The sequence below is a fragment of the Vicugna pacos genome, chromosome 15, assembly GCF_048564905.1.
Source record: "Vicugna pacos chromosome 15, VicPac4, whole genome shotgun sequence".
Classification (NCBI taxonomy): domain Eukaryota; kingdom Metazoa; phylum Chordata; class Mammalia; order Artiodactyla; family Camelidae; genus Vicugna; species Vicugna pacos.
The window spans coordinates 14,005,275-14,149,453 of NC_133001.1; the positions used below are offsets into that span (position 1 = coordinate 14,005,275).

At 41.5% G+C, this 144,179-nt stretch overlaps 1 protein-coding gene and 1 non-coding gene across 5 annotated transcripts; one reads left to right on the forward strand and one right to left on the reverse strand.

Annotated features, from left to right (window-relative positions):
- The first annotated feature begins 14,750 nt into the window (after positions 1 to 14,750).
- Positions 14,751 to 120,445, forward strand: SERTAD2 (SERTA domain containing 2). 4 transcript variants are annotated; one of them, XM_072937640.1, is made up of 4 exons: positions 14,751 to 14,864; positions 15,383 to 15,494; positions 33,442 to 33,575; positions 115,193 to 120,445. In XM_072937640.1, the coding sequence occupies exon 4, from the start codon at positions 115,197 to 115,199 to the stop codon at positions 116,112 to 116,114; it is 918 nt and encodes a 305-aa protein (XP_072793741.1). In that variant the 5' UTR covers positions 14,751 to 14,864; positions 15,383 to 15,494; positions 33,442 to 33,575; positions 115,193 to 115,196; the 3' UTR covers positions 116,115 to 120,445. The 4 variants fall into 4 exon arrangements, with proteins under 4 accessions (XP_072793741.1, XP_072793740.1, XP_072793742.1 ...); XM_072937639.1 differs by lacking the exon at positions 33,442 to 33,575; XM_072937641.1 differs by lacking the exon at positions 33,442 to 33,575 and having other exon boundaries at positions 15,423 to 15,494.
- Positions 120,446 to 126,567: 6,122 nt separating this feature from the next.
- Positions 126,568 to 126,640, reverse strand: TRNAA-GGC (transfer RNA alanine (anticodon GGC)). The gene has a single exon. It is a non-coding gene; the product is annotated as a tRNA-Ala (tRNA).
- Between the last annotated feature and the right edge of the window lie 17,539 nt (positions 126,641 to 144,179).

The window sequence follows — 144,179 nt, forward strand, 5'->3', positions numbered from 1 at the left end:
CATTTTATTTTACACTAGACCAATACCTAAAATAGAGGTTATCAGAATTCATATTTCCTATGATGATTTTCTGTATTAGGTGTCAAATGGCTGCATTTCAAACTATTCCAGTAAGGTAATGTGCACAGAGTACATCTGCCTCTGTTATGAAAGTGAAAAAAACAGAGGCATTGGGGCAGACAAGGGGTGTGTACTACAAGGTTATACCAGAAGTGAGCCGAATTATTTATGTTTTCAATTCTATTGTAAGTATTTCTTTTTCTCCCCTTTCCATCTTTATTGAGATATAATTGACATATAGTATTATATAAGGTTAAGGTGTGCAAAGTGTTGATTTGATACACTTACATACTGCAATATAATGGTACATTTTTTACATATTTTCATGTAAGTTTCTGCTACTACTCTTTGGTATAACGACAGGAGTGGGTACAGGATTGACTTTGCCAGGGTGGTTTCCTTCAGAGGACCCAACACCAATGACTTGTGATGAAGACGAGGAGGAGGCGGTGGGGTCTCTTTGAACAAACAGAAATACTGCTCATTTACATGTATACCAGCTAATGCATGTAGAGCACTTAGCCCGAGTGTGGCAGATTCAAAAGGACTCGAAATAGAATTATTGGAATAAGGAGAGGTTTACAATAGTCTTCTTGGATCACAAGTTGTGTTTGGGGTCATAGGCTAGGGCCGCCCATATTCCACTTTCTTAAGAACTGCCAAGTCCCTGTACAATGTGTCCCATCTTCAAATACCACCAAAGTGAACCAGTTTCATGATTTGTACTGTCTCTAGGCACTACACTATTATTTGTAGAGAATTTTTAAAAACATAAGTTCAAGCTAACTTTACTCTCTAGCTTAGCTTTGCTCTAAGCGATAATCATGGCTTTTAGGTGTCAGTGACATATGTAATATACATATAATATTAGGATGAAATATATTATGTATATAATATTAGAATAAAAAATGTTTGTGAACCTGCTGAAAGTATCTCATGTCGTTCCAATCACCATGTAATTGTTCACCTTGCCATAATCGGAAGAGGACCCTGTGAGACACTTGTCAGCTACTACTCCCCTCCACATCCTAGATTTGATTGGGGTGGCTGCCCTGGAAGCTGGAAGAGCACAATAATCACCTGCTACTCATGCTGCAAGGCAGACACTTTTAGGGCAGAAAGCTCTTCCAGCTCCTGGCCACGCATGATTAGACCTGTGTGTATCCATGTGTCTATGTATCCGTATTCTGGTGGACGCATATATTGCTGCTGGTCTCAGCTCAGAACTGACACTTTCCAATGAATATCCTCCAGTCAACTATTTAAGAACAAGATTACATTATGTGGGCAGTGAAGAAGTTAGAAAGGGTGGGAGTGTTTTGGGGGAAGAGCCCCAGTTTGTATAACCTGTTGGGGAAAGCCTCAGGATACAGATGAGTGAGGTTGTGGAAAACCTTACCTTTCGGAATTGGCCTAAGATATTAGCCTGTATTATATCATGCATATAAAAATAAAAAAGAATGTAAGGCATACTTCATTTTTATTGCACTTCAGTTTATTTTTTTTTATTGAAGTATAGTTGAGGTACAGTGTTATGATAGTTTCTGGTTACAGCATAGTGATTCAGTTATACATACATACACACACACACACACACACACACACACACACACATTCCTTTCCATATTCTTTTTCATTATAGGCCATTACAAGGAAATGAATATAGTTCCCTGTGCTATATACAGTAGGACCTTGTTGTTTATCTGATATTGTACTTTTTTTTACAAATTGAAGGTTTGTAGCAACGCTGCATCAGGCAAGTCCTTTGGTGCCATTTTTCCAACAGCATTTGCTCACTTTATGTTATTATATTCATTATGATGATCTGTAATTAGTGATCTTTGATGTTACTTTTGTTTTGGAACACCACAAATCACGCCCATGTAAGACATTACTTGATAAATATTGTATGTGTTCTGACTGCTCTGCCCTTCTCCCATCTCTCTCCCTCTCCTTGGGCCTTCCTATTCCCTGAGACACAACAACGTTGAAATTAGACCAATTAATAACCTTACAATGGCTGCCAGGTGTTCAAGTGAAAGGAAGAGTCACCTGTGTCTCACTTTAAGTCAAAAGCTAGAAATGATTAAGCTTAGTGAGGAAGGCACGTCAAAAGCCGAGATAGGCTGAAAGCTAAGCCAAATTGTGAATGCAAAGGAAAAGTCCTTGAAGGAAATTAAAAGTGCTGCTCTAGTGAACACACATGATAAGAAAATGAAACAGTCTTATTGCTGACATGGAAAAAGTTTTAGTGGTCTGGACAGAAGATCAAACCAGCCACAACACTCTCTGAAGCCACAGCCTAATCCAGAGCAAGACCCTAACTCTCTTTAATTCTAGGGGGTGCTGAGAGAGGTGAGGAAGCTGCAGAAGTGTGAAGCTAGCAGAGGTTGTTCATGAGGTTCAAGGAAAGAAGCTGTCCATCTCCAGAACATAAAATGCAGGGTGAAGCAGCAAGTGCTGATGTAGAGACTGCAGCAGGTAAGCTATCCAGAAGATCTCGCTAAGGTCATTAATGAAGTTGGCTATAGTAAACAACAGATTTTCAATGTAGATGAAACAGCTTCTATTGGAAGAAGATGCCATCCGGGACTTTCATAGCTAGAGAGAAGAAGTCAATGCCTGGCTTCAAAGCTTCAAAGGACAGACTGACTCTCATGGTAGGAGCTAATGCAGCTGAAAGGTGAATTGAAGTTGAAGCCAATGCTCACCATTCTGAGAATCCTAGGGTGCTTAAGAATTAGTCTAAGTCTACTCTGCCTGTGCTCTTTAAATGGAACAACAAAGCCGGGCTGACAGCACATCTGTTTACAACATGGTTTGCTGAATATTTTAAGCCTACTGTTGAAACCGACTGCAGAAAAAAGCTTCCTTTCAAAATATTACTGCTCACTGACAATGCACCTGGTCACCCAAGATGATGGAGAAGTACAGTGAGATTAATGTTATTTGCATGCCTATTGACACGACATCCATTCTGCAGCCCATGGATCAAGGAGTAATGTCTACTTTCGTGTCTTATTATTGAAGAAATACATTTCATAAGACTATAGCTGCCATAGATAGTGATTCCTCTGATGGATCTGGGCAAAGTCAGTTGAAAACCTTCTGGAAAGGAACCTTCTAGATGCCATTAAGGACACTTGTGATTCATGGGAAGAGGTCAAAATAGCAACATGACCAGGAGTTTGGAAGAAGTTAATTCCAACCCTCATGAATGACTTTGAGGGGTTCAGGACTTCAGAAGAGGAAGTAACTGCAGATGTGGTAGAAATACCAGGAGAACCAGAATTAGAAGTGGAGCCTGAAAATGTGACTGAATTGCTACAATCTCATGAGAAAACTTTAACAGATGAAGAGTTTCTTATGGATGAGCAAAGAAAGCGGTTTCTTGAGATGGAATCTACTCCTCGTGAAGATGCTGTGAAGATTGTCAAAATGACAGAGGAGTTAGAATATTGCATAAACTTAATTGATAAAGCAGCAGCAGGGTTTGAGAGGACTGAGTCCAATTTTGAAAGAAGTTCTGTGGGTAAAATGCTATCAAATGCATGTGACAGAGAAATCATTTGTGAAAGGCAGACTTAATCGATGTAGCAAACTTCATTTTAAGAAATTGCCACAGCCACCCCAGCCTTCAACTAGCACCCTGATCAGTCAGCAACCATCAACACTGAGGCAAGACCTTGCACCAGCAGAGAGACTACAGTTCTCTAAAGGCTCAGATGATGGTTAGCATTTTTCAGCAATAAAATATTTTAAAATTACGATCCATACATTTTTTTGGACATAATGCTATTGCACACTTAACAGACTACAGCAGAGTGTAAATGTTAACTTTTGCATGCACTGGGAAACCACAAAATTCATGTGACTTGCTTTATTGCGATATTTGCTTTATTGCGATATTTGATGGGCAGTGTCTCTGAAGTGTGCCTGTATAAAATCAAAGTATACTGTTTAAAAAAAAACAGTAAATTAGCCACTGATGTGTCTACCACCCAGCTTAAGAAATAGAATATTACCAGCCCCACTTCCTAACACATTTGCCTTTCTGGCTTCTCTTGGGAACTACCTTTTTGAATTTTATTTTGCTTTATAGCTGTAATGGTTATGTGTGTGTTCCTGAATAACATAGTGTTTCATTTTATCTGCCTTTTGAACTAGAGAGAGATGGAATCTTTGACGTCTTGCTTTTTTTGCTTCACATTCTGTTTCTGAGCCTTGTCCAGTCCCTCCCTTTCTTTCCTCTATGCAGACCCTCAGCCCAGATCCCCTCTGGGATTCCTGAATTTATCTCCTCACTAGGCTCTGTTGACAGATTCTTCCCTCCAGAATTCACTGTGCAAACCATCACCAAATAGTCACTTTCAAATGTGAAGTTACATTTAAAACTGTTTTCTAGCAGTGTATTCAGTGGCATGAGAAATCTTTCTTGCCTTTACAAGTTTTGTATAAAGATATATCAACAATCACACAAAATTTTAACAGTGGCTCTCTCTGGACGGTAAGATTATAGATTATTTAATTTTTTTCTCTTTCAATGGATCACATGAAGCCTTGGACATGAAGTTCAGGTGTTCCCTGCTTTTATTTTCCCACTCTCAGTGGTTTCTGAGGTCTAACCGGGTGGACAGGTGGGAGCTTGGGGCACAGGAGCAGAACACGAAGCCCACTTTCTCAACGACACGTTCATATTCAGAGCCACATGCTTTCTTTCCCACCCTCAGTCTAGAGCATCATTCTCTCATATGAGGAGGGCAGCCGGGCCCTTCATCCATTATTGCAAACAGGACCAGCATCATGGATGTGCCACCTTTGCAGTCGCACAGGGCCCTGCACTTAGAAGGGCTTTCTGCCCCTGTGCTGTCTCCAAAGTCTTGATTTTATTTTTGAACCTATGTTTTGTATATGAAGTCCAGTGGGACAGTGGAGCATGAGCAGAGGGCATATGCATGCGATATTTGTCTGCTGTTCTTGCTGCCCCATGAGCACAGAATTCTGGCTTTCCCACTTGCTTGGGAGCTCGGCAAAATGTAAGCGTGTTTCATCTTTGATTGAGTAAGTGCGGACGCTGGCAGCCCAGAGAGGTCACGGTTTCCATTCAAACCGGAACTTGTTTTGAAGGCAGAAAGAGGGTAAAGGTATTCTAAAGACATGAACAGCCAAAGAATCTAATATCCTTTCTTACTTGTGATATTCCCTGTATTGGTCAACCACATATGCATGAAATGAAGACGAAAAAGGAAAGGGAAATATAGGGCGCCCCACAGTCTCTCGTTACTCATCAGCGAGTTGAAGGTACAATGTTGGTGGAGTGAGCACATGTCAAGAAGTGCAATACAAACAGCTGAATTAGTTTTGTGCGAGTTTCCACTGTTCTGGTAAGAACGAAATATGTGTGACTGACAAGCTACAGAATATGGACTGGATAATTTTAGTGATTCTGCTTATAAATGAAAGGGCCTTATATTTGCATTTAAAACTGATATTTTACAACATAAAAATGAACAATAAAGTTCAGGCTAATAATTTCAATTTTCAAGTTTTGTTTGCTTCGAATAATATTAAATAGCAAAAATTTTAAAACCGTGGCAAGCTGAGAGAGACTTGTGGAGGAAAGGAAAAAGCTTTAACAGCACTTTTTTTCTGGGCCCCACAAATTATCTTTCCAAATGTATTGTTTATGCCCCCTTGTAGCTCATGAAAACCCGGCCTTTTCTCTAAAACTCTTGTCTCTGCTGTGAGTTCTTAAAGCCCATTTCAAGACCTGGAAGTCAAGAGATGACTCTTCTTTCTCAGTCTCAGCTGTACAATATCCATACCCTGAGAGAAAAGGGTTGGGTAGAGAAAATGCAGAAAACCCACACTGGTTCACATCTCAAAATACCTCCCCACATGTTAAAAACAAAAACAGAACAATATGGAGTGACTAGAAATCCCTTGAGGGCAATGACTTTCTTTTTTCGCCTTGTGCTTAACATAGTGCTTTTCTATGGTAGGGACTTAATAGCTGTCTTTTTCTTCAACAGGTGTTTGCTCAGTTAAATTTAAAACACTTTTCAGCATGCCATTCTAGTTCTGAAACACTTTCAAAGGCTCCCTATTGCCTTATCCTATAGATTGAAACATTTAACCAGGCATTTAAAATTCTATAATTTGGGTTCAATCTACTTTTCCAAATTCACCTCCCAAGACTCCCTAGAATGCCATAAGTAATGGCTGAACAAATACGGAATGATTGGATTACACAGCTTCTAGGACTTGGAGAAACTACAGATGTACAGATGGATAAATCATTAGCCCTTTTAGGGTTAGGTTTAGGTAATAGATGCAAACTAACAATGTCCCAATATTGGGAGCCAGTGATGAGTGTTACAGACTCTAAATGGGAGTCACAAGATATACAGTCCTGAGAACAGTCATCTCTGCAGGATCACTTCCTGGCTTCTGCAGAAATCAGAGCCCCAAAGCAGGAGAGAAGCCTGCAGCTCTTGCTCAATCCACTGGGCCGGGTGTGGACCGCTGGCCTCCCAAGCCACCCTGCGGAGCTCCCTACCTGGGCCCAGGCAAGCTCCTGGAGCTTGAGGGCCATGAAATCTTTGCCATTACTAAGCATCAGAATTTCGTATGCTAGCAATTAGCCATTAAGGAAAGCTTTGGGCAGAGATAGGCTTTTAAGGCAGTATAACCCAAGCAGGGGCTATTCTCAGTGTACCTTTGTGGGAATCAATTGCGTTTCCAACATGCCTGTGTTGGGGAGATTTGTAATCTGACAGGGGAGGAGAAACTTCAAGAGCCATCCCATCTATTCCCCTGTCTTTAGGTTAGAAAACCCCTAAATCTTTCCAGAGAATTACCTATCTATCCCAAAACCTTCAGGTTAACTCCTTCACTTGTTTGTCAACCCTGATTTCAGGGAGCTATTTCTGATATCTAACCTAAATCTCTACAGCTAATTATCTTTTCCCATCTCCTCCGTCTCAGTCAACTTTAAAAGGCCTTTTGTGTTGACCGCTTATTGACACAAGCTAATAATGCTGCTACTGTTATTGTTTCATCCTTACGGTTATTATTAGCATTGACAGCACACTAGGAAGTATATAAAAATACATAAGCAAATAGATTTTTAGGTCACTCTTGAAAGAAAGCTTTTTAAAACGCAGGAATATTTGGATGCTTCTAACTGGGAAACGGGGAAGTAGGCAGATGTGGGTCTCAGATCTCTGACTGCACCCACTCCTCAAGGGCCATCCCTCATCTCCCACTCAGCCTGGGAATGAAACGTAGAACCAGATAAATGTATATTAAACATGTATGGGGGAGCAGGGAGTGATATGGGAAGCCACGGTGGTAGCAACTGGGGGGATCCGCAGAAGGAGCTCCACCCCGGGCCATGGGGCGAGGGCTTGCATGAAGACTGCCACAACTTTAGGTGAAAACTGGAAAAAAATAACTTAAGTCAGAAGTGAGTCATGGGGAGGGTATAGCTCAGTGGTAGAGTGTGTGCTTAGCATGCAAGAGGTCCTGGGTTAAATCCCCAGTACCTCTGATAAATAAATAAATGAACCTAATCCTCCCCACCCCCAAAAAAGGAACAATAACAACAGCAAAAAAAAAAAATTTTTTTTAATTAAAACAAAAGTGCACCATAACAGCACCTTCCTTATGCTTCCCTCAAAGTACCCCAGCTAAGAGCAGAAATGAAAAACATTGATGCAGCTTCTAATGAAAGATATCCCAAGGCTTGGGGCTTATGCCATCTTGTTGTTTCTTACCCTTTTTCACTTATAAAACATTTTAAAGATTTATGCATGCTGCTAGACACACATTTAGGGCATTACTTCCCACAGCTGCATGTTATTCCACAGCATCTGCTGCATTTTATTCACCCTTTGTGTTGTACAGGTGATATATACTAAGTTTGCCTACAATACACTGGTATTTCAAGTGTGGGTGTATATTCCCAGGAGTGGAACTGCTGGGCTTTCAGGAAAACACATATTACATTTCATTACTTATTTCCAGATAACTCCAAAAAGGACTGTACCAGGGACTTAACTCCCAACAGTAATGCATGAGAGTTCATGGGCTTCCTCTCATCCTAGCCAACACTTGGTGCTATCCAACTTTCACCTTTTGGCCTATTTTTTTTCTAATTTGTATGTTTTAACATTTTTGCCCATTTAATGGATATAAAGAAGTAACTTGTTTTAACATGCATTTATGTGATTATAAGTGGGGTTGTGTCTCTTCATCTACTTTTTTTTAAAAAATTGAAGTATAGTTGATGTACAATATTGTATGTTACAAGTGTACAACACAGTGATTCACAATTTTTAAAGGTTATATTCCATTTATAGTTATTATGAAATATTTGCTATATTCTCTGTGTTGTACAATATATGTCTTCATCTACTTGTTAGTTTCTCAAGCTTCCCTTCTGTAAATTTGCCTGTTCATATCCTTTGGCTATTTTTTTTCCTTTTTTTTTTTTGAAGTTTGATATATTTTAAAAAATTTTTTATTTATTTTTTAAGCTTTTTTTTGGGGGGTGGGGAGGTAGTTAGGTTTGACTAATTTTTTTTTAATGGAAGTACCAGGGATTGAACTCAGAACCTCTTGCATGCTAAGCATACACTCTGCCACTGAGCTATACCCTCCCCACCTGGCTATTTTTCTATTGTGTTTCCTGTTTTGTTTTTTTCTCAATGATTTGCAGGAATGCCTAGTATATTCTAGATACTAATCTCATGATGATTTGGAAACACATCTCAATCTATCAGCTTTCTCTTGTCTGTGATGTTTTTCTTGAACAGAAAACTTTAATTTTGATATAGTCAAGTTCATCATTCATCATCATTATGCTTTCAGAGTCTTATTTGTGAAGTCTTTTTCTACCCTAAGATTCCAAAGTTATTCTTCTGTTTTTAATTTCAATTACCTTGAGAGTTTTCCCTTTCCCTTTAACTTTTTTTTTTTATTCATTGAAATCTCACCTTTGCATATGGTATGAGACATGGATATAAGTTTCTTTTTCTCCATGGTGAACCAATTTTCCAATTATCTATGAAACAAAACCTCTGTGTTAGGCTGGCCTATTGTTCCTGATCCTTCATGTCCTCCCTGATACAGAATTATACCTCCATGCCCTTTGCTATGTGGGTTTGCAGCATCTTCCACTAATATGTTGGATTTGACCATGTGACTTATTTGGCCAATGGAATGTTAGGAGATGTGATGGGCACGGAAGTGTTAAATGTGTTTGAGTGATTTGACTTCACCTCTTGAGCTTCTGTTATTGCCAGAATGAACATGTGACAAAGACCTAAACTTAACCTGTGTTCTGGAGCAAAGCCAAGCTGAATTCAGCTGAGTCCAACCATATCTTGACTAGACCAGGTGAGATCAGCAGAGTCTGAATTCACACACAGACCCGTGAGAGAGAAGAAACAATGGCTGCTATAAGTCATTGATATTTCAGGTTGTTTGTTATATAGTATCATTATTGAAGCAATAATTGACTATCTCAACATGATTTCCTCTTAGATTTGTGATGTTACTATTATCATATATCAAGTTCTCATAGGTAAATGGGTTGCTTCTCAGTTCTCTGTTTTGTTCCACTGTTCTACATATCTGTTACTGTGACTTATAATCTGTCTTATTATCATGGGAAGGTTAATTTCCCTTCTATGGTTTTCTTTTCCAAAAATGACCAGATTATAATGGAATTTAATTTTCCATACACATTTGAGAATGTTTAAATTCCTTAAATCCTGTTACAAGTCTGAATGGTTTGCAATGAGTTTATGAATACATTGAGAGATCATTGCTATCTTAATGATGTTACTTCATCCTATCCAGAAAAATTATAAATACCCCCTTTTGAGGTCTTTTTTGATCTTTTAATACTATTAACATTTTTTTCCATAAAAGTTTTGTGCATTTTTTCTTAGGTTAATTCCTGAAGATTTTATAGTTTCATTGCTATTGCAAATAGTATCCTATTTTCTAGTTTATTAGTACTAGTGTGTAGGAATACTCTTGATTTTCATGAATTGATTTTGTATTTGGGAATCTTTATGTATCAGGATTAGGTTTGGCTATAAGTAACAATACACACACATAGACAAACTAAAATACAGTGGCGTGAATGATATAGAGGTTTATTCAAGAAGTTCAGGAAGGTTGGAGGTGGCTACTTTAGGTCTGGTGGCAGTATAGCAGGTGCCTTCTGTCTTGCTTTTCTACTGTGTGTGGCTTCCATAGCCAAGCTCAGCTCATGGTCTAAGATGACAGCTGAAGCTCTGGCTATTCTATCTTCATTTCAGATGGTAGGAAAGAGGCTGAGGCACACTCTCTCCCTTTAAGGATGTGTGCACCAATTCTGTTTTTAACCTGTCGTCTGGAACATGGCAATACTTAGCTACAAGGGAGGATAGCAAATGTTATCTTTATTCTGGTTGGCCATGTGCCCCATTTTAAAAAAAAGTAGTACTGTGGAAGAAGGGGAGAAAAGCATCTCTGTCATCTTACTGATTTCTCTTATTATTTCTAACAGCTTATTGTTTCTATTAGGTGTTTTATGTGGTTGACCATATTACTGCAAACAATTCCAGTTTTATCTTTTGCCTTCTGATTCTTCTATTTAATTTCTTCTTCCCTTTATTACAAATCTTATTTTGTCAGCCAGGACTTTCAATATCATGTTAAACAGTAGTAGCAACCTTGTCTTGATTCCACACTAAAATGGAATGAGTTTAAAGTTAATCCATTAAATAATATTTTGCTGTACATTTTTGGTCCTTTATGAAGTTAAGTAAGTTTCTTCCTATTCCTAATTTTCCTGAAAGTTTTCATTGGTAGTAAGTGATGCACTTTCTCGATGCTTTTTCTCTCTCTCTCTCTTTTTTTTTTTTAAATGGAGGAGGTACTGGGACTTGAACCCAGGATGTTGTGCATGCTAAGCATGTGCTCTACCACTGACCTATACCCATCCCTCTCTTAGTCTTTTTTGAGATGATTTATATGGATAGGTTTTCTGGTATTAAATCAAACTTGAGTTTCTGGAATAAAATTTATTTGATTTATTATGTTTTTATGATAAATGTCTAGGTCAGTAGCTAGATAGGTGTATTCTAAACCAAAGAGAGGGAAATGAGTCTCAAGGTTTCTCCTAGTTCACTGGAGTAAGCATATTAGATTCAGTTAGCTAGTATTTTATTTAGAATTTTGTGTGTTTATGTTCATAAGTGAAATAGGCGTATTCTTTTCTCAAACTGTTCTTTTTCAGATTTAGAATCTAAATGTGCTGTTTTTCTTTTTTTCCTGTCTCTGCTTCCTCTTGCTCATGGGGGCTTTTTTCTTTTCTTTTCTTTTCTTTTGTAATTTGGATTGTAAGCTTATGTTTGTCTGTGATCTATCTGTGGGAATTCTAATGAGACCTGGGTTGAAACCTCTATGCTCAATAAATGATGTGCTTTTGCTTCCTGGTCCATGTGGATTGTATATAAACTCTTTGAGATAACAAAAATCTCATATAGTACTTTTTTTTGGTAACCATAGTAGTTCTTAGTATGTCATTAGTCTCACTCTATTGTTTGGGGGAAAAAATGACAGTAAGAATGTAAATGTATTATTTATGTATTGAAATTTGCATTTTGAAATGTGACTCCCATGTATAAAAATTATGTCTTTGTGTACTTTGAAATCATAAACTAGTAAGTGTCACACATAGTGCAGATTTATACATAACATCAATTACAGGTGATATTTTTAAGCTTATAAATTTATTTGACATCCCCATATTTTAAGTATGGTAGTTATAAGCTATGCCTATGGTATTTATGAAAGACAATTTGCCATCTTCATCCTTTTTTTTAGGGATCACCCTGCCAATATATAACACAGGCCTGTACACAAGAAATGTAGAATGGGAGGTGATCACAAAAATGAGAGAGAGAAGATATATGGGAGAAAGGAATATACATGGGAGAAAGGAAAAGAAGAAAGGAAAAGAAGAAAGGAAAAAATAAATAAGGGTTCTTAAATTTTCAAAAGGAAGGAATAGGGGAAGGATACAGTTCAAGCGGTGGAGTGCATGCTTAGCATGCACAAGGTCCTGGGTTCAATCCCTAGTACTCCCTCCAAACATAAATAAACTTAATTACCACCCCCCAAAATTAATAAAAATAAATAAATAAAAGTTTTTTTTAAAGAGGAAGGAATAAACAGAAGCTCTCAAATAAAATATTTGATATTTTAATATTTATTCAAGTCACTTGGGGTATCTGCTAAAAACGCAAATGTCCAGGACCAGCCTACAGAGATGGTGATTCAGTAGATCTTGAGAGCAGACTCAGGAATCTAGGTGGGCCTTGGACAACCATTTAAGAAATACTGGAATATGGTGAGCACAGAATTAGAAAATGACACATGGTGGGGACTGGAGGCATGCCAGTAACAACAGACAAGGGGGCAACTTCTGCCGCAGGATGCTAACCCTGGGTATTTGAAGATCCTCTGAAAGATACTAGTGTATGTCTAGACTCATAATCTTCTGTTTTTAGTACCATCCACAGTATGTAACATAACACTGCCACAATTATATTCACCTGAGCATAAAAAAAAGAAAGAAACGGGCTTTCTAAAATGTACTTTAGCACATTTTCAAATGTAGTATAATAGCCCATGTTAAAAATGGAGCTGATTTTTTCCACATGAGGGATCTAATTTGTTTAGATCATCATGGGGTGACCTGGCTAAGTGAACGCGTTCCACCTCCTGCAGATCACTATGTCCAGGGGTGAGGATGCTGGCCTCCTCGCACTGCCAAACTCCACAGAAATTCAACACACGGAGGGGCCGTACATATACAAGCTGGGCGCTATGAGAAGTCTGCAGCACCACTCATTTTCTTAGGTAGACTCAGGACTACAGGCTGAAATCATGGAGTAGGGCCAAAAAAAAGAAAGAGAAGAGGTAAGAGGTGTCAGGCCAAGTGCCACAATTACGGCTCAGGGGAAGGATCTATACCCTAAAGTGACAATAATCATGGAAAGCCTCAATATGACTAGACCAGGCCTTTATGTTCACTTATTCCTTTCCTCTGAATTCCAGACCACTGTAGGTTTTAATCTTGTAATTGTGGGAAAAAATGATCTTGCTCACTTTAAGACCATATATCAACCCTAGGCCTCTGTGGTTGACTTATCTGTGGAAAATGGATATTTGGTGTTCTAAGTGGATTTGATAATCTGTTTTTGTAGGCATGTGATACGTGATTTGCCTTTCCTTGGTTTCTTGATAGGAAGCAATTGTCGTAAATTTCAAATAGTGTGCAGACATGCACCTTGTGGGAAAGAAGATGGATTTTTGCCAGTTTATTTGCTTTTGTGGGCATCTCTGTTCAGGTTTATTAGTGATTGCTCTTATTTTAAAGTACAAGTGCGTGGAAAGTGTTAAGGTCTGTAAAATGATTACTAGATCGTAGGCAAGAAATTGAGGAAAAAAGCCATAGCTCCTGGAAATGAGCAGCAAGACGTACTAGCAGTTAGCGCTCCCTAGCATTGTCAGGGTACTGGGTCGGGAGGGTGGGCAGAAAAGTGGGAGAAAGAATGGTGCGGGAGCGAGGGCTGGGGAAAGCTAAGATATACAGGTACATGTATTTAAAAAAAAAAAAAAAAAAAAAGCAAAGCCCGGAGAGCTTCACTCCTGCCAGGTTACGAAGTGCCTTTTCCAGTAACTCAGTAAAGAAATGGTATGTATTCAGGAGCTGTTTCAACCTGTCCACACCCTACCCTGACTTCCCCAGAAACAGGCAAGCACGGAGGAAAAGGCCACTGCCAAGCCTCCGGTCTCTGGCGTCCAGCGCCCTCAGCTCGCAGAGCACAGCCCTACAGGACGTCACACGGAGCTGTCTGCAAGAATGGGCACTGCACAGACGCGGGGCAAAGTTTTGATCTGATTCACTCCAATTCTGGCTGCCTCTCGGGAGTGGGGTTTGGCCGCAGGGGCTCCCGAGCAGCGCCAGGCAGAGGCTGAGTAGCAGCAGCAGCAAGCATCCGCCGCCTGCAAGCTGAGTAAGGAGCCAGCCTCCGCCGCCGCCTCCTGCTGCCGGCGCGGAGTCGGCAGCACAGCCAGTCCCTTTGGCTGTCACGCCGCCAGCAGCGCGGCCCCTCCGCCGCCCTCCCTCCCCGCCACCCTCGCGCGGCCCCAACCCTCACACTGTTATTTGCGTGACTGACCCAAACCGGGCGGGAGGGAGGACCCGAGCGCCGGAGAGAGGGGAGGGCGTTAGCCCGCCCACTCCTTCCCCTGTGGCTCGCTGCGGCACCTTCTCCTCCTCATTGGTCACACGCCTGCGTCCATCACCCCCACGCAGCCCTCGGATTGGCAGAAGGCGTACTTCTGGAGAGAGGAGGGCAGAGTGACTCCGCGGGTCTCCGGCGCCTCATCTTCCCTCCACCCCCTACTTCAACGTCCACCCACCTCTCCCCACCCCCCACCCCCCACTCCACTTCCCCCGCCCTGTTCGAGGCAGTGTCCTTAGAAGACTCATTGGGCCAGGGGTGAAGCCAGCTGCCTGTCGAGCTGCGCTGTCGTTGGTCGACGCTCACGCCCGTCGGAGCGGCGGGCTTCACCATTGGGTGGCTCCGTTCCGCTCCCCGCCCCCCCAACGCCTCGCCTTTTCAGTCGCCTCCTCCCCTCCCGGCTTTTCCACAGCCCCCTTTCCCCTCCCGTCCGCGCCGCATCTTCCCTGTCCAGCTGGGCGGGGACTGCTGTACGACTCTGTAAAGTCTGTGAGTCACTGCACAACCCATCAATCCAATTAAATGTCTTGAGCGAGCCGAGCAGGCGGTGCTGCTGCCGCCGCCGCTCGCCCCGCCGCGGCCGCCCCTGCTCGCAGCGCCCCTCTGATCCATGGCTGTCTGTCTGTACTTGTTACGGTGTAACCTCCTCCTCCGCCTCCGCCTCCTCAGGAGCCGCTGCAACTTCCCCTCAGCTAGCCTCCTCTGCTTGGGGACTGCAAAGGCATGGGATAGACCTAGAGCCAGTTCTGTCTCCCTTCCAGCCCTCGTTCAGGCTCCCCCCTTTAAATTAAAGTCTGTTCCTCGCGTCTCGTCTTTTTAGAGATTTGTCAGTCTTTTATTCCCCCTGATTTTATTTTCCCTCCCTGGCGCAGGGGGTCGCAGGGGCCGGTGGATTTATCTTAGAGAAGGGGCAATCCACCCCCACCCCGCCCCCGTTTTCCCTCCTCCCTCTTCGGCCGTGACTTGATTTCCCTGCTCCTCTCCGCTCCCACCCCGCGAACTCACAGTCCTGCACTCGAGTGACGCACCGACACCCCCCGCCCACAGCCCAGACGTCCCCTCCCTCGCTGCCACCCCGACCCGTCTCGGAGCTGGACCGGGTGCCGACTTCGCAGAAGGGTGAGTACCGTGTTGGGCGTGGGGGGAGCGGGGTATCTAGAAAAATGTAGCCGGGCCACTTTGGGGAGGGCAGGGATCACGTTGTGGGCTAGAGGTTCCTGGTCCGGCGTGGATTTGAGGTGGCGACTGCCTCCCTCCCTCGCTCCCACTTCCCCCGCCCCTCGACTCCTTATTCACCAGCCTTGCTGTATTTCTAGGTATTGCCAGACTTCCACCATCGGAGCATTATAACGCTTATAAAATGAGCGGTAATGGCATTCTTTCTTAGTGAGCGATCATAGTCAGCGGTATGATCTGATAGACTCTATGACCTGCAAAAAGTGTAAAACGGCTAATGGGTACATTTTCCCCCCAATCAAAGTTAAACTTTTATTCAATAAAGGCAAAGCAAAAGGTATTTCTAATTTGAATGTGTGGAGATAGAGCAAGAGAAGACAAGATTGCCTAGTGGCATGGCTTACTCTTTTTATTTTAAGATAGTTTTATAGGTTCCCTTTTGGAAAAGATATTAATTCAGGATTAACGTAAAGGTTATGAAGTCTTTGAACCTGTTGGAAGAAAGCAAGGCAAGATGGAAATCCAGCTTGACATTTAATATTTAGCCCACCTCTGTTCTAGCAACAAATTAAAACACAGAATTTTTTATTTCTCAGCCACCAGGCACAGTGGGGTATGTTAAGGACAAATAGGGTTTTTTTTTTTTTTTCTTTTGATATCCCTCTTTTGTATACTTGAATGCTCTTGAACAAAATTTTAATTTGGTTTCTTGGTTGTTGGTTGTTCAAAAGTACACATACTTGCCCATAAATTGTTCATGAGAATCTTGCTCTATGCATCTGTAATATTTTTTTTTGAGATAAAAGTAAAAATTATGAGAAATAGTTACTCTGAATCAGCTTCTAAGGTCACTTTTGAGAATTTAGCCTATTTAAAATGGTATTACTCCTTTTGAATCAAGTTCTGGTCTAGTTGTCCACAAGATTCAAATTAGGCCAAACCAAACATGTTTTGAAATACTGAAGTACAGGAAAGGCCTCTTCGTAGTTCATTCTCTCCTTCTCTTTCAGACTAACCAGAATAAGTTGTTGCTAAATTTAATTGTAAAGAATAGACTGTTTCTGTACTGAAGTCTGAAATCTGCCAAGTTTCTACAGAAAGATTTCTTTTTAAGGAGGAGAAATGTGTTTATGATCAGCTCAAAGTAGTAAAGTTGACTCAGAAGTAAATGCTGTCATAAGGAAATGCTTGTCATAAGCCCCCAAACCTTGCAGAGTGTTTCAGGAAGACTCATACAAAACCTTTTTGAATTGTTTAGTAAATTTCATCATGTGGCCTTTTTCATTAGTGAATCATTGAGAAGCCTCCTAGCACTGGGGAGCCATGCTGCCTGAGTTTGAATCTAGCCACCATCCCTGGATGGCTGACTGACCTTGGGAAAACTTCAAACCTGGCCTGTTCTGGTTTTCTCCTGTAGTGAGAGGGATGACTCTTCCTCTAAGGGTTGCGGTAAGGATAAGTGAGAGAGTGCAAGTCACAGAGCACTTGGTGTTAGCTGTCCCCCCTACCCCTACAAAAAAAATCATCCGCTGAGCAGAATGTTTGGTGTAGTGCTTAAGAAGGGGGCCTCCACAATCAAACTGTAGGTTCAAGTCCCAGCATTTTCTCTTGCTATCTTTGTGATCTTGGTCAAGTTAACCTCCAATATATCATCTGTAAAATGGGGATAATAAAAGCGTTTACTTCATAGGGTTACTGTGAGGTCTGAATGAGTTAGTATATGCAAAGATCTCAACTAATGTTGGGTACATCTTTTCAAGTTTAATTCTCTGTTATGTTCCTGGTATATCGAAACATGGGTGATTATATTTTTTACATGTATATTTTTTGAAAAAATAAAGAATTGTTGCTGTCAGTGAAATAGAATTCTTATCCATATGCATGATGTTTTATGGGATTTATACTTTTAAATAGAGTATATGATTTTTTATGAAATTTAGTGGTTGGATGAGTTGAATTGATCACTCTTTCATTTAAACTTGCATAACAGAATATACATACTTTTATTATAATGATACCAATCATGTATTTGCTGTTATATGTGATTTTCTCCTCTACTAAACAGAGAGCTCTTTGAAGGTAAGAATAGTGTTTCACTTACAATTTAATCTCCGGTGCCTATCAGAGTGCCTGGTACATAAAGAAACTTAATGAATGCTGTGGAATGAATTAAACAATGTTATTCTCAATTTGTTTATGAGTAGTTGAATGACACTGTAAGTGATATTATGGAGAATACTATTTTTGTACTGTTGAGTTGAATTTTTGTGTTCTTTTTTTTTTTGGTAAATAGAAAGGGAATTATAGTATAACATGTTTTATAAGGAAAACATTTTTCATTTTGAAGATTAAACTTAAAATAGTCTGAAAAATACATATCAAATATCTTCCTTTAATACCTGACCTGGCCACTTTTTATTGAAAGATTTTCTGACTCCCAAACCTCTTGTCACTAAGTTGGATGTTATTGTAATTAATACGAATTATACAAATTAGGTTTTGAATGTCCCAAATAATGATGTGATGTTATTATCGGCTTCAGAATTCATAATAAAAAGGAGAATTTGTCAAACCAACACTGTGAAAACGAAACGGCATCATTTCCTTAAGGACCTAAGCTTTATTTCTTTTTCCATTTAAGAGTGAAACTCTCTTGAGCAGTCTTAATAAATAATTAGCTTTCCAAATAGCTGTAGTAAGTAGTGTAATAGGAATCATAAAGAAGGTGTAGGTAATTAGTAAATAAAACACTTAAACTTTAAACTTCACCACGTACTTAATAGGCATTACACAATTGTGTAATATATTTTTTAAATAAGCAAAATTGATGGGGCCTCTATCACCTGCTTCATTTATGGAATCATTCAGCTTTACTTGTCAATAAAACCAGTTTAATTACTGTACCCTCTGAAATTATAAAATGCAAGAGATATCTTTCATGAAAGAGATATCTTCAGTAACAAAATCTGAATACTAACCTACTCGGAAGTGTTACAGTGTCCCAATAACACCATTAAAACTTTTCAAATATGTGAGCTATCTCGTACCATGTGGATAACTTTGAATACATAATCCTTTGTTTAACCAAATCATCATTTACCCAATTTAGTTGACTATGTTACATTTTCACTGGCTAAAACAATTAATTAAAAAAACTCACCCGTTTTTGTTCATACATTTTTAAAGCAGCCAATCTAAAATAAAATAAAAATATTAATTTGTAGGCACTTAGAAACTACACTTAGGTGTCTGGTCTGCAAGATGGAAGGTCTGATTTTTCGCTTGACACATTTCAGCATGACATTATTTCTATAGCTCACATCTCTTTCTTTAACATTTTTTTATGAAGACATTTGAATATTAGTATTTTACAGACGTATAAGATGTCTTCAGCTTTTATAAAAGGAAACTCTGGTGAAGAATTGTCTGGAAAGAAGAGGAAAGGCATAGAAATAACCTTTAGAGCCTGTGATTTCTATCTTTGTCTTTTCACATTAGGAAAATGGATAGCAGTATACTCTGTCAGTGATCAAAAGGAGAGGAAAATTATATATGCATTATCTATTGACGTAAACTTAGAATTGAGGTCTGTGGAGATCTAGAATGAACAGTGCTACTGATTGGCACTTGACCTTGAGCACTACACTTAACTTCCCGGATGCTCCCTGTTCTCATCCTTTCAGTGGGAAGAGGAAGGCAGTTACCTTGTCCTCACTCACAGAGGATGTTGTAGGGGTAAGTTGTAAGTGCTTTTTAAAAGCATTGGAGAAGGACAAAATGCAGGCAGAATACACGTTAGCATTTAGAAACAGATGTTTGTTTATCATAATTTAAAAATTGTGACTTCTAGATCTTTTGTCTGAGGGGCATTTTTCCCTTTAACTTTATATTTGTAGAAACCTCTTATTGATGTGTTCACAAGCATGTATAAGGTACCTAAAGAGGCAAGGAACTTTGGTTTAATTGAATGGGATTTTGAATGTTAACACAGAGTTTTGGTACATCCTGGGTTATAGCAGATGTTGATGTTGTAAGAACAAACTGTATGTATGTATCTAGGAGATAATACATTTTATTAACTTAAAGCTTGTAAAACTTGCACGTGTGTTGCAGGAAAAAATGTTCAGATATATCAGTTCCATTAGCATATTCAAAGAGAAAAATTGAATTATTTACTTTTGAATTTCAGGAGAATTGCTTGGTTATAGGATCCCTCCTTACACTCAGTTATTTTGTACCTTGACTGCAGTGAAATGTGCACATTTCAGAATATAGTGGTTTGGAAGATTTCATTTATTCCAGCTAATCTTTTATTTAGGAAGGTGAGTGAATACAGGCGTGGAAAGGCTATATTTCAAAAAACTAGTTTGTTTTTTTTTTTCTCTTGTCCCTAAGAGTGAGCTGGAGACTTTAAGAGCCCAGAGTTAGCACATTATGTAAGTTTCTTTGAATTCAGCTTTCTCTCTCTCTTGTTATTAGCAGAAGAGTTGTCACAACCTCATGATGTTACTTTTTTTAAGTGGAAATGAAATTCTAGTGGACGCAGAGTAAGATTTATTAAAACAAGTGGGACATACAAATAAATATTTTTTGTTCCAACTAATATTAAGTACAGTGAACAGTGATCCTCAAATGCAAGGTTGCTAAGCAGAAAGCAACTTTTAAAAACATATTGTCTTTTTGTCCTTACTGTTCAGCATCCAGCTGATGAAAAAAACTTGGAGTGGGCATATTTCTTTTCTACTTTTGAATGTAAAGTTTACACTGATGTTTATAAAGTTTTGTGTGGTGTTATGTACAACTTTTTAGTATTGGATATTTACTTTTAACATATTAAATAAAATGACCAAAACAGTCCACCTTTATTTAAGTTTTATCTGATTTTCACAACCTATGTTCTACCATTGTTTTTTCTACATGAGTTTGTCTGTCTTTTAATGTAGAATCTTTCTCATTTTGCTCTTATTTTCTTTCCACATTGGTCTTTTTCCTTGATCATGGCAGGTTTTTTTCTTTGGCTCTCTTTTGCCTTTGCCTCTGTATAAGGTATGGAGTAAGGGTTTTCATCTATTTCAGTCTGCTTTTGTGAGGCTGAGGCAAAGGCCTTTCATATACAAAATGTGCTTTGCCTTATCTCAGAAGATGAGCTCTGACCCTCTTATCTACACAAAACTTAAGGGGCTATTTTTTTTTTTAATTTTTTTTTTTTTGTGGGGGGAGGTAATTAAGTTCATTTATTTATTTATTTGATGTTAGAGGCAGTCCTGGGAATTGAACCCAGGACTTCATGCATCCTAAGCATGTGCTCTACCGCTTGAGCTATACCCTCCCCTCAAGGGGATATTTTATAAACCTAAAACTAAGTTTTAACTTATGTGAGGTGGTGACGTGTTTATTATTTACTGCTTTTCTATTAATCTCTTATTGGGGAATACCCACAAAATTTTTTCTGTCCACGTGACTTTGAAACATCTCAAACATCCAAGCTTTGTTTTGCACAGTGCCCAGCGCCGGGTGAGCCCTGGCGGGTGTCTGAGCAATGACCGTGGTCACCTGACCACGTGGGGGGCAGCAGGCCTGAAAACAGCACATTAGAGGTGAAGAGCAGCTCCTTTGTTTTGTTTTTAACTCCTTGAAACCAGACAGAACCTCAGACTAAGTCCACTGTGAGGTTTTCCAGGGTTCGCCATTGAGTGATTAATGGTTCCTGGTACAGTAACCATCAGCTTTATTGTCTTCCAATGGCCTCAACTCAAATGAAATGTAGCCCTTTGAGTTAACTTTTGTTTTGATTTTAAGGGTTCTCATCGAGAAAATCAAAGGTTATGAAGATGAATATGTATTTTTAAACAAAAAAGGTTTACATAAAAATCCCTTGAGTAAAAAGATTTCCCAAGGACCCAAATCCATTGATTTGGAGAGGATGTTTAATAGTTTCTTAAAACACTTGACATCATTCAGATATTGGTAGTAGAAAACCTTTCAATTTGATTAAACAAACGAATCTTCCTCTTGCTTTATATAACAAACAGTCTACTATTTTTTATTTAAGAAGTTCAAATATAAGATTAGATAAACTGCATTTTGGAGTTGATTAAAAAAGAGATTTTTCCAGAAATTATTCTTTATAAAGTCTATGCCTCTTGGAAGAAGCTTGGGTTTTTTTTTTTCTTTCTTTCTTTTTCTTTTTTGTACACCGATATCCCATTCCTGGCTTCTCTTCATTCATTTACTCAGTTCATTCAACAGATTTATTGAGAATTTATTATGTGCCAGTTATTCTTATGAGGCATATATGTTACAGCAGTGAAGAAAAGGAGCAAATATTACTGCCTTTGTAGAAATTACATTCTAAACTATTTTGATTTGTATAGTGCTTGTTGTCTGCTATTTGGAGTAGTCATAACTAAACATTGTGTACTGATGATCTGAAAAAAAAGGGTGATTTCTTCGTATGGATTTTATGCCCTCTGACTTGGTAGAAAAGGAATCCTAAATTCTGAAACAAAACTGCATTTGAATAACTGCATTTGAATGGGCAATATTTATGTGAGTTCAAGTTGAAATATTAAAAGCCTATAATGTTGCCGGTTGTTTCCACCAGAAATCATGAAATCATCTTCATTTATAAATCTGGAAACCTTACAGTGGACATGGTCTGAGATTTCTCTTACCATTTTTTTTTTTACACTTTTGAAGTTGTTTTCTCCCTCTGCTTTGTTTTCTTTGTGACAGAGCCTGAAAAAAATGTGTAACACTGAAAATTGCACAATGGAAATGTAGTCAGCTATATTGCACAATTAACAAGAAAATCTTAAGTTGCCTTTGTCTAGTGTACATAAAGAACTAATCTTTTGTTTCTATGATTGTGAAAACTATGTGATTTCCTAAACAAACAAATAAAGCCCTCAGTGTACATTTCCATCTCAAATATTCAAGCAGATAGATACATGTGTTTTTGCAGTACAAGTAGCATCAGTATATGATATGATATAATACAATGATTTTCATTAATTATTTTTGTTCTTGAATATTTAACACCTGTGCAAAGTACTTGGGGGGATCAGAAACTAATAAGACATAGCACGTGTCCATAATGGTGTTCATAGTCCAGCTGGGGAGACAAAAGATCCCCACATGAAAATTAAGTCTCTGTATTAGGCAATGTGAGGTTTAACTCTTGGAAAGTCTAGTGTAGGCCTCTACAGCGTAGACCTTGGTCAAGTGGACTTGCCTTCTGGAGGTCCCGAATGGCCTTTGCGGGAATCCATCCTTCCTTTTAAGTTCAGCAGAGATGGATGGTTAGTAGGCCTTCTTAGTGCCTTAGGCATCTATGGGTAGAACTATCCCCTTTCTAGCTGCTGCAGCTGCTCATCAAGGATGGAAAGAAAGTGGAGCACACATCCTAGCCATTTAGTACATTTGCTAGCTATCTCTATGGGAAGCAGAAACTCTGCCCCTGAAAACAGAATGCAGATGCCCCGACTTACCATGGTTCAACTTCCGATGGATCGACTTTTACCGTGGTGTGAAGGCTCTACGCATCAGTAGAAACAAGACTTGGAATTTTGAGTTTGGATCTTTCCCTGGGCTGACAATATGCTGTAGGGTCCTCTGCTGATGACAGTCACGAGGTAATAACCAGTACACTTACAACCATCCTGTATTCATGCAACCATTCTGATTTTCACTTTCAGTACAGTATTCAGTAAGCTACATGGGATAGTCATTACTTTATTATAAAATAGGCCGTGTGTTTGATGAGTTTGCCTGACTGTAGGTTAATGGAAGTGTTCTGAGCATGTGTAAGGTAGGCTATGCTAAGCTCTGATGTTGAGTAGGTTAGGTGTATTAAATTAAATGCATTTTCGACTTAACGGTATTTTCCACTTACATGGGTTTGTTGGGATGTAACCCTGGTATTAATCGAGGAAGATCTGTGTATGGACATACAATGGATACGATTTAGGGTCTTGAGGACAAAAATTTTTCCATATCTTTGGAAAGCCTGGTACATCAGTAAGGGCCCTGTGCACAAGAGGAGTTCCCTAAAAAATGGAGAAAACACTGAAAGGAGAGAGAAGAATTGGAGGTGGAAACTTTTGACAGTTACTGAAGACGCATTGTTTCTTCCTCAGTTTTGCCCAGAGCAGTCTTGCCTATGAAATGGATGGGCCCTGGGCCTAATATACCAAATTTAGGAAGTCTCTACATTGCTATAATATGTAGGTATAACCTTTTAAAATTGTTTTGCTTTCGAATTAGCTCAGATTCCTGATGTGTGTGTATTTAAATTCTCAAACATAATGCTGTGTGACTATGGCTTTTGTTTTCATTTTCCTGCACACTTGAAAATATTAAGAATTTGTTTTTAGAGTGTATTTGTTTGTTTATTTGGACCTAAATCTAAGATAGAATAACACAATATATGCTTGTCCCTTAGATTTAAATTAGGGGGAAAAAGTCCAAAGCCTTAGTGTTTATTTTATCTGTTGGTGAAAGTATTTGGATACTTGTGTGGAGACTTCTTTTGTTTTTTTAAAAAATAACAATTCCTATCAAGAGTTTCTTTTCTTAAAAACTGTCTGTGCTTGAACCATCACACATCTGTTTGATTCAAAAGGCCACCTGGGATAGTTAGGTTCATTGTCTTGATTGATGTGATAGTTATAAGGGTGTATACATATGTCAAAGCTTATCAAATTATACATTTTAAGTATATGCATTTATTGTCTATCAATGAGACTTTTTTAAAAAAGCCACCTAGATTGAAAGGTATATTTTCAAGATAAAAATCCCTATTGTAAGATTATATTTTTAAAGCTTGTCATTTATTTTTTAAATTTTACCTACCATTTATTTACCTTCTATCCCATAACCCAGACACATATATTTTAAGAAAGACAAATGGAACTACAGAGACCCATGAGCCAGCTGAAATTTAGATATGGGACCTTAGAGAGCTTTTCTCCATATGTAACACTCACTGGAGTATCTTTAAGTACTTTGCACAAATTTGAATTTAGAGAATTGGAGTAGTGTATTTTTCAAGGAATCTTCCTTTTTGTATAGTTTAAGAGACTATGACTCATCTTTGGCGTGAAGTAAAGAGCATGAATTTAGTAAGACTTTTTTTTTTTTTAAAAGGTTCAATCACTTAATGCTTCTTCTTAAATATTGTTCCTTTTTTTTTTAATTGCATTTTTAGAAATGAAAATTTTGGCATGTTGGCCCATAGACTCCATGAATGAATTTGTTTAGGGAAGAACCAAGTCTGCTCCACTCCTCTTGCCTTCATGGTCTTGAGCACAGCATGGAAGGCTTCATATGTATCTGTTAAAGTCATGGTCTCATTTCAATCAAGTATTCCTTATGTCACCCAATATATGTTTCAGGGAAATTTCTTTATTATTGGAGTTAATGCTTATGTTAACTTTTAAAACATTGGTGACTTTTTATGAATAAAGACAGTCTAGAAAAATTTTCAGAGTCTTCTTTCTGGGATGGGTACTGTCAGGGTGTTAGTAAGCTGTCACTTTCAAACTCATGGTCTTTTTACCTTACAGGAGGGACACATTAGAATTACCTGTACCCAGGCCACAACCTGGGCTGAGGCCCTGGCTTCAGTACTTTTTGGAAGCCCCCAAATTATTGCAGTATGCAGCCACGTTGTACTCCACAGTGCTGTCTCCCACACGATATCCCCCACACCCAAACTTTCTCTTGTGAAACTTTACGTGTGGAAAACCTGAAAGAATAATTCAGTAAAAACCCATATTCCCTCACATAGATTCAGTAATTATTAACTTTTTATTTGTATTTGTTTTATGACTCTCCCTTTCCCTATGTGTACACTTTTTTGTACCATGTGCAAGTAGGTTTTAGACATCATGACTCTTTACTATTAAATATTTCAATATGCATCTCCTGAGAATATGGACATTTTCCTACATAACCACAGTACCATTGTCACACCTAAGAAAATTAATAATAACTTGGAATGCTTTGCAAGAGCTCAATTCCATTTATTAAAGGTGTATGAATTCATATTCTACTGATAATTAAATGCATGTGAAGTGAGAAGTTCTTGCAGAATATGAGGTTCTGGGAATTTTTGCTAAAGATATGTTTCTTTTCTGTGTTTGCAAGAAAGGCCACTACTTCAAACATTTTTATAAGGTAAATGCCTTTTCTCATATGTAGTGAGGTAAGATCCTTTCTAGCTCTAACATCGCATGATCATATCATGAGAAAAAACATTCATCAAAGTTCATGCCACAATGTGGTTTCGTGGAAAAAGCCCCATTTTGAGCCAGAACGATGTTGGTTCAGTTTCTTGCTCTGCCACTTACTGTAAGTGACCTTGGAGAGGTTAAACTCATGTATCAGGATGCTTTCAGAAACCACCCTGAAGCTTGCTGGAATCATCAAGAGATTTGTTATCTCACAACAAATCCAGAGGGTAAGGCAGGCTCCATGGTTGGTCAGTTCTGTAGCTCAGGTTCAGAGCATCTTTCAGCTCTCAGCTGGACTCCTTGCTGGCACTTACTTCTGTTTTGGCCCCTTCCCCAAGCTAGTTCACATCCATACGTGATGATGTTCAGAGGAAGTCAGAAACCTCTCCACAGATGTGGACTGTCAAGTCTTTCTGTCTGACTGGGCATCTCTGCCCACATCTGGACCAGTAAGCAGGGATGGTGTTCTCCTAGGGAGAAGAAGAGAGGAGTGGCTGTTGGGTATACCACTAACAGTTCATTACTCCTAAGTCTCCGTTTTCCTTGCTATAAAGTAGGAACAGTGATAGTTACCTCAGTGATTATTAACTGATACACAATAGATAAAGCAACAAACACAGCTAATTTTAATAAATGCTAATTCCTATGTTTACTTCTCTTTCCATCTTATAGAAAATTCTGTCTTCCTTTGATACTGCCATAGTCCATACTAGGAAGCATATGTAACTCTTTCTTAACTAGTCTCTTACCTGTTCTCTCATCTCAGTATCTAGGGCCTGGCATTTTATGGGAACTTTACAAATTGGTCAGATACCCTCCACTAACCTACCTTGGCCATCTTATTTTTTCTTATCTATTTCAACTTCACTTTATATTATTTCAAAGCCAGGGAAAGGAAACTGTCAACAGTATGTATGTATTCATCAAGATACAAATCAGATGGGAACAAAAATCCTTTTAATTTCACTATTTGTAAAAACAACAGACTTGAAATAGATTTTTTTCCTTTTATTAAAAGAAATGCACCATGAACTGTGGAAAAGTCAGCAAAATAAAATGCTATGTTTGAAATATAGTATCTTATTTGTCCAGGATACACCAAGTCTTTGATGCTTTGGGAATAGCCAGGCTTATCATGGTAGTTTAGCTGCTCTGGTTTCTCTAGAACTTATTTTCTAAATAGAATTGTGTCTAATTAACAAGTCAGTCTTTTTTGGATTCTTTGGTCTTGAAGCCTCTCTTACCCACCATGAGAAAGTCATCTTCTCAAGATGTATTTTCTGACATGTGTGCACACTGGAGGGTCTCTGTTCAGGCATGCCCTTCTCAAAACATGTAGAGAAGGATTGTCATATTTTTCCCCTATGGAATTTCTGAAGCATTCCTGAAACACCTGTGAAGCCTGCAAAATTGTCACAACCTAATCATATGGGAAGATCTTCACCTTTTTTTTTTTAATTTTCTTCCTAAATGATGTGATCACTTTTTAAAAAAATAAACAATGTTAGTATTTTATTTCCTTCTATTTTTTCTTTTTGGTATATATATTTTTATTGAAGTATCGTCAGTTTACAATGTTGTGTCAATTTCTGGTGTACAGCACAGTCATACGTGAACATACATATATTCGTTTTCATATTCTTTTTCACCATAAGTTACTACAAGTTATCAAATATAGTTCCCTGTACTATTCAGCATGAACTTGCTGTTTATCTGTTCTCTATATATCAGTTAGTATCTGCAAATGTCTAACTCCCAATTTATCCCCGCCCCGGGATCACTTTTGAAGGAGAGCTACCGATTCTTTTTGACCTCTCAAGTGGAATGTTTAATTCCTGCCAGCCTCCACGGCAAGAAAAGAAGGGTGAAAGTCCGGTATCTCTCTTGACTTGGAAGATGCTAAGTCTTGATTTGTCCCTAGATTTTCAGTTACAGTTTTTTTGACCTTGTCTTTAATTTTTAGATTGAGCGTTGATGAGGTCTTTATGTTCTAGTAAGCTCTGTGAATATTGAAAATACTTGGATTTTTGAATTCCACCCATAATTCAAAGCTTCTGCAGGCATGAATTGTTTCAGCTAGAGGTATACTTTTAAAAGAACTATTTCAGTGTGTGTTGATGTTTCTTATACTCTCAAATGAAAGTCCTGTAAATGTTAAGTTAATGAAGTAGCACAATGAAAGCAGAACTCTGAAATAGTAATTTTATATAGAAAGCCAGAGAGAGGACATTGTGGCTATAATTTTAGTTAGAAGTGCTAGAGGTTTGGGAAAAAAAGTTAGAAATTTGTATTGCATTTCCTTGTAGTGCTATTGGTTACTCTTAAAAAGGGTGACGTAAGATTATAACTTGTGAAGCTTGGTTTTGTTTGGGCAAATTTTTAATTTTAGTACCTTGCAGAGCAGTTTAGTGGACAAGATTCCCTTTGCTGCGTGACAAATGCCTTTACTGTTGCTACCAGTGGCTCAGAGGCTGAAAGAAAAAGTGAAATGGCTGTTGTTTTCCATCTAATACAGATTTTATTTTTATTTCCACTACCCAGTGTTAAAAAAAGAAAAGCAAAGGTCAAGATCCAAAAGCTCAAACTAAAATTTAATTTCCTAACTAGAATAAGACTGGTTTTTGCCATGATATGAAAAGTCATCCATAGGAAACGTTTGTTAATAGCTAAACAGTACTGGTGGCTGGGATTAGTAGCAGTGGTTGGATCCAGATGTATCCCTGTCTTCTGATACTCAGTCAGGTTAAAAACCAATCAAGGCTAAGCAGTTGGGACTGACTCAACTTCTGTTTTACCTCCTTACAGAGGAATGTTTCAGCTGTGCTTCTTGCCCCTACTTTTTTTTGTCTCCCTGAGAGAATGAAACAAAAGTCCAAGTGACAGTAGTTTGGAGGGCAGTGCATTATCTGCCTCACATTACCCAAGACTTATATACTCAATGATAGAGTAATTGCTAGAGCTTTGTCCTTCTTTCTTTCTTGATTCTGTCATTTCTGTGTTGCCTTGGAGCTTCTCATGGGTGGGGCCTAAAGTTGTATGGAATGAATTCCAAGGGCAAACTGCTTTTGTCTCAGGTCATTTGTTGCTTTCATTTTCCATAAGGAGTTCTTATTTTGGCTGAAAATGGCAGCATGACCAACAGAAAATTGTTGACTAGCTGAGAAAAGTATATTTATAGTAGCTTTAAAAAAATTCTTTGGAAAAGAGATTATACTTTGAGAATGATTTTTATTATTATTTCTGAAAGACCCAAATACCATGGGGAAATTTTATAGCCATAAATCCATTTTGCTGTATTAACCATTGTGCCATTCAGTTTGTGCATCTTTAACAATATGCTATCTGAGCATGAAGCATTTGGGGATACTTACTGGTCCACTTTGAGTTTTGGGAAGTAATTTTTTTTTCCTATTTGCAGCTGAACAGAAACAAAGGATAGTTTGAGAGTATTATTGGAATGATATTATGGTTGAAAAATTTGATTGTTACAAAATTTGTCTGTAATTAGCCATGAATTTAGTTTTATAGTGGACCAAGTTGTGGACTCTGCTAGAGATACAGTCCATCTTTCTGAACTTAGTGTGACAATCTCGTAGTACAGGGACATCCTGTCTTCTCAGCATTGTTGTTGTGTTCTGCTGCAACTCATTTCAACTCATTTCAGGTGTTACTAAGGCTAACATAGTGACTTCTGAGTGGTAAGTACACTAGATTGGTAGGGGTCATGCATTTTTGGTTTTGTTTTTTTCAGTACTTACGTATCATAAGAACAACGTGATGAAAACTGAAGCATTTTCTGTTTGCACTAATTTAGGGTCATCAATAGAGACATAAAGGCATTTGACTGCTTTTTTTTTTTTTTTTCCGGTTTTGTTCTCACCTAAATACTAGACAGGGAGAAGGGCAAAGAATCTATGTTGCAGGGGCAGGGTATGTTGGGAGGGATGTGATGGAGGAGAGGGGCTTGCTGCTACCACTTCTGTTCATCTTTGTAATCTCCTAACTTCTTCATATGGTCTCTGACAACTGTTCTAGTGACAAGTTTCACTTCTTGTGGAGAAATTGTGACTTTTATTTTTGGGTAATTCTGTGAATAAGAAAATGGGTTTTTAAAAGTGGATTTCTTATTTCCTAAAATAAAGTGGAAGCCTTTTTCCTTTTGTTCTTCTGCTTCATCTTATATTAGCCAGTTGTACACTTATAGAATTATTGGTGTGAAAATTACTCTTTTGAAAGCTTTCAAGTTTTTTTTTTTTTTTGATCCAGGTTGTTGGCATTCCACCTGACAGTATCTGCATACTTCTTAGGAATACAAAATAAGAAGCACTTTAGAATATTTATCCTTTAATTTTTGAATCCCAGATGCAGGAACTAGTGCAAACTCAGTATGCCATTATGTGATGAGAGAAAACAAGACATGTTTATGACTAGGAGAAAATTCTTGGCAAAGAGAAGTTCTGTCCTGTTCAATCAGTTCCTGAAATTGAACTGAGTTTTCTTTGAATAGATACATCTTTGAAGTTGAAATGATTTAGCAGTCATTTGTGAGCACTGGTTAGTGAGGTCTGAGGGCCCTCTGTGCTCCCAAGGAGGCAGTTTGTGCAGCAGATTCATAGCGAGTCATAGTGTACTATGACTTTTCTAAAGAGTTCTAAAGAATAGGTGATGTTTTGGTACACTGGGGCACAGCATTTACACCATGAGGTGTCAGGTGGAAACTCAGACACTTGGTCAATCCACTCAGTCAGTTTCTACCTTCATATGCCTTCATTTTCTCGATGTGCATTTGTAATTGCTTTAAAGCAGTCCTGTCAATTTGACAGCCAGAAGGGGTAACAAAAATAAAGTCCAAATAGTTGACTTTAGAGTTTTAAGTAAGTTGTATAGGGGAACATATTAAGTATGAGGGTAACCATCAATTTGATTTCTCTTACTGTTCCTCCTGCTGATCACTTTGATAAGTTGACTGCTTTGCTTTAGGTAAAGTTTTAATTCTTTTAAATTAAAAATAAAGTTCATGAACTTTGTACTGGCTCAGAATGTGTGATGCTCTGCTTTAATCATTGGTCTGTTCAGTCAGTAAAATTCCTATACTTTTAAAACATTCCTGACTGTCAGACTATTAATGTTACTGCATGCTGCCATTTTGTTATCATTGTTTTGTATCATCATTGACTCGTGTGATCAGGTGTCCTTCATCACATGAGGGAATGAAGCTGGCAACAGCCATTTTCAAGTATAATCTAAAACTACTCTATATTTTTCCACCAGGTTTTGTGGCATCGTTTTTTAGCATTCATGTTAAAGGAGGTGCCCAGGATGGCCCTTCAGGTTTCTAGATGTGTTTAAGAATATGTAGCCAATGTTACTTGCTGGAACCAGCCCCGGAAAAGTTGAACTGGTGCCATATTTTTCATGCTACTATTATGTCTAGCTGTAAAACGAAGGAAGTGCTAATAACACTTCCTACTTGTTTAGCACATTTTCCTCCCCAGCTCTCCGAGGCGTTGGCCAATATCAGGCAGGACTCCCAGTCTATATTTCTATTATTTTCTAATTCCTGTAACATAATGTTGCATAAGACTTCTACTCATTATCTTATATCCTTATGTTCTCCTAAAATTTGGAAAATAATGTTTGCTATTGTCATCCCCATTTCTCAGATGCTGAGAATAAGTCACATCATGGCTAAGTCTGTGACCTAGGATTATGCTGTAATCAGCCACAGAGGCAGAAACAGAACTCAGGATTCTTCCTCAGCTTCATTTTGTTACTGAGCAATAGTTTTCCTCCTTTTCATATATACTTACAACAGGACCAAAGAAAATACATTTTCAGGTTCCAAAAGTATTTCTCATATCTCTTCTTCAGTGTTCCAATGTTAGGATTTATACTAGATTTATTGTCTGAAGTAAAATTTCAGTGCTGGTTATAAACACGATCTGTTCCCATATTATTCCTGATTTGACTGCTATCCCAGAAGGTGATGGATAGTTGAAGAAAGAGTATAATGAATGCATCCCCTATTTTCTTTTTGCCCTTTTACATTTAATTTAATATGAAGTTGCTTTCTGCCAGGGAATATCATGAATGGACATATGTTAATAAGCCAGACTTTCTTCTCTTTTATAGGAATAAACTTAACAGAATATCTCCCCAAAGGGGGTCAGTTAGAGTGTGTTAATACTTGAGTGAGTACTTTCTAAACTTACAGGAGGAAGCAACTCCAACCCACTCGGAAAATGCAGTCATTCCCGTAAAACTCAGTTACTACAGTCTGAAAATAGTTTGTGCTTTGAAATATATCTTCTCTAATTCTTTTTGTTAGTGAGTGTCTGTAAAACTTGAGGCGGAGTCTGTAAAAACTAGAAGAATTAACCGTTCTGCTTTAAAAAAATCTAACTGAGGAGTTTCTGAGGGTGGCAGTTTTTTTTCTTTTCCTTCAGAGCAACAAAAGTGAAAGTTGCATTTTGATCAATTTTGCTCAGCCTTCTTAGTGACAACTTCAGGCGCAAAGCGTGTGCTGGGGCACACACACAAAGCAGTCTTCTTGTTTCAGTGCCCTGCACGTGAACTGCTGCATGTCCACACATGCCACACATAAAGAGTCCATTCTTGCTCACACGCAGCCAAGGGAGGCCGGCCACTGCGGTCTTCTGCTCAGTGGAAATTGGCAGCCTTTCTCCTCCTGTAAACAACAGCCTGACGTCACCCCATGCAGCAGTGATAGCGGACCCACTTTAGAGATTCTCAATTGGCAGATCTGCTGAAGGCCTGTCACTGGCTTTGATCATCTTCACTCACACTTGAATAAATGCAGTGCGGAGAGGTTCCTTAACAGCAGGAATGCTGGCGGAGCCCTCTAAAACGGTTTGTGAAGCACTTGACCTTGAATTTTCACATATAATCCTAACAAGAAACCTGAGTGACGAGCAGGAGAATTGTAGTCATTCCTATTTTAGAAACGAGCTAACTCCAGTCCAGAGAATTAAAGAGTTAGCAAGTGGTGGAATGACTGAAATTCAGGCCTGTTTTGTCTTTCTTTTTACTATATTAAATAACTTCTCTAGTAATTGTTAATTGTTCTATTCTGTTACTTCCTCTCCCTTCTAAAATGTGTGGGATGATGATTTATGAGTTTTTCCCCAGTCAAGACATCTGTGCATTAAAATCAGATATAGTCTTGTTGCATTTGGGAACTCCCAGAAAATACGTTAACCTACTCCCTTGCCTCAGAGAGAGCCTTTTGAAAAATCCAACGTCAAGTCTACACTCACCATCCTAATTGGAAAGATTTATTAACAAGATGATCCTGTTCTTCATTTGGTCTCTGAAAGCTGCATAAAATTGAGAGGCTGAATGATCGTAATTCTTTTGTGTTATTAACAGGAAGAGACAAAACCAACTTGAAGGGGCTGTTCTATTAGTTAGCAATCAGGAGTTTATTAGGAAGGAGGGAAGAGCTGAGCTACTGGTTAAAATGTAACTTACTTGTATAAATAGTTGTCTTTCTCACGTGCCCACTTCTAGTTTATTTTCGGGCAGTTATGAAAAGTGAAAAAGTATAATGCCCTTTCATGATTTATGGTTGCATATGTGGTTTGGGAATCCTTCAGGTTGCAGATAACTCTTGGTTTTCTGTTTTTGACTCTAAGTGGATTTTTCAATGTGACGTTAAAGAAGAAGCAGGAAGAGTGTTTAGATATGTGTGGACTGTCTGCAGTCAAGTCCTCGGACCTTAACTTCTCTGATGAACGCCCCAGCTTGAGCCAGCTCCACTGATTTTGAGGTATCTGTTTAGGAAATGCAATTAATATTGATTTTAACTTACTCCTGACAGAAAATATGCCTAAATCCTATGTATTAAAAAGGCAAATATAATTTTTTAAAAGGCTGCTTTCTAAAATTGCACTTTGGCACACAGTAGGCACTCAAAAATGAATTTTAAATGAAACTGATCATCAGAAGCTAACTATGTTAGCAACCTCAGTAAATTAGCATCTACATAGTAGTTGACTGAAGCATACCCCAGGAAAAAAGTGCATTTGGGGTGAAAGAAACATATGTTGTTGGATAATGTAAAATGAACCAAAAGAGCTGTTTACTTTGCTTTTTATTTCACTAAATGGAAAAAAATGATTTTGCCTTTAAAAGTCAGTAGTGCTGGTTTTAAAAACTAGAGCAGGTTTAAGGAATAGAGGGAGAGGTAGTACATCAAATCTGCTTTAACAAAGAAAACAAGTCACTGCCTTCTCACCATCTTTTGCATCTTTCTGTCTGTGACAGAGAATAGGAGCAAGTAACAGCTGCCAGTCAAAGCCCCTCATTTTCTGCTGGGCAGTGAAGTCTCAAAGTCTGGGTGTGTGGTGGGGGGAGTGGAGCAGCTGGTGCAGTGAGCAGCCCTGGCGGTGTGCGTGCTGGTGCCAGTGCCGGCACCAGTGCCGGGCTTCCCCAGGGCTGCCCTTTCGGGAAGCCCGTGCCCACTTCTTCCAGGAATGGCTGCAGGGGTCTGCCCAACCCAGTTTTAAGTTAAAAAAAAAAAAAGAATGCCAAGTGTCCCAGTCTATGACTTAACAGCATGGAGTTTCTCATCCCTGCAAGAGGCTGTTTGCAATTGTAAACACATAGTAGTAAGGGCAGAGGACAGATGTTAGGTAAGTGAGAGCAGTAGGGGAGCTTTGGGAGAGCCAAGCTGACCTTAGATTTTAACTCTTAGGTAATTAGCTTGCTGTCTGTTCCACAGTGGATATAATATGAGCAGAAGGCAAGGCAGCATTTGAATTTTAACCCTTCATAAAAAGCATTAGCTTTTTATTTTAGCATTTCAGAGTTTGTTGGAAAATACCATTTTGGCAGGTTTGTCGCAAGTGAGATACCACCTGATTTGTATGGTGCATTGCTGTTCACAAGCACTCTCAGGAGCATTGTTTTATTTAACACCCAAAGCCTTAACTACCTTGTGAGGTACTGCCCTTCCCCTTTATAAATGAGAAAACAGAATTCCGAGAGTTTGTGACTTGTTGAAGGGCTCCCAGCTAGTAGATAGAGCTCAAGCTTTGACTAGAATCCCTGTCTTTTGACTCCAGTGTTCCCTTCACCGAGCTGGGAACAAGCGCCTTGGTAACACCCAGCTTCGTGGTCTTCCCTTCTCTCACTCTCCTGTCTGCACAGAAAACCACAGTCAGCAAATCCAGCTTAGTGACCAGTTCCTGTTGCTTTGAGTAAGAACATACATACTATCAAAGGGTGGCTTCTTGATTGACTTAGAAGTTAATAATCCAATAAAAAAAGAGGAGCCTTGTTATTTCTTACTCAGAATCAGAATAGTAATACAGAATGAACCTTAGGGACCATTTGGTTTTAATACACATTGTTTTACCCAGAGTAAAGCCCTTCATAAGGAAAGTGAAACTCCTGTTAATTGCAGAGGACTGGAGCCCATTTCCCCAGACTCAGACCAGTGTGCTCTTTCTTTTAAAAAGGACACCTCCTTAAACAGAGGCTACAGTTCTCATCCTAGGAGCTAATTTGACTTGAGTTTCCAGCAGACATTCCTGGGCATCTACCCTGTGCTGGAACCAGCCTTGTGGGCGTTTAGGATCTAAGGAGGGGAGACTTACTCTAGAGTGACATATACCAGTACTAAGTGTTCAGCCATTTAAGAGACTAAGAATATCACAGATAGATTCATGGGTAACTCAGATTTGGTCTCAGTCTTTTGGAAACATTTATGAAGAAGCCCTTTTTTATATGACCTTCTATTTGCTAGAAAAATGACAACTGTGACCCCTTTGGAGTGTTTCAGAGTATCGCTGCCCATCCTTGAGAAGCTGAAGTGTGAAGATTAAAAAAGCAAATCAAATTGTCGTTGTTAGCACCAGATTTCTCTTTAGGCATTGTCCCTAGAAGTTTTGACTGAGAAAATTGTATATTCCTTGTGCCTTGGTATAACTTTTAACTCCTTGAAGTACATTTTCAAGGAACTGATGGTGAGGGAGTTCAACTGAGAGCCCAGAGAGCCTCTTTGAACCCTCTGGTAATTTGGGCAGTCTCCAAGTCAAGCTGAATTGATAGCGAATGCAAAATTGATCAGCATGGTTACAAGTTCCATTATATAAAAGAGATCCCTTTGCCAACAAAAACGCTCACAGAATGCCTTTATAGGATCTAACTTGCACCAGAATTAAACTTGTCTTTCTCAGTTGTTACTTCCAAAGCTGAACAGACTGCATTGTGTAAATGGGTCAGTTTGTGCAGTATTCTGCATGAAATGTTCAGGTATATGCAAAGGCAGCTCGACTATAAATTTCAAGGACAAACTAACCTCCAGGAAAGCAGATATAGAAGGAAGCTATATTATGTTCTTAGAGAAAGAGAAACTTCTCTTTAATTTCTTAGGCTCTTGGCTTGGATCGTGCTTACCTCTGTCAGCTCCAGGCAGCTGAGCTTCATTCTCTCACCTTTCTGCCTCTAAGTCCTTGAATCACACTCAGCGGTACGTGCTTATGAGCAGGTGATTCTACCCTCATTCCGTTCTCTAGGGCCTAAGAACTGGATGGAGTGATTTGGGGTTAGCTTTAGAAAAATAAACAGATACCCCATTGACTACAGTCTGTGTAGTACCTTTCTACCATTAATGTGTCTCATTGGCTTCAAATCAGGCAGAGATAAAATATAAATGGTACGTGGGTAAATTTTGCCAAAGAGGCTTTGAGGGTCCTACCTTCCTTTACCATGTTTACCCAGAAGTGTCCCTCATTTCATTTTGGTAGCAAAGACCAAAGTTGAGTTTCAATAGCAATCTTTTTGTATTTGTGGCTTTTTATGAGTCGCACCAGTTTTCCCTCTTAGGTGATAAATGGTGGTTGTGGTGAAGGGGAATTCCATAGATTTTAGGGCAAGAACCCAACTCACTATTCATTCAATCCATTATTCATTATTTAAATGTTCAGTTCATAACTTCAGCCCCCAAGACTTTAGGAGAAAAACAGATATTGCCTGTCTGTTTGTTTGACGGGAGGTGTTGGAAACCTATCCGACTAACTTAGAAAACGGACTTACTGACATACAGAATGTAAGAAATGCTCGGGGCCACCAAGCTGTGGGAAGAGCAGTATTGCAGTTGTTTAAACGTGGTGAACATTGCCAAGACTCTCATTGTCTTTCATCTCTGCCTCTTTCTGTATGTTTGTTTCATTCCTTCTAGTGGCTAGGAACATGGCCACCAATGGTTTATCTTACAGCTTCTGTCACTGAAAAATTCTCTGGATGCCAAGTTAAAAAAAAATCATAGGCAAGGAGCTCAGATCAATGAGGGTCATGTGTCCATCCCTGGGTCACTCAGCAGGGGTCAGGGAGGTGGGGGTCCTGGAAAAATGGTGACACACGTGTTTAGCCATATAACTACAAATGGGTAGGTGGGTATTTCACAGGATAAGAGATGATTGTTGGGAAGAAAATTCCCCAGCATGTATGCTCACTGCAACATGTCAGACCAGTGCCTTTCAAATGTTTTCACAGAAGAATCATAGTAAAAAATGTTTTACACTGAAGCACACATATATATACACGTTTAATTGAAAAAAAAAATTGTGAAACAGTATTCACCCTCACTATGTTACAAGGCATTCTGGTACTTTCTCTTACATTCTATTAGAGTTCATTTTTAAGTAATGTTGGTTATAATCTACCTAATTGATTTCATGACCCATTAATGGTTAAGATCTGTAGTTTGAAAAATTCTGTGCTAGACATTAAAAGTAGCAGACAGGTAAGTTCACATGCATACAGATACTTGGGCATGGGTATTTGTTCAGTCCTGTTGAAGAAATGACTTATGTTCTAGAAGGATGCTGGGGTCTTGGAGGTGACAAATATGTAACATGAATACCTTTTCCAGTTTTCGTGGTATTTTTCCTACCGAGGAATATTTTGGAGCCAGTCCCTTTGTAAAGTGAGCAGAACAAGTGCTATATGCCATCAGCTGCACTCCACTCTGTTTTGAACTTACCTTTGGGTGAGAAATAATGAAATCCTGTGGACCTAGAAAATTTCCCAAAGTGCTTTCACTTCTCTCTTAAAACAAAACATCAACACAGCTTTCTTGAAAACTTTATTTTGGCAGTATGAAGGGCAGCTGTCCTGATCATCGTAATACTGTAAAAGGGTGAGTGAAGTCTTTACTTATTCAAGAGTCGGTTGAAAAACTAAGGCCTCTTATTTTTTATTTTCTACTGAAACATTTGAATCCCCAGCCTTCTATCTTTTAAGTTGAACTGAGAGATTCAGATGGAAACTTTTAACAGCAGTAGAGCAGAGTGACTCCTGAATGACATATGAAAATGCAGAGAAGACTGGTAGAGTTCCTTCCTGCAGAAGCCCATGGAGATCCTAAATAGCTAACTGATTAGCATAAAGTGCCATAAGTCTCACTGTGAAATGCAAAGCGAAAAAATCGTCTAGAAGAATATATTGGGGAATATAGAATTAGGAATACATAGAGATCTCATAAACAAGGTACAAAAAAGTACTGACCATGAAGAAAGAGACTGATAAAAAATTTGACTACTGTCGATGGAATTTCTGTTCACTGAAAAGATTGGAAAAGGTAGGTTTGGAAATGTATTTAGAACACGTATAATAGACAAAGGACTCATAGTCAGAATATATAAAGAACTGTTGGTGGGAGTGTAAATTGGTACAACCATGTTAGGAGGAAGTTTGGCAGTATCCAGTAAAGCTGAAGATAAGATACCCTGTGAGCCAGCAGTTTGAGTCCTACTAGGTTTATAACTTGGAACAATAGATCCTCAAACCTTTTGATCTCACTGTACACTCTTAAAAATTATTGAGGGCCTCAGAGAACTTTTGTTTATGTGGATTATATCTGCTGATGTCTACCATATTAGAAAATAGAGAAATTTATAAAATATTTGTTTATCCATTAAAAAACCCATTATGTGTTAACATAAATAACTTATTTTTATGAAAAATAACAATTTTTCCAAAACAAGCAAAAAAATTTAGTGGGAAGACTGGCATTGTTTTCCAGTTTTGCAGATCTATTTGATGTCTAGCTTAATAGAAGAGAGCTGGATTCTTAGATCTGCTTTTTGTATTCATCTGTTATGGTATGTTGTTTTGGTTGAAGTTTATGAAGGAAATGTAGCCTCACACAAATATGTGGTTGGAAAAAGGAGGGGTATTTTAATAACCTTTCCAAACAATTGTAGATATTCTTTGTGACATCTGAAACTGTGTCAATGAACTTTTAATTATTTATTACATTAAAATCTTTTAGTTTAGCTTGCACATTGAGTAGATTCTTCACGCAACTGTTTTTGTAACGTCATACACTGATTATTTGGGAAATAATTGTTTCACCGACTTATGCAGATCTTTTTGTTATTGACACACTTCCATATACAATATTAAAATGTCACATTCTTTAACTTTACTACTGATCTCACCAGAAAAGTGTTTAAATATGTCAAGGACATAGTGGCAGATTCAAGTTTTCCAAAATTCTCATTTTTATTTCAAAGCCCAAATTTTATCACTGGCACCAAAACTCAGTTGTTTTTCTCTAAAGGATAGGCTCACTTGTCTGCCAGATACTCAAGTCTGAATAACCGCAGTTTGCGTGGCTGTCATTCCTTCAGGAAGAATGGTGTCCCATGAAAAAGGCAGCTGCCGTCAGCTCAAAGGCAAACAATTGCCCAAGCACCTTCTCCGGGCCCCCTGGGTACCTTGGTCTGAGGCAGAGGCGCTTTCTGTGTACTCTCCCATTTAGTCACACGGAACATTAGAAAGACATGTACTTGAGGGCTGAGATTTAATGAAAGTAATATTTTTTTCTGCTTTAGAGTGTGGTAGTGAGGAAAACAGTGACTGCTGGTGCAGTTTGCTGCCACTGCCTTTGTTCATGTCATCCAAAATCCTCCAGGGTTTTTCACTGTTGTGAAGAAGGCAAATAATGTCTTAGAATTTGTATGAAAATAGTTTCGACTTTGTGGGCCCTCTGAAGGGGGCTGGGGATCCCCCACGATCCTAGGACGCCTCTCTCTCCAGGAGTTGGACCACACTTGAGAACAGTGCCCTAGAGAAAGCACCACTCTCTTGCACCAGGATACACTAGGATGCATCAGGGTCGCATGGGGAGGGGGGGACATATGTTTAAGAAGGGGTATACGGTGGGGAGCGTGCTTCTGGGATACTGATAACATTCTGTTCCTTGGCCTGGGTGGAAGTATTTGTTCTACGATATGGGAATCTCTCCATTTTTATTTGTGCACTTTCCTATACATCTTTTACTTACCAGTCTGATTCTCTGACTTTGACTAGTTAGTCCCTGGTTTAGTGATACAAAGGGTATTGAGAATGGAAGAACTACCCTCCAGTGCCCCCCTGTTTGTATTGTATCTGGGATGTCTTTGGCCGACCGTTACTGCATTTTGGGCTATGGTTCCTTTGTTTATATTACAGTTGAGGTAGGAAGTCAAGTGCTTCTAGTGTGTTTTCCCTTTCGTAGTTTCTGACATGGCTAAGGCAGTGAAAATTATGAGGAGGGAGCTTCTTTTTTTTTTAATTAAAAACTTTATATAGTGCTTAGTTACTTGAGACTTAGGGACCTTACCATAGAAGCTATTTCCATATCCTTATTTTGTGGAAGGGGAACAAAATGAAAAGTGACTTGAATAAGGACACACGTGGAGAATAAAACCATTTCTTTTGCTGTTGTTAAATCATAAAACTATGGTGACCATCTGTGAAATAAGAAGTAGTAATAAGATTTTGGCATTACTGGATTATCTTACTTATGGTCGTGCTCTTTGAACACTTTCACTTTGATTGTCTAATGTTACTTGGTAACACCAAATTAGCACAAAAAGTTCTCATACTTCCATTTCATAGATAAGAACACTGAGGTACAGAAAAGATCAGTAAATTAATTCAGTAGCAAAGCCAGGACTAGTCTAGATTTCACGGCTCCTTAAATTTGCTCTTCCCACGAAGCTAGTTTAATTGTATGGGGTTCAAGATAGTCAACAAAATCCTTGCCTCATTGGTCCTCTTGCTGCAAGCTGAGCTCTTGCACTTTGGGTCAGGAGCATCAATCAGTGCCCTGTATGTACATCAGCACCATCTCCCATGCTTCCTTATGTTCCAAACTTGGAATGAGAATATTCAGAAAACCACAAAGACTGAATTTCAATTTCGTCTGCTAGAAACTGAGTCCACTGAGGTATGCATTCTAGGCTACTAATCATAGCCTTCAACCTGAACCCACGTGCTGTAAGTGAAAGGAGTGTGCACACTCCATTTATTAGCTGCCAGGGTGACTGGAAGGTGATGGAGCTGGACTGCAGGTAAAACTGATAAGCTTTCAGATGTACCTGATTTTCCAGCAGGACTGTCTTCCTGCTCCTTGGCCGAGATTCACACACTCAGGATTTGTGTGTGCAAGAGTGTATGAACTAAGAAAACAGAGTGATCCCTGCTTGGTTGCCACAGGTCAGGTGAAGACTGCCTGGATTCTGGAGGGTATGGGAAATGGCCCACAGAACTAGCTATGACTTAAATGGACATGTGAAGTCTTCACGTAGGTGTCTAACAATCTCTAGCAACAGAGTGAGGGAATAAGGGGGAAAAAAGGCTCTTTTTATAGTTTGCCCAGGCTAAAACTTCATTCTTTTTTTGAAAGTAATGTTTACTTATGTTTAATGTTAGAATCCCAGGATAAATACAAACATTTTTGGATATTATAGGTCCTGTGTTTCACAACCAGGATCCATATTCAGTAAGTATTTTTCTCATTAACTTCTGCCAGGATATTATTTTTGAGATTTAGGTCTTAATCTGAGTCTTTCACAAGTGAAATAGAACAGAAATCTTAGAAATGAATCTACAAATTGCATTCTTCCTGATTCATTTCATATAAGGCTGTCTAATTTTAAGCAGCCCCCCCCCCAAATGGTGGCTGCTCTTGCCCCAGTTTTCCCCTTCTAACCAGGCCCGATGCAGCTGCCGCAGAAAGTGTCATCATTGCTCAGAGAAGCTGAGGCTGGGAGTGGAGGAAGGAGGCAAAGCTATGGAAACAGTGACTGGGGAGCAGACCCCAGGAACAAAGCCCGTGCACTCATACTGTGGCGGTTTCCTGTCCTCTTGTCCACGACCAGAGTTCTTTTTCTTATTTATCCTCATCAAGTGCCATTGGAAAGAGTAACAGGTGTGGGGGAACAAGAGTCTCCTTTAAAATACGGCTGGGAGAAAAAGAGCGTGAGTGCGGAGCCTGACACTCCAGACTTGAAATTGGGCGTTGCCGCCTCCCAGCTGTGACCTTTGAGCAGGTTGCTTTACCCCACCTAGCAAGTCTGTTTTGTCTTCTGTGAATAGAGATAATTGTACCTACTTCCCAGCGTTACTCTGGGATTATACACTGTATGCATATGGTGTACATGACCCCACACCTAGGATGCAGTAAGTGCCCAGTAGATGACAGCTCTTATCATATATGCAAACAACTAAAAAGTTCATTCATGATCCCTACAGCATAAATTATTTTTATGACAAGGCTTGATTCCAGATACCTGTTTGAACTCTACTCCCTGGAGGGGCTGACACTTTGAAAGAGGACAGTAGGGGACTTTTAGTGTGGAGATGCTAGGAAGAAGGGCAGGCCAAGGTGAGAAGTCAAGAAACACACAGCATCATAAGGTCCTGGAAAATGGGGGGAGGAACACTAAAACATGAGACTAGGTACATTCTTCCCCCAGAAGAGGGGTGAATTCCTCTTCTCCCTCCCCACTGAACCACATACACATTGCTGCTAGGACCCCAGACTCAGGCTGAGAGTGTTAGTACTGTATCTGCCCTCTGGCTGCACATCCAATCACCTGCGGGGCTTATAAAGAAGGACCTAGGCTTGGGCCCTGCCCCAGTCCCTCAATCTGAATCTCTTAGGGGATGAGACCCAGCAGCACTTTAGGTAACCAGTGTGCAGCCAGGGTGGGGAAGCACTTGAGCTACATAGGTTAAGTATACTTGTGAAGGCTAGCCTGGAGACCTGCCCATTCCAATTCTAGACAAGTGGGAACTTTCCACACAAACACACACACACATGAATGTGCATATGCAGTCTTAAATAAAACTTAGTCCTTCATTGATTCAACAATCAAGAGGGGTGTAGAAGAGATGCTATTGTCAATACTTTTAAGTGGAGAAATAAGCTTTATTCACAAATAACTATAAAAATTCCCAGATTTCATGAATGCCATATAGAGAGGCATTTATTAGGATGACAGTTCAGAGGAAGGACAAAGTATCTTTATTAGTGTTAGCAGGGATAGTCTGGGGCCTTGAGGAAAAAGAAGGGAAAGGTATTTCAGAGAGAGGGAATGTTATGAGCCAAGACTTGGAGATGGAAAAGCCCAGGGCATATAGAGGAACAAACAATAGGTGGACCAGCTGGGGAGAGAGTTGAAGTTGTTGAAGTTCGTGCTAAGGAATTTGGCAAGTTAATGCAGGGTTTGAAGAGGAGGGTGATGTGAGTGGAGCTGTCTCTAGGAAGCTGGAACTGATGGATGGTATTCTGGGGAGAGAGGACTGGAAGAGGATGCATTTCCACAAACCTGTAGAGTTGAACATAGACGTAGAATTGAACAGTGAATGGTCTTGGAGGGGTGACAGGGAGAGAATGGGAAATGCCAGAGGAGGCAGCTGGCTTGGAGCAGAGGAAACTCATTCTTTTGGTTGGCCCGCTGTTGCCCATCGTCTACATTATTATTATTCTGCAAGATCCATTGTCCACCCACCTCAAAGCACTTTTTGGGTTCTTCCTAGAGATGCAAAGGCACAGAAAAAAGCTGGAACTTTTTTTTTTTAAACAACCCTTTTTTGCTGAGATCTTTTCCCTGAAATTATAGAATATTGGAGAAATTGTTTAAAATAAGGTGTTTCTGTTGCAACCTGCTCATAACTGCTGATTCCTCCCAAATTATTTCTAAAAACCTGGCAGTAGAAAGACTTCTCTGAAAAACCATCTGCAGCTCTCACTTCCCTGAATCCCATTCTCCCTTTGTCAGGCATTCTTTATCTAATGGCCCAGATAAAATGAACTCTTTGGGAGAATCTGAGTGCATTTCCACTTGTGAGCACTGAGAAATACTTTATTTAGAAATAGGAAGGGTTTTTTTTGTAAGCCAGTCCATGTGGCTGTAGAGAGCTCCTAGAAAATTAAGGAAGGCATGTGGATGTGGGAGCACCTCTCCTGGGTTTGCCTGGATTAGTCCTGGACTTAGTGTCTTGAGAAGGGACAGTGATTTATATTATTTCCAGTTAATATAAATACTACGAATGACAAGAAAGGCAAATGACAAGAATGACAAAGTTAGTTCTGACTTAGAAATCGGACTAATTAGGCAAAGCCCATATGTGGGAGAAGTTATAATCAGTGAGATTGTTTTCTTTTAGGAAGTTTCCTCCACTATAAAGAAACTGAAAAATTGATACAGTTATAAAGCAATAGAAGGACATTAGAATGAGAAGTTTTTATTATAAGAAAGACACCTAATCATAGCCATTAAAATACTGTTTTTGACATTTGCCTTATTCCATGTATGTATGTTTTTATATAGGTATAAATAATATTCATATAATGATGTGATCAGGAATATGTAGTTAAAATATAATCATATTTTGTATTTCTATAGCATTTATATGATTGAAGTTTATTTAGTATTATAATTCATAATTTATCAAGCAGTGCTCTACTGCTGGATTATTAGATTGTTTTCTTGTTTTTAGGTACTAGAGAAACACTGTGTTTTGTATCTTCTACACGTGCTTTTTTGCTTTTTTTTCAATTATCTCCCTAGAATAGATTCCTGGGAGTGGATTTATTTAGTCAAAGGGTATAATATCTTTATCGTGGTTGTCTCAGTTCCTTTTTGGAAATGAATACTTTCTATATCTACTTAACACTCTAATGATAGTAAACCTAGAAATTGTAAAACTTTATTACCACAATTTTCATTTTAGTTTTTTAATCTCAAATTGAGAAAAACTATTATTCTCTTAAATTTAGCATCTCACAAATTAATTTGTATCTGTAACATAAATTAAAAATAAATTCAGTTCATGGATTTATAATTATCTAAATAAGTTATATCCTTTATTATATAAAAATAAATCCCACACATTATCTTCTCTTTTCTTCATTGTTTACAGAAAGTTTATATCACTAGTTTTTTAAAATTATAAATCCCTATAAAATCCTAATTTTTCTTTTTTTTCAGAGTATGCTAGGTCAGTTCAATCATGTTTATATACCTAGAGTTTACTTTAAAGAACCTGTTTGTGCATACAGATGTATGTTTCTTCTGTTTTTTTTAAACACCAGTTTTTATTTGAGCTATTACATATCAATCTGGAATATTACAATATGTTTTTCTGCAAGCTGCAAGTCATCTCGCAGCTTTTTTCCAAGGTGGGTCTTTTTTCCAGGACTTATTTTCTGTGTGTCTGATATATAGCTATGTTAAGACTAAAATAAGCTTTGTGGCTTAGAATAGTCTCCTTGCCAGTCGGTCCCTGCCACACTTTTCTTTCCTCTCCAGTCCATCCTATTCATTATTCCCAGATTAATTTTCCTAAAACACTGCTTACTGAAAAACCTCACTGGAAAACCTTAATTGACTCCCCATTTCTAGTTGAATTGAGTATAAACTTTTCACCTTGGCATTTAAGACCTATGACAAAACATGCCTTTGCAGGCTCATGAGAACCACTAGCCAGGAGATTAGTGTGCTACCGCATCCCCCGACCCCAGATTTACCTAGTCAGAAACTTATAAGGGTGGGACCTTCCAAAATCTCTTTCTCTCTTTTCAAAACCCCCCCAGGTGCTGCACCGCTGGGCAGTGAGGGACAAGCTCTGGCCCTGGCAGAGGGCAGACACAGGCTTACAACCTGGCTTTGCCACTTAGCAGCTCAGGGGTTTCCAGCATGGGTGCAGCCCTCTACTCTCAGGCTTTCTTCTTTTTTTCTGTAAAATGCGGTCAAATAGTATTTCATAAGAATGATCGCAATTGTGCATACCACGATTATTACAGGGTTAAGTACTAAACAAATCCTGGCTACTACTGTTTTATAGTGACAGTAGTAGTAGTAGTAGCAGTAGTAGTAGTAGTAGTAAAAGTCATCAGCTTTGTGTTCAGACAGATGTGGGCTCAACTCACAACTCTGTTCCTCCTTTCTCTGGATCTTATCCAGATTACCTAATTCTCTGACCTTCAGTGTCTTCATCTACAAACAGGGCGAATAATAAATGAGATTTAAAATATTAGCACATTGCTACATGGTAGGCACAAAATGATAGCAAATGTTTTATTATATGCTTGGTCCAGGTCTAAGCTCTTTATGTTTTAACTGCTCTTCCCGTGAACCTTATGAGGTGATAACCACTATTATCTTCATTTTACAGATGAAAGAAAGTAAGAGAGAGAGAGGTTAAGTGACTTGCTTAAGGTCGCACAGCTAGGAAGCTAGGATCTGGACTCAGTTCTGTGACTCCAGAGCCCACTCTCAGCCACCAGGCAGTGTTCCTTCTCCTTACTGTATTGCATTATTATTGACTTACTTTATTCCCGCTACCCCCACCACGTCTGTCTACACTAGCTCCCTTAGGAAGGTGATTTTTCTTTATTTGCCCCGGCAGTACCTGGCGAGTATCTCATCTGTAGAAGACACTTAAACACGTGTTCCATTGAACATAATAAACATACCTATTTCTCGCATCTGGTCACAAGTAAACTACTCTTGGTTTTAGGCAGCTGCCATCTGGCAGACCGCCTTCCAGCCGCAAATCAGAGGACTCTAACTGCTTTCCCAGCTTCTTCCCCTGACCTGGAAAGGTCTGCGTTCTGAGGAGGGGAGGGTGGGTCAGGGATGGTGGGATTTGGTAGGGACTCTCCGGAAGGACCAGGCACCTGGAAGGCAGCCTGGAGGCGGTGGGAGGTGGGGTTGCTGGGAGGTGAGAGGCCAGGCTCCGAAACAGCTGTCTCAGGGGAAGGCAGGTTCAGCCGCCACCCATGTCGCCCCTCCCCCGTGACTGCGCCAGGAGACGCTCCCTCCTGCAGTTAACCCTGTGCACCTCCTCGGTTTCCGAGAGATGTTGCATTTATTTCCCCAAAGTCTGATCCTGTTTTGACTTGCTGTTTCAGAGGGGCCATTTCTGCGGTGATTGTCTTCCCTGGCCTCTGTCCCGTTCAACGGCAAGATGAGAGTATCAATTACGTTCTCTCTTCATGTCGCTTGCTTCCCTCACTTCCGTGGACTTCACACACTCCTTAAAAGACCTTTTTATTTTAGCTGTCCCCAGAGGAGAAACTTAGGTGCATATCTTCCTTTATTTTATTCCTTTTATTCTGAAAATTTTGAGATTTAATCAGAATTGCCGCCTTCCTGAGTGATCTGAAATTCTGTATTACAGTTGGTTTTCTTTGATATTAAAATTTTATCAGGATCTTTGATTTCTGTTTCTCATAACACATACTGTTATATTTTTTCTTATTACAAAATCAATAAATATTCATTGTAGAAAACTATGTAAACATGCAGAAAGGAGTAAGTTAAAACATACAAACTATGCTGCATTCTGATATTGAGTGATATTTACTTTTAACAACTTGACACATGCCCTTCCACTGTTTTCTTCCAGTAAATCCACATACGTAGTACAAACATACACAGATAATATGCATACAGCAAAATTCCTTTCTTTCATAAAATTAGCGTTTGGCTGTATATAGTATATCTTATTTTCTTTTACTATGTGATTTTCAAGTATCATTCTTTGACTCATTTACAAAAATAATGGAAGTGAATGAAAAGGAGACTGTGTACGATGCTGACAGTCAACATAGGCATTTTTCACTAACGCATTTCTTGGGACCTAGGCAGCCTTTTGTCCGAGCTCTACTTGGAAGTCTGTCTCAGTACTAAGAGTGACTAACAGAAAATGAGCTTGCTGGGGAATTTTGAGGTGGTTCTCTCTATGGATCTCAGGGACTGGCCTTCACCCTGCCATTTGAGTCCTGTTGCTGAAAACAAAGCTGGCTTTGGACTCTGGTGCACTGCTGTATGTGGTACTTGATTCTATATGCCTTGGTTTTCCACATGCCTTGCCAAATTGGTTTCCTGACCATGACCTTGTAGTTCAGCATTTCCCTTTCCCTCCACCCATTTCCTGCCTTTACTTTTGATCATTAGGATTTTTTTTCACATGAATCCCATGGTAGTAATGTAGTAGTCAGGCCCACAGTCAGGAGACCCCACACTTGGTCTCCTGAAATTCCTTTTGGAAAAGTACATTTTCCAGGTCCATACTCAATAATTGTAATATCAAATTACCACACAATTTAAAAAACATCTTTTTTTGTTCTATTTTTACTAGCAAATTTTGGAATAGACAAACTTTTTTTTCTTCATCAATCCTGGCATTGACATTGCTTTTAAGGAGCATTTTCAGTTCTTACCCATGTGCACGTGACTCCTGCATCTTGTTCGGTCCTCACATCTCCCGTCTGCTCCAGTTCTGTATTTCTATACACTTTTATTGGGAAATCTCCAGGTAGGTATAACATTGTCACTTTAAGCTCCACCTGTCTTATATGGACCTCATTATCTTGCATATAAACCTGCTTCAACTACCTTTTTTCTTTCCTGTGGAACCTAATACTCTTTCACTCTCCCAGAATACTAAGAGAATTAGTAAGAGAAAACAATAAGATGGCCAGATGCAAAGTGAAGTACACAGAATTCAGTAGCTTTCCTGTACATCATCATTGATTACTTTGAAAATGTAATGAAATAAAGCCCCAATCACCATAGCAGTTAAAACTATAGAATACCCAGAAACAATTTTTAATAATTCTGTAAGGCTTATACTTTTTAAAATTTTTTGCTGAAGAACTAAATATTTAAAGAAACATATTCCTAGGGGAGACGATGCCAGTTCTCCCCATAGTGATCTGTAGATTCAGTGCAGTTATAACCAAAGTCCTAATAGGATTTTTAATAGAATTTGGTAAGCTGGTTCCAGCATTTCTGAAAATTTGAATAAAGAAGAATGAAAGGAGTAATCCTACCAGGTACAAAGATCTAGCTTAAATCTAGAGTAATTAAAACATTAAGGCATTGGCACAGGAAGAGACCAACAGACAAAACAGAATAGAATCCAGAAAAGAAAAGACATAGGATCAAATTTAATATATGGTAAATGCAGCATTTAAAATCAAAGGGAAAGATCAAATTTAAAAAATAATAAATAGATAAAATCAAAGACAGAGAACAAGGAATGTAGCAGAGGCCCTCAGGTGAGAGACCATGAATGGTGCATCTCTTGGAGCAAGGGATTCCCTTTACTGGAGAGGAGGAGTAGGGACAATAGAGAGAAATAATGTTAAGGAGGCAAGCGAGGGTCCTCATATGCCCTTCTAAAGAGTTTAGGCTTTTTATTTAAGTGCCTTATTTATCCCCAGATTAATAAAAATTTTCTCATATATTTTCTCTGTTCTTTTATGGTTTATTTTATTACATTTAGAGCTTTATCTGGAATTTTTACCCATTCATTATATGAGATAAGGATACAGCTTTCATTTTTCCTAAGTAGACAATTATCCCAGTTCCATTAATTGAATCTTCTTCCACTGGTTTTAAGTGCTGCTTTAAATTCATCATATATATATAATTATTTTCCTGGGTTTGTTTCTAGACTCCGTTTCATCCCATAAATCTGTTTATCTATTCCCGTACCTATATAAAATGCACCACCTTGAATAGTCCTAAGCAGCAGAAAGACATTGTCAGATTTGTAGAGAGCTCACACTGGCCAGTTGGGATTCTGTTCTGGTGAAAGATAGTCTCAGCCAGAACTGAAGTGAAACAGCAGACCTTGGTACTTGCTGGAGTGTGGTGGGTTTACAGAGAGGAGGAAGTGAGGAAGATGCCCAGGTTTCTGGCTTGGGCAACTGGATGGATAATGATGATGCCTTTCACCAAGAGAGGAAGAGCAGCAGGTTTGAGGAGAGGCATGAGAAGAGGATGAGTTCAGTTTTGGACACACTCTATTTAGAATACCCATAAGACTTCTCCGAGGGAAAGTAGAGTAGAGTTAGGCATTTGAATTTATAAATCTGAGTCTCACTAAAGATCTGGGTGGAGAAATACTTATGAGGGAGGCATCAGCAGATAGCCCACAACTGATGTTTAGGAGTAGATGAGAGTGTATAGGGAGAGGATATCAGTAAGCAAGTGGGATCAGCATCCTCAGGAATACCTTGAGGGAGAGGAGCCTCGAAAGAAACTGAGGTCGAGGGGCCAGAGAAGTAGGGGGAAATTGACAATGAAGTGTTTTGGAAGCCAGGGGAAGAGAACATTTAAAAAGGAGAGAATGGTTAGTAGTGTGTAGTCCTGCAGAGAGATCAAGAAAGCTAAGTTCTGAAAGGTTTCCATGGACTTAGTAACAAGAAGGCTGTTGCCGACTGTGACAAGTACTGGCTGGATGGAGTGGTGACGTGGAAACTTGTTGTAGTGAGTTGAGCAGCATATGGGAAGGGAAAAGGTGAATGTAGAAAAGTTGGTAGGAGTTTTGACTGCCAAGAGGAGAGAAACTGTGGTACCTAAGAGACTGTGGAGCTGAACAGTTTTCTGAGTACGTTTTTTGAAAATGGGAAGGGCTTCAATATACTTAGATGCGAACGGGAAGGATCCAGAAGAGGGAAAGGAAATAATTGGTAGGGTCTGGTTTCCAGGGTGACTAAGACCAAGAACCCCGGAGGGCTTGGATGCAGAGAGAGTGCACATGTAGGTGACTTTGTCAGGTTGGGGTCAAGTTAAGAGAGTGTGAAGGCTTCTATTTTCTCTGTGAAATAGGAGCAAGGTTTTTTGCTGTGAATTGGGAGAGATGTGCTGGAATGAGGGGTTTGAGAAAAATACAGAAAGTTTGAAATAGCTCCTGTGTGGAATGGAGAGATGACTGGCTCAGTGTGATGATTTTGGACACGTGGAATCTGAATTCAGGGACAGCCTCTTTGTGAGGTAACAGATCAGAGCTGAGGCTTGAGTTCAAGGAGTCGGAGATTAGATACGGAGATTTGGGGTTGTTAGATACCTTAAATTAAGGGTTGAGAGGAAAATTAACAATTGGCAAAGCAAATGGGGTCAGAGAAAAAGACTCCAGACAAAAGATCTTGAAGAAGAACAATAGGAGAAATAGAAATACCCTGCAGTGTGATATCCCAGCCATCAAGAGTTTCATTAGAAGGAGTGAATTAATGATGGAGTCCATGTGGTAAACTGTGGTTCTCAACCCTATAGAATCACCTAGGGAGCTTTAAGCAAGTCCCCAGCCCCCTGCCAACCCAAGACCAGTTAAATTGGAATCTGCGGGTGGGGCCCTGGCATCAGTATTTTCTTTGCACTTCTGGTTTGTAGCCAGGGTTGAGAATCACTGCTGTGGAGAGAGTATGATGAAGACTGAGACGTGATCGGACTTGGCAGCCAAGTCATCAGTGGCTTTTGAGAGAGCAGTTTCAGTAAAGTGGTGAGCCTGGATTCCAATCTGTAGCAGGAGGGCCTGGATAAGAATACAGAGTTTGTGGTGAAAGTCAAGTAAATGGGGAGAACTGATGCTGCATAGCCCTGTCTTCTTACAAAGTAAGTGTTGTTGTCAGCTTCTAACTGTGAGCAGGATGTGGAGCTATTTGAGGTTTTGTGCAGAGTGAGGAAAAAACTGAACAGATGCTCTGAGGAATATGGGACTGCAGAGCCGCAGTGACGGCCTAGATGAGCATGGATTGCCTTCTGTAATTATCTGGCCTCTGTTACTCACGGTTATTGAAGTAACACATGCAGTGCTGATGCGTATAGTGGAGCTGCATCTGAGGCAGGAGTTATGTTTTGAAGTTAGCATGTAAGGCAAAAGTTGCATTTGGTCAAAATTGCTCTGTAAATCCCTCAGGAAGATGCCCAGTGGGCACTGACATTCTGTCTCCCCAGCGAGCCAGTGGAATAATCACTGCTTCTTCCATTGAGCACCTTAGCTGACTTGTACATAACTAATATTATATGAAAAATGTCTCTTTACACTAAAACCACACTCAGCTTAATTAAATACTCTCAGCAAGGAGAAGTACTTGGGTCATTAAGGAGGAGTGCTTAAGTACTGAAATGGACTAACGGTACAAAAGAATTAGTTTCCCATCTCCGTCCTGTGCCTACAATGGGTAAAACAGAGGGAATCGCCTCTACTGCCTTAGTTGTTATTTTCCAGTTTTCTTTTTTTAATTGAGCACATATAGTTGAATTTGTATAAATTAAGTATGATGATGTAATCACAGCACTCTATTTTTATTTCTTGCTTGCTCAAAACTATCATCAGAGAGTATAATACAACAGTTAAGAATGTGGGCCCTGGCTCACACCACCTGGGTTCCAATCATGTCTCTGACACTCGCAACATGTGTGACTTTGGTTGTGTTACTTAATCTCTCTTTTCCTCAGATTTCTCATCTATATAGTCAGCATGAAAATGATATCTACCTCATAGTGAGGACTAAAAAGTAAGTCGATCTATGGAAAGAGCTCAATACTGGTAGAAATTATTATTGTTAGTTGTAATAACAACAGTGTGTGCTGATTCATAAGTGTGACTTGATGTTAGACCACAACTTACATCAGGTCAGACTTTTACTAGACCTTAGACTGTGGCCCAGGAGATGATCTTTGCCTTTCAAGTCGAGGACCAGATGAAACAGCTGCTGACAGAGTTCAGACATTTACTACCAAAAAAACGGGGCTATATTTATGACTGTTAAACAACCAAACCTGCCACAAAAGGGTCTCCCACAAATCTCAGAATTAAACAAATACAAATCTTCCTTGGCTTACAGTGGGGTAATGTCCTGATAAACCCATTGTAAGTTGAAAATATTGTTAAGTCAGATATGCATTTAATACATGTAACCTAGGGAACACTGTAGGTTAGCCCAGCCTACCTTAAATGTGCTCAGAGCACTTCCACCAGCCTACACTTGGGCAAAATCATCTCATGTAAAGCCCATATTATAATAAAGTGTTGACTCTCTCATATGATTTATTGAATCCTGTACTGAACTTGAGAAGCAGAATGGTCTTGTTGGTCCAGGGGTGCTTCTAATTGTATTGATTGTTTCCCCTCATGATCGCGTGGCTGACTGGGAGCTGCGGCTGCCATTGCCCCCGCGTCGTGGGAAAGCATTGTGCAGCATCTTGTTAGCCCAGGAAAAGGTCCACCTTCAAAATTCGAAGTCTGGTTTCTACTGAATGTGTAGTATTTTCGTGCCATCATAAAATAGAAAAATCATTAAGTTGAAGGATTGGAAGTCGGAGACTATCTGTACACTGATCAATCCACAAAATCACAGTCCTTTGTATGTTGAAATGTAGTTGATTGCTAGAAATGTAAATTTTATAGGGTATCTCTATGAAAACCAACAGTGCTATGAAAGACAGACTCTTCTACGTGAAATAATGTGATGAGTTGGCCAGATTTTAGGTTTTATGATTTGTTTTGCAAAATTGGAGGGACATTTATAGGAGCATCCCTACTGAAACGGGACAGTGACATGAAGTCTAATATGTTAATGAAATTAAAGAGTGGCTAAAAGTGGAATGATGAAAAAGTAAAAAGAAAAGTTTCATTGTGATAGAATTGAGGGGGAAATTTTACATCTAAGATTAGAGCATTTTTAGTACTAGGTTTTTCATATAGTTGGATTTTGCAGTGGTCCTTTTCAGTTTTGTAATTACTGGCATAGACTCCTCATTGCCACTTTTTTGAAGTACATGTCATGTTTGCAGAGATTTTTTTTTCCAGAATAAATCCTGCAACTGATGAACATACCCACTCTCAGAAATTATCTGTTTGAAAAAAATAATACCACATTTTGGCTCAGAAAATAAATAACTAGATTAAGCCTCTGAGCTCTTTGAAACAATTGTACTATTAAACCTTATGAATAACATTTAGTTAATGTAGAGTGTTAAAGCACCTCAAAGAATTAAAGTTTATTATTCACCATTTTTTTAAAAAGTCAGACCCATAAAAAGTTGAGTTATAAATGCCTTAGAACTTAAATTTAGCTTGGTTAGTTCTGTGGCTGTCCAACACTCGGAGTGCTAGAATCCTTTATGCCTCATAGTCTTATAATAGCTAATATGTATTGAGTATTCTCTGAGTCAGGAACTGTTCTAAGTGCTTTATGTGTATTAACTCAGTTAATCCTACAGGTCATATTTTGCCCAAGATTTCATAGCTAGTAGGTGGTAGAGCTGAGACTCGTACTCATACTATCCACCTCCGGGGTCTTAATCACTATGCAAGGCTGCCTGTATTTGAATAGGTAGATTCTGAGATGGAGTTTAACATGCTTGAATTCCCCATATATCTTGATTTTTAAAGAAGTGGAGAGACTTCACAATATTAACTTGGATTTATTATACAAGTTATGGTACCCTGTAGAGAGCTTTCTGTTTCAAAGGTGGAATTCTTGAGAATTTAAGTACTTCAAAACATTATAGAAACAAGAATATTAATTGAAACAAGACTTTCAGATATGCTGGTTGTACTATTTAGTGTACTAGACTGACAACTTGTATTACATTACCTCTTCCTGATATCAATCTTGCCTGCTGTATTACATGCCAAGCATTTGACGTACTACTTTTAAAATGGATTTTATGTCCGAGGATTTGAGGATAAGTAGTGGGTGAATATGTTTGAGTCTGCAGCAAAGTAAGAGACATTCTGGTGCTGCTGAACAAAGGAATCCCATTGCATTTGGATATGTTTTCAAGTGTAGGTTTTCTGACTGGTCAGAATTGATGTAGTGACTACCTGGACAACTGGTGGCCTTGGTTCATTCCCTCATAGTTCCTCAGTTTCTTTGTTCTTTGTGTTAATTCAGAAGAGCAACATTTACAAGATAAAACAAGTTCTTTTCTTGGAATGCTTTACCTGAATAACTATGCTAGCTTCTACCTTTCCCTTGGGTTTTATACCTCTAGAATGAAAGGGGATTTTATTCCCTCTTAGGCCAACTTGGTAAAATTTTAGGTTTACATTGCCATAATGAAAAGATTAAGATTCTCTCATGTCTTATCTGACTACATAGTAAATTGAATTCCTTTGGAAATTGCACTAATTCTGTATATGTGCATGTGTATATTGTTTTTATTATTTTGCATGTTTATAAAGATAACATATGTTTTTTCCAAGAGATCCAAACCATGAATGTATACCCCCTCCAAGCCCTCCGCTCAGAAACCACTGGCATCATTTCAATGAATCCCTCCCGGAGGGAATACATAGAAATAAATAAGTTTATTGAATAGAGTCCTACATTAGATAGTTTTGCTTTCTGTTATTTTAAGTCATGGAGCTCTTCTCCTGTCAATTTAGATTATCTTTTTATTTTTATTTATTTGTTTATTTGTTTTAGATTATCTTTTTAAAAAGTAGCATGGTATTCCAATGTGAATGGATGTATAATAATTTATTCAGTAAACCGTTGTTGCCAGACATTTACATTGTTTTTCTTTTGTCCTCTTGGAAGCAGTGTTCTGCTGGGAACATCACTTATACTTAACATCTTTGCACACTTTCCCATTTTTCTCAGTAAGATAAATTTGTAGTTACGGGCTTGCTGATTCTAGCAGAATGTCCACTAGAGCACTTTATAATATTGCTGGTTTGCTCTCCCGTGTTGTACCAGTGTGCACTCCTACCACGCAGGAAGGTCTGTTTTATTATAAACATTTGCTTCTTTCCTAAATTGATTCATTTATTTATTTAATAAAATCTTAGTGCCTACTATGTGCTGCAGTGTGCTAGGATTTCAATAATAAACAGTACAGAAGTGGTTTTTACCTTCCGAGGATTTGTTTTGGGAGACCAGTATTTGGTGGGTTTTTTGGGTTTTTTGAATCTTTATTTCTTCCCAATAACTTGAATATTTTAAAATAAATATTGACTAACATTCTTTTGTGAATGGCATATTCACATGCTTGTTTTTCTGTAATTTTTTTCTTATTTTATTACTATGTTTAGATTATTATGTAGTCAGATCTATCTTTCTAGGCAGGCCTTCTCCACTTTAAGATCGTAAAATTATTTGCTCAGTGGACTAGCTAGGGTTCTTGATTGCAAAAACAGAAACTCACTCTGTTTTACTTAAACCAAAAATGGCATTAGATGCTCACAGAATTGCCAGGAAAGCTGGAAACAAGGAGTCAAGAGGAGGTGGGTGGCCTGTAGCAGTGTAAGGATATCCATATGACATCCACATGACAAGGATAGACTGGTAAGACCAGCCTTCTTGTCCTGAACCTGCTACTGCTAAAATAATAGCAGTAGGAGTGCAGGAATGTGTAATCTTTTCTTACTTTTCTTCATTCCTCCCCTTCATCCTCTTCCTCCACCCCACTCCTATCCCATGTTTTCATTTCAGGTGTATTGTCCCCATGTGGTAGTAAAGACAGCCAGAAGTGATAGTCTTACTTTTTTGGCAACCTTAGCAGAAGGAGGGCACTTCTTTACCAATAGTTTGTGCAAAAGTCTTGGCAGTGAATCTCATTGGCCTGTCCTGGGACATGTATGTAACTGTGAACCGGTCACCATGATGCAGGGGGTAGAATGCTTTGATTGGCCAGGCATAGGTCATGTGCCTGTCCCTGGTGCTGGTAGTAGAATCAGCTGGACTGAGGGAAAAAGGGAGAGGTGGTTCTTAAGGAAAAGTGAGGTACTATTATGGAAGAAGAGGAATAGATGCAACAAAGCAACAGATGTCCTCTGTAATCGTGGTATTTGACATTTTAAATAATACTGGATTCTGCATAGAGCAGAGTTCCACTTTGCAATTTATTATTGCAGAAAATTAAAATGTCTTTTTATTAAATTAGTTATTCCTCATTGTACATTAGTTACTAGGAAGAGGAAATATTAAAATCCTAATAAGGAAAGTAAGTTTCATCCTTCATTTTTGAGTCAATTATATTGAATGAAAGACAGTTATATAGAGGAGGAAAGAACTGCTTTTTTAAAATTTAAAAATAACATGGGTTCTTAAAGATGCAAGATTCATACATAGCAGAGATGTACATTTTACTGCAAATGGGTATTACTGAAATCTGATACAGTGTTATAAATCTGTTTAGAGGTCCAGATAGTAGCATATACGAGGAAAGACAAAAATACAAAACTGAAAAGAAAAATACATATACCCTCAATCACATGGCAAGAAAAGTCACTGCTGTGTGTTACAAGACATTCCTGTAGTCATTCAAAACTGTTTCCCTATTTGAGTCAGTACTTGCTCAATGTATTTTTCTCCCACGAGTGCCAGTAACAGAAAAATATCAAGAAACAATGAAGGGTGGTGAAGCAAAGAGGGGTTTTGGACCCAGCCAAACTTGAGTTTCAGTCTGATCTTAAATGATGTGACTTTAAGAATGCATCCTCATCTGAAAAATGATATAATACCTATCTCATCAGTTTAAAGATTAAATGACATTATTTACATAACAGTAATTGCAATTTAGAATTATTATTTGGGGAAAAGGTAACATTCTTTTGGAAAATCCACTGGGTCATTTAGCATATTCAGAGACAGTTGTGTATATTTAAGAAATATGTTGCATTTCAAAATGTGTAATCTGTACTGTTTTTTTGATGCCTGCAGTTTGTTTATTATTATTTTTTTGCAGAGGGAGGGGATAATTGGGCTTTTATTTATTTATTTTTAATGGAGGTACTGGGGATTGAACCCAGGACCTTGTGCTTGCTAGTCACGCGCTCTCCCACTGAGCTATACCCTCCCCTCTCCCTATGCCTGCAGTTTAGGTACTGCTGGGGGTGAAAAGGTTGATTTACCAAAGATAGGCTGTGATGTGCTGACTTGGATTATTCTTGTGTTCAAGGATCTGTGAGAAGCTCTCTACATTTTCAGGTCTAGGGAAGAGCAGCAGCAGCCCGAAGTGCCTGGTTACTGCAGCATGGTCCAGTGCCGGAGGCTTTGAATGAATTCTCCGTGGAGTTAGCCCCATCTGGCCCAGCAGCATTCGAACTCTGGGCCACACTTTAATTTGATTAACACTTTCACTTATTGATGGTCTTGTTGTTTTGGCACTTTGCAATTGAATGATTTATACAAAAGCTTCATCCTTTATTTGTTGTCTAACTACAGAATTGAGCACTGAATAATTTTATGACAGACCACATTTGGCATGCCTAGTTATTCAGGGAATTTTCAAAGAACTGTAGTGGGACTTTTTAGTCACACATCCTCTCTGTTCTTAGTCATCCATTCCTTTTATGGTAGTCATTAGCAAATATCTCTCAACCACTTCTATAATGGTTAACAGTCAGTGTAAGCTCTCTGTAGTGTTGGCTGTTTTGAGCTCTGTGTACTTAATTGTGAGATAGTCAGCATGTATTTGTGAAAACGTAAACTAAATGTTGGTATAGTCTCCACATGGTTTCTTTTTACAGAACTACAGTTGTTAGTATACATGTTAAACTATTTCAAAATCATGATTTAAAAGACTTTTCTCAGATATACTTTTTTGAGTATTATCTTTTCTCTCCTTCAGTTAGTTGTACCACTTATCTAAGTGTGATTAATTACTTTTAGAATTAAGGCAAAAGAGAACTGAAAATCAGGGTAATGAGAAGTTTTGCTTTAATGAAGAGGAAAACAGACATTCTAATGTCCTGGGCTATCAGGAGCACCTTTTCCATTTAACTGCTTGACCCTACTGACCTGGTCAAATTCCAGTGTTGCACAATTGCATTCTACCTTCCCTAATACCTAGTAAATCCAGTTGTTTGGCTACCACCTATTTCTTTAACTTTAAAAACTGTTCGTAGGCCATGCTCTTGCTGCAAGAGTACACCGGAAGCTGTGCTTGTCACCTCTTCTAAAAATTTGATTATTTTCACTCCAACTCCTTCTAACCCTTCAACTTTCTCCTCAAACTCACAGACACTTTTCTCCAAACGTACTCGAGAGGGTTCTTTTTCACACATTCAGAAGACATTGGACGTGTGGTCTGAAAACAGTGTGAAGGGTAATGATTAATTAAGGTGAGAAAAGGAGATAATGGGCAGGACCTTGCTCCGATCGCCTTGTGTTACCAAGTGCTCCTCCAGAGGGCTTGCTGGCCCCTGACTCAACATTTCCTGGGTTAAACTCGTTCTGTCTCCCCAGCCTCTAGCTTACCCTCCTAAATTCTCTATCCCCTGTTATGGCATCTCTCTCCATCCAAGAGATTTATCCAGTCATCCAAGTTGAGATTTATCATCTCAACTGGAACCCCAGCTCTCTTCCTCACATTCCTCACATATCCAATCCCCTCAGCCCCTGGTGGGGGTGGGGGTGGCCCTGGGAAGCTTCCGTGGTGAACTCATCCAGCAACCTCAAGGGCATCCATTCATGTACATTTGCTGTACAAATATTTTCTTTGTGTGCATGATTTGAAAAAGTTTGGGAAGCATTGCTGTACAGGATAAAATACGTACTCCCGTAAAGACTGTGCCCAGCATGACCCCAGCTGACTTCTGGCTTTAGCTTCTCTCATCGCCCACAAGTGCATTTTATGTTCTCATCTCATTAAACAACTCTCAGTACCCTAAATATACTTTGCCATGTCTAAATTAGCTCATTTTGTGGTTGCTTTTCCCTTTTCTGCCAGGTGAAGTTTTGTTCATCCTTTAAGTGCAACCCAAGTGTTATCTCTTCTTTGGCCCTGCTAGGCAAATTTAATAAGTAAATAAATAATAAATTAAAATTAAAAAAAAAAGTTTCTGTGACTCCAGAGCTTATGCTTTTAACCATTATGCCATGGGGAGCCAATACATCTCTATTGCTTTGGAGTTGGACTACCTGAGTTCAGATTCCAGCTGTATGGCAGCTTGTATGACCTTGGGTGATTACATAAACCTCCAAGTACTCAGTTTCCTTCTTTGTAAAGGAACGTAATAATGTTCTGTAACTCATGGAGTAGCTGTGGGGATTAAGTGACAGATAATGCTATTTAGTGCTCAGTAAATGTTATAATGATTATTTGAACTTGAAATAGTTTTACATGGCTTCTTGTTGTGTGCCCTTTGCTCGGTTGTAAATTCTTTGGAGGAAAGGGGCTCTGTCTCACTCACTTTTGTCCAACATCTATGATAATGCTTGGCACTATTATTATTATTATTGTTATTATTATTATTAGTGGTGGTGGTAATAAGTGCTCTGTAGATCTTGCTTTGTGCCAGGCAATGTTCTAAGAACTTTTGATAGTATGTCTTTCATAGAGTGGTTGAGAGTGTCAAACGCCCTGCTAACAACCCTGAGGGAGATACTGTTGTATCTGCTTGATGAGGAAACTGAGGCACAGAGAATTTAAGTATCTTGTCCAAGTACCTAGCTTGGTTACAGATTTCATGCATGTAACCATTATACTAGGGTCCTTCATAGTAGGTGTTAATAAATATCTTTTGGAACCAGTAAATGAATGAGACTCAGATAAACAGGCGTGTGGGACGGAGTGCTAGGAGACAGTCTTATTCAATGAGATGTGAGTAAAAAGCCAAAAAATCGTCAAGAGATAGACTAAATGAATAAAAGAAAGCACTGATAAATAATGGTAACGCTGGGGAATAATCAGTGTTAGGGACCATGGTGGCTGGTCCTTTGCAGGTACGTAACTGTTCAACAGGCAGTGCAGGACTGATCTCTGAAAGAGGAAAGTGGGCTAAGCTTTGGGATCATCATAAGTTTCTGCCTGTAGGTACTATGTGTCCACATTGTAGCTGAGGGGAGGGAGGGAGGAAGGGGGAGAGAAGAGAGAGAGATTCATTAGAGTTCAGTGAGGCTGAAGAGGCTGGAATTTGTCAGATGAAGTACCAGATATGGGGTGCTATGCAGACATCTGCCTAAGTGACCCTTGAGTCTGTTACTGAATACTAAACTATGCATGCCTAGGTTAAACTCCACAAGGCTGGGTGTATTGGTGGTCCCCAGACCACAATCAGTTTGATGATTCTCTAGGAAGACTCACTGGACTTGGCATATATTCATACTTCTGGCTAGGATCTATTATAGTGAAAAGATACCAAGCAAAAGTCAACAAGGGGAAATGGTGCATGGGGTGAAGTCTGGAAGAGACCAGATGTGAGCTTCCAAGAGTCCTATCCCCACGGAGTCACACAGGACATATTTTCCTGCTTGTTGAGCTGTGGCAGCACATGTGGAATGTTGCCTACCAGGGAAGCCCATTAGAAGCTTGGTACCAGGATTTTTATTAAATACGGCCTAGTCAATCAGGCACATTCTACCTGACAATACTACAATTTCACACTTTAACAAAGAAAGCAGGTGTTCAGAATAAACCATACTGTTTGGACAAACAGTTTAGGCACAGTGTGCCACTCTTATGAGTTAGGGTGTTGGGAGCACTCCTGAAATTCAGTTTCCCAGATGTCAGCCAGGGACTAACTTCTAAATAGGCCTTCCAAAAAGATAGCAATCTGGCCAGCTGTATTAACTCTTTTCTATATACTAGGCAGAGAGATGAGAGAATCTGTGAGCTAATGATTCCCAGACCCCACATAGGGCATTATAATGTTTGAGTTCTGAGTAGCCAGGTCATTCTGTAGAGGTATCAAAAAAGTCACACCTTAAAAATTGGGCTAAATTAGCCCTAAAATAAATGCTACCCTAGGCCAACGGTTCTCAACCAGGAATGGTTTTGTCCCCCCAGATGACATTTGGTAATATCTTTAGACATTTTGTGTTGTCACAACTGGGAAATGTTACTGGTATCTAAAGGGTAGAGGCCAGGAATGCCACTAGGCAATCCACAGAACAGTCCCCCTACAACCAAGAATTCTATGACCCAAAATGTCAGTAGTGCTAAGGTTGAGAAACCCTGTTCTGAACCCATCTAACAACTTAAAAATAAGCCTATAAAGGATCGAGTTGATCTGCAAGCAACTTAAATGCTAGTCAAAACAAAACCAGCACTTTTTAAAGAAAGACAGTAAAATTCAGACACTTAACAATGCAGCATTTATAATGTCCAGCATCCAATTTAAAAAATTACTAGACATGTGAATAAATAAAGAATATGATTTATCATCAGGAGAAAAAAATTAGTCAATAAAAGGAGGGCTGGAAATGACTAAGACGATGAATTAGCAGATAGTTATTATCAATATGACCATGGATTTAAAGTAAAACATAAACATAAGTAAAGACAAAAATGGAAGATATTTAAAAACTGTAACTTCTAAAGCTGAAAAATACAGTGTCTGAAATGAAAAATTCACTGGATGAGATTCATGGTAGGTTAGGAATTACAGTCAGTGAACTGGAAGATATAGCAATAGAAACTATCCAATATGAAACAAGGAAAAAAGTGACTGCAGAAAAATCAACAGAGCCTCAGTGACCCGTGGGACAGTGTAAGTGGTCTAATATACATGTAATCGAAATTCTAAGGGTAGAGGGAGAAAAAAATTAGACAAAATAAAGCATAAAAATATCCAAACAAAACCTACAGACTCAAGAAGCTAAATGAAGCTAAAGCAGAACAAACACAAAGACAACCACATCAAGATACATCATAACCAAATTGCTGAAAACCTACAATAATAATAAAAATCTTAAAAGAAGCCATTGAAAAAGACATATGCCTTTAGGGAATTTTTTTTAAATATCACAAACTCCTCATTAGTAACTATACAAGCAGAAAACAGTGCAATAACATCTCTAAGATGCTGAAGGGAAAGGCACATAGTATAAAATTATATACCAGGTGAAAATATCCTTCAAAAAATGAAGACAAAATAAAGACCTTTCAAACCAACAAAAGGTGATTGAATTCATGGCCAGCAGAAGTACACCAAGAAATGTAACGGGAAATTTTTCAAGCTGAAGGAAAAAGATCCCAGTTGGAAACAGATGTACATAAAAGAATAAAGAGCACTGGAAGTGGTAATACAACTTATGTAGAAATAAAATGAATGACATCAATAGTACCAAGAGTGGTTCTTGTTTACAATGTATATGAAGTTGTATAATATTATTTAAAGGTATAATGTGTTAAGCTTAAAATGCATATTGCAAATACGAATAAAGAAATTAAGTTAAGAGGAGTAGCTAATACACAAATGGAAGAGAGAAAATGAAATAGTAAAGAATACCCAGCCTGACAAAAGAGAGGAAAAATGTAACAAAAAACAAATGAGATAATTAGAAAACAAATAATGAGATACCAGACTTAGAGCCAGCCTGTTTCAATAATTACATTAAGTGTAAATGGTTTAAATGAACCAGTTAAAAGAAGTCAGACTGAATTAGAAAACTGTATATTGCTATCTACAAGCAGGGCCCAACTGTATACCATCTATAATTACATATTATCTATAGACTTGAAATATAAAGACAGAGGGTAAAAGTAAAAGAATAGAGAAAAATTAACTTTACAAACACTAATCAAAAGAAAGCTGTAATGGTTATATCATTATCAAGGTAGACTTCAGAGTTCGAAATATTGCTAGGGATAAAATCATTTCATGGTGATTGTGGTAGTTTTAAAATGTGTCCTCAAATTGTTTGACATTCTTTTCTTTAAGAAGTGGAGTCTTAATTTTTCTCCCTTTGAAGAGAGGTTGGACTCTATGACTCATAAATAGAATATGGTGGAAGAGATAAAAAATAGTATGGCTTTCAACTTGGTTGCTCTCTATTTGGTCATTTGTTGTGGGGAAAGTTGACTGCAGCACCATGAAGAGAGGTCTTTATGGTTGATTGGCCTCCAACCAAGAGCAACATGAGTAACCATCTTGGAAGCAGATCCTGTAGCCCCAGTCAAGCTTTTAGATGACTGTAGCCCCAGCTGACATCTTAGCTGTCACTTCATGAGATACCTGAAGGTAGAGCCACCCAGCTAAGCTGCCCCTGGATTTCTGACCCTCTGAACATATACTAGAAACAAAATAAGTGTTTGTTGTTTTAAGCTGCTGTTTTAATTTATTACATAGTAATAGAGCCAATAGAATGATAAAAGGGTTGATTTGTCAAGGAAATATTCAGATCTTTAATCTGTATGCACTTAATAACAGAGCTTCAAAATATATAATGTAAAACTTGGCAGAACTGAAAGCAGAAATAGGTAAATCCATAATAATTTCCTTCAACTGGAGATTTTAACACTCCATACTCTTTAATTGATAGAATAAATACACACACACATACACATGCACAAACAATCAGAAAGGAGTTGGAAGACTTGAAAAGCACCATCAACCAACCTAACTTAATCTTTATATACTGCACCTAGGAGGAGCAGAATGCACATTTTTTTTCAAGTGCACATTACAACATTCACCAAGATAGACTATATTCATAGCTATATGAAAAAGTCTCAGTAAATTTTAAAAGACTGAAATCATGGAGAATATGTTCTCTGACCACAGTGGAATCAAACTAGAAGTCAGTAACAGAAATATATCTGGGACATTTCCCGAATATTTGGAAATTAAACTTCATACTTTAAAATTAACACATGATTTAAAAAGAAATCACAAGGGAAAATAAAAAATATTTTTAACTGAATGAAAATGAAATCATAGCATATCAAAATTTGTGAGATGCAGTTAAAGCAGCGCTTGAGGGAAATTTGTAGTTTTAAGTGCTCATACTGGAAAAGAAAAAAGGCCCAAAATCAACGACTAAGGTTTCCACTTGGATAAATGAGAAAAAGAAAAGCAAATAAAATCCAAAGTAAGTAGAAGGAAAGATATAACAAAGAGAAATCAATCAACAAAATAGAAGAAGAGCAAAGAATATTAAAAATTCTGTGAAACAAAAATTGGTTATTTGCAACGAACAATAAATTGATTAAATACATTGAGTCTGATTCCTTAAAATGCAATGTAGTACACTGTTAAAATGAATTTTTATAAACTAAAAAGCTGACTCCTCAATTGTTTTTTATTTGAGATAAAATGGCCTTGTTTTGAAATCTAGGTTTTGAACTGCAATACAACTTATTTTAATAAGTGTCAGTTATAAGTGTAGTTATGATCAATTATATTTATGTCAGAAAGATTCCTTTGAAAGATAATTCACTATACTTATGCCAAAATAGTATTTGGGGAAAAAAAAAACCTCCACAATTTCTATGTTAAGTTCTGTATTTTGTCTTCAGTTTTGAACAAAAAAAGTATATAAAGCAGATGATGAAAAGTGTGAGCAATAATATAAATTCCAGGAAAATTCAGTTAAAATGCTGAAAAACACACTTTGGGCATTTTTAGATTTCTTTTGTAAGAAACATATGTTCATCGTACACATTTACTGTGAGGAGTTGTTCAGTACTATAGGTTATGAACAAATACCTGCCAAAAGAAATAAAACTGAACAGTGACTAAACCACCAGCATACCACGTAATGATGTACAGTGTTTAATAGTTCACCTTTTCAGTTATCAAACCCATTGATAAATAATCTGTGCCTGTATTTGCAGTGTTACTCAGTGACAGAATTTTGAAACAAGATGAAGCAAGGTAAAAATGTATAAGGATTAATTTTGTCTTTAAGTGATCTTAAATATTCAATTTTATCCAGATTCTAAGATAATAAACTACTTAATTGTGCTGTTCACCAAATATGAATACAAGACCAAGTAAAAAATAAAATCAAGTAATATTCTCTTAATCACTAGGATATTTGGTAAATTTATATTCTTTCTTGATTATTCATGATCTGATAATTTTATTCACAGATTATACAGGTTTTCTCTTTTGCTTATAAAATTGTAGAATTAAGTGACATAATCCAGTCCCCTCATTCGGTTTCCATTTGCTCTTCATTTTTTGAAACACCTCACTGGTTATGAGCCCGAAACACAGGAAGAAATACTTAAAACCAAACCAGTCAGTTCTGCTACATTCTAGTAGTGTTTTTAAAGGGTTTCTTCATGTAGGGATGGGGGTGGAGGAAGACTAGACACTGATAAAACAACGGAGATTAGGATTTTAGGATTATAGGTGAAATTCAATTTCACTTCCTAATTTTTGGCTTCATTAGTCATCTTAGCCTGTAATATGCTTGTCCTCCTGCTTCTCAAGAATCTTTTCTTTCTGTTTTTTGGATAATATTTCTTTTGAAGTATGAATTTTCACCCCAGGCAAAGATTTGTAGTTAACAGACTCAAGGAAAAATTTATAAGGATTCCTTTTCTGGGGGAATTTTGATGGTTAGATTAGATAGAGTACAATGCTTGGAGTTAGAAGGAGACTTTTGGCTGGCCCTGAAAAGAGCCAATTTTAAGGACAGGAGTAACATTCTTCCTGCCTGTTGTATACTTTCAGCTACCAGGAATTCTTTAAATGCTGTGAATCCCAGGGATTAAGTGTGACAGAATGATAGTTACACCCATTGTTGTTGAGAATTGTTTACACTCTTGTTTCCTATATGCATGTTCTCCTACATTTTTCGAGTTTGCTGTATTTGACAGCTGTGTATCAAAGGTGTTTTTATAGTTCAAAATAAGTAGAATGTGCTATAGCTGTAACTTTGTATTTTCTCTCTTTGTTACTCTCTAGTAGGAGGGTTTATTTTTGTTTGTTTGGGGCTGTATTTAAAAAGCAGCGGGATATAAACTCTTGTTATTATTGGTATCTCATGAATTTTGTAATATTTTCTAAGTGTTGCACTTAGAATTCAATTCTAAATTACGTTGTAATCAAGGTACTATTTTATTTTGGTAGAAAAGAGTAAGAAATCTTTATAGCTATGTAATATAAATCATAGCTTTGATATTAAATCATTATTCCTACAAGATTTAATAAAATTAATCATTTGGTCACTTTCAAAGACCGATATGCTAGTGTCCAAATTGTATAGCTATGAACAAAGTTATTTTCGTACTCTGGATAATGTATTTCTTTCATTTTCACATAAACTACCTACAAATTTCTAGTATGTATAAAAGCAGCAAAACCATGACATGAAATGTATGTGTAACTTTTTAAAATTATGGTCTCTTATCATTGATGTTTATATTTTGGAACAGCTGTATTAGTTATCTATTGCTGCATAACTGATTACCCCAAAACTTAACAGCTTTAAACAACACGCATTTATCATCTTAGTTTCTGTGAGTAAAGATCCGGGTGCCTCTGCCTGAGGGTCTCTCAGTGTCCGACAGGGCTGCAGGCTCCTCTGACGGCTAGTTGGAGGGCAGATCCACTTCTAAGCTTACTCAAGTGGTTGTGGGCAGGAGTCAGCTCCTCACAGGCTGTTGGAATGGATGCCTCAGTTCCTCATGGGATGTTGGAAGGAGTCCCTCGATTTGTAGAGTAGCTCCCAGTGTGGCATCTAGCTTCCATCAGAACAATCGAGAAGAGAGGGTGAGCAAGATGGAGGCCGCAGTCGTCTTCTTCTTGTGAACCTACCCTTGAAAGTGACATCCCATCACATCTGCTGCATCTCTTCCTCAGCAGTGGGTCTCTAGCTTGGCCTAACCTCAAGGGAAGGGAATCTCACAGAATATGAATACTAGGAGGCAGGAATCAGTGTGGGACCATGTTAGAGGCTGCCTAATGACATTCCTCTCAGATGATTCTACATAATATGTATTATAACTTAGATTCATTTTTCACTAAGAGTATTATGGAGCTCTTGGGAATATTAGTGATACTCAAAGGTGTAGTAGGTAAAGGACCCGGGAACATGCACTGGAACTGTTCCCATATCACTTTCTTCTTGTTGCTCCACTGCACCTGAAGCATCACCTCTGTCCAGGATGGCTCAACACCTACTGGAACAGCCACTGGGAAGGGGACTGGGGAGAGGGGGGCGACGGACACAGCCCAGAAGTTACAGCTGTCAGTCGTTCCAGCTCATATCCCGTTTGCCAGAACGTAGTCACATGGCCACACTCAGCTACAAAAGAGGCTAAGAAATTTAGTCTTTGGTTGGGCAGTCATGGGCTCAACTAAAAATTGTATCATTATAATTTTTATAAGAATAAAAATTCTGAAGAATAGAAATCCCCAAAGAAAGGGAGACTATTTGGGAGAAGCCTCTGCCCAGAGCTTTCAGCGTGGATATCACACGGTCATGCACTAAGGCATTTTACTCCGAGGGAAGTAAATGTCCTCTTTCAGAGCCTATTACTCTTAATTTAGACAGCATTCTTATTAGCTTAGTTAGAGGGCTTCCCAAACCGCTGCAGATTAGGAGGCAATACAGTGAAAAGCAGGTATCTTGACAGCTGCAAAAATTGAGAACAGAATGTCTGGTAACAAGTAAGGATGTACAGAGGGTGTAAGCAAAGACTAAACTGGCTGTTCAGAGGAATTTGATAGCGGGGCAGCCAGTCCTGTGAACATTAGTGGCCCCGAGGCATTGCTCATTTAACAACATCGCCACAGAGTAAAACACGTAGTAGTGACGATCCAGAGTTTTCCATGTGGTTCTAAGAAGAAAAACATTTTGGCACTCAGAAAGAGGGAAGCCTCACCACTTATCTGGAAAATTCACTCGTGTAGAAAATTCTATAAAAATGATTGTGGCAAATAAAGAAGCAACCCCTCTACTCACAATCCTCCTCACTCTGTCTAATTACTACAACATTATCTGCATAAGGAAATTCTTTACAAGTTTTATTTCTGGTATCTAGACTTATACATTGTCTCAGAGTGGATGGCATTAGTAATTTCTTTGTTTTTTAAAGAAAGTATCTGTATTAGCCAACCCCCATATATTTAAAATTGTAAACATAAAGCAATTACTCCCCATCCCCGCCATCCTGTAAAGGGTGCCCAACTTTCTGGTTACACAGAGTATTACTGTAAGTGTAGGATTGTCAGAGAGTTCTCCAGTTCTCCTGGGTTTTAAAGCCAACTGCATCATAGCTAGTATTGCCATTCTGATATGTTAGCCCTGAATGTTTTTTCCCATTTCTCAATCTGGCCAACTCTGACTCATTTAAAACCCAGGTCTGTTACAAAGTAAAATGTATTATGAAATGTGTGATCTATAAAAGGAATAGTTAACAAATTAGACTTCAAAATTAAAAAGTTTGCTCTATAAAAGACTATGTTAAAAGGATGAAAAGACAAGGTACCGACTTGGGAGAAAATATTTGCAAACCATGTATCTGACAAAGGGCTAGTATCTGGACTATGTAAAGAACTCTAAAAACTTAGCAGTGAAAATAACAAACAGTCCAATTAAAAAAATAGGCAGAAGACATGAAGAGACTTTTTTTTCAGATGGCAAAAAGATGTTCAACATCATTAGGTAAGTGAAATACCAATTAAATCAGTAAGGTACGTACACCTGTCAGAATGGCTAAAATAAAAAAATAGTGACAATACCAAATGCTGATGAGAATTCCAAGAGACTAGGTCACAGATACATTGCTGGTAGGCATGCAAATAATGTGGTAATTAGATAAAGTGATGAGTATTGTGAGTAGAGGGGCCGCTCCTTTGGAAAACAGCTTGGCAGATTATTATTTTTAAAATAAACATGCCAGTATCATATGACTCAGCACTGGCACACCTGAGCATTTATCCCAGAAAAATGAAAACTTAAATTCATAAAAAACCTGGACACAAATGTTTGTAGCAGCTTTATTCATAATAGCACCAAACTGTAAACAACTCAGATCCATTGATAAGTAAATGGTTAACCTAACTATGTTATGTTCAGCACTACTGAGCAACAAAAAGGAATCAAGTAATGATACATGCTGCAACCTGAATGGATTATGCTGAGTGAGGAAAGCCAATCCCAAATGGTTGCATACCATATGATTCCATGTATGCGAAAAAATGACAGAAATGGAGAACAGATTAGTGGTTTTGGGGGGCTAAGGAAGGTGGGGAGAAGAGCGAGGAAAGTGGGTGTGGCTATAAAAAGGCAACACAAGGGATCTGTGTGGTGATGGAAAAGTTCTGTATCTTGACTACATCAATGTCAATATTCTGTACTGTAGTTTTATAAGATGTTACCTTTGGTTAACTCCATTTGACTATGAGCCCATGAGGGGAGGGATATCTGTATTTCACCAGCAGCTAGTACAGAGCCTGCCTCATGGGAGATACTTTAAAAATGTTTTATGGGCTGCTTTAAGGGAGAGAGGCTGAACATTTGAATGTAATCATATTAAGCACTCACATCTGACAGTACATCCTCAAATAAAGGGTATCTCTCTGCTGACTCATTCTTATAGGTGCTAGAAATACAACTGGGAACAAAATAAGGGGTGGGGGAATGGGGAATCCCTGCTTTCCTGGAGGTTACAGTTTAACTGGGGCAGAAGACAATAAACAGAAATTTAGGAGTCAGTAAGTGCTAAGAAAAAAAATCTTAAGCAGTGATTAGGGGCTGAGGATATGGAAAGGATGGCAGGAGTGAGTGGGTTGTAATTTGTAATTTTAACCAGGGTTTAATGGCCAAGAGACAGTGTCATTTGAGCATCGTCTTGAAAGAAGTAAGGAGAAAACCATGCAGATATATTAAGGAAGAGAGTTCCAGGCAAAAAAAAAAACCAGTCGGTGTCAAAGGCTCTGAGGTGGAAAGCTATGTAGCGTGTTCAGGGCTAGTAAGGAAGTGACGCCAGTGTTGGAGGAATGAGAATGAGTGAAGGAGAGTAGTTGGGTGATGAAGTTAGAGAGACAAGTGCAGGACGTGCAGAGCCCTGTAGGGTGTTGCAAAGTCTTTTGTTCCCACTTTGAACGGAAAGGGGAAACATTAGAGGATTTTGAGCGGAGGAGTCACATGACCTGACTTAACAGTCTAGAAGGGGTCACTGTGGCTATGTTGAGGATGGACGGTAGAGGAGCAGGGGAAAAGCAAGGAAGAGAACTTGAGAAGCTACTTCGGTACTCCCGGCAGGAAGTGACGGTGATTTGGCTGGGGTGGTAGCAGTGGAGGCCTGAGAAGTGATCCATTTGTGTTTAGGTTTTGAAGGCAGAGCCAGCAGGATTGGCTGCCAGATTAGACGTGGAGTATGAAGGAAAGAGGAGTCAGTGATGACCCCAAGGCTTTGGAGCTGAGGACTCAGCAGGGGTGGGGCCAGCTTTGGCGGGGGAAGTTGAGATATCTAAGTGAAGATGTTGAACAGGCAGTTGGATATTCCAGTCTGGAGTTTAGAGGAGAGGTAAACAGACTGGAGATATAAACTTGCAAGTTGTCAGCATCCATGACATTTAAAGCCACAAAACTGGATGAGATCTCTAAGGCAGGAGTATAGTGAAGTCCAAAGACTGAGCCTTTAGAAGTCAGGGAGAGAGGAACCAGCTGAGAAAGGATGAGAAGGTGTGGCCAGTGAGAGAGGAAGAAAACCAAGGCCCAAGTGAACAAAATGTTTCCTGGAGGAGGAGGGAGTGGTCAATTCTGTAGGTCAAGTAAGATAAGGATTGAGAATAGACCATTGAATTTAGCAACGTGCAGGAAAATGGTGACTTCCATACATCAGAGAAGAATTTTAGTCATTAATCTATGGCTCATTTCAAGGACAAAATTAAGTTTTAGAAGATTTATTTTAAAAAGCTACTTTTCAGTTCCTCAAAAAATTATAGAATTACCATATGACCCAGCAATTCTACTTCTAGGTATATGCTCAAAAGAGCTGAGAGCAGGAACTCAAACAGATACTTGTATACATTCAGAGCATTATTCAGGGTAACCTAAAGGTAGAAGCAACCCAAATGTCCACCAGCAGGTGAATGGATAAGCAAAATGTGGTATACACATACAATAGGATGTCATTCATCCTTAAAAAAAAATGAAATTCCAATGCATACTACAACATAGGTGAACGTGGAAAACATACTAAGTGAAATAAGCCAGACACAAAAGAACAAATATTGTATGACTCCACTTATATAAGGTACCTAAAATAGTCAAGTTCATAAAGATAGAATGTAGAATACAGGTTATCAGAGGCTAGGGGCAGGAAGGAATGGAGAGTTGTTGTTGAATGGGTATGAGTTGCTGTTTGGGATGATGAAAGAATTCTGGAAGTGGATGGTGATGATTGTACAACAATATGGATTTACTTAATGCCATTGAAGTCTACACTTTAAAAAGTTTGGAATGGTAAATGTAAATACCACAATAAAAAGAAAGTATAGGATGCAGATAAAACACTGTCTGAAGGGAAACTGATTATAAATACATGTATGTGAATAAAAATCGATGAATGAGCAAAAAAAGGGTATTTTTTTCACTTCTGATCTAAGAGCTACGTTCTTTCTAAGCATCATCTATGACCCGGCTTTCCTGGCAGATCCTGTAGTACATGTTTGTTACACTCTCAGTGTCTCAAGCCTTAGCCATTGCGGTTAAAGAAAAGAGTGTCCCCTTACAAAGGTCATTATCATCAGAAGGGCAGGGAAAGAGTCAATTGCTACAGAGTGATCAAGTAATTATAATTTTTCGAAAAAGAGTTCATCTTTTTTTTATTAGTATCTGCAAATCTCTTAAGAGTTCATTTTAAAAGAAATACATGTATGTCTGTGTGTATGTGTTTGTATGTGTATACATGTATCTCTGCTCATTCAGGAAAACCTTTCTCTCTCTTATAGTAGTTCTTAAAAAGAATGTTCCTTGTACGCACACGTAAATAATTTCCCTGCTAAAAGCAGCATTTTTGATCATTTAGCAGAGCCGATACGGAGAAAACCTTGAATCCTGGAAGGTTTTGTGGCACAGCATATTTAATAACCGTGACAACTCAAGAATTTTGAGCAGACTCGCCTCCTTGTCTGGAATCTGTCGGCACCAGAGTGTCTCTGCTGGCAAGTCCTTAAATGTACTGTTTCAGCCAAAACTGTGCTAATGATGGTCTACCAAATTTTAACAGGATGTTTTAAAAACTTGATAGTCTCATGATTGAAAAGAAAAAAAAAAGGCTTTCCTCTATTCCTTTCAGAAGCTGCCACTCTAAAATATGTGGCAAATTAAAAAAAAAAGTCTGAAATTGCTTTACAGCCTTGATGAAACAAAGACTGGTGTGTTGGTGTGGCTGCAAGGAGCTCTGCGCTGCCTTTGTATGATTTCAGAGGTGAATTTAGATGGCTGGAAGATAGATGGGTGCCAGATGCAGTTTGACATAGATTCAGGCAGCTGCTCCTGGGCTAGGTTTCATTAGCTGGTAAGTGCGCCAGCAGAAGCAGCAGAGCGAGGCCCCAAATGCCAAAATGACAGTGAGAACAGTGGAACAATACAATATTCACTAAGTGATTTTAATCTCGGAGATTAAATGTCACCCAATCAGTTTCCAGGTTTTAAAAACCAACTCGTATAAAGCCATTAGAGGGCCCAGGTCTTTGTCCACTGGGATAAAAAGTTTTACTTAAAAAAATTTTTTTATTAGTTTTAAAACAAACAGAAAGTGTCATAAAGCCATTTCGGTCAACCTTCGCCACACACGCACACACACACACACACACACCCCCACAGTAAAAGAAATGTATTCATTATTGCAACCAGGCAAATATTCCTCCATATAAATGGACCCAATGTTGGTTTGTTTGTCTGTCTTTCTTAAAATGAAAGTCTTGGAAGAGCCTCCCATGCCTGTTCCAGCTTTAAGGCCCCCTCCCCCACCACTACCACACCCATCCTTCAAAGAAAGACCAAGGTCTCAAAACAGAGAGTGTATATTTATTTGCTTTTGAGACCTTATGATCTGCATAGCTAGTGGTGAATATGTACCCAACCACATAATTAATTGTGAATTAAAACCATTTTTTTCTGTAAAGAAATTTTGCTCTACTTGTGGGGTCATAAGTAATTATGAAACTGACTCCAGAACTCCCCATGCTTGATTACAACTCACATGTTTTCTCTGCTGAGAAAAGGAACCTTTATTTAGTATATTAAACTTACTAAACTTATCTTTGCTTTCCTGTTAAGAGTGTTATGATCTAATACATTAGTGATGCAACCATTTTCTGTGGGGTAATTTTTAAAATTAAAATTAACACAAAATGAGTAATTGATCGGACATGAACGTATTTGAAAACTGTAAATCTAACCAGTCTCTGCTTTTCTTATTTAGCCTTAGGAAACTAATGCATCACTTATAGTAGCTCTGAGGCATTACAGTGTACTTTTTTTTTTGCCCTCCAAATGAGTGTGTGCCCAGCTCTCTTAATAACAATGAGAGTTGTATATGTGCTCAGCAGAGAATAGCTTCCATTGTGTTTTAGTATTTTTAGTATTTTGCTTAGTAATAACGTTGTAATACTACACTTTTTTTTAGCCTACAGCATGGTTAAAAATTTAGAAATACACTGATTGAGTCAGAAGCTGTATGTTCAGGAGCAATTATAATGTTAATTAATGGTTATATGATACCCTACCAAATTTTAATATATTCTGGGCTTGAATTTGTTACATACATATTCTCTGAAAGTTTAATTTCCTTGGGACAAATGCTATGTATCTGTGGACTTATATTTGAATTAAAGGGAATAATATCTTAGGTGACATGGTTTTAGGTCATCTAAATCCTAGGGAGTTGTTTCGAAGTAATCAAAGCTCCACCTCTCACCTCCTTCCCTTTTTTTCCCCTCCCTTCCTCTATTGGGCTAGTACTGACAACTTGACTACAGTGATCTAAATATTGAGACCTTTTTTTTAGTTTCACTGTATATACTACTCAAAACAGGTGGATTTGCAGACCTCTTTGATAAGGGGTAAATACTGAGTTGATGAAGCGTCTCTTTGGTTCAGCACACCCAGTTTTTGGTGAACCTAACTGGACTCAGATTGCATTTCTCACGAGCAGCCTTTAAAAGCCTACCTAAGCTTTCTGAATCTCCTCTGGGAGGAAAAAATGAGGCAGCATGTGTAACACATTCAGCACAATATTTGGCACAAAGACTCATTCTATAGTTCTATATTCTGTTTCTTTTCTTTACCTTATGCAAATATTCTCTGGAAAAATTCTCATTTAACCTTATGAGAAAAAGTTAATACGTGCAGAAAACATATGCAGATCCTCTGAGAAAAGTGCTGTATGAATAAGTCCAAGATGTTATTGTGGTTATTACTATTAATTACCAACCAATACAAAGCCATTTTAATTGTTAATAATCATTTGACATTTTAATTCACTTTCCCGCCAATGAAGTAATAAATTTAAACCACAGTCTCTTACCACTTACGGCAAATGCTATTAACTATCTGTGCTGTATCTATTCCCCCTGTTCCCTCGTTCTGGTTTTGTGTGTTTTGCTGGTAAAATATATATAACCTTACATTTAACATCTCAACCATTTTTAAGTGCACAGTTCAGTGGTATTAAATACATTTCTATTACTGTGCAACCATCACCACCCTCCATCGCCATAACTCTTTTCATCTTGTAAAACTAAGTACTTCATATAAGTGGAATCATATAGTATGTGTCTTTTTGTGATTGGCTTATTTCACTAAGCATAATGTCTTCATCCATGCATGAGGTTTGTCCATGTTGTAGCGTATTGCAGAATTTCCTCCCTTTTTAAAGTTAAATAATACTCCATTGTATGTATATACCACAGTTTGCTTATCCATTCATCTGTCAGTGGACACTTGGTTGTTTCCATATTTCAGCTACTGTGAAAAATGCTGCTGTGAACATAGGCATACAAATATCTCTTTGAGACGTTGGCTTTCAATTCTTTGGGGGTATATTCCCAGAAGTGGAATTGTTGGCTTACAAAGTTACTCTATTTAAAAATTTTGTGTAAACACCATTCTGTTTTTCACAGTGGCTGTATTATTTTATGTTCCTACCAATAGGGCACAAGGGTTCCAACTTCAATTCACATCCTTGCTTGTACTTGTTGTTTTCTGGGTTTTTTTTATTTGTTTGTTTGTTGATAGTAGCCATCCTAATGGGTGTAAGATGGTATCTCACTGTAGTTTTGATTTGGATTGCCCTAATGATTAGTGAAGTTGAGCATTTTTTGTGTGCTTGTTGGCCATTCGTTTATCTTCTTTGGAGTAATGTCTATTCAAGTCCTTTACCTGTTTTTGAATTGGGTTGTTTGTTTTTGTTGTTGAGTTTAGGAGTTCTCTGTATGTTTTAGACATTAATCCCTCATCAGATATATGATTTACAAATATTTTCTCATTCTGTGGGTTGTCTTTTTACTCTGTTGATAGTGTCTTTTGATGCGCAAGATTTAAAAATTTTTATAAAGTCCAGTTTGTCTATTATTTTTTTTTTGCTACTTGTGCCTTTGGTGTTACATCCAAGAAATCAATGCCAAATCTAATGTTGTGAAGCTTTTGTCCTATGTTTTCTTCTAAGATTTTTATTGTTTTTAGTTCTTACATTTAGATTCTTGATTCATCTTGAGTTAATTTTTGTATATAGTGTTAGATAAGGGTCCAACTTCATTCTTTTGCATGTGGTTATCCAGTTTTCCCAGCACATTTGTTGAAAGATTGAATGGTCTTCGCACCCTTGTCAAAAATCATTTGATGATGTATGTGATGATTTATTTCTGAGCTCTCCATTCTATTCATTAGTCTATATGTCTGTCTTTATGCCAGTGCCATACTGTTTTGATTATTATAGCTTTGTAGTAAAATTTGAAATTAGGAACTATAAGTTCTCCAGTTTTGTGCTTCTTTTTTGAGATTGCTTTGGCTGCTTAGTGTCCTTTGAGATTCCATATGAATTTTTAGAATGATTTTTCTATTCTTGCAAAAAAATATCATTGGGGTTTTGATAGAGATTGCACTGAATCTGTAGATTACTTTGGGTAGTATTGACATTTTAACAATATTATCTTCAGTCCATGAACATGGGATGTATTTTCATTTATTTATGTCTTATTTAATTTCTTTCAGCAATGTTTTGGAGTTTCCATTTCACAAGTCTTTTGCACCTTTTTGATTAAGTTAATTCCTAAGTATTCTTTTTGAAACTACTATAAATGGAATTGTTTTTGTAATTTCTTTTTCAGATTTTTCATTGTTTGTTGATAGAAATACAATCAGTTTAAAGTAATTGCTGATAAAGGAGGGACTTCTGTCACTGTGGTATTTGTTTTCTATATGGCTTACAGCTTTTGTCCCTCAAGTTCTATATTACTGTCTTCTTTTGTGTTGAGTTGATTTTTTTGTAGTGAAATGTTTAAATTCCCTCCTCATTTTTTTTTTTGTGTATATTCTATAGCTGTTTTCTTTGTGATTACCATGGGGATTGCATTTAACATCCTAAAGTTATAACATTCTAGTTTGAATTTATAGCAACCTAGCTTCAATAACATACAAAAACTCTGCTTCTTTATAGCTCCTTTCCAACCCCTTTCAGTTACTGATGTCATGAAATTAACCTGCTTATACATTGTATGCCCCCAAATATAAACTAATAACTCTTTTAAATGCACTAGTCTCTTAAATTGTATAGAAAACAAGATTTGGAGTTACAAACCAAAGTTACAGTAATATTAGCTTTTACACTAGTAATTGTTTTTCTCTTTAAATCTTTTAGTCTCTTAAATCATGTAGAAAACCAAAGGTGCAATTAAAAACACTTTCACAATAATACTAGCTTTTATAATTGCCATGTGTTTACTTGTATTGAGATCTTTATTTCTCCATATGACTTCAAGTTACTGTTTGGTGTCCTTTCATTTCACCTTGTAGGACCCCCTTGAACATTTCTTGTAGGGCAGTCCTAGTCATCATGAACTCCCTCAGCTTTTGTTTATCTGGGAATGTCTTAATTTCTCCTCATGTTTGAAGGACAGTTTTGCCAAATATAGGATTTCTGGTTGACAAATTTTTCTTTTTCTTTTTCTTTTTCTTTTTCTTTTTCTTTTTCTTTTTATTTTTATTTTTCTTTTCCTTTTCCTTTTAGCACTGAATATATCAGCCCACTGTCTTCTGGCCTCCAAAGTTTTTGATGAGAAACATGCTGATAATCTTATTGAGGATCCCTATATGTGATGATTTGCTTATTTCTCACTGCCTTCAGGGTTCTGTCTGTCTTTAGAAATTTTTATTGTAATGTGTCTTGGTGTAGGTCTCTGAGTTCATCTTACTTGACATTTCTTGAGCTTTCTGGATGCTTATATCCATGTCTTGCCTCAAATTGAGACGTTTTCAGCCTTCATTTCATCAGATAGTCTCTCTGGCCTTTTCTCTCCCTCTTCTGGGCCTCCCATGATGCGTACGTTGGCCCACTTAATGTTCCACGGGCCCCTTAGGCACTGCTCACTTTTCTTCAATCTTTCTTTCTTTTTTGTTCTCAGATTTGATCATTTCCATTGTCCTATCTTCAAGTTTGCTGATTCTTTCTTCTGTGCAAATCTGCCTTTGAATCTTTCTAGTGGATTTTTCATATAAGTTATAATACTTTTCAACTCTGGAACTTCTTTTTAATTTCCTTTTTAGGTTGTCTTTATTGAAATTTCCATTTTGTTCACACGTCATTTTCTTTTTTTTTTTATTAACATTTTTTATTGACACACGTTATTTTCTTGACTTTCTCTACACCTTCCTTTAGTTCTTTGAGCACTTTAAAAAGACTTTTTTAAAATTAGTCTTTGTCTAGTATATGTCCATTAGGTCTTTTTCAAGGACAGTTTCTGGTTATTTTGTTTGTTTTTTGAATGGGTCATATTTTCTTGTGAATTTTTGGTTGAACAATGGATATTTGAATCTAATAATGTGGTGACTCTGGAAATCATATTTCTCCCCTTTATCAAGATTTGCTGTTTTTTTGTATTGTTTTTGTTTATCTTTCTTTTTTTTTTTTTTTTAATGTGATAGGCTGTCTCTGTGCCAAAGATCAGGCTGGGTGTAAATTTAAGATCTTCTCAAGTCTTTTCTGAGCCTTTCTGTGTGCATACATGATATGTTCTTATTTTTCCTACATACTGCAGTTGTTTTTAAATGTCCTAGTCTTTAATGTCTAGGGTAAAAAGTGAAAAATAAAAATGAGTAGGTAGGTGTTGGCCGTTTAAATCCCCTGGCAGTCACTTCAGGTGGAAGAGGAGGGGCTTGCAACACGGTAGCGGGGTGGAGCTGCAGCAGCAGTGACTACCACCTCTTTATCTGCACTTCTGTGATCAGAAGCAACAATCAGAGCATAGACCCCTAATATTTAGAGGACAGGGTCCTTTTTGCTTCCCTGGCTCTTGCAAGGGGTACATGCACAGCTGGGAGTAAGGGGGCGGCTAGCTGCTACTGTGCTAAGAGCTGTAATTGACTGAAATTAACCAAAATTTACTGCAATTTATCATATAAGTCTTCTGGAAGTTGGAAGCCTTTAAGAGACTCCAGAGTTCCAAAATGCTTATGTCATTTAGATTCTGTCAGTGCAATTTTTGTCTAGGTAGAGAGACAGATTCCTAGTGCTACCTACCTCATCATCTTCCCCAAATCCTTTTCCCCTCTTTCTGCTTTAGGGGAACCTGGATTTTATTTGGGGTAGCTCTGTGCTAAGCTAAAATACTTGATGTTCTGATACCCTTAGATAGATGAGGTAACTATGTTCTGGCTCTGTTTTACCCTGTGAAATGTGGGTAGAGGTCCCTAGGAAAATACCCCTTCTTGAATGAAAAGACAAAGCCTCATGAAGACTACTTTTGACTTTATTCTTAGATAGAACATAGATGAAATAACTGGTGGATAGCAGCCTTCTTATGACTCTAAGCACTATGAGGATGGTGAAACAGGTACTTTTGAACCATTTTTTCATTCCTGAGCTGCCTAACCTCAGACTTCTAATTTTATGAGAAAAAAAAATAAATTCTTAGTCATTCCAGCCACAATTAGTATTTCTTTACTCACAGTCAAATGTAAATCGTAATATACCGTTCAAGCCCATCCATCAAACTGAGGGTAGAAGCATGGACCACTGGTGATATTTGCAGGCAGATGCTCTGCCCTTGAGCTGTATCCCTCCGGTGGAGATATTTGTACCTGTGATGAGCACCAGTATTTTTCAGAGCAACTCAACAGATTGAGATATGATGTCTGAGGTTCAGTTGCTTAGAGGTATAATGGGTATTAAAGAAATATGGGTATGCCTACTCCTAATAGGGCTTAAAGCTTCCTACTTGTTTTGTGTACATTCTCCGTTTCTTTGGGTTCACTTGCCAAACATTACCGGCATTTTTTTTTTCAGGTAGAAAAAGAGAGTATTGTAGCCCAGTTACAGCAATGGAAGTAGGAAGAGACATGCTAGATGCTGCTGTTATATTTTAAAGCCCTTGAAGAAAGTAGCTGATCTTTCCTAGTCTTTGCTATGTTTTGTTATGTATGCATTTTCCACTCAGAATATAATTAAAGCAAAGAAACAAGGAGGAGGAAATTACAAATAATTAACAATTCAGGGGTCTTACATTCTCTCAGTTCTTTTCTTAAGCTTAGCCTAGGGCCTGACACAGTGGACAGTCAGTAAATATTTGTTAGACAAAGGGGAAAAAAAGGTGGAGTTGATTATATATTGAATTGCAGGGACAGATGTACATTTTGAATGCTAGTCAGATGAGATTTATTTAATAAAAATGTCTTTTTCCTGTCCTCCAGTCTGACCTAATGCCTTAAGTGAGTGGAGCTCCATCTCCTCTCCAGTGTGTGTCTCAAACCCTTGCATAAGATTCATTGCAGTTGGCAGCAATGTCTCAACCCTGGCTGGGGCAGAGCAAGGGAGCTCTCCTTCCAATACCAGTGACCACCAGTGCAGTATTGAATTTAATGAGCATTAAATAATTGAGTAATTATTAATAACAGAAATAGCTACCTTTGTGTATCATTTTCAGAGACTATGCTAACATCTTTACATATGTAATTTCACTTAACCCACACGATAACACCATGCCTCAGGTCCTGATTCTGTCCCCTTTTTACAGTTGAGAAAATTGAGGCTTGAACAAGTTGCCTAAGGGCAGATCACCAGCACACGATCAAGCTGGAGCTTGAAACCCTGTCTGTCTCAGGACTACTTGACTCCAAAGTTGGTGTTCTTAGGCATGTTGGAAAATCTTGACTGTAGTTTGCTTAATTACATGTTAAATAATCTCAAAATACTCTGTGTTTTGTACTTTGGTTTTTCTGCAGAGGACCAAAAGGTTATGGTATAAAAGTGGCCCTACTCATAGTGAATGAAGACTTTTTTTACTGTTAATGTGGAAAAGGTGATTTCTGACTAAGGGTGCTTTATGTAATCTTTTTTTTATTTACTTCAGTTTCACAGCACGCACTCTTCTTCAAGTGGGAGGATGGGTCGGAGGTGGATGAATATGCTTTGCTGGAGTTACAGCAGCTCGTGGTGGAGGCAGGAGAGCGTGAATGTGTCTTACGCAGAGTGCAGCTTCACAGCCAATGGGTCCATCGCTGAGCTGCGGGGCTGGGGCAGCCTGGTGAATCATGGCTGTCTGAGCTCTGTATGTGTCATCAATGCATGTGGGTTGAAATTGCACAGAAACGTAGTAGTCCAGGAGAAATATAAATAAAAGTAAAATGCACCATTGGATTAAGAGTAACTATAGCATTTCATATAGCAACCAAATATTTGTGAAATCTGTACATTTTGAGCTTTTTGGTTTTTGAGCTAATGATTTTGTTTTTTAGCTTAGACCATCTTAGCATTTTTTATTTATTTGTTTAAGATTCAGTCATAAAAATCTCACTCTGAACTAAAGCTGTTTATAGAAACTTAACCAATGTGTGCGCATAATAAAGAGAAAAGGATAAGATATATTTTAAAAATATGTTAAAAATTTGCTGCTTTATAAATAGGTAGGTAAATAGATAGATTAATGTCTCAAGAGATAGATTCCCATACTTAAAGTTCCCACCTGAATTTGTTTTCAGAAATGTGCTTTGGCAAAAAGTCTTCATTAGATGGTTAAGTGAAGTGATATTTGCAATAATGTAAATTTGAAAATAAAAACTGGATCTGGAATCTAGGCTTTGCAAAGCTTGGTCATTGTGGAATCTCGAGAAAGTTTTCTTTGAACCTCAGTTCCTCCAGTGTAAACAGAATAGTTGTAGCTGGTTCTTGGGGCTTTAGGGTGTGGGGAGCAAATAAGATGATGATGTCAATGTGCTTTATAATGTGTCTAAGTAAATAATTACACAGATTTGAAGGTGTGGCATTGTTATCACATACTCCACAGCCAGCTGATGGACCAGTCTAACACCATCCTTCATCCATGAAGGTGACAGTGTCAATTTCAGCCTCTCAGACAACACAGATTTATTGAGTTTTATGCTGTGTGAGGACTTCCTTCACATCAGCAGAACTTATGTTTAGATTTACAACAAGCTATGGTTTATGCGGCAACATATTATTTATGTAGCATACAGGCATTCTGCACACGTGCATTTTATAGATGTTTGAAGTATCTCTTTAAGCCCCCAAATTTGTTTATTGTAAGCTTGCTTGATAAAAATCTTTCCCTATATCATTTGTTGTTGTTGTTGTTACATTTTTCCCCACAGAGAGCATTGAGCATAATGCTACCTTTTCTTCATGATTCAGCATCATTTAGATTGCTGAGGTATTCTGTTGAAATACAGAGCCCACCCCTATTTTAAATGATCCCACATCACTAAAATTTTTAAACTCTTGTATCAACATTAAAAAAATTTTTTTTTAAATTTTGGGGGACAGGTAATTAGGTTTCTTTATTTATTTTAATGGAGGTGCTGGGGATTGAACCTAGGACCTCGTGCATGCTAAGCTTGTGCTCAACCACTGAGCTATCCCCTCTACCCTGCTTGTATCAACACTTTTTAATCCCCTCTACTCTGATTTCTAGTTATTAGCTGCCTTTTCCTTTTTTTTTTTTGGCTAGTATCAACGTGCTTCATTCTTAATTCATTCTCCCCTCTAATTTCCATTTACAATCTATGGTTTGGAGGAGAAAGACAAAATCATCTTCAAGAGTGAAAAGACACTTAAGGAATACATGATGTAACACATCGGTAACGCATGAGGTTGATGCTTGGGCTTTGTGATTTCTTCTTATTTCTCAAGGATTTATCTTTGCTTGCTTTGTTGGATCCGAGTAGCAGGAGTCTCTCTGAATGAGTTGTTTTGCCCAGTGCCACCATTTACAGTCAGCATCAGTTTCCTCTAATAATCACCAGTGATACTTATCTAGCTCGTTACCAGTTATAAAATTGTTCTACATCTCTTGATCCTCACATGATTGTGAGAGATAGACAGGACGTGTGTGTGTGTGTGTGTGTGTGAATATACATATATATACATTTTACAGATGAGAAAACTAAGGCATAGTAGGAGGTTATTCAGTGGACTTTACCCAAGGATTGTAGCTGAATGTCCCAGGGAGGTTCATTTAACCAGACATTCCTGGTGCACCTACCTGGATATCCCATTTCCATAGGTCTGGGGCAGGACCCAGGTTGTATTTTAGAAAAAGATACCAAATAATTCTAATGTGCATAGCTTTCCACAACTTGTTCCCCAATCTTTCACACACCCCTCCAACCCCTCTGCTCCCATTCAGAACCACTGGGTCAAGTTTTTATGACCAGGAAGTGATTTATTTGTTTAGATGCTTTCACTTGTGGGTCCACAATCAGTGGCTTAAATTTATGATTTTTTAATGGTCCTGTAACAAACTGATGTGGTGGTCAGAATAGTGCCCTCCCTACCCATCTGTGTTACTTTATTTGGTATAAGATACTGTGAATGTTTATAAATTAAGGATCTTGAGATTCTTACTATCCAGGTTATCCTGGATTGTTTGGCTGTGCTCCATGTGATCATAAAGGTCTTTATAAGAGGGAGGCAGGAAGGTCAAAGGCAGAAGAAAGAGATGGGAGAACAGGAGCAGAGAGAATGGTGTGTTTTGAAGATGGAGGAGGGGGCTACAAAGCAAGGGGTGCAGGCGGCCTCTAAAAGCTGGAAAAGACAAGGAAACAGACTCTCCCTTGAAGTCTCCAGAAGGAATTCAGGCCTGTCAGAACTGCAATTTTAGACTCTGAACTATGTAAGAGAGTAAATTTGAGTCCTTTTAAGCCACTAAGTTTATGGTAATTTGTTAAGCAGCAATAGAAAACCAATACAACTGGAAAGTATAAAATACAGATTGTTAAGTCCTCCCACAGAGCTACTGTTTTAGCAGAGCTGGTGGAGTCCAGGGAAGTGGGGTGGTTCGGTGGCCTGTGGTCCTTGGACTCGCTTGCGTTACAGACATACTCAACAGGCCGTCAGTTGTTTCCCTCGGAAGCCTGGAGGTAGAGGTAGTCCTAGCGTCAACTGTCCTCAGCTCATCCGCTCAGTGACATCTTCGAGCACCCAGGCTCCACCTCAGCCTCTACGCCACCACCCTCAGTCCTTCGCCTTCTCAGATGATACACGCAGGATGGCTACCCTAGCTCCAGGGACCACATCCTCGCATGGCCAGGAAGGAGAGAAAGAGCTCTTCCTGCAGGTCCCTTGTTTTTAATCAGAGAGGAAAAATTCTTTCCCAGGACTCCCAGTAGACTTTCCCCTTCTACCCGATTAGCCACAACTGCATCACCTGGCATCACCAGCAGGAAATCTTGAGTAATGTCTCAAAACACTTTCCTGTTCTCTTCCCACAAAACCTTTGCATCCCGCAAACAATGCTTAGCTCTCGTCTCTCTGGTGCCTTCCTCCTCCAAAGATGATCTTTTGGTGCTGGGTCTTTGTACCTTTTAAAATCACCTCCTGTGCCACTAATGGCTCCTTTCACTTTCCAAAAAATGCATTTTCTTTCTTTTTTTTTTTTAAACATTTTTTTGTGTGTGGGGGGGGGGTGCATGTGAGATAATTAGGTTTATTTATTTTTTAATGGAGTTACTGGGGATTGAACCCAGGACCTCATGCGTGCTGAACACGTGCTCTACCACTGAGCTATATATCCTCTACCCCGCCTCCAAATGCATTTTCTTATTTAATCTTTATAATACTGTGGTGTGGGTAATATTTTTTTCTTTTTTATAGTTAAGAATCAGAGATTGAGAAACATGCCCAAGGTTTGTAAGTGGAAAGCTCAGAGGTGGCAGATCTGTCTCATGGAAGGCTCAGGCTCTTAACCATTACAACCAACCCAGACAGTGATTCTCCATTGTTGAGTTGCACATTTTCAAATATTAGTTTGAAGGCATACCTGAGATTAAAAACTCAAAGCAACACTAAACAAATCAATTGTTACAACCCAATCACCATCACTGAGAAGTTTTAAGAGAGGAGTGACATGACCTGACTTTTGTTTTTAAAGGATCATTCTGTTGAGAATACATGATTAGGGGCCAAGAGTATTGCAGTAGTTGCTTCCCGTCTGACTCAAGGTCAAAACCAAAGTCACTGCATTGCCTTATAAGCCCTCTACACCCTGCCCCCTCCTCCTTGTACCTCTTCTCCTCCCACTCTCTCCCCCCAACTCCTCCCCTCTGTAGTGACATCCTTGAGTCCTCAGGCACAAGCCCCACCCACACCTGCCCTGCTTGCATTTTCTGTTCCCTCTGCCATGAAAACTTGCTTGGCTTGAGTCCTCACCTCCTTCAGATCTTTACTCAAATGTCATCTTCTCAGTGAGGCTTTTCTTAACCACGTCTTCAGAATTGCCCCTCACCCTACCCCACACATACACACCCAAGCACACATTCCCCATCCTCCTTACCTGCTTATTTTTCCCGGGAGCACTTAGTTCCTAATATATCATATAACTTACTAATTTATTCTCTTTTCTCTCATTCTCCTCACTACAACAGAAGAGCCGTGAAAACAGGGATTTTGGTGTGTTTTCTTTGCTGCCAATTTCCCAACTCCTAGAACCTAGGGCAAAGTGGTCATTCAATAAATATTTGTTGAAAGACTATATTCTTTTTGCACAGCTCTGATTAGTTCCATGAGGTAAATTCCTAGAAACGAAATGACCACAGTACAGAATATGGACATTTTAAGAGGTTCTTGATACACATGTCCAAACTCCGCCTTCTCAGGGTTGACTCCACCGACACTCCCATCAGTGGCTATGACACAGACCATCCACTGTGCCCTCATGTTACCTGTTTTAACACACCTGTAGCCAGGTTGGTATGTGGCGATGATATTTCTCTATAATTTGTATTACTTTGATTAGGTGCATTTGTATTTTTTTTTTCACGCATTTCTTCCTTTGGTCATCATCAGCTTGTGCCCTTTGTCCATTTTTCTAGTTTCAGTGTTTTCTATTGGTGTTTTTCTAATTGATTCTTAAGCCCTCTTTAGGTTATAAAGTTACGAAGTCTTTGTTATCTGGTTTGCAAATATTTTTTCAAGTTTGTCGCTTTTTCTTTTAATTTTGCTTAAAGCATTTCTTGATGTGTAGTTTTTTAGTGTAATCCATTTTAGTTTTATGGTTCTTTTGCTTTATGTTTGGAAAGGCCTTGCTACTCTAAGATAAATTGTTCATCGGTAATTTTCTTTAGTTCTCTTACATTTTAAAAAATATATTTTATTCTTTAGTTAATCTCTAGTGTTGTGTCATATTGTGTGAGGTGAGACTCTAACATCCATTTTTCCCCTTCAATAGTAAAGTGTCGCACATGCCTTCCTTTCGCACTAGCAACGCCACCTTTAGAATGTACTAAATCTTTATATTAAGATCTGTTTCAAGTTTTTCCATGTAAATTCATTTATATTTTTCTTTTGCCAGAACCCAACTCTGTTAATTATTACAGCTTTTTAATACCTTCTTTAAATTTTATTTTATTTTTTTCATTTGGTAGTCATTCTAAGCAAATTTTATGATCATTCTGTCACGTTCAGGAATAGATGTGGAATTAACGTCCTAAAATAAAAACAAGATTGTGCCTCTCCCCTGTGGAAAATCTTTTAATGACCCCTCACCACCTTCAGAATCTAAAGGTCTTCCTAGACATGCTCAGCCAAGCTCTCCAGTCTTGTTTTTTGCTATTCCCTGCTTGCGATTTACACTTGAGATCTGGACCAATACTCTCTGCTGTTTCTCACCTCCCTGTCTCTGCTGCTCCATCTCCCTTTAATGACCTTGACTAACTCCAGCTTACCCTAAAATCCATCATTACCTCCCTGACTGTTTGCACACTGGCCTGGCTTTGTGGCCACTTGTGTGTGTCCATCGTCACCCTGTGCGTGTCCATATCACCACGTAACCCGTTGCATCCCAGTGATGAGTTAACCTTCCCTGAACTCGGTGGGAGCATCTCTTGTTCATTTTGTGTTTGTAGTACCTAGCATGCCTCCTGCCTGCAGTAGGTGGTGTAGATGGATTAGAGGAGACTAGCCAAGACTGGGAGTAGGAAGATGGATTGCTGCAGTAATCGAAGCGAACGATATTAGAGCCTTGACAGGGCGGAGATGGGAAAAATGGAGAGGAGGGGATGTATTTGAAAAATATTTGAGAGAGAAAATTGATAGGACTTTATGTCTGGTTAAATGTGACAGAAGGGGAGAGAGAAGATATGCTGAATTTTAGATTTCTAACTTAGACACCAGGGGTACCTTGTTGGTACCTTAACCATGTTTCAGCATTCAGGAGGAGGAGCAGATTTAGGGAGGATAATACAATTAGGGCAATTTTAGATGTGCTGTGAGTTGGAGATATCTTTCTGATACCCTGTCGAGGTGTCTAATAAGCAATGGGATAGAAATAGACTAATTATGTACTTTTATTGTTCAAACCAGGACCCTTTTGAGATTGAAACAGGGTGCTGTTAATAATTATGCCAGCACAAGCAAAACTAGGAATGACCCTGACAAACTGAGATATATGATCTCTCTCTCTCTCTCTAAAGGTCAGATATGAACCTCAAAGAGAAAGGTCTGGAATGTGATTAATGATTTGTGAATCATTAGCATATAGATGCCCTGAGAGTGGGTGAGGTTTCCTAGGGAGAATTTGTAGGATGAGAAGAAGAGAAGAGGGAGCAAAAACAAAACCATAGGGAATACCAACATTTAGACAGCAGTTATCAGCTGGTAAAATTTTTTCAAAACACTCATGCCTCCAGATTTTCCTGAAGATTCTGATATCCTAATCAACCATCCCCATCCTGCACTCACCTTGGTACTCTTCCCCTAAATTGCAATTGAGGGACAGTTGTTTTGTTTTGTTTTTTAAGGTGGAGAACTGTAGGTTTATAGGGTAGTCAAAGGAAGAGGAGCCAGCAAAGGAAACAAGTGGCCAGAGAAATAAGAACCAGGAGATTGACTATAGTTCAACCAAATTTACTGAAAGAAATGGTTACAAGTGATCATTAATGTCAGATACTATTAAGAGGCTTAGTAATAAGAGGAACTGAGAAATGTCCATTGGCTTGGCATTCAGGGAGCCCTGGTGCCCTTTTCTGGGGGCAGAAGCCAGAGGAAGTAGAAGGGACTAAAACTGTGAAGGGTGAAGACAGGAGCAACCACCAGCATTCGTGAAGCACTGAAGGAAGGGAAGGATTGCTTCTTGTTTTAAAAGTGAAGACAGAGAGCATTGAGACTGTAATTTATTGACAGTAGAGAGGGCAAGGCTGAGTGTACAGGAGAGGAAGAAATAACCAGTCTGCAGTGATAGTTAAGCTGTTTCTCTCAGCCCCACTTTCTGGTCTGGAGTACCTGTGCTTTACCATAGTTAATTGTCACCGATCCGTTCCAGTGGGAGACACTGAGAATTTGAAAACCATCCTTCAGGTGTCTTTCTATTTGGTTGCCTTAGGATCTAGATTTTTTCCCCCTCTTTTTCACTCAAGACTCAAGATGGGAGCCTTTGAATTATAGAATATAACTTTATCTTCTAGATGCATTGATCTGCTGGACTGTCACTGATAGGGTGTTGATATCCCATCAAATCCAGATGTACAGTCCTTGTTGATAGATTGAGAAACATACACTGCAGATGAACGTATACCTTTGGGACGTGTGTGTGTGTGTTTACTTAGTATTGTATATATTAGAAGGAACAGTGGGTTTTAAACTGAGAATCGATTTTTTTTTCCCTTGAGACGCTTCATTAAGAAAAAAAAAGGTTAAGTTTCCGAATAGAAACTGTTCCGTTTTCTGATCTGCTACCTCATAGTAAGAAGTTAGTTGTAGGGTTACTTCCTCGGAGAGAAGGCGGCAAGGACACCAGCGAAAGGAAAAGGAAGGTTTAATTGCTCTGCAGAGGCCCAAACATGCTCTGAAAAGTAAAGATTTCAGGCTTAATGTGCATGGAACAAAAGGCCGTTGTGAACTGTGTACAAGAGTTGGTGAGAGTTTGTATTCTGCCCCTTTTTTCTGTGGGAGTTATTTCCTGTTGTTGACTAGAGTTCTTTATTTAGAACCACCTAGCTTCAGAATGCCTGGTAGCAAGCAGAAAAGTGTGTATTTACAACATAGGCTTACTTCAAGACAATCTCTGAAAAAAAAAGTCACACTACTCAGGCACTGAGACAGCATCACGTCCCCAAAGGTCAGGAGAGCGTGTGGGCTTTATTCCTGTGACCCTGTATCAAGGGACACAAATAAGAGAGAAGCAAAAGGCATTTGGTGTAGCAGTAAGTGGTCACCAAACACCAAGTGAAAGACACTTCACGGGAAAGTGTGTTTCTGTTGTTTTTTAAAACAAAGCAAGATTTCACTTTTTAGTGCTAGATGTGTTATTTGGCATATTAAGGAAGTAACAGGAAGCCTTACATACTTTGTGATGAAGCTTTTATCCTTTCTCCCATGGTAGAAGTTAGCCTGGCAGATGAGACATATACCTCAAACACCAGCTTTAAACCAATTATTCCCTTATACGTGCCTTGTCAGCTGGGTTTCCTGTTAAGAACTTTAGGTGATGCTGGCATCGTCACTGAATTTTACAGTCTCTTATTAAGAGAGAGAGAGAAGGACACTGTCTCAAAATGAGTGAAAGGAATAAGTTATTACTGAAATAATGGGAAACAAATAAATGCGTGGAATACGAATATTGTCCAAGGCTTTATTAACAGATATTAGAAATTGTAGGGGGAAAAAAACCTTACAAACCATAAAGAAGAAAGGGAAAAAATTATTTTTTTACTGTGATGAGATCTAAAACGATAACTTCATACTGTTCACTGCAACATATTTATTTGCTTTTCATGTTTTTAAAAAAGAAATTTAAACATTATAGATAAAATAGAAGCCACCTGTTTGTCTCTCCCTAATTCCTTCACCCTCTTCCATGTCCAAAGTTAACCACTTTCCTGAATGTTTTTTTCTAATTGATCCTGAATGTTTTTTGTCTCCAATGTTTTTATTCTATAATTGAATATGTATGTATGTATAAACAATATGTAGCAATGTTGTACATATTTTTGAATATTTTATATAAAGGATATACTGTACATATTTTACAACTTGCTTTATTTTACTCAGCATTATGTTTCTGAGATTTAACCATGTCGATATATGGTAACTTTAGTGCTTTTTAACCACTATAGTTTTCAGGTGTATCAGTTTATTCTCATCTCAATGAACATTAAAGTTGCTTCTGATTTTTAGCTATTACAAGCAAAGCTGCCACAAACATTCCTCTATGTCTCCAGGAGGGTTAAAAACAAGAGTTCCTCTAGATTATAGATTTAGCCCTTCTCATCCAGAATTCCTGCAGAGAATTAAGCCTCAGTACCCTAAAGCATCCATTGCATGTTATGGATTATCTTCTGTCCTCTACATCTGGAAGGGTTCAAGTGTTGGGCTGGAGGTGAAGACTAATACCTGCTCCTAAGAGTGACTGTGTCAGTAGCTTTCTCATTCTTGAGTTCAGCTGGGAAGCTTGAAATCAGCCACGGTGGGAGGGCCTCTTTCCCCTACCCCTAGTCAGTTGTTAAACATTTACCAGCACACCGCTGGATTTTACCTTTATACCACCCTTGGGAGGACTGAGGAAACAGTCAGTTGAATCGTTTTCTGTAGAGCTTATTTTCTCATGGGACGCTAGTTGAGCGGACTGCATGTATATGGGCAGGGTGAGCATCTCCAACTTTGCTGCAGAATGCCCAGTTATCGCCGGAGTGGTCAGTCTGATAGCTGTGAACTAACCTTTAATATTGCATTTTTCTTGTTACTGCTGAGGCGAGTATCGTTTCACACGTTGAGTTTCCCCTTTTACCCATTTTTCTATTGGGTTTATATGGCTTTTAAAAAATTGATTCAGAGGAGTTCTTTATTTCTGAACACTAATCCTTTGTTGATTATATGAATCACATATATCATCTGTAGCTTGCCTTTAGCTTGTTTATAGTATATTTTGTTTAATAGATGTTTAATTTTTAATGTCATCAAAGTTATTGGCCTTTTCCTTTATAGTTTGTGCATTGGCTGTCGTTTCTTACTAGTCAAAGTCTCGTCAGGAAACAGAATTCCACTCAAATGATTCAACTAAAGAGACTTTAATGAAGGGGCTTTTTACAGAGGGGTGACAAAAGCTGAGGCATGGAAGACCAAGGAAGAGTGGGGAGTTGTTACTGTCCTTAGATCCAGAGGGGAGACAGGAGGAAGTGTCCTTGTGGGAGTCCGTGAGAGCTGGCGCCTTGGAGAAGGGGCCAGCTGCAGAAGCTGTGGTTGTGGAGCGAGGGGCACTGGAGGAGTGGTGACAGGGGCCCAGAACAGGAGGAGCAGGGAAATTCCCCAGCCTCTCTCCCCTCTGGCCCACTGGTCTCTTTCTGGTGCCTTCCTTTTGCCGAATCTAGCTGGAGGCTAGTTGGCAAAGGAGCTTAGTCCCAAGGGGTCAACATTTCAGGGCACAGAGCACAGCAGAGGCAAGCAGAGAATGAATCTTCGGAGACAAGCAGTAATCACACAGCGCTTGTCCTGAGCCCATAAACACATTTTCCTATATTCTCTCCTAAAAGTTGTGAAGTTTTGTTTTACATATTTAGATGTTAGTCTCCCTGAAATGTGTTTTTTTGAAAAATATAAGGTACCTGATTTTATTTTATTGTCCATGCAAGTAACCAGGTGACCTTTAGCCATTTATTGAATAGCCTGTCCTCTCCCACTGATCTGTAATCCCACCTCTGTCATATTTTACACTTTCATCTATGTATGGGTCTCTCTCTGTACTCTCAGTTCTGTTCTATTGCTCTGTTTATCCCTTGCCAGCCCCACTGTTTTAATTACTCGAGCTTTATAATAAGCCTTGACATCTGATAGGACACATCTCCCATCTTTTTCTTCAAATTTAGTACAGCTATCTTTTGCCCTTTGCTATTCCAGAGGATTTCTGGATTTGCTTATATAGTTCCTTGGGCAGAAGGTAGGAGGGCGTTGGGATTTAAGTGGGAATCGCGTTTAATTTACTGATGAGTTTTGGGGAGAACTGATAATTATGTAGTATTGGGTATTCCTATCCATGAATGGTGTGGCTCCCCATTAATCCTATTCTTTTTATCTGATGAACTTTTGGAAAGGTTTCTATTTTCTCACTTTTCATTTTCGGCTGTAATGTGGAAATAGTAACTCTGGAAGTCTTTATAGCTGTTATTTTTTTTATCACTAAAATTAAAAACATGGTGTCTAACAGTTCTAAAGTAACAGATCAGAATTGATTGACCATGAATGTCTGATTCATTAAAATTCTTTTCAACCTTTTTATAATTTGGGCTTTAATTTCTTAAAGGAAGTTAAAAGAAAATCCAGGTGGTGGTGAAAGAACCAGTGCTATTCCCACGAAAACGGTGTATCAGCCACCCCAGTATGGGCTGTGCTGCCCTTTTGTAGTGAGGCCAGATGAATCACTGGAGTCAAAGTCAGGGAATCTGGCACTTTTTAAATGAGGGTTTTTTGGTTTTGTTTTTTTACTTGACGTGACTCTTCACATGTACATTTTCTTTTAAAAGAATCATCTTCAAAGATGATTAAATGCATGCATTGTTTGAGCAAACTCCAGTTTGTAGAGCGCACATTGATTTGTAACAGAACAGAACGGCAGTGGGCGTCTATACTATAGATGATATTCTCGTGGTATTTGCTGCCATCCACTCTCCTTTCTAAATTTGGTGTTACAGATTCAACTTCTGTTTTTAAAAAGGGAAGTTACATATAGCTCATTCACACTATTATTTTCTCCTTAAAAGCCAGTTTCTCTGATGATTGCCCATTTAAGGAGTTTCATATGCCTCAAACAAGACTTCTCCAAGAAAACCATCTTGAGACAAATATTCCTTAGGAAGATAAAACCTTTCATTCAATATTTACAGCATGTTTAGAAAAACAATTGACTAGTTGCACAAGTGTATCTAACGTGGCGCTGGTGTTTATCTGAGATGCTTGCTTTAGTTTCTCCCTACTTGAATTCACTCTGTGCGTTTCTGAAATTTCAAATATAAAAAAAATTAAATTTAAAAATACAGGGTTTTTTTTCCAATTTAAAGCAAGTATTATTGGACAGTTGCATAATTTTGAAGAAGTCTTGTTTACTCTGGCAACAAGTTTTTAAACAACAGTTCTGCGTTGGTGACTAAAAGAAAAGATAAAGTCTGCACACAGTATCGGTCTTATACCTAAGTGTTACCTCTTCTCCAGAAAACCAATAAAAATTCAAAGTGGCAAAGAGCTGATTCATTTTTTGTTGCATGCTATGTGTACATTAAACTGTTCTCTGTCCATATGTTTATTTTCTAATGATACCTCATAGCCTGAACTTAGAGGCATTTCCTGGACATTTATACACATTAAAGCTTTGACTTTTTTTAACTTCCCAAGGTAGAATTTTTATAGGTGGGACTTCAAAAAATGGTTTAAATACATTATTTACATTCCCCAGATCACCATATTTTCTTAAATGACCTCTTTACTCATAGGTGATTTAAAGGTACACAACCCTAGATGGTTTCTATACTAGATATGAGAAGATATATAGCAGAAAATAGAATGTGAATTTGGTTTTATATTCTGCCAAACTCCTATGAAGGTAGTCCCATTGTAGTCACCTTTTCGCAGACTCCTAACTCTGGGAAGGGACTTAGAGAAACCCTTGAGCCCTCGTGCCACATTTTACGGGGTGTGGACGCAGTCCTGTGATGCCAAGGGCCTGATTCAGCTTCACTGCCGACAGTGCCTGAGGAACTAGACCCGAGATCTCCTGACCAACAACCTGTGCTCTTTTCACCAGAACCGGCGTTAATCCTAAATCTGTGACATAGCAGATTAAGAAACTGAAAGGTCAGTGATTAGTCATAGTTAAGTGATTTATTTGTACAAGATCTTCAAACTCCTGCTCCAGGACTCTTCATCTCACCCAGGCTGGCCCCCAGGGACAAGGAAGGTCTGGGGGCTGCCCGATTTCTAACATTCATGGAAGTTTTTGATGGAAGCCAGGAATGCTGAGTATCTTGAGAAAAGTGTGAACCCCTCAAAGAAGGGAGGATGGCTGATAGAAAGGAAGTACAGAGTCAATGTGCAGAGGCCACCAGGAGGGTGGTGCTGTGTGGGGAACTGGGGGCAAGGAGAGATGTTTCTGAGAAGCGACCACCAGTCTCAGTGGAGCGGCATCTGGCGGGAAGGGGACACTGGAGTCATCACCAGGAACGGCTTTTGCTCTCCAGCCAAGAGGGTGAAAGCAAAAGCTGGGGTCTCTCAGGAGGGCTGCTCCAAAGTGGGCCTCACAATTTGAAGATTTTAACAAAAAATAGTGGCAAATGAAAGAGAGAGGAAGCTCATGCTCAACAGACGCCATCTTCTCTAGAAATGGTTAGGGACTTAACGAAAATGCTGGGGAAAAAAAGACAATAGTTTTAAAAGCATTTTCTTCCAATATTTTCATAAAGATTTTGTTCCAAATTAGGATTTAAATATTGTCAGATTATTAAAAGAGAAGAAGGTGTGTATCTCTAACAGAAAAATGACACTCTCTCGTAACACATAAGGGGCAGTCATTGCAAAGCGCCCCGTAACAATACGGGAGTCTTTGCAGGAGCAGCCCTTCCTTAGGGCTAAAGCTGTCCTCCTGAAGCGGGAAGGGAGAGGCGGGACAAAACCTGGCAAGAGTAGGTGGACAAAGAGATGCAGAAGAGTCTGCAGAAGTAGATGGTCCTGTGAAGTTTTAACTTGCTAGCACCGAATCTGTCTGTGCCATCTTTGTGAGAGTGTTTAGTTTTCCAACTCATTGTATCCTGTATCAATCAGCTCCTTAATAATAGGTTAGGTGATGTGACCTCCAGACTTTATTTTGAAGATTTAGTAATAGATTTCAGTTATCACTGAATGAGAAGTCCACATTCAATCAGGATCTCTATTTTCTGTGAAAAGATTGGCCCAGCTGGTTGTATATAATGTGTTTAATAATTGAAATGTTTTTGGGGGCAGGGGGCGTAAGACCAATATTTCCAAGGTGTACAGATGGGTGATTATTACCAGTGTTTCACGTGGAACCTGAAAGATAAAATATCATGGAGGAAAAGGAATAAGCTTGAGAACTGTCTTCAAGTCTTTCTCAGTTTATGCAGCCAGCTAGCCCTGTGTCAGTTCTTTGGTGCATGCTAATTAAGTGCTAAAAGTGGCCTTCAGTTAGTGCAGTAGTCTAGTCGTTTGCAAGATGTGAAGGCACAGAAACTTTGAAGAGAAGCAGTGAAGTGCAAAGTAGTATCCACAACTACACAGCAATGTTGAGAAGTACCTCTCTGAAATTAAACTCATGAGTATTTTTAAAAATTACCATCACAGATCTATACTTAACAAAAGCAATGTTTCTTTTCTCCCTAAACAGATATGTTCCTGATAGTTAAATGTGGATGACTGGCCTAATTTCTTATATGTTCAAGTGAGAGGGAAAAACTCTAAACTAAATCCTGAGGATAGGATTATTTTAAACAGGCTTTAAAATGTCCCCAAAAGTGAAAGTGTGAAAACCACACTTATGTGTTCATGAAACATTTCTGGTTCATTTGCTAGGAATAAACAATATTTAAAAAAAAAAAATCATGCATGCTGAAGGGAGTTGACTTCAAAAGCCTTTCCTTAGTCTCATAGAGTTGGATTCCCAGGGCCAGGCAGGAATTGCTCTGCTGGCCTGTGAGGGAGTCAGCCTGGGGGAGGGGAACAGTTAACCACCTGGTGTGGGACCACAGCAGCAGCGGTTAAAGCTGCCACTTCATGCTATGACTTCTTGGTGAAAGATGCCGGGATCTAAAAGTGGGGGAAGCGGGACTTGTGTCTAATATGTGCATCAGTAAGACATTTTATCCTGCAGAAGTGTGGAAAGGTGAGAAACATATTACCCCAGAACTCAGGTTGCTAGCCTGAGAACTCAAACTTTTACCATGCACACACAGAATAGGTGCTTCAGTAGAATCATGTGTCCACTCTGGAGACACAAAAATTGTTACTTTGATCTTAGTGCTTTTGTACAGAACGACTGCATTTGGAAGTCCCTTTGCTAGAAAATACCCAAGTGTCACAGAAATTCTGCAAGTCTAACTTGCTGCTAACTTCAATTCATGAATAACAGTTTAAATTTATTTTAAATTCAACAGAGCCTCTGGCCTCCGCTACAAAGATATCACAGGAAGAGATTATTGCAGCTTCTATTTCAATGGCTTCTCCTTAAAGTGAGTGCTGAAAAGTATAAGTGAGTGGGTAGTTCTAGGAAACTCTTAGTAGTTAGTGCCCTCTCTGAAACGCAGAACTCTGGAAATGAAACATATCTTGGCTTCATGGCAAAATGTTTGAATATTATGCCACTCAGGCATAAACTGAACTGGACTTGCTGAAGGCCCTGAGCACTTCTTCCATGATGTGTAATTTGGAATGCCATTGTAATGAAACTTTCCAAAGATATCCACAGATAATTAGCTTTTGGCATTGGTTATACTTAAAGAAAAATCTGTGTAAGATTTTAATTATACTGAGGGCCCAGTAAAAACCTTTTCCATTCCCTTTATAAAGCAAGAAACATTCTCCTCTACCAACATTTTAGCCCAGGTTTAATTTCAATAAGATCATCAATTTGATTGATAACAAATCATTACTGAACAGTTTCAATAGGTGTAAACTTGTCTTGATGTTAATGACGGATAATCACCTTTATGTTAGGTCTTAAAGCTTTATTATTCTTAAATATAACTAGTATAGTGGACTGTTAAAACTCTAGAGAGATCTGGGATGTTATTGATCGGGGTGGCAGTCAAAATTTTAAGGTGCCTGAAATTACTTTTTGTAACATCTTTACGCTGAACGCGCAGGGACTCTTAAAAATTAATAATTAATTTTCCAGGGAAACTGCCTCTTAGGGCTTTAAAATTCACACCAGGCACACAACCTCTCCCAAGTAGTGTAAATTTCCCTGCTCAGTGTTAAGTAGTTCAAAGCAGAAGCTTTCTTGAGACGGAAAAGGCTGTGAATGTGAAACTGTGCTTCTGACCCTCGTGCGTCTCCAAGCCTGGCTTCCCTACCGGGTCTGCACCGTGGCCGTAGCCTGCCACGAAAGATGCATCTCGGTTCCCTCCTGTTCCGAAAGTACTGTTGACTTGGTGACCCATTTCAAGTGTTGAGCCGAGGTCACCACAAGCAAGAGGCATTTTCTGGCCCCAGCTCCAGCTAGAGCCCCCATCCTGCGGGCCACTCGCGCGTCCTGAGACGATGGGGGTGTCGTCGGGAGTGTCTTAGCTGCGAACAGTGCCGCCCCCTCCCTCCTGGGATGCCTGGCTCGAAAGTCCCGCGGGCAGCATGGACTCCGCGCCTCCAGGTCGGATTTTCGCCTCCCCCCACCCCCCCGGGACCCTGCCTGCCCGGCTAACCGGCCCCAAGTTGCAGAATAGCTCAGATGCTTGTCATATTTGCGGTCGCGCGACTCAGTAGGCTGTGCGCGCGCGGCACTCGCCGCCGCCTTTGTCACTCGCGGCTCCGTCATTTGCATGAGTGGTGTGAGGGGATTACTGGTGGTTAGTTGTGGTCCCCTGGCCGGAGAGTCTCTTTTTCTCTCCCGTTCTCTTTAAGCTTTTCCTTAAGAGAAAATCAAGGGCGCGCCGGCTGGAAAGGGAGTCGTGGGCGGCGCTGCCACCCGGCGTCTCGCGTGCTCCGCCTGCCCCTTCCTGCTCCTGGGGCGGCCAGGGCTCGGCTCGGCATTTATCGCGCCTCCCGGGACCGCCGGTGGAGGGGGCGGGGCCGGCGGCCGAGGGGCGGGGTCGTCGAGGGGCGGGGCCTGCTGAGCCGGGGGCCCGGAGCTCGCGGGAGGCTTGCTGGCCGCACGTCACTCCTGCACGGCGAGTGCTGGAGCACGAGCTGCCGCTCGCTCGGTCAGGGCGCCCCCTCCGCCCGCCTCCCGCTTCCTCCTCCGCTGCCTGCCGCCGCCGCCTCCTCCTCCACCATTGTATAATGCTCCGAGCGCGCAGGCAAAGGACGGCGGAGTCTTAGCTTCGGTCTCGCCTTCTGCCCGCTCCCCGGCGCCACCCTCGGGCCCCCGGAGCGGGGGACTCCGCATGGATCGGGAGTAGCTTGAGGAGTGGGCAGAAACCCCTCCTGATGTGTTAGTTCCCAGGTGGAGCTGCATGTGGTAAGTTCTCCCGGCGCCGGGTTGGAGGGGATCCTCGGATGCGCGGGGCTCCCGATGGGTGGGGGGCGGCACTGGTAGCCGGCTGAGGCCGGGAGAGCCGGGAGGGCGGAGGAGGGGCCCGGGCGGCCGCGAGGGTCGCGGGCGCGTCCACGGAAGGGACCTGGGCTGGAGCAGGTACCGAGAGGAGTGCTCCCTTCCGCTGCTTCCCGGCCCTGCGCCCTTGGACCCTCGGGGCGAGCGCCGGGGACCCCCAGCGTTAGCCGGCAGATCTGCTGGGGGAAGGGCAGGGGACGGGCAGTCACGGAGCGGGGTCAGGAGGGGGTCGGAGCTAACCAGAGCCCAGCGATGGGGCGGAGGGAGCTCGGAGCTGTCGCTTTTACAGCTGGGATGTGTGTGCATGTTGTGGCGGTTGTGTTGTTGTGAACGTGCGAGACTTTTTTTTAAGCCTCGGATTGCTGGCGCGGAGGCTGCTTTAGTTTTGAGTCCTGTGGCCGGGTTTGCATCCAACTTGCTTTAGTGTTTCTGTGAGTTTCCCTGTGTTTTTAACCTAAAAACATCCCTCTCCACCCTCTTTTCCCCCGTGCCCGAGTGAATCGATTTTAAATATATATGTATATTAAACTTGATGTCTCATTGATTTTTAAGTTAGAAATCTACAAGTCATCTTGGTGGTGACCGCCTATGACTGAAAGGGAGGGGGCTGAGGGGTGCCAGCTGTCCCAAGCCCTGGACTTTGTACCATTAAGACAGGGTGCCGTCAGAGGGCCATTGCATCGAGAGGAAATCATGAATTTTTCTTTTTTTTTTTTTAAATTTTCTTGGCCAGGAGTTATCTTACTTTTAGCAGAAGTAATAGTAATAGATAAAGATGGGAGTAAAGTTCTGCGTTAAGTCTTAAGTTTCACAAAAAGATTAGATATAGTTTGTCTTAGAATAACTTTTTGCTTTCAAGCTGGGTGGTTTCAGGATGTTTCAGGGAGGTGGAAAGTAAGCTTTTACAGGCTCTGAATGGGGAAGGGCAATCAGGAGGGTGAGACATCCAGCCTCAGACAGCAGTTTTAATTTGAATCAAATTGGGCAGCCTCATCTGGTCTTAAGGAAGATAGTAAATGTTTTCAAGCTTTGTTCGGAAATAGGCTTTTTTGATTTCCCAATGTATGTTAGGAAATGTTCACAATGTGTGTAAAGAGCCTAGGAGTTGTCGTAGCCAATAGGATCCCTGAGGCCTTAAGTGTTCAAAGTAGCCTTTTATAATTAGGGACTGGTCTCTGACAAGAGTGAAGTGGGCTCTTGGCTCCACTCAACCCCTGGAGGACAGTCCACCTGAGAGCCTCTGGGTTGTTTTGCTGATGAGGGGGATAGTTGTTCAGCTACCCAGAAGGCATATCTCCCCCAAGAGCTCCTCCCATTCCTCCCCCTTTTTATAGCAGTCTATTCTGATTTGAGTGTGGTAGGGTGTCCTCTGGGGATGAAAATACCCATCCTAAGATCCCAGCTTCTGGCACAAGCAAGAATAGCTTGCTCCTGGATCTCTGCTTCCCCATTCATTTCATCAGTTTTTTCATGGGGGAGGGGGAGGACAAATGTTAAAAAGTTTTCCTTTAGCGTTATTGATTTATCTAGAGGTATTATATGTTTCATGTAGGTTGTTTATGTTGTTCATCAAGTTTGGGATCCTTTAAAATAATTTTTTCTTCTTCCCTCCCCTAATTAAAATGGGCATAATCATGTTGCTCTCAGGTGAGAAATCGTATGAAATGGATTTGACAGCTTTTTTTTTTTTTTTAACATTCAGCTCTGTTCCTTGCTTTATTACAGCAGGTAGTAGAGAAGACTCACATTTTGCAATACCAACCAAGTGTACGACAAGAGTGTCCTAGGGAACAGTTTTATTGTCAGGCGAGTGTCACAGCTTCTTAGGTAACAGCTACTCGGCCATGTTCCCCTTAAAAAACTAAGAGAAGGATATTAACTCAGTTTAAGAAAATCTTTAGACTTCTGTTTGCTGAATTGTTCCCTTGAAAGCTTTTTTATTTAATTGAGGAACTGAAATATAAATTTTTACCCAGTTGCCATGCACTGAGTTATTAATAATAAGTACAAATAGTATATATTTTGATATTTTAAAATTCACTCAAATTTGTGTAGCAGCTGATAGCTTTTGGCATACACTATTTTAAACAGCACTCCAATGGCAGAATAAAAGTTACATTGCTACTGAGGAAGGCACGCACACACAAAACAGATTAAAAAATATAAGCAAAGGTTGAGCATACATATGTATGTATATATATAAAAATACATAAAGATTTTTTTCTGTCTATTGAAAAAGCATACTACAAATTATCAGTAGCAAATTATAGTAAAAGTTTGCCCTCGGTCAACATATTTTAAACTTCAGTTACTAAGAAAGATAAAAACTACAACAGGAACATTTAGAGGTTTCTTTTACTGTGGCTTCTTGTTAAAGAACACTAGCAAAAGCATGAAGCTTTATTTTATATTTCATTTATATAAAAAAATCAGGATGGCTTTGTCAGTATTACAACATAGATTAAAATATGTATAGATAAACATGGTATTTAGGAGTGTGAACTTTCACTTGTGGAATTTTTAAAAACTTTGTTGCTACATGAATTTCGTATTTACTGTTACGGCATATCCTATAGGAAATAGCTGTAGTTGCACCAGTTTTTTGTCAAAGGAGAGGGCGGGGAGAGGGGAGAGAGACAGAGAGCGAGGTGTCTCTGATTACTGAGTGCAAAGATCAGGTGTACGCTCAAGGCACCGGAGGGCAAGCTCCAATTTTGTTTTTTTGGGGGGTGTGGGGAACTAGATTTGTTCATTATTTATTCTGATAGAGGTACTGGGAATTGAACCCAGCACCTCGTACGAGCTGAGCATGCACTCTACCACTGAGCTATATAGCCCCCCACTCCCCGACCCCGCAAGCTCCAGTTTTAAGTGAAAATGGCCTCGAAATAAAGGAAACACCCACCTTCATAGGTCTTTCCATTAATCAACACTGACCAGCAGAACAGGAACACCTAAAAAAGCTATGGCCACTACATATACACAAATCCTGTATTTCCTACTGACAGTTAATAATTAGTCCTTACACAATTGACAGAAGCCCACCAGCTCAGACTCCTGCTTAAGGAGTGTATGGGTGTTTAATTCAGTTTTCATATTCTCGAAGGAAACAGCAACTAGCCAAACTTGGCTTGTCTTTTAAACAACATGATTGTCTCCAATGGCCAGTGCAGTTGATATTAAAGGCAAACTTCTGCCCTCTGTGCAGATGCTGGGAAACCCTGTGAACAGCACTGTCCCCTGGAGCGCCCATCACTCATTGTGCAGAGCAGTGTCTTTCTCCACGAGCACTGTGTGGCAGTTCATTCTTTGTATGAATCTGTGAATGGCATATGTCAGGCCAATAAGACGACATTCCTATTCTGGGTAGTTAATAGACGCCTTGTGTGTGTGTGTGTTTTTTCCCCTTGAAGATCATGAGACAAACAAAACATGCTTGGCTGTCTAAAAATTTTCTTGGAAATACAAATAAAAATTTCAAAATAAAAACTATCACAATATCTCTGAAAACACATGACTCCTAATAGGACAAAACAGATGCTGATCATTTAAACAAGCAGTACATCCAGACAATGAAAACTCCCTTTTGGAAATTCTGCTCTCTTTGTGGTCTGAGGGCTCCTGGAGCTGGAAAGCCTGGTTCGTCCCCTCTCAGGATCTCCCGTCTCTCCTCTGAACTTAATTGGGAATCCCTGCCAGGATTCACTGAAGCAAACCCGGCAATTTGATGTATCTATCTTAGCAACCCGGGAGCACAGAAGCTGTATTCTGCGCCCACTGCAGCTTTCAATTCAGAATGGAGGCGGCATCTGCTCGCTCTCTCGTCTGGCCTCCTCTTCCCCTCTCAAGCTGTGTGTCCAGAGCTGGCCCTGCCCCTTCGCGGGGACGCGAGGACGGCAGAGCGGGGGCTGAGTGTGCCCGCTCGGCCCCGCCCCGAGTGGAATGAGCAATGCGGATGCGTGGGGTGGGGGCTGGAGGGAGGAGAGTGGAGGACAGATCCGAGCCGACTGTGCAACTGCTACAGCAGGTCTGACTAGTTTGAGGTGCCCAAAGGCAGCTTTGTTTCTCTAGTAACTCCAGGTAGCAGCAAACCTCAGTTCTTAAAACGAATTCATGTCTGCATTACTATCTTTTGGGCCTCTGCAAAAACCTGTAGATTTGCAGAGTTGCTGTTTAATTCTAAGCTTCTCTCTCTCTCTCTCTCTCAGTCCCTCTCCCTCCCTCTCGCTCTCTCAAAAAAAAGCCTATCTTAGACGGTTAACTGAAAAGACGCTAAACCAGGCATTTCTGTGTTTCTGAGGCATCTCACATAGAATAGTGAAGGGGAAGGGATTCTGGCTCTTAAGGACACATACACACACTCTTGGTTACACTGGTCTGTGCGAACTTGTTGAATGAAAGTAAAAAGTATTACTTGATTAGGCCATGGTCAGAAAATTAAGTAATGAAGCATTACTTGCTGCAGATCAACCTTTAGCCCCTTGCTCTGCTCTCCTGGCTGACTGCTTATCATTCCACGCCAGCCGCAACCCCTGGGCTTGGAGCAGGCCTGTGGGAGTACCCCACCCTGGTGTGTAGAAGTGTTGAGTTAAACTCAGGGAATCTGAAAGTCCCAAGGTCATCTCTGCACCAGAACAGGTTTGCATAAAATTCTAGCCACACCAGTGAGATAACGAGGTGGCAACTGTTTTAATCTGATCCTCCCTTAGTGGTTATCCCATTTTATAATCATTCTGGATGCAGATTTGCTTTGCAGAGTTCTTTCCTTTTTTAAGGAGGGAACTTCCACGTACGTGTGTACTTCTGTGTCTTCCCTGCTGTCACAGAAAACCCATCTGGTGGAGGAATCTGAGCACCGTGGTCCGTGGATGATGAAGAAATTCTTGCCCTGCCCCTCTGCTTGTCACCAACCTGATGATGGTTTTTTCCGAACAGTTTCTTAAACAGACTGCTTTTTGAAAAGATTTTTATTATGTCCAGAAATATAAAATAGGTTTTACTTGGTGATGATTGTTAGCTAACAGTAGTTGGTTAACACATTCAAAATATGGATTCCTCAGGTGGCACCTGCCTTCTTGCTTCTAAATTTCCTAAAGTTTGGCAGGATGAAAGGACTGTTTGGGGCTGGTAGCTTGGAGGCAGGGTCTCCTTAAAGGTCCTTGAAGATCATCGAAGTTGAAGTACTGAGAGGTAGTTTCCTTAGAAAATAAGTATCTTTTCCATTCAGTGTGGTACTCTGATCCCTTTTACTCTATTTGACTAAGTAACTTTGTGCTAAGTTCTACAGGCCATTAGTTATCAATACCCAGAAGTCCTCGGGAAGAAATACATTTTATCTCAAAATAGCCCCAAAGTAATCACTTTTAAAAACAAATGGCTGCCACATTTACAAAGTATCACTCACTGACCTCAAGTTTAGTTTGTATCCTCATTTCCTTTTTCTACTTTGTGAATTATTCACGTATATGACATAAAGTTTAAACTGGCTTTGTAAAACCTTATCAGAAGCCTGTCTAATTCTTAGAATTGACTAAACTTTCTGAATATCTATGCTGCTTATTACATGGAACAGGTATTTACATCGTAGAATAGTTATTTCCTGCCTTTTACATGTCTCTTAAGTATATTTCTTTTGTCTTGTACCTTTAGTTTTTATACTCATACGTCATATTGTAGAAGTGTGATAGTTTTCTTTTAAGGAATCCAGATTTGAACCATACAGTATATTTAGTTTTACTCAGTGAGTAAATAATAAAGAACTTTTCTCTGGTTTTCTCTTTAGATTGAATGTGAAAGTTAAAAGATGAAATATGTTCAGTATTTGTGAGGGATATTTTATAGCATGTCTTCTTTTGAGTGTTATTTTTCACAGTAATTAAGCCTTCCCAATTTGAAAGCAAAGAAGATTAAAACTAGTAATAACCTTTAAACACTTTCACAAAAACACTTCACAATGAAGTACTTAGTTTTTGTTATTTGTTAGTGACAAGTAGTTGGCTAACAAAACCTAGAAAGTAATTTTTTATTTTTTGAGTAAAGTCAGATTTATTTAGAGAGGTACATACTGCATAAGAGTGTAGGCTGTTTCAGAAGGTAAGAGAAAGGCCATGAGGTGTGGGGGTTGGGAGCTCAGGTTAAAGTAGATACACACTCCATAGAGAGAGTACGGGCTGTCTCCGAAGAGGATGGAGAGAGAGAGGCTGCTTTTTTTTTTTTTTTTAGCATCTTTTTTTAATGTTTTTTTGCAGTTTTTAAAAATGTTTTTAAAGTTTTTTTTATGGGGGGAGGTAATTAGGTTTACTTATTTATTTTTTAATGGAGGTGCTGGGAATTGAACCCAGGACTTCCAGCATGCTAGGTGCAGGCTCTACCACTGAGCTATACCCTCCCCCAAGTAATCTTTTGTTTTAACTAAGATGTAATTTTATTTTTCACACATTTGTTCTAACAAATTATATTTTTATCTGTTTTAGTGTGACTGTTTTATAGATCCGAGGGCCCTCTTTAAAAAACAAAACTCTGTCATATACTGAGGGCAAAGCATTTGGTTTCTACTCTAAGATTTTTCTCCCCCTGACATTGTTCATTAAGGGTCTCTAGTGTGAAGGGAAAAACATCATATCTTCAGGGAAAAGAGGCTTTGGGAGGGTTGAAACCAGAATCCCATACAAACAATTATAAGTACAGGAGAAAAAAAATGTTTTCATTGTGCACGGGAATGGAGGTGGAGCAAGGCTGGCTAGCCCTTACTGGCAGGTAACCTTAGGGGAAAGAAATTCAAATCTAAGAATTTCCTCCCTTAATGATAATGAGGCTTTCGATTCAGCATGCTAAAGATGTGTTCCTGACACCAAATTAGTATGGAGTAGCCTCCTAGTTTTAATGACTACAATATATTATTTATAAAAATAATATAATATGTTCATATTTACCAACGTTCAAATGGAAAGATTGGTGATAGTAGTTTGTCTCTTAGGAACATTATTATTGAACATGCAGTATCATAGAACCTCAGCTTGTAATCTGAATAGAAAGGATTCCAGCGAATTAAAAACAGTCAGCTTGCTTCATTGTCTTTAGTTTACCTGAGTTACATCTTACTATTAAATGGCTCCTTCCCAATATTCTTTATGAAGTTTTCCCTGAAACTTCTGAAACCATTTCTGTTCAGCGTGGAGGTAATTTCTTGTTATTGAGAAGCAACAGGATTGCTGAAGGCTTTTCTATGTTAGTAAAATTCCTACTAACCTTGAGACTCATTGTGTGGCTGGGAGAGCTCTTTAGGACCCCCACTGGAAAGTCTGAACTACTGGCTTCTCCTAGTCCACATCTTATGACCCGGGTTGCATGTTTGTTGTTGTGTGTCTTTGTGCTCACTTCAGGAATCCTCCAGGGATTTTAACCACGATTTTTGAAACAGTGTTAGAACAACCTATTGTACATACAGTATTTTCAGGTTTTGAACCATAGCATAATATAATTTAGTTGCTCTTGGCAGTGCTCTTTGCTTGCTTAGCAGTGTTCTATTGAGACCTGATTTGGGGAACAATCTTGGAAATGTGTATACTTTGAGAGATCTGTAGGTAGAAATTGTTGTGAACAATCAGACTTCAAGGGGTGCCTGTTGCTCTGCTGCGCCCCCTTGTGGTTATTTGTGATGCTCTTTCAGAGCTCAAGAGGAGTTCGCACTTGTACTGGGCACACTTGTTTACTTAGAGCATTTACAGCTTTCTTCTGTGTGAATAACCTATCAAGTTAATGTAATAGTTCTCACAGAGGATATAAATAGTTTATTGTGTTTATTTGATTTTTTAATTTGTAGAATTTTTTAAATGTATATTGGTGTGTTGTGTTCTTTTACCTTTTTCTTACGGAAAATTCCAAACACGCTCAAAAGTAAAGAGAAAGTACAGTGCACCCCCTTGTACTCATCACCTGGCTTCAACAGTTACCAACATTTTCTGTATAGCACAGGGAAATATACACAAAATGTTATGATAAATCACAGAGAAAAAAATGTGACAATGAGTGTGTATATGTCCATGAATGAGTGAAAAATTGTGCTGAACACTGGAATTTGACACAACACTGTAAAATGATTATGAATCAATAAAAAATGTAAAAAAAAAACAGTTACCAACATTTTGTCAGAGTTGTTTCACCTACACAGAGGTTTTTTTTCTTCCCTAGAGTATTTTAAAGTACATTTCAGGCATTGTATCATATTGAGTATGTTTTTGTTAAACTTCAGTTTAGAAACTGAAATTTTGCTCAATCTTTTACTTTAAGTGTGCAGTACTTTTAGCCAGAATTGTTAGGTAAAATAAAAGAGTTGTTAGCATTCTCACTGTCTCACTTTGGAAGAAGGTGACTGGTGTCCCTAGCTTCCTCAGAGTTAGGTTTAAAACCTAAAATTCCCAGCTGGCTGAGGAACCAATAAGACAGGGTACTAGAAACATTTTCTACTACTTAACAGTTACATTCTAAAAAGGCTGTTTTTCTTTCCAGATGTTTATTAACAAGGCCGTAATTTATTCCAAAGAAATATTCAAACATTCTCTTCCAGAATTTGACTATTTTGCCTGCTAAATAGTTAGTTGTCAACATTTTAAAATGTTGCTTTCTTTTTCCAAGAGCAAAGATGATATTTGACAAACCAGCAGTTTCAGAAACTGTCTTCAATTTAATAGAAGCGTGTAAAAATCCTGAGAGGGAAAGCTAGAGCTTCTTAAAAATGTAGGCTTGAAGGAGACATCCCCAAACAGTAAAAGTTGTTTTTTAATTGACTTGGAGGTCGACTTCCTGGCCGAATTTCGGTTTGTCTCCAGGCGTTCAGGCGCTGTCAAGAAAGCAAGGAGGATTGTTCCCGGCAGAGCCTGATCCCGATAAACAGCCGTGCGCTGCCCCCTGCGCCCCCCGCGCCGCGCGCAGAGCTGAGGGGAGGCTCCGCCGCAAACAGTGGTGTCGGGTTACAGCCCCGGAGCCGCGCCGAGCGCGCTTAACTGGCTTGATCTAGTGACTGGCTTCATAATTACATTGCTGATTTGTTAGGGAAGGCTTTGTCTTACTTACCAATTAACATGGATGTTACTGCAGGGACCTCATCCTGGATGAGCTTGGGTTTAAAAAAAGAAAAGCTTCCCCGATCCGGCCAGCTTTAGGGTTCAGTTACAAACACTCGCCTGTCTTCGGGGAGCCCTCACCCACCCTGTCTGTAAACACGCAGAGGCTTTCTCCCCGTTGGAATTTTGCCTGCCTTCCTGCCATTCCCCGAGGCCACAGGCAGTCACTCTGGGGTCCACAGGCGGCCTTTGGGAGTGCTGACCCCTTGACCCCTCCCAGAGGCTCACCACCCCAGTTTTGGGGATACTGCCACCACTCCTGCCCCAGCCCCAGCGCATTTAGGAAAGGGGTTAACAGCATAGACGTTATCAGATTTCTAAGTCCTATATGTCTTTTAAGGTGTAATATTTTAACATTGGAGAAAGTTGTCTAAGCCAGCCTGGCTTTCCTTCCTGCCTGGAAGCTGCTGTGTGACCCTCCGACCGGAGAACCCATGGGTGGTGGGAGGGGTCCTGTTAGGAACGGAGGCTCTCCCTTTGGACCATCTCAGAAGGCAGGGGTACAGGGTGAGGAGAGATGTGAGAAGCGTGTGTTTCCGAAGGGTCTCACCAGCTTTTCGGGCCAGCCTCTCCTGATCTCAGAAGGCTGTCACACACTCCGTAATTTTGCCAGGGACACTCTAATCTTTCTTCTTCCACTGCCCCCAAAAGAAACTGAAAGAATATGTTTCCACTTAAAGGACTTTGGGTTTGGCTGCACAGGATGTCAGTGAGGAAACAGCCCTGCTAGCCTGTTTGAAGACACCCATCACACGTCTTGTCTTAGCTTCTTTTTTCCTCCAAACTGGGTAGATCCATAAGGAAAAACCGTCATTCTGAACTGTTGGCATTACTGTAGGTGCCTCGCTTTTATGATTTTTAGTGTCAGTGTGAGCACTTCTGGACTTTTCAGCAACCAGTGGTCACACAGGACGGCACAGTTGAGGAGATGAGGGACATGGCTTCTTAGAGCTCCCCACTGGATGAGGAGTCTTTTACTGGAGAGCTGTTAACTGGTGAAGCAGGCATACAGAAATGCTCACAGGTCCCCAGTGTGCAGGCCAGTGACTTAACCCAAAGCAGGCACCAAGGTCTTCAGCACTGAGGTGAGGAAGTAGGCCGTGACCAGCTCCCCAAGAGCCAAGGGCCTCACTCGTAACTATGCTTGCCCAGTGGCAGATGCCAGGGCTCAGCTCTGCCTTGTTAACTGACTGTGGAGACAACCTGTCACTTCATCGTGAAGCCTGCTGCACTCCTGAGAGGAGGGAACACATGATTTCTGGTAGTCCAAAAGGAAATTGGAACAGGCTCTTGAATGTGGACAGAGTACGCAGACCATCGGGCTTTGCATGTTTCAGAGCAGTGACTTCCGGAGTCCCCCAGCCACCGGCCTCTGTGTGCACGAGCCTCCTTCCACCTGGACGGTGCTGAGCTGGGAGCCATTTCCACACCCTCCCCAGTGTTCAGGGACTCCCACCTCCCCTCTTAGCTGCCTTTTTGATCCTGCGGTCAGTCACACCTTCCCCCATCATCTTCTCCCTTCAGAAATTGGGACTAATGACCTTCTTTTAAACACCTTTTGTGCCAATAGTCCCCTTGGACACTGTGTAGGATGAAATGGAGGGTTTTCCTTCTGTTTGGAATAATGACTGTTGTTTGGGATGAGTTGAGTTAAAACATGGTGTGCAGTCTTCCGTGTCTCTTTTTGATCCACACTGAGCCAGAAAGCCAGTTTGTGTTGGGGGCTGAGGCCGGAGGGCTCTTGGTTCTGGTCTGTCACTAGCCCCAGTGGTGATGCTGCCCGCAGGGGCCTGTCAGTCAGCCATCAGGCTCTGGGCCCCTAGGAAGCACTACTGGCCCCAGAGGGCTGCAAGTTAAAGCAATGGGTTTTGTTGTTGTTAGTGGGGATGGCAGAAGTGGTGATTTGCAAAAGTAGATTTAATATTCTTTTTTCTTAAATGTATTATTATTTTTTTAATGGGAGTGCTGGGGATTGACCCTAGGACCTCGTGCATGCTAAGCACTGAGCTATACCCACTCCCCCGTGACTTAACACTCTTATTTTAAAATAATAACATTTATTTTGACAGTTCAAATAACATTAAAGGAGAGTGATTTAAAAACATCTTAAGGCATAGCTTTTAAATACTTGAAAAACATTGAGTATATGAAAACTTTTTTGATTGGTTTTTTAAATGTTTGCATTTATTCCCTTAATGCTTTAAAAATATAAAAACTGTGGAATGTTCCTTTTTAACACATAGGTACTATTTCCATTTCTCTTTGGACTTTGGCATAAGGCCTCACTGCCATTCACTCTGAGATCACACCAAGAAGAATCTGGGCCCCAGTGAGCCAGTGGGACCAGATGTATCAGTCTGAGAAGCTGAGTTTCATCATTAAAATTGAGCTGAAGACAACTTTATTCTGCATAGAATCTTTGTTTTTTAATGTCAGTTGCCAGCACAAAAACGCTATTTATTCCTTTTCTTCTTACTTGCTTAGGCACAAATAGGGAAGTCCTTCGAACTCAAGTTAAATTGAGTAAAGACATTCTCAGGTTTAAACATGAAATAGCCTGATGAGGGAAAAAGGAAGCCATGGTTCTCAAAGTGACCTTCCCAAACCAGTAAGACCTGGAAACTTGTTGGAAATGCAGGTTCTCAGGCCCCACAGCAGACCTACTGAATGGGAATCTGGGCTGGTGGAGGGCAGCGTTCTGTGTTAGCAAGCCCCCTCAGTGAGTCTGAGGCTTGCCCAAGTCCGAGAATGAAAGACTGAAAGAGACATTCACAGAGCTTTCTGACCAGAGCATCCCTGCCCCCTCTCTGTGCCCCAGGGCCTGCCCTGTACAGCTGTCCCCTCTGAGGTCCATTCAGCCCTCCCCTTTGGCATACCCTCCCTCTCGGGCCCAGTTCACACCCAGGGCCAAAGACATACACCTCTGTCTTTGTTTTACAGTCCCCCGGCTGTCCCTCAAATCTTTTCTCATTCTTTCCATTGATTGTTTATTCAGCAACGATTTCTGGAGCCTCTTCTATGCATCAGGGACTGGCTGTATTATCCTGAGGACACAGAGATGGACGAAACAGTCTGTGCTCTCATAGGGCTTCCTGTCTGGGGTGGGAGACCAGACATGAACAGACAGCCCCGCCTTAAATATAAACCTCAAATCCTGTCTCCAGGAGTCTCCGCTGATCACCCCAGTCTGTACCAGTTTCTCAGTCTCTCAGACTCCTTACTGTGGGAGTCATTCGGAATCTGAAATTGCAAACCCCCAGGTAGTCAGGTAATATCTTCTCCTGTTGCTCTGGTTCCTTCTCTTCTGAGGACTCTCCTAGTGACATACTTTGATCATCTGCCCAGGCAGATTGTAGCTTTTGAGGGCAGGGTCCTTCCTAATGAAAGCTGCACAGTTGAAAGCCAGGTTTGGTATTCAGAGAGTTTTATTCAGCATTAAACTTCCTGGAAGACTCCCGGCAGGGAAGTGTTCATTTATATTGCTCCCAGTGAGTTTTGTTCTCTGTTTTCAAAACTTGAGATTGCTACAGTCAATGCTTGCCAAAATTTATGTTTTAGAAAATCAAAATGCTAGGAGTTTGTTCCTAACAAGTTTATTGGAGAGGGAGGGTGTTTTATCTCAAACTTTATAGTAAGAACCAATGAATGTTCAATATGAGTGGCTGTGGTTGGTGTTAGACCCCTTTGGGTGGGCAGAAAAGGGAGGGAGCGCCTGTCTCACTCCTCCGTGTAGGGGTCTCTACCAGCCCTGAAGCTCAGGGTCCCTTTGGGGCCTTTGACTGAGAGATTAGGTAGGAGACGTGGGCTTTGGGCCTGGGTCTTCACAAGCCAGGGTGGAGGCAGAGAGGGGTGCTGAGCCTGAGGGTGGCCTGAGAACCAGACTTGTCACCAGCCCCTCCTTTCGGTGAACCAGGGGCTACCGTCCTGGTGTCTAGTTCCACAGCCGAGCGGCCTTTCGGGCAGTGACCGCAGACACCCCCTAACCTCCTGTTACCTCGAAGCCCCTAATGAAGTGCAGCCAAGTGAGTCGTTGTAAAAGGTCCCGGGCCTCTCCAAAGGCTTCAGGAGCTACTGCTGTTTGCTTAGAGGGCCCGAGGAGAAGGCTTTGGGCAGCCTTGCCCTCAGGTGCTTGAGAGGCTTGTCTTGGCATTGAGTTGTGTCTGTTCCAACAGGTGGTGTTCACATCGCACCTTGAGAGGCCTTGGCACCTCCTCCCACTTCCAGGAGCTGGAGGCCTGTGAGCGGGAAGACAGGACTCCACACCGTGTTAAGCAAACTTTGAGGAAACTTAAAACTTTTTACAAATTTTAAATTAAAAAAAAATTTTTTTTAATTTTAAAGTTCTAAGTAAAAATACGGATTTGATTTTTACTATGTTGTCTTTCACTCCTTTCCATAAAAACACAGAATTAGGATTACAAACCAGGATTGTGTGCATTTCGCAATCGCCCTGGGTGTGTAGAGCCCGTCTTGCCTCATAAAATGAAATAGAAAAATGAAGGCAAACCTGCTTTGAGACACACTCTGTCGTGGGTCCTTACTGACACATTCGAGAAGCATCCAAGAGTCGATTCGTCTGCCTGTTCCTGCTCGCAGGTTTTGCTTCCACGGGCCCTCCTCCTTCCCCCTTCCAGACAGCATTACAGATGTCTTATCAGGCTTTCCCCAGATCATTAGGATTTATCACACAGCTGTGACCAGCTGGGTCATTCTAAGTGGAAATTAGGTGCTTCTCACATTGAAATCTCTGAAAAGTATCTCCACAGATCTCCCTCAGCTGTGGGAATTCTGCTACATGCCTGTAGTACCGAGTGCTTTTAAAATATTTAAATATGTAGAATATTTGAGTTCTGTGGGTTAGTGATTATTTCTAGAGAAATGTGAGTTATTGAGAAAGTCCTGTTTTTTCTGGCAACAAGTCTTTAAAAGACAGCTCTGTATGGATGACTAAAACTCTACATCATCTTTCCAAAGTGCGACTTCTCCAGAAAACCGGTAAAAATTCAGAGTGGTGACAAGCTTACCAATTTAGTTTTGTTGTGGGGTTTTTTTTTGTTTGTTTTCATTCCTGTTTTTTAAAACTAATTTGTTTTGAGGTGTGTATTTGGTTTACGTTTTGGGACAGTGCTCAAACTTTCTGTGAATGAAGGACCACGTTTGCGTTTTCCTCCTTTATAGAGTAATATGTTAGTAAAACATGATAAAGATAACTACTAGAAAATGAAATCAGAGTACAAAGATGTAAAAATAGAAGCCTCATTTTTAATTAGGTTTACAGAGATACATTTACTTCATAAATCTGCTTAAGGTTTTCTAAACAATACAGTAGCTCTACTTCATCATGAACCAGTAATGTTCACAGACTGGCTCCATCCCTGGACCACACTTTGAGAAACAGTATTTTAGGGAATGTGTGTGTGTGTGTGTGTGTGTGTGTACATTTGTGTATCCTCGCACACATTTGGATGTATTGGGTACAGTCACATTATAACATAATATAGATCATATGACGCCTTTGTATGATAATTAAATGCATCCAGTGAGCTCTTTGGTAAAAACGGAGTTTTTCTGGATGTTACTTTTAAATGCTTAAATTGTAAGCAAGTACAAATGATATAATTGTGAGTACAGTTATGTTTCAAAACACAGTTGTCTAATAATACATCTAATGCATAAAGTAGAAAGTTTTGTTAACGTGAAATGAAATCACCTCCTTTCTGATTCACACGCACCTGTAAATGGGATACAGATACTTTAGATAGGAAATGCTCTATGCAAAGTGTATATACAAATGGGACTTTTAGCACTAAACAGTAGGAAATGTTCCTGTCATGTGAAGCATGAGATAAGTGAGTTGTTACCTTCCTTGCCTCAGAGAACAGTTAATTATGGGGACTGGTCTTCGGTCCTAGTGATTGACAGCCATTTTATTAATGTTTACAAAGTGAGGGAAAGCGTTTCATACAAGCAACTCCACACTCTATGAGTGCTAACACATTCTCAAGCTGCCTGGCCTTGGTGGCAGCTGTCTTGGTCCCTCTCTCCTAGAGACTGAGGCCCATGAAGGCAGTCACCCCAGGTGGGCCTTATGTGCCAGGCTCTGTCCACCTGCACATCTGTCCGCCTGGAGGGCAGCATGGCCTTCTTTCACACAGCCTTGGAAGGAGGTTCTGTGAAGTTTTATTAGGGTTAGCCTTATTCCTCTAGGATGAGACTGATAATTTCTAAATGATAACGGGGTATGGGAAAAGATATCCAGCCCCTTGAAGACGAGGCTTTATTCGCCTGCCAGACTCCCTGCTGTCTGGCAGAAGGTCCCAAGACAGCGGAGATGAGGGATGAGTTAAAAGAATGAAAGAGGCAATTCAGTAAAAGGCAAATCGCCTTTAGAAGAAAAACTGGATAACTACAAAGCACTTTATCGTATGTGAAGACACCCAAAAGAGTGAGTGGCCTTGAGGAGAGCATTCACCCGTGTCTGGGTGAGCGTTGTAGAGGAGTGAGGGGGCAGGCAGGGGCCTGGCTTCCTTAGAACTGTGTCTCCTGGTCTGAGCGACGTAAGGACAGCTTTCTTGATGAAATGGTTAGAAAGTGAGGTCTGTGAGGCAAAGGCTGGTGGACTTGTGATTGCTCTGTTTAGGTGGGAGAAGTTCTGAGAGGAAGGACCAACTCTCCAGCTGCGGGTGTCTTCATTAAGGCCAGAGCACACCAGGAGGCTGCCTAGGCTGTGTGTGTCCAGCGAGGTGGGCAGGCGTTCAGATTGCACCCATTCCCGAATGCTCAAGGTCTGAGATAGGAGGTCGTCGTCTCTTTGAAATCCAGATGTATCTCTGGAATCACAGTAGGTATTTTGTTATGAAATATCTCCAGTAACCAAACAGCAGTGCTTCTAATTAGAGCAGATTATTTTGAAATTAGTCCTTTTGCACTCAGACATGGTTGTATACAGTGAAATTGAGCCACAGAAAATCTTGGGCTGGGAAACCCACATTTCTCCACTTGATTCTAGACTGAATAGCAGTGGCAGCTCAATCACGGTGGTCGTTTAACACAGCCCAAGTGCTTCGCCACATGTCACCAAACAGGCAGAAAGTCTCTATGCATAAATGAGGAAGGAAACGGCATTTTGAAAGCTCAGGCAGTTCTGCCAAAATTGTCCATAATCCCCTTTCTCCAACTTGCTTCTTTGAATCCTTTCAGGTGTGTTCAAGCTGTAATCTATGACATCTTTATCTGTTTGAGTCATAGCACTGTGTCTTCTTGGGCTTTAAAAATAAATCTGTTTGGGGGAGGGAAGTTGAACCCGCATGGTAACATAGGCATGCAAACGCAAGCACAGACCAGCGGAGAAAGTCAAAATCCCGGTTTCCATGGTAACGTTTAACTTGTCTGTGTCGTACACATTTCTCAAGAAATTCAGTCAACAGACTGCCCCGTGATAAAAATTGCTCCACCGGCATACAAAGGTGGATTTCCCAATGAATTCATCTGTTGTAACCAGCCCTGGGCAGGGAGCTCAAGTCCGGGCCCTGACCTCTAAATCAGCGTCTTTTTTACGGTGGAAAATCATTGTGGAATTGATTCCATCTCCTTCCTTTCTCCTTGGCAGATATATGTTGGGGAAAGGAGGAAAACGGAAGTTTGATGAGCATGAAGATGGGCTGGAAGGCAAAATCGTGTCTCCCTCCGACGGTCCGTCCAAGGTGTCTTACACCTTACAGCGCCAGACTATCTTCAACATTTCCCTTATGAAACTCTACAACCACAGGCCCCTCACCGAGCCCAGCTTGCAAAAGACCGTGCTCATCAACAACATGTTGAGGCGGATCCAGGAGGAGCTGAAGCAGGAAGGCAGCCTGCGGCCCGGCTTCCCCGCCGCCTCCGCGCCCGCCGACCCGCTGGGCGCCGCCTACCGGGAGGCGCCGCCCGCGCTCGGCCAGCCCGCCGCCGCGCCGCCCTGCGAGCTCGCCAGCCCCGCGCCCCTGGAGGCCTGCCTCACCCCGGCCTCGCTGCTCGAGGACGACGACACTTTTTGCACTTCCCCGGCCGCGCCGCCCGCGGCCCCCGCCCGACTCGCACCTCCAGCCCTCCCGCCGGAAAAGGACAGCTTCTCCTCCGCCCTGGACGAGATCGAGGAGCTCTGTCCCACATCTACCTCCACGGAGGCCAAAGGGGCCTCGGGCGGGGCCGGCGCCGGCGCGCAGAGACCCGAGGGGCCCCAGGACGGCCGAGCCGACGACCCGAAGCTGATGGACTCCCTGCCCGGCAACTTCGAGATCACCACGTCCACGGGCTTCCTGACGGACTTGACCCTGGACGACATCCTGTTCGCCGACATCGACACGTCCATGTACGATTTTGACCCCTGCACGTCGGCGTCGGGGACGGCCTCAAAAATGGCCCCGGTGTCGGCCGACGACCTCCTCAAGACGCTGGCCCCCTACAGCAGCCAGCCCGTCGCCCCGAGCCAGCCTTTCAAGATGGACCTCACGGAGCTGGACCACATCATGGAGGTGCTGGTCGGGTCCTGAGCCCCAGGGCCCCGCCGCGGCGCCCGCGCACCCCGACAGCTCTCCGCACTGTGCATGCACCCTGGCTTGCCTTTTTCTGAGAAAAAGAACATTCTCCACAAGGATCACACTAGTTTTTGCTTTGAGCAGAGTTGGAGTGCCTTCATCCCAGTATGACCACTTTTAATACGCTTTTTTGAGTGGTTCCTCAGAGACCTACTACTACCCGGGAATAGGAAAGAACACATTTGAAGACAGTGTCGCCATGCTGAATGACAAAATAAACAGTTCAAGTGAAGCACAAGGAATAAGTTGGAAACGCTGTAAATTGCATGTGCATATTTGTCTATTTTTTCTATAAGTTTTATTGCAAGAGGTAAAAGAAGAAAATATATATATATATATTATTTAGATAATCTCAGTACCTTCTCCGGCATTTTCGCCCTGTATAGGTTGACTTGGCAATTCAGCCTTTTTAGAGGCATTAACTACTCCTTGTAAGTGTTGCATTTACATGGCTGTTTAGAAACTGCTGCCCAAAATTTATTTTATATTTTTGTACAGATTCCGCAGTTTATGATATTGTTTTTCTAAAAACAAATGCTGTTTATACATATGAGATAGCTATTTTGATAGGATTTGCTCACATAGTTCCTGCAAACTTCAGATGTACAAGTTGCACTTGTACTTTTATAGAGTTGTAATGTTTTATATGTGTTTGGTGCAAAGAGAAAATTGGATCAAATCAATCCGCAGTTGATGTCCCCAAATGCAAACACACACATACACACAGCGCTTTAAGAAGGGCCAGGCGATGTCACACCCAAATTTCACGAGCACCGACCCCCTGGCATGAACACCCGCCAGCACTGTGACTTCCAAAGCCAGAGCCACGTCTGCTCATCAAACTCGCATTAAGCAGTTGGCGGGAGGTGGCCATGGAGCTCGGGGTTTATGTGATGGTTCTCTTTATCTCTCTCTCTCTCTCTCTCTGGGAAGGCTACCGCGTACTCACTGTATTTATGCCAAGTCTGTGCTTTTAATTGATGTTGTTATTGTTTTAAAACAGAACCCCAGATCTTTCCTTTTGGGCATAATTTTTATGATGATCTGAAATTTTACAGTCGAACAAAATTTTATGGGAAGTAACCAACCTTTTCATGGAACTAAACCCTATTGCAATGCTTAGGGCTTGTCCAGAAGAAAATCTCCACCCCTCCACCCACTACTTCTTCATCCCACCCCAACCCCTGCTTGAAGGCATCCATCATGTTGCTCAGTTATCTTTTCCAGCTTCCCTTCCCCAGAGCTTTCGTTCCCTCGGTTGCTAAGTGCTGCACATAGCATCTTCATGATCACCACCGTGAGCCTGGCTCACCTCCACCCAGCCTGGGATGCACTCTTGTAACACCCATGGCTCTTGAACCTGGAGTTGGTCCCATTACGTCATGGCTTCCAGTCTGGTTGCTTTCTGAAATCAACTGCTCTAACTACACTTTACAAGGCTGTTTTACCCAAATACACAGACAGGACTTGCTATGCATGTTCCCCTCCTTCCCCCTCGCCATCTCCCCCTATCTACCCAACCCCCTGCCAGGACACTTGAGAACTAGCTTTTTATTCTTAGTGGTGTATATTTAATTTTAAAACGTTTGCAATGTATCATGCTTGTTGCTGAAATTGTTCATGGCCTTTCCGTTTCAGTTTTTTCTTTCTTCCAATGGTACTTTAGCTGGTTACAACCTATATTGTTGAAATGCAGATGGCTTCTTTAGGAATAACTTTTATATTTATTTAAGAATTTTTAAATTATGGGATTTGTGTTGTTGTTGTTGTCTTTGTTGTTGGTCATTTGTCAATATTCAGTCACCAATTCTGCTCACTTCTTGCCATGGATAAAATTGAGTCTTTCTGGCCAATTAAAAAAGACAGCTTTATAAAATGGCACTTTAAACAAGCCATAGATAGTTTTTATAATGCACATGGCGAAAAGCAAATACATTTGTGATGAAGGAACTGCTCATCTAAGCAAAAGATTCGTGTATGGTATGATTAAGTCTTTCTTCATTCTGATTCACTTTTTCCCCCCACTTGAATGTGTTTTTCAAGCCTAATTATCAACTCAGTAGAGCAGTGAGAAACCGATCAAATTGCACCTTCTCCTGCAAGCACCCTCCACCGGACACCTCTCACTACTGCAGATGTGTCATTTCCTTTGATAGGACCAGGGACCATATAGATAAGGTGAGGGTGGTCATAGATGCTTCCAATGTCACTGTGCCTGTCTATTTGAAGGGCTTCCTTTTCCCGTAGAGAACAAGTCCACCCAGACCCCACACTCTGGATAACTGGAGGACCCAGCAAACTCTCCACATGCCTCCCACAGACATGTACGTGGACGTGCACAATAGTGTTGATTATTCCGGACAATAACAGGGTAAGGCGGCTGATTTGCCATTGTTAAAAACTGACTGATAGTAACGTAGAACAACTGTACTTCGGTTGGATTAGCAAATCGTGTGTTTAAACAAATCCCATATGTTGGGCAGCAGTTCAGATAAGCACGGCGAAGTGTTGCCCACACGTGGTTCTCCGGCTCGCCCGCATTTGTAAGGCTGGGCTTCAGGATCAAAACAAACCCCACCTCCCTTCCCCCAGCAGCAGGCAAATGCTTTTTAACTCTGGACACCCTCGCCATAAATTCTAGATCTTCAAGGTAGAATGAGGAAGATGTGGGAAATTAGTGCCCCCTTTTAAAAAGAACAAAACCATCAAGTGTTCCAGTTGTCTTTGTGTCTTATTTTCACAAAGTGATGTCCCAACAGGGAAGAACATGAGCCTGTGTGTGACCTCCAAGTCCCAGTTTGAGGGCAGGATGGGCTTCCAGATGCCACCCGGCGGCAGTGCCTTCTCCTCTCTAAAGGACATCCCGTGGCATTCAGAGTCAAGCAGGCAGTTGGAGGTGCCTTTACGAGAAAGACATGCTGGGTGGGGCTGGGAGAGGACAGTTATTGACAGTGATGTGCAATGAAGTGACAAGATGAGAGCAGAATAATAAGAGCTTTGAATTTGAAGTGATTTTTTTTCATAAGTTATTTATTCCTTTTTTTTCTGTGTAAATATATTTATTTTACTGTGGAGCTCTCACAACATCTGGATCGTAACATGTGCAGAATGTATGGTAGGAATGTATTCTCTCGTAGGAATGTCAATCTGTATTACAAGGGGGTCCAAGCCCGACCCCTGGATCTTTTCATCATGTGCACAGTCCACACTCATTTGTACTCTCTCCTCTAATATGGGTCTCTTTGAAATATGCAAAAGGTATGGATGAGGAATGTTTTAATACCTCCAAATTTTTAAGAAAATCAAGCATCAAAGGGTTGATATTTTTAAACGTTTTTTTAGTCACACTTTCTCTTTATGACAGAAGGGGCAACCACACTGACACCCTCATTCACACCGGAGGGTAAGAACTCGCCAGAGCCACCTCCACCTGAGTGTCTTTCTCAGTCGTGCTCTTTATTGCCATAGCCCGTTGGAGTGTCCCAACTGCCCTGAGGTCAATCAAGGAAAATTCTCAGATAAATAATCTCCAAAGAGCCAAAGTGTCAACTTACAGATCATTTTTAAAGCATACATTTATTAACCACCTTTGTGGTAAATAATGAATTATGAATCCACAGGGCAGCCTTCTCAAATGACAGACGTAAAAAAGACGAGAGAGACTCTACTTTGTGCCGCGATTGTTATCCTTTGTATGAATTGTCTTAATTTCAAAATCTTGCTGTTCCAAATTGGACCTTTATATGCTTTCTGAAAATAACTGAAAAGAGCATATTTAACCTGTCCTGGCTGTAAATGGTTAACTTCTTGTAACTGCCAATGGCGAGTTGCAGCGAGGTGTGTGCGTCCCACTTACGTACATTTGTTTTCAGGGCTTCTAAGAATGAGTCTAAATGGTTCTTGAAAATTAGCCAGGATCAAATGCTATTGCAGACAAAGCCAATAAAAATTTTCGGCGTCTTTTGGGGATCACAAGTTTGGAAGAGAAGTGCGGTCATACGAGCAAAACACCAAGATTTGGAAAAGATGTACATAGTGATATGTTTGGTGCATGGTTTTTGAGGAAGGCTTTTGTCAAAAAGGAGGTGTAACCTTTTCCCCCACAGACCTGAGAGCTGTGCCTTTTCTATGCAATATTACAGACATTACATCGGAACCCAGGTGGCTGTACTCACATGTAGGTTTGGGCTGTAATCTAAAACAATTGGACAGATTAAATGTACATGGAAATGAGCAGTCTTACTTTTGTAGTTTTATATTATACAATAAACAGTTAAAAGAAGAGAGAGGCGTGTTTGCAGTTTTCCTTTTGCCGGGAGCACAGCCAGCTCGGATGCCACAGGTTGCTCGTGTGAAGGAACGGTCCATGGGTGGGGCCTCTGCCCAGCTTGGTCATGCTGACGCCCTCCCACCATCTTGGTCTCTGAGGGGAGCACTTTCCCTTGCTGGCTCTCCCCCGCCTCTTAGGCCCTTCTCGAACCTCCTCCCCCAACTCTCTTAAATACTATTTTTTTCCAGGGTTTGGTCCGAGAGCAGCTCTCTGCTGAGCCTCCACTCCTGCTTGCTCTCCCAAGAGGAACTAATCCACTCAGGACTCTGAAAACTTGTTTCCGGTTCCTACCTCTCCCCAGCTCTGGGTTTTAAGTATCCACTGAGCTTGGTCCTCTCACACTCGGTGAGTCTGAAACAGCCTCGTTTCCCCCACGGGGCTGATCCTTCACCTCTGGGCCTCTCTTTGGCCTCATCCCCCTCCCCCCAGGTGTGATTCCGCCACCTTCTCTCTTAAACCTACCTTGGCTTCCCCAACGCAGGCCTCTTCTCTCCTGGTCTCCCATCATATCGCACCTGCTTCCTAACTGCCATGATCTTTTCTCTACCTCCTTGATGCTAGAGCTGGCATTCCAGCTCTAGTGGTTTATGAATCTGTTGCACATTCTCCAGCAGCCACCCCCTCCTGCTTCACATTTATCCAGTCCAGCCATCCCCCACCATCGTCCACCAGTCAGTGGAGGGGACCCTGTACAATCTCCTCGCAGCTGGGCCATCTTTGAGAGTCGTGGGATCCAACCTCACCTGCTCAGGCAGCTTTGGGCCACTATGCCAGCTGGTGAGGGAATGGGGCTGAATACAAAGGTTCTATTCAATCAAAAATGGGATATAGTGGGGGGGGGGGTGTTGGAGGTGTTATGGATTGAATGACATCCTCCAAAAAGGAGATGTTGAAGTCCTAACCCCCAACACCTGAGAATGTGACCTTAATTTAGAAATGGGGGCTTTACAGTGAGAACCAAATTTAAATAAGCTTATTACGGCGGGCTCTAATCCAATATGACTAGTGTCCTTACAAAAAAGAGGAGGTTTCGACACAGAAGAGCACAGAGAACACCATGTGAAGAAGGCACAGATCAGGGTACTGTGTCTAGATGCCAAGAACACCAAAGATCAGCAAACCAGCTGGGGAGTAGCATGGGCCAGTCTTCCTCCTCACAGCCCTCAGAAGGAGCCAAACCTGCTGACACCCCAGCCTCTGACTTCTAGCCTCCAAAACAATAAATTTCTATTGTTGAAGCCACTGCATTTGTGGGACTGTGTTACGGAGGCTCTAGCAGATGAACACGGGGGAGAAGAGGCTACGCTCTGACCAGACATCCCGGTGGAGATACTCATTAGGCAGCTCGAAGAGACTGTTGCTCAGTAGAGAGGTTTGTCTCTGGAATAAGAGCATCTGCTATTAATTAGGGAATTTGGGGGACTTGTTCAATGTCTCTGTGTTTGTGAGAGCAAGATAAAGCCATAGCTCCTAAAACACTTTGAAAATGTCGACCGTGCAATGAAAATGCAAGTTCGTCCTTCTCTATGGCAGGACAGAAGCATAGAGCATGGTCTTCCTTGTCTGGGCCCCGGGCCCACTCCTGTCGGCCCTCTGGACATCCCCATTGCCAGCACACTGCATACCTTGGCTGGTGCCCCCAGTTTTGTTTGTGGAAATTCTCCCCATCACTCCAGGGCCAAGCTCAGTGCCCATCCGTGAAACCTCCGCACCTCCTCTTTTGGAGGGTTCTGCCTCTGCCAAGGCACTTAGCAAGACCTGCCATATCTCAGGCTAGCTGTGCGCCCTTGCTTCCTGTGCCACCCTCTGCTGGTCTGAAAAACAGCCACCCTGTGATGTTCATCTTTGCCAGAGGTCAGTTCTTGGGCCAAATCCTGCCCACTGCCTGTTTGTGTAAGTTTCATTGGAACAAAGTCATATTCATTGATTTGTGTGTTGTCTGTGGCTACTGTCCTACTACAGTGGCATAGAGACCATCTGGCCCTCAAAGTTTAAAATATTTGCTCTCTGGCCTGTGACAGAAAAAGCTTATTAAACCTCGATCTTTGCAAACCATGCAATGTTTAGAACAGTGTCTGACCATAGTTGAGTTCAGGTCATTGTCTCTGTGCTCAGGGCCTTGCACAGACTGGGACGTACAGCCCTGGAAATGAATACCATACAGGTGCAGGGGTGGGGGTCCCAAGGACACAGAGCACTGGAGGTGGGGGTGCGAGGGCCGAAGAGGGCAGAGGAGTCGGAAAAGTCACACAAGAGTGGATGACTTCAGAGCTTTTAAGACCTGGGAGGAGGCTTAGATGTGGACCTTCTGGCCCAAGGGCCTGGTTTTACAGATGTGAAAGCTGAAATACGGAGAGGGGAAGTGATTCTTGTTAAGGCAAGAGTGCGTATAGCACAGAGGGTTCAAAGCTTGGCTCTGCAACTAGCCCGCCTGAGTTTGAATCCTGGCTCCTGTAACCTTGGGCGAGTTCCCGAAGCTCTCTGTACCTCAGCTTGATGAGAGTAATAACTAAACTTTTCTCATGCAACAGCGGGGATTAAAGGAGTCCAGACATGTGAAGCACTTAAACAGTTCTACGGCGTTAAAGAAATGTGCAAATGTTAGCTCCAGCTAACATGACAGCAGCAAGGCCAAAATCTAGGCCTCTGCCTGGTGTGGGGTTTGAGCTTGGGCCATTAAGCAAAGTGGTGACCTCCTATCTAATGCGGAAGGCACCTTCTGTGGGGGCATCACCGATTCCTAACGCCACGTGGTCGTCATGGCGCTCAGCTATGCATTTACAGAGGACACTGCTGGGAGCTTGAGTGGCAATCTGAGGTCCCAGAGTCCCTATAGTCTCTTCTGTCTTTGCTTTTAATGTCCGTTTGCTCCTCTTGGAAAGGAATCTTAACCGAGTCTGGTGTAATGGTCCCCAGGGCTACCACTTCCTGAGCGCTCACGCATGCCAGGCACCACTAAGTGCTGTGTGCGTGATCTCACGGACTCTGTCCCGGCCCTTCAAGGTTTGTCTTACCACCTTCGCTTTGCACAGGAGGCTGTTGAGGCTCAGAGAGGCTAAGCAGCCTCCCAAAGTTCACACGTCCCAGTTTGAGCTTTACCTTTTCCCCTTGCCTGACCTTGGACGCGCTGCCCACCCCTCCTCTTCTCCACCAGGGTGTGGCTGCCTCCTGACACACCAAGGCATTACCCCGAGGGACAAGAGAGGAAGATGTCCCAGTGGGGCCAGCAGTGAACCATGAGTTGGGACTGCTTTTACAGGACTGAAGTCACTGTGTGACCTCAGGCTGGCCACTTCCCTTTTAAGGAACACAGTTGGCTCAGTGGCAAAGGAAGGAGGCAGGACTAACTTCATGCCACATGCTTCGGGCCGTGGTTCTTCTTGGCTACAAGTTAGAATCATGGGGGCCTCTGCCAGCATCTCTGGGCACGGACCCCCAGGCCTCGGGGATTTTATAAAAGCTCTCAGGTGGGAGGAGAGCCACTGCTCTAACTTCTCCGGAGCCAGGCTTCCAGGCTTCTGGGATGCCGGGGCGTGCACATAGCCGGAAGGCGCACATGCGGTCATTGTCCCTGGAGCTGGGAACCCCCTCGTGGCAGGCTGACTGCCCCCCCCCCCCCCCCCCCGCCTCACAGCCCGCCCGCGGCCTCCCTCTCCCTCTTTCCCTCCCTCCTCAGGCAGAGCGGCCAAGCTGCCAGCTGCTAGCAAGGCCTATTGTTCAGCGGTGACAAGAAATGGCTGCAGGAGCCCAGGCCCAGGAAAGGCTGGAGACAGAAGGGGGAGGGGTGGGCCGAGCTGGGGAAATGTGTCCCAGCACGGGCTTCTCAGGGGCTTGGCCTGCCTGCCTGGAAGCCGGAGCCCAAACACACCAACAGACCTTTTCACACTTGTCTTCTCAGGATGTCATCAGTGGAGGACGTGCATGTCACTGTTTTTTGTGTGTTAGTGTTACCCAGTCAGGCTGCCTCTAGAAAAGGATTTATGGTCACTTGTCTCCCGGCTGAGTGCCGAAAACAGTGCCAGGTGGCCGAGTGCTTTTGAAATGGTGGTTTTCGAAGTCAGTCCAATCCACGCGCTCGTGGGGAGTGCTGCCTCCTTGGGCCTGGAGAGGCTCCAGGCATGGTGATAATCATCCTGGACATGTGTGTATAGCTCAGTGGTGTAGGAAGCATTCGTTTGATTCTCAGGGCAGCATCCTTGGGAAAGCTGACGTCCACGGAGAGCCCAAGGCTGCTGAGCGGAGGAGTCCGGGCAGGGCTGTAGACCCAGGCTCTGGACTCCTACCTGCATTACCTTCTGGTGCTTCCGAGCTTAAAGAAACCAGCCAGAAACTTAGTTATGAAAAATAAGGGTCAACAGCCGGCTATGGGGCTAGAAGTGACATCTTCTCTTGGAGCTTTGTAACAGACTCAGCGGGAGCTGAAGCCATTCAGAGCTTCCATTCTGTCCTTTCTGTCCCTGAGCACCTCCCTCCCCTCCACACACACGCTCCCAGGGTTGAGGGGAGCAGAAGGGGCTCAGGTAAGGGGGCCGGTAATGCCCTTCCCCAGGTTCTAGGCTGTTAGGCATGGGTCAGTTGTGACCCATGGAGCCATCCCAAATACTCAACCTAAAAGCAAGTTAGGTTCTCAGAGGGTCAGCCCAGCCCTGAGACAAATCCCAAGTTTTTCCTTCCCCCAGATTGCTGCTCCTAAGTCTTACCAGTGTAGACCTGCTGTCCCCCTGCCCGTGTGCTGGTCTCTACCTCCCTGCCCTACCTTCCCTCCCACCCTCCTCAATCTCTGACTCTCAGCCGCTCTATCTCCCTTCTCTTCCCTTTTGGTCTCTCTCGGCCTCCGTCCGTCTCCTACTTTACTACTTGAAGCCAGCTTTGCTACCACAGTCGCCAGATGACACAGGCCTCTCCGCCCTGCGGTCTTCTCACTCCTCAGAGGTCCAGGGCTTCTGGGTCACCAGGCAAGGGTCCCCGGAGCCCCTTGAGAGGGGCTCACCTGCTGGTCCAGGGCTCTGAGTATGTGACCTCCCCACCCGGGGCCGTCCAGCCTCCCAGCTGTGGGTCATTTGAGAAGAGTTTTCCAGCTATTTTTCCAGGTTGACCTGAGCAGCTCTGACTGGATTGAGTACAACGGGGCTACGAGCGTGGAGGGAGATTCTAGGCACCAGGGAGGGGCTTCCCGGGCTGGCTGAGCTGGTGGGGTGCCGGGAACTGGGGTAGGTGGGCTGCGAGGAAAGGTGTCCCCCTGGGAGAGGAACAGGAGCTGTGGCGCTGGCAGGAAGTGGGCAGCAGAAGAGGCTTGGCCAAGCAAACAGACTGTGCAGTGTGGGCAGGGGCTGCTTGGGACCCTGACTGAGGGCTGACAGGTTGGGGCTGAGAGCCAGTTCCCTCAGGGAGATGGAGGAGGGGGTCACTATCTTCTGTAAAGCTGGACACTGGGGTGGGCCTTGTCGCCACCTGCTCACTCATCCAGACAGGGAAACTGAGGCCCAGAAAAGTTAGGCAAGTTGTCCAAGGCAGCACAGCTGGTAACTGGGGGTCTGCATGTGCCTATGGGCTTCTGTTTGGCATGACGTTGACCCATCACACTGCTGTCCTGGGGGCCTAAGCCACACTGTGGGTCATTGTGCAGACACTGCCCTGCAGAAAGCTTGGACATGATCTCTAGCTGTCTCAGGGCTGGCTCAGAGGGGAATGAGAGGCCAGGAATAGGTTCTGGTCCCCAAATGCTAGCAGTCAGCCTCCCCAGCCTGCCAGGCCCTCAGCTTGGCTAAAGGGAAGAATAGGATGGGCAAGAGAGGACCTTTGGAGGCCAGAAGGGCTCCCATCCGCTACGACTGATCCTTGCAGGTCATAACACACAGAGGATAGAGCCCTTTCCAGCTAGAGACAGCCTGTGAGCTTGTCTGATGGCAGCAGCGGCATCAGGAAGACTGTGGCGGTGGCAGCTTCAGGTAAGGGAGCCCTGTGGTCCACTCGTTCTTTCATTCAGTGAGCTTTTACTGTCTCGTCCCTGAGTGTCCTCATCACAGTAGATGGTGCCTGCATTTTTGATGTTGTTGAGCTTTTTTTTTTTTCCCTTAACAGAGACACTGGGGATTGAACCCAGGGCCTCGTGCATGCCAGGCACACACTCTACCATTGAGCTATACCCTCTGCCCCACTTTTTAAAAATTGATATAGTAGGTTTACAATGTTGTGGGGCCTGCATTTCTAACAAACTTCTAGGAGCTGCCAGTTCATGCACCACGCATTAAGTAGCCAAGTGTTAAATTATGTTACTCACTCCTGAGCTCTAAGCGTTTGACAGGCTTTCTTGGAATGAAATCCAAAGTTCTTGTCATGGCTTTTGGGACCCCTGCTACTTCTCCAACCCTACATCTCCGCCTCCCCATCACCTTTGCTCCAGCCCCACCAGCCATCTGTTCTCCCCTCACACGTTGCTTCCTCATCACGCACCTCCCTGTGTTTATTTGATGCTAGTATCTCCCTCACCCAGCCGTAGTGGAATCTGTGTTTTTTGAGGCTGTCTCCCAGTGCCTGGTATAGAGGCCGACCCTTAGTAACCACCTGCTGAAGGAACGGGTGGACTAAATCCTGCTGGGTGCCGGGCTCCAGGACTGAACGGAGCAGACTGGTGCCTGCCCTCTGGAATCCACAGCCTTGTTCCCCAGGAGGAGGCAGGGATGGGCCAAGAAATCGAACAGGCATGGTGAAAATTTCCTGATCTCTTCCTGTGTCTGCCCTGAGTTGTTTCCCATGAAGTATCTCATTTAATCCTCACTACAGCTCAGCAAGGCAGTCGCTGTCATAAATGATCAATATACCTACTTTCTGTTGTTCTTTAGGGCTCCACTTTCTCTCCCCTGGGCCAGTGGCCTGAGTGTCTCACCCTGTCCTCCCCCAGGGCCAAAGCTGGGGGGCCTGCACGGAGGGTTGGAGAAGAGGCCAGCCCTCCATCCCCTCCTCTTCTGTGCTCCCAGGCTGGCCCCAGGCATTTGAACCAGCCACTGCCCCCCTACACTGGTGAGGGTTGGGAGGGGTGAGAAGGAGGGCAGGTCAGGTTGGCTCCTTCCTAGAGGGAGGGGGGAGGCCTGGGAGCATCATCCCAGGCCAGATAACTGATGGACGTGATTTGAGGAAATGGTGTGCGTGCTGGTCTTGCTGCCAGGTAAGAGATACTTCCCATCCCCAGTCGAGGGGGTTTTGTGCTTCGTCAGGACCGCCCCCTCCCCCACCACCTGAAGGGCTTCGCTGGGGAGCAGAGAACATCTGCTGGCAGCTGGTGCCGAGGGAGAGGGGCTGCCTGGCCTCACTCTGAAGGAGAGGGGAGTAGGCAGCAGAAATCTTTTTAAATTTATTTTTAAAGATGTTTTTGTTAATAGACTTTATTTTTAAGAGCATTTTTAGGTTTACTGAAAAATTATGGAAGAAAGGACAGAGTTCCCATATAAGTTCCTCTTCCTGCGTCATCAAGTTTCCCATTATTATTTTGCATTAATGTTTTATGTTTGTTACAACTGATGAGCCAATATTGATACATTATTATTATCTAAAGTCTACAGTTGACATTAAAGTTCACTCTCTGTGCTGTACCTTTGGGTGGGTTTTGACAAATGCATACTGTCACATGTCCACTGTTACACTGCCTTAACATCCTCTCTGTTTCTCCTGGTCATCCCTCCCCTCTCCTTCTGAGCCCCTGGCAACCACTGTTTCTAATGTCTCCCTAGTTTTGCCCTTTCCAGAATGTCATATAATTGGGATCATACAGCATGGAGCCTTTTTATGTTGGCTTCTTTCACTTAGCAATACACAGGTAAGGTTCCTCCATGTCTTTTCTTTTCTTTTTTTTTTTTTTCCCTCCATGTCTTTTCATAGCTTTTTAGTGCATTTCTTTTCATTACTGAATAATATTCCAGTGTTCCAGGCACACCACAGTTTGTCTATCCACCCATTCACCTATTGAAGGACATCTTGGTTTCCTCCAGTTTTTGGCAGTTATGAATAATGCTGCCATAAACATTTGTGTGCAGCTTTTTGTGTGGACATAGTATTTCAGTTCCTTTGGATAAATAATCTACAAGCATGACTGCTGGATCCTATGGTTAAACGTATTCTTAGCTTTGCAAGAAACTGCCAAACTGGCATCCAAAATGACTGTGCCATTTGGCATTCTCACCAGTAAAGAATGAGAGTTCCTGTTGCTCCACATCCTAACCAGCATTTGGTGCTGCCAGTGTTTTGATGTGTGTGGTGATATCTCATTATTGCTTTAATTTGCAATTCCCTAATGATATATGATGTTTACAGTCTTTTCATATGCTTATTTGTCATCTGTATATCTTCTTTGGTGAGATATCTGTTCAGATCTTTTGCCCATTTTTAAATTAGGTTGTTTACTTAATGTTGAAAAGTTCTTTCTATATTTCGTATATCAGTCCTTTATCAGATATGTATTTTGCCAAGATTTTCTCCCAGTCTGTGGCTTTTTTTTTCATTCTCCTAGTAGTGTCTTTCACAGAGCAAAAATGTTAAATTTTAATAAGTTCCGATTTATTATTTTCATGGATCATACTTTTGATATTTTACCTAAAAAGCTATCACCAACCTAAGGTCATCTAGATTTTTGCCTATGTTATCTCATAGAAGTTTTAAATAGTTCTGCATTTTACATGTAAGTCTATGATCTGTTTTGAGTTAATTTTTGTGAAGAGCATAAGTTCTGTGTCCAGATTCTTTCAGTGTGTGTGTGTGTGTGTGTGTGTGTATGAATGGCCATTTGTTCCAGTACCATTTACTGAAAACACTATCCTGTCTCCATTGAATTGCCTTTGCCCTTTTGTCAAAGATGAATTGACTGTATTTGTGTGGATCTATTTCTGGGCTCTGTTGTCTTCCATTTAAATTTATTTTTATTTCTTTTGAGGGTGAGGCAATTAGGTTTATTTATTTTTATTTATTTATTTATTAATTTATTAATGGAGGTACTGGGGATTAAACCCAGGACCTCATGCATGCAAGCAAGCACTCTACCACTGAGCTATGTCCTCCCCACCCTGCTTGCTATCTTGATTGCTGTAGCTTTATAGCAAGTTTGGAAGTTGGGTAGTCAGTCCTCCAAATTTGTTTTTCTTCTTTAATATTTTGTTGGCTGTCCTGGGTCTTTTGCCACTCTGTGTAAACTCTAAAGTCAGTTTGTCAATATCCACAAACTAACCTGCTGGAATTTTGATTGAGATTGTGTTTTCTCTCCTGGAGCATATAAACCTCCTGATGGTAGGGACCTTGTCTTGGTCAATAAGCTCCTCGGAGACCAGATGGTCTGGGGGCCCCAGATACCTGCCCCCTACCCCTACCCCAGGGAGGGGGAAGCTACCCCATTGCCCCTGAAACTTGACTGATGTCATATTTCCAGCCAGCCCTCTGGTTGGGAACAGAGCCTGATTTACCTGAGAGAACAATAGGGAAACATGATATTTTCCCCTATGTGTTGAGGACCAAATTCAAAGCCTCCCTGATGATATGGCAGAACAGCAGCATGGGTTGTTCAGAAAAGGGATCCTACTGGAGGCAGAGAGGACTGGGTGGGAACCAGCTGTGCCCCAGCTACCACTTCCTCCAGCTTGTCCCCCCTCAACACCGAATACCTTATACCAACTGTGTTCCCTTAGCTCCTGCTCTGATCCATAGCATTTAGTGGCTGCCTAAGGCTATGAGGAAATATGCAAACCCCTTTTTAGGCTTTCGAGGCCCTGCTTTCTACTGTCCCACTGACTCTTCCAAAAGTCCCCTTCTAGGATGTCCTCCACCCCTCCCCACCTACAGGGCCCTGCCCATCCTCTGGACTCAGCCACACCCCCTCTGGGAACCCTCCCTGACTGCCCCTGCACACAGGCTCCTGGGAGCCTCCTGTCAGCACCCCTGTTAGCTTGCTCAGCTCACGGGGTGTTGAGGATCGCTGGGGCCCATTTCAGAGCTCAGGCTCCAAAAGAAAAGGGACTGAGTCCAGGGACTGTGAGCGCCAGCTGGCTGCTGAGTGTGACTTGTTGGAAGGGGAAGGAGGGAAGACCGAGGGGCCTCCCAGCGGGAGAGGACCTTTGTCTCCCTCTTGGTGGGACCAGACCCCTAAGAGCATACCAGCTCAGAGAGGTGGGGCGCAGTGCCCTGGAGGGGGGTCCATGCAGCAGTCCCTGCCCCCACACCCCTTCCTCCCCCAGTGTGGAGCCAGCCAAGTTGACTCAAGTGGCAGGAAAAATGTCCCCCCCCTTCCAAGCTGCTGCACATCTGTGCCCAGACAAAGCCAGCTATTAATCCTAGCTTTTGTGTGAGTGTTTGGGTGTTGAATTCCACTTGGATCTGCCGGCTTTTGGAAGGGGAGATTGGAGGGGATTTAGTGACAATAAAAGGAACCCACTGAGGAGAATGGGAGGGGCCAGGGCAGCTAAGAAACCCAAGTGCATTCACGCCGAGCCTGGTCAAGGCTCCTGGGAGCCCAGCGTCAGCCAGAGCCTAGCAGGGCTCCCAAATTCCCAGGGTCTGAGTCACAAAAAGGGGCCACTCCCCAGGAGAAAAACAGCAGCTTCACGGGCTTGCTTTCCACTCCAGATGCTGCCTGGGCCTCGGCCCCAGCCTGACAGGACCCGGGCACTGCCCCGGCACTGCCTCTTTCAGACTAGGGCAGCCCATTACCCAGAGAAGTCCGGGATGGGGAGAGACTGGACATAGGGATCAGGGGGAAGGCTGGAGCCCCAGGGGCTGAGTCCAGATCAGGAAGAGCACCAAAGTCACCAGGAGTCCCCAGCTGAGTCAACAGCACGGCAATAAGGGCAGAGGGCCTGAGGCAGTGGGCTGCCTAGGGGTTTGGGTCTGGCTCTCCTGAGGAGTCCATGGGCACCAGGTCCAGGGAATTCAGCCCCCACAAACCCTAACTCTGGCAGAGGCATCAAACACTCAGAATAGCCCAAGACAGGGTCATGGGGTGTGTGTGTGTGTGTGTGTGTGTGTGTGTGTGTGTGTGTGTGTGTGTGTGTGTGTGTGCCTGTGTGTCTGTGTCTGTCTGTCTGTCTGTCTGTTGATTCTGAAGAGGAAGACCTGCAGCCTCTGGCAGGTGTTATTTGACTAGTTAATTTAGGAGAAGCTCAGCTTTGTTACTAGATTAATAGGAGAGCAGCCTGGGGTGTGAACTGAAACCCCCTGATCTGCCCCTGCCCCTCCTGCTTTGTTAATTTCACTTTTTTAAAAAAGAGCTTCCTGTCTGTGGCTGTTTGACTCCAAAGGCTCACCGAGCTGTCCGGTCACACAGTGAAGTACACGTGGCTTTAACTCTGTGTGGCGTGGAGACATACCCAGAGCTTCCTCCCCAGTTCTCTGCCTTAGCTGAGATGTCTGACGTTTCATTCACTCACTAGGTGACTGAACGGTTGCTCTGCAGGCCAAGTTCTGCTTTAACCGCTGGGCAGGAAATGCAAAATGCTACAATCGTGTGCTACAACTATGCTTCTGGGCTTAATGAGCTATTTTCTAATGGCTGTTAGCACCTCCACAGTTGTTTTATTCTACCTTAATTAATTCTAGAAATAAAACAGTAAACTCGAATCATTCATTTATTCATTCATTACCTCACTCATTCAGGAGAGGTGAGGTCAGGCTGGCTCACCAAGTCCTCTGTACTAAAAGCCCCTAATGTTCTCCCAACTCTTTCCTGGTCTTTGGGGAAGGGAATTTCACAGGTGATCAGCTGCTGCTACAAAGTCTCGCTCTTCCCAACACTGTTTCTGTGGACCTGATCTCAGGCTGCCTTGCTCTGGAGGCGGATGGACAATAGGAGGCTCGGCTAGAAGAGAATAGAAGGCTAGCTGCCTCCAAGGGCAATGGTCTCCTCTGGGTCAGGGAGTGGGCACAGCTCCTCCAATGCCCGGATGGAATCTTCTGGGAACCGCAAAGCCACTCTGTCCCTGGTTTTGTCAGAGGGCACCTGCACTGTTGCTGGGGAGCCCTCCTGAGCCGGGGTGACAGGCCCTGGCCTCTGCACTGACCGAGGAGCCCTGTGCTCCGGGGGGGATACCTCGCTCTGCACTGGGTTATCTCAGTAGGAGAATCCCCTGGGTCGACAGTGAGGGGTTTGGAGGCGCAGAGTTGGTCATGGAGGTTGAGAGGATGGGTGAGGGGAGGTGGTTTTTAATCCCTTCATCCTATATTGTGAGGGGCGCATCCACACCTGGACAGCGATCCGTGAACTTACTGTGGGAAGAAGGGTCAAGACGGGCACCAGACTCTGCGGACATCTACAGAATGGGCTGACAGGGCCTGGAGAAGGGCTGGGAATGGGAGTTCTCACCAAGTGTGGCTCCTGGGTCATAGGTCCAGGCGCAGAGGCCAGGCAGGCCCTTTTGCAGTCTGTGGCTCTGAGGCTTGGCTTCTCTCTCCAATTTCCCTCCCAAGATGGTCACAGGGCCTCAGTGAGGGTCCTGAGTCAGAGGCTCCCTATGTGTATTCACCCACCCCTGGGGCAGAAAGGGTCTGGCTTCTCAAATCAGAAATGATTCAGAAGTGCCATTTATTGAGTGCCATATGCCAGGTAACATGCTAAGCTCTTTACATCACATTAGCTCAGTAAAGCCTTGTGACCACCCACAACGTCAACACTATTATCACTCCCATTTGATACTGTGCACACTGAGGCTTAGAGAGGTTAAGGGCCTGACCCACGGTCACATAGCTAAATAGAAGTGGAGCCAGTACTTCAAAACTTGGGCTCCTCTCTACTCTGAAGGGGATCCCTCAGACCTCCAGATCTTCTTCTTCCCCAACGCCACCTCCCTCAGCCATTTCATAGCCTAACCATGTGAGAAAGGCCTGGAAGAGGAGGGAAAACCAGTTTGAGCCTTTAGTTTGGCTTCTTGGTCAAAGGTGAGATGTAAAGAAGATAAATGGTCAGGGACTTATCTGGAGGTTTCATTGTTCCAAGATGTGGACCCCTCCATCCCAGAAGAAAACATATTAGCAAATTTTGCTCTGAAAAGTAAAATTTTAAGTTAAAAATAAAATGTTTTCCCTTTTGACAAAAATAAGCACGTACTCCATAGGGCAGAGCTAGAAAATACAGAGACCCAAAAATAAAAATGTGAAATACTCACCGTTGTATTACTCAGAGGTGATGAGTGCTAAAACCTTGCATGTATTTCCGTCAATTCCTAAGTGCGCATATACACTTTTCCAAACTCTTTCTTTTTCTAACAGAGCAAAAAATGTTATCATTTTTCCATTGGAAACTGCTTTTTAAAAAAATTCTTTTTTTAATTGAAGTATAGTCGGTTTACAATGTTGTGTTAGTTTCTGTGTACAGTATAGTGATTCAGTTATACATATATAGATATATTCCTTTTCATATTCTTTTTCATTATAGGCTATTACAAGATATTGAATATAGTTCCCTGTGCAATCAGTAGGACCTTGTTTATCTATTTTATATATAGTGGAAACTGCTTTTTTTTCACTCAATAATTTATCTGAACATCTTCCCAAATAGGGACATATTTATTCATCCCCTACATCACATTCAGCAGCTGTGTGGCATTCTATGCTAGGGCTGTACCATAGTTCATTGACCTAATCTCCTAATGTTAAATATTTAGGAATTTTCAATTTTTGTTCCTGTCATGATCAACAGCTCTAGTTAAAATCTCAGTACATCCTTCTCTAGAATCTTGAAGTGATATCGATGAGTTGAAAGGTATGTGCATGTTGTCCAAGAGCCCTCAGGAAAGGTTATAGCCATTTATTCTCAGAAACCGAGACCACCCCTGCCCCTGCCCCAACCCAACACACACACACACACACACCCATACACACACACACACACGTGCACATGAGTGTGCACTGTTGCTACCCCTGGAATATTCTTTAATTTTAAAAAAAGGTTGACAATTTGATACATGAAATGCTAGCTCATTATTGTTTTATTTATCATTTCTTTAATTATTAACTGGGGTCAACAGTTTTTCATGTGCCTGTTAGCCATTTTTATTTCTTCTCTCAGTTGCCCATTCATATCCTTTGTCTATTTTTCTATTGGGTCATCTTCTTTTTAACACAGTTGTCTTCTTTGGGTGAGTAATTCTCAACTCTGGCATTTTAGAATCATCCAGAAAGGAAGACTTTTTAAACAAAGAAAGAAAAGGAGGGAAGGAGGAAAGGATGACAAAAGGAAGGAAGGAAGGAAGGAAGGAAGGAAGGGAAAAGCCTCATCCCAGAGTAAATATTTGGTGGAGCCTGGGTATCAATATTTTTTCAAGTGTCCTTGTGCTACTAATTTGCAGCCAAGGCTGAGAACACTTGTTATAAATCAGATTTCTCTCACTGTCTGGCTCCAAATGCTTTCATCGCAGAATCTATTCTCATTTCTTTCACACCCAGCTTTCTCTTGTGAAAAATGGGCAGCAGAACTGGGAAGCAACACAGCACCCCCCTCCCAAATTCTATAAATCCCATTGAGGAGGCTGGAGTTTCAGGAAAGAGGGTGAGGCAGATGCTGTGGTCAGGCTCTCTGCCAGGTAAAATGGAAAAAATTAAAAATGCTCACTCAGGCAATTAGACTTTTCCTGAAGGCAACCTGAGCCCTGAGCAGAGGGGATAAAGCTGGGGCTCTTAGCAACGCATTTGTTCCTCTTCTGCACCCACCTTCAGATGCACAGCAATCTTGCCCTCTCTGGGGCTTTGAGGTTTAGAGTTCAGGTCTTATCTGAGGCATTGCATCTCCTTTCAGATGTCAACACGGGCAGGAGGATTGTGGCCAAGGAATCAGGTCCTTCAGGAGGGAACTATTCTTCTGGCACCCAGGTCAGCCCTGGGTCTGGGAAGGGATCCCCCAGCTCCACTACCTCTAGTCTTCTCCAGTTCGTGACATTCTCGAAACAAACTTGGGTACCGTGAAACTCAAAGGATGTGCCTCCTTCCCCTCACCCTAGTGCAGGCCTCGGGGGTCCCACCTGGGGGACAGGATGGGATGAAAAGGTCTTTCTGGTGATTCAGTCAGGCAGGTCCCTGGAAACCCCCAAGCTGGCTCGGTGCCACCCAGGTCGGCACAGCCCAGGCCTCGCAGAGCACAGCAAATACCTTCCCGACAAGGCTGCGCCCGAAGGTGGTAGAACACAGTTCATCCATCGGCTTGAACCCTGGCTCACTTGGCACTGGTGTGTGAAGCTGAGCCTCAGTTTCTTCCTCTGTATAATGCGGATAGTAATGCTGATGGTCAGGGTTGCTGAGAGGACTCAAAAAGCAGAGTGCAGCACATTGTAGACCCTCAGTATATGTCAGGGGCGCTCTGTGGCTACCCCTCCATGCCCTTTCCCTACCCTCGCCTGTCCAGCCCCAGAATCTCCATCCCCTTTCTCATCCCCACGGCCCCCACTTATTCTGTTTCTGGGTGTGGGGAGAAGGCAGCCCCCAACTACACAATCTTCGGGCCTCCAGCCTTGAGCCGGGCCCACCCCAGAAGATGCACCCTTCGCCTGCACCCAGGCTGCACCCAACCTCCCTGCCTTCTCTCCTACCCTTCCCTTGTGAACCTCACGCTCCCCTAACGGTTCCCCACAGCCTTTGCACTTTCCTGCCCAGCCTTGATTAAAGCTGATACTATAAACCTAATTTTTATTGAGGACTTACTTTGTGTCAAGTTCCAAGCTTCATCTCCATTACCTCATTAGTTGTTCACCAGAAGCTTTTTGTTACCCCATTTTACAGATGAGGAAAGTCAGACTAGTTCTGCATAACCTGACTAGACTCACAGGGCATTAGGGAGCGGAACCGGATTCTCAGCCACCATGCCCTGTGTTCTGTATTATATTCACTGACTGCCTATGTGCCTGCTCCAGCGAGCTTAAATTCCAGTGGATGTCCTTTCTCTCTCCCTCCCCTGGGCTCCCGCAGCCTTTTGCTCTGCTCCTTCTGCATTTATCGCCGCCTGCCGCACGTTGGTATTGTCTGGTACCTCTTTTTTTTTTTTTTTATCATGTTGTCTATGATAGTTCTTTTTTTTTAATTGAAATATAGTTGATTTACAAAGTTGTGTTAGTTTCAGGTGTACAGCAAAATGATTCAGTTATATATATGTGTGTATGTATATATTCTTTTTCAGATTCTTTGACTTCTGGGTATCTCTCATCTCCTTTGACAATGAGTTCCCTCAGGACAGAAAATTTGTCTTTGTATTTTCTTCATCTTTGAGTCTAGCACAATGCTTAAAACATCGTAGGTTCTAAAATTATGTTTCTAATTCTAAATGAATATGTGTTGATTATAGAAAAAAATGAAAACAGAAAGATAAAGTAGAAAACAAATGTCACTTGTGGTCCCACTACCCAGAGAAAATCATTGTTAACATTTAGGTGAATTTCTTTCTAGTCCATGTGTGTGTGTGTGTGTGTGTAATATAGTATTTATATATAATTTTATATTATATATTTTTACTTAGAAAAAATGTATGTTTTGCATAAAGTAGGTATCTTACAATACCATTTTCTATGTTGCTTTTTTACCTTATATCACGAGCAATTCTCACATCATTAGAAATTCTTTGAAAAAGGCACTTTTGGTGGCTGTAGATTGTTCTCTCATGTGACCATGCCTCTCCTGTTTAAACTACTCCCATATTGTTGTGGTTCATTTATGGCCTCTCTGATTATTTCCATAGGAGAAATACCTGAAGTGAAATTGTTGGGATAAAGAGAAAGGATATTTCCAAGGCTCTTGACACATCACAGTTGGCTCTGAACAAACCCCTGCTTTCAAACCCTCTCCCATCCCCATCCACCCAGGTGTACCCACCCACATGTACCCACCAACTACCTAGAAGTCCCCATCCCCTAGGATCCCCCTCTTATACCAGTTCCCCCTGCCTTTGCAAATAGTCAGAAGCAGGTGGGAGGGTCTTGGGAGATGGGACTGGAGAGACTTGGTCAACCTATTCCCAAATCTCCCCCCTCATGCCTTCGGGTTAAGGACAGTGTGGCTCAAAGTTGCTGGTTGTAAAAGGGGACTTCTAGTCGGAGACATTCCCACAAGCCACGGCCACCAGGCTAGACTTTTTCACTAGGAGAACAGTAGGGACTTGGGCCTCAGGATTAGGACACATTACAGAGTTATGCATGTTTCTAATTTTATTGAAGGCATTATGTAAACATATTAAAGAATATTCTGGGAAAAAAGACAAAATATCATGGCTTCAACTTTTTCCACATTTTTCTAGGTCAGAGAAATAGTCTCTTTCTATGAAATGGGAATAACCTTTACTGAACTTTTAGATCAGTATCTTCAAAAATAGCCAACACTTTCTTGAGTGGATCTTCATTTAGCCGATAAATGACATCCATAAAGCAAAGGCCCAGGGTCCTCTAGCAGAAGGCTGGGTGTGGGAGCCACACCAGTTGCTGAATGCCCCTCGGAGGCTGTCGACAATGCAGTCAGAGCGCTTTTCCCGCTCTTGTAAACAATTTGGGATTTAATCTAAAGAGATGCTAAGTAGATCAATTCTTTGAGGTAATTTGTGTCAATTTCTGAGTCACTTCTGGTCATCCTCCAGGAAAGAATTTTTATTAAAGAACCCCAGTGCTGCCTGTAGGAATAAGCCTCCCCGCCTCACAGTCAATGCGCCCCAGAGGTGAATGGCTGCGCCGAACAATCCGCTCACTGAAGGATCCTAGACAGGATCGGCGTCCAGTTGCTCAGTCTGCCCTCCAGACCGAGCGGGACCAGGCGGTGTCCGTGCTCCAGAGCTGCGGTTCTCAAAGTTCGCGATCGTGCGGGTCCCCGGCGGGTGGGGGTGAGGGGCTGTGAACACGGCTTGCCGGGTCCAGAGAGCCCAAGCTGGCCCGAGGCTGCACTTTTAAGTTCAAGTTTCCGGGGGATGCGGATGCTGCTCGTCCCAGGGCCACACTTAGAGGACGCCTGCCCGGGAGGTCGGAGGGAGAGACCCAGACGCGCCCCAGGGAGGAGGCCCGGGCTGCGACCCAGGGCGGAGGGTCGCGGACGCCGGGCCCGGGGTGGGGCGCGGGGGGGGTGCTGAGAGGGAAGCGGCGACGGCCGGAACCGCGGGGCTGGAGGCAGAGGCCGCCCCGGAGGCTCAGACGCCTGGCCGGCTCGGTGGCACGGGGGTGGCGGGGGTCTCGGTGGCGGCGGGCAGATGGGAGCCCCTCCGGCCACCCAGGATGCGGGCGACCTGGCCTCCCTCCCCGGCCCCGCGGCAGCCCCGGGGTGCCCTGAGCGGCTTCCCGGGCCTCTGCGCCCACCGCCTGGAAGGGAGACAAGGGCGCCGGGGAGCGTTCCGGGGTGGTGGTGGGGGCGGGACTGCAGCGTCCCTCCTGAATGTCCAGACTGACTGGGTGCCTCCCTCACAAACTCTTCCTCCTCCACTGCTGCCTGGCACTAGCGCTGGGCTCTCCTCCCAGCCCACGGGGAGGGAGGCCTCCACACGCACCCGCCCACCCCCACCCCAGGCCACTGGCCCTACATTCTATCCCCAGAACAGCTCCTCCCAGCCATGCGGTCTTTAACAGCTCACCTCACCTCCCTAGCCTGTTTCTCCTTGTGTAAAGCAACTGGGTTGAAGGGCGATGGTTTCTAAGCTTCCTTCCAGCTCTAGAGAGCTGGACTGTCCACCTTGACCTGTGAGTGGCAGATGGTGGGAAGGGGTCTGAGTAGGGTGCACAGGCTTGAAGACAGGAAGGGGCTGTGAGGTGGTGAAGGAAAGGAAGAGAGGAGGCAGGAGGGGGCCTCCCAGCTACCTTTGCCAGCTCAGCCCCCAGTCCTAGCCTGCAAGGGTGGGCTGGTGGAGCCCTTGGCCCGCCCATACCCCAGGGAAGGCCCCCTGGGGAGCCCCTCACTATCTGGGTGCTCGGTTTGCAGTCACTGTTTGCCAGAAGATGAGGGAAGGAACATGCAGGCTGGACTGGAAAGTCCAGCTGGGCAGAAGGCAGCCTTGACTTTACCTCACACTGGAGGCCGAAGCCTTGCTTGAACCCCAGGACCCTGGGGAGCCTGGTCCAGAGACACAGCTGCCACTGGGCTGAGAGCTCCTCAGCCGAAAGTCTAGCTCTGGGGCCACATGCATGTGCTCCTGAGACCCTGCGGAAAGGACATTATTTTCAACTTAAATCCATTTTCCTATAGATTTACTCAGTAAGTTCAAAGATGCTCGTTCTTAATTTATAAGCTTGGCAGCAGCTTCCAACACATTAACCCAAAGGCCTTCATGTCCTCCCCAACCCACCCCTGCCCCCCTCTGCAGGAAAGGAAGCTCCCACAAAATGTCCAGATGGTTCAGAGAAGTATATAAGACACTCTGGTTGCAAGTGGTAGAAACGCCTCTCCAACTAGCTTAAAGATATAGCTACCTCTATAATACTATAGATAGGATTTGATACGTATATTTGGCTCATAGAGTCTAAATAAATGTTAAAAACTAGTCTGAAGGACAGGGATGTTGTTGAGCCTGGAATGCAGCAGGACTCTGATGGCAGCTCCCAAGCTCAACAACTTAAAGTCTCACTGCAACTTTTCTTCAAAAATGTAGGGCAAGGGAATCCTTAGCTGACCACACAGAACATGTGAGAAAGTTCTGCCAGGGGCCCAGACTGCTTTTCCCAGGCCCTGGAGTCGGGGGAGAGGCTCCTCTGGGCTTGAGCCTGTGCAGGGCATGAGGGCCTGCCTCCTAGCAATGGCTCCAAAATATGAAGACCTATACTGCCCAGGACTGATGGAGCCCACACCATTCTCAGGCTGGGACCCAGCAGTCAGTTTTGCCAGAGAGCAGGGACCCGCGGAGTGGGGCCAGCCTGCTGAAGGGCTGGTCATGTGGGAATTTGACCTGTTCAGCAGAAGTAGTCAAGGCCACTGTGTGCAGTGGTGCAGGCTGTGCACAGCAGCTCCAGTGGTGCCATTTGTGCTGTTTACTTTGAGGCGCCCCCTGGAGGCATTCCTGTTATTCAGGACACCAAGTAGTCTCGTGATCTTCAGAAACAGATCTTCACGAGGTACCTGCACACACATGGCCTCAGGAGAGAGACGCCAGGCAGTGGTACAGTGACTTGTTTTCTCTAGGGGTCATCTGCACTCTCAAGGCGGGGTGCTTTGCACTGGCCAGGGTGGTAAACACAGATGGAAGCCTTGCTTCGAGCCCCACCTACACTCTGAACCACTGAGGCCCGTCTTGCAGCAGCAGGAAATGTCCCAAGAGTGGACCAAGTGCTGGGTTTTTAGTTAGAAGCCCCAGGGCTCCATGACAGAGGAGCCACATGACCTTAGTTAATGTCATTCAACCTAGTAGTTTCCTAGGACTGAGTAACAAATTACCACAAACAACAGAAATTTATTCTGTCATAATGCCCAAGATCAGAAATCCCTAGTCAGAGAGTCAGCAGAGTCGCGTCCCATGCCTTTGTCCTGGCTTCCACCAGTTGCTGACAATCCTTGCAACCCTCAGCTTGAAGACACGTCACTTCAATCTCTGCCTCCCTCTTCACATTGCCTTCTCCTCTGTGTGTCGCTTCTCCCCCTTTTAAAAAAATTGAATTAAATTTAATTTTTTTTATGGTGGTAAAGTATGCATAGCATAAATTTTACCATTTTAGGGGGAGGGTATAGCTCAAATGGTAGAGCACGTGCTTAGCATGCACCAGGTCCTAGATTCAATCCCCAGTACCTCCTCCAAAAATAAATAAACCTAATTACCACCCCCCCAAAATAAAATGATTATATAATAAATAAATAAAATTAAAAAAATTTTTTTTATCATTTTTAGGTGTATAGTTCAATGGCATTAAGTACATTCACATCCCTCCCTCTTTTACAAAGACACTTGTCATTGGATTTAGAGCCCACCCTGATCCAGAATGTCTCATTTTGAGATCCTTAATTATATTTGCAAAGACTTTATTTTTCCAAATAAGGTCACAGTCACAGGTTTCAGGAAGACATCTCTTTTGAGGAGGCTGCCAGTCAACTTAGTATAGCCTCCAAGCCTCAATTAGCTCATCTGTGAAGTAGGAATGATCATATTTCCATCTGTACTTCCTTTGTAGGGTGGTTATGGGCTCTTTGATGCCATCTGTGCGTAGGGGTCAGTGGCAGTGGGCATGGCCTGTCTTATAGTTGTTTTGTATGTGTCCCTAATGAGCCGGGTCTCCATGTGGCCTGCACTCTGGCACCACAGGGATTCCCCACAAGAGCGAGGGCTCCCCTGCAGAACTGCAAAAAGGCACCTGGTCTAGGCCCGTAGAGGAGGTTGGGGAGGAGGGAGCTGGGCAGGCTGCCTTGTTAATCTCTCTCCACCCATATAAGGCACTCCTCGGGGGACTCCTGTGACTTTGATGCAGAATGGGGAATGAAAGTGAGTATTAACCTAGAGACCACCTCTCCTCCAAAACTGCCTGTCCTGGCTGCGGACCCTAGAAGGAGGCAGTGCCGTGGGATCGGGGGACCTGAATTTTTGGCCCCTGGGAGGTGTCCCTCAGGCACCTGCTTCTGAGCTGAGTGGCCTTCTGGATTCTCACTGCCTCCGCCTGGCTCCTCCCCTGGTCACCCTGCCCAGGGTGACCTCTCGCGCCTCCAAATCCCCCGGACTCTTCCTTGACTCTTAGCCCTCACAGGGGGACGTGTGTAACATACAGGGGGACCTTGGGCGGGTTGTCCAACCGCAGTGTCATCACCCACAGAATGGAGATAATCATAGGAGGTACTTCAGGGCGTGGTTGTTCGGCTCAAGTGCAACAACAGAGCTTGGGGGGCAGATGCGTACCGGGACCTGCAGTCAGATCCTCTGGGATTAAATCCGCTCTGCTGTGGACTTTGGGCAACTTACTTAACCTCTTTCATTTTTATCATCTGTCCAATGAGATGAGAATAATAGTACCTATTTCACAGGACTTGTAGGGAGAGGAAACGAGTTCATACATGGAAAGCACTTCGAACAGTGCCCGCCATTTACTACGCGTGAGCTAAGAGCCAGCTGTTATTGTTGTTGTTGTTATAGAGCTTAGCACCGCACTGTACATATAGGAAGCCCTCAAGAAATAAGAAAGAAACAAACCCAAACAACCCACCCTGCTTTCTCCCATCAGGCCGTCTCTCCCCAACTAGCCTGAGCTCCTGGGTGGGATGGGGGATATGGTGGAGTTTGACGCAACCTTGTCAAGTCACATATCTGAGAAGCTACCTGGTGCTGTCTCTGTCTTTCTTACCTTTTTTCTTTTCTTTTCTTGTTGGTGGCCGTGGCAGGGGAGGCAGTGTCATAAACTCTGTCCAGAAACTTATGAAATCTACAAACCCTTTCCCCAGGAAGGTGCTCAGAAGCAGACATTCACAGTATGTTGCACAGAGTTTCAGAGGATCCCTGGACCCTCTGAGGGTTGGGGGAGAAGCCTCTCTTTAGGTGACACCCCCTCCCATGTCTCATTTGTTGGTTTTACTCCAAAAAAACAAAAGCCAGTCCCCCTCCTTCACCCTTCAGTGCACGGCACCCCGGCTTCCAGCCCAGCTCCCAGGGCCCCTGGCTCAGCGCCCACTCCAAGCCACAAACCTTGGCTAGGAGTTGAATCCAGCACCTGTTCAGCATTTAAGGGCTAAAAAAGAAAACGGAAAAAAAAAGCAGACTCAACTTAAAAAAAATCAGACAGAAGGAGTCATCCTCCAAGCCAAACGCCATAATTCACAGGGCTCTTATTTGCTGAGTGGGACGAAATGTTATTTATGGCCAAAAGGCCCTGGCCTCACTGGCATCCAGAAGTTGCCCAAACTCTGGCAGCAGGGAGGAGAGGGCTGGGGTGACCCAGGGCCGGGGAGGTCAGATGCCTGGCAGAGGGAGATTTTATTATTACTGTTTGTGGATGATGTGATTTCCCACCCCCAACTTAATGTTAAATGTAATTTTGGAATTTTAGTACAGGTTCCTGGGACGATGATAACCTCAAACAGCATCTGTTTACTTGAGGTCAATTATGTGCTTGGAATTGGGCTAATTTGTTGTGAGGCTCATTCATTCATTCACTCACTCATTCAAGGTTTATTAGGTGTCTTTTGTTTTATTGAAGTATAGTTGATTTACAATGTTGTGTTAGTTTCTGGTGTACAGCATAGTGATTCAGTTATACATATATATATTCTTTTTCATATCCTTTATCTTTAAAGGTTATTACAAGATACTGAATATACAGTAAGAACTTGTTGTTTTTCTGTTTTATATATAGTAGTGTGTCTGCTAATCCCAGACTCCTAATTTATCCCTTCCTGGCTTTCTTCTGTGGTAACCATAAATTTGTTTTGTCTGTGAGTCTGTTTCTGCTTTGTAAATGAGTTCATTTTTGTCTTTTTTTTTAGATTCCACATATAAGTGATATCATATGATATTTGTCTTTCTCTTTCTGACTTCCTTCACTTAGTATGATCATCTCTAGGTCCATCTATGTTGCTGCAAATGGCATTATTTTATTCCTTTTTATGGCTGAGTAGTATTCCACTGTGTATATAAACACCACAACTTCTTTATCTAGTCATCTGTTGTTGGACATTTAGGTTGCTTCCACATCTTGGCTACTGTAACTAGTGCTGCTATGAACATTGGGATACATGTATCTTTTCGAATTAGAGTTTTCTCTGGATATATCCCCGGGAGTGGGATTGCTGGATCATATGGTAAGTCTGTT

Bases quoted from the DNA above. Each gene is read 5' to 3' on its own strand.
- SERTAD2 (XM_072937640.1), top strand. From the start codon at position 115,197: ATGTTGGGGAAAGGAGGAAAACGGAAGTTTGATGAGCATGAAGATGGG.